At 31.6% G+C, this 144,179-nt stretch overlaps 5 protein-coding genes, 1 long non-coding RNA gene and 3 other non-coding genes across 19 annotated transcripts in view; 7 read left to right on the top strand and 2 right to left on the bottom strand.

Moving 5' to 3' along the window:
- The first annotated feature begins 5,663 nt into the window (after nt 1–5,663).
- On the top strand, nt 5,664–80,963 carry LOC115888399. 5 transcript variants are annotated; one of them, XM_030908117.1, is made up of 12 exons: nt 5,664–5,855; nt 11,815–11,917; nt 17,007–17,220; nt 22,563–22,794; nt 25,608–25,960; nt 32,968–33,084; nt 36,214–36,312; nt 38,674–38,914; nt 43,147–43,425; nt 70,994–71,131; nt 76,197–76,437; nt 80,308–80,506. In XM_030908117.1, the coding sequence occupies exons 1-12, from the start codon at nt 5,717–5,719 to the stop codon at nt 80,453–80,455; spliced, it is 2,304 nt and encodes a 767-aa protein (XP_030763977.1). In that variant the 5' UTR covers nt 5,664–5,716; the 3' UTR covers nt 80,456–80,506. The 5 variants fall into 5 exon arrangements, with proteins under 5 accessions (XP_030763977.1, XP_030763978.1, XP_030763980.1 ...); XM_030908118.1 differs by having other exon boundaries at nt 43,153–43,425; XM_030908120.1 differs by lacking the exons at nt 76,197–76,437; nt 80,308–80,506 and adding an exon at nt 80,637–80,963.
- Nucleotides 80,964–84,036: 3,073 nt separating this feature from the next.
- LOC115888462 (elongation factor 2) lies at nt 84,037–94,931 on the top strand. Its single transcript, XM_030908211.1, has 13 exons — nt 84,037–84,186; nt 84,684–84,898; nt 85,063–85,256; nt 86,779–86,987; nt 87,243–87,502; nt 87,955–88,181; nt 89,179–89,595; nt 89,827–90,061; nt 90,258–90,499; nt 93,231–93,436; nt 93,515–93,666; nt 93,779–93,884; nt 94,489–94,931. Exons 1-13 carry the CDS (start codon nt 84,184–84,186, stop codon nt 94,555–94,557), a joined length of 2,535 nt encoding a protein of 844 aa, XP_030764071.1. The 5' UTR covers nt 84,037–84,183; the 3' UTR covers nt 94,558–94,931.
- Nucleotides 86,642–86,708, top strand: LOC115888466. The gene has a single exon (XR_004051271.1). It is a non-coding gene; the product is annotated as a small nucleolar RNA SNORD31 (small nucleolar RNA).
- Nucleotides 89,042–89,112, top strand: LOC115888467. Its single transcript, XR_004051272.1, has one exon. It is a non-coding gene; the product is annotated as a small nucleolar RNA SNORD31 (small nucleolar RNA).
- A 4,884-nt stretch (nt 94,932–99,815) lies between the features above and the next one.
- On the top strand, nt 99,816–99,951 carry LOC115888465. The gene has a single exon (XR_004051270.1). It is a non-coding gene; the product is annotated as a small nucleolar RNA SNORA70 (small nucleolar RNA).
- A 1,893-nt stretch (nt 99,952–101,844) lies between these two features.
- On the bottom strand, nt 101,845–105,302 carry LOC115888409 (protein PRRC1-like). Of its 2 annotated transcripts, none has more exons than XM_030908145.1 (7): nt 105,051–105,302; nt 104,749–104,977; nt 103,454–103,653; nt 103,290–103,392; nt 103,083–103,232; nt 102,850–103,003; nt 101,845–102,791 (listed from the first exon to the last, which is right to left on the bottom strand). In XM_030908145.1, exons 1-7 carry the CDS (start codon nt 105,133–105,135, stop codon nt 102,669–102,671), a joined length of 1,044 nt encoding a protein of 347 aa, XP_030764005.1. In that variant the 5' UTR covers nt 105,136–105,302; the 3' UTR covers nt 101,845–102,668. The 2 variants fall into 2 exon arrangements, with proteins under 2 accessions (XP_030764005.1, XP_030764004.1); XM_030908144.1 differs by having other exon boundaries at nt 103,442–103,653.
- A 3,797-nt stretch (nt 105,303–109,099) lies between these two features.
- LOC115888455 (polyadenylate-binding protein 2) lies at nt 109,100–113,034 on the top strand. Of its 4 annotated transcripts, none has more exons than XM_030908201.1 (5): nt 109,100–109,199; nt 109,571–109,838; nt 109,893–110,155; nt 110,539–110,681; nt 112,628–113,017. In XM_030908201.1, exons 2-5 carry the CDS (start codon nt 109,574–109,576, stop codon nt 112,659–112,661), a joined length of 705 nt encoding a protein of 234 aa, XP_030764061.1. In that variant the 5' UTR covers nt 109,100–109,199; nt 109,571–109,573; the 3' UTR covers nt 112,662–113,017. The 4 variants fall into 4 exon arrangements, with proteins under 4 accessions (XP_030764061.1, XP_030764062.1, XP_030764059.1 ...); XM_030908202.1 differs by having other exon boundaries at nt 109,123–109,259; nt 112,637–113,034; XM_030908199.1 differs by having other exon boundaries at nt 109,123–109,259.
- A 95-nt stretch (nt 113,035–113,129) lies between these two features.
- The window catches only part of LOC115888454 (sorting nexin-2), a 38,678-nt gene continuing 7,628 nt past the window's right edge, over nt 113,130–144,179 (bottom strand). For both annotated transcript variants that reach the window (XM_030908197.1, XM_030908198.1), the window contains 6 exons: nt 133,865–134,026; nt 133,681–133,802; nt 127,371–127,577; nt 127,058–127,294; nt 126,543–126,695; nt 113,130–113,956 (listed from right to left, as the gene is read on the bottom strand). In XM_030908197.1, coding sequence (XP_030764057.1) covers nt 113,906–113,956; nt 126,543–126,695; nt 127,058–127,294; nt 127,371–127,577; nt 133,681–133,802; nt 133,865–134,026 — 932 coding nt within the window. In that variant the 3' untranslated portion in view covers nt 113,130–113,905. The remainder of the gene's footprint in view (nt 113,957–126,542; nt 126,696–127,057; nt 127,295–127,370; nt 127,578–133,680; nt 133,803–133,864; nt 134,027–144,179) is intronic.
- On the top strand, nt 121,853–125,036 carry LOC115888456. 2 transcript variants are annotated; one of them, XR_004051263.1, is made up of 3 exons: nt 121,853–122,483; nt 122,785–123,074; nt 123,619–125,036. It is a non-coding gene; the product is annotated as an uncharacterized LOC115888456 (long non-coding RNA). The 2 variants fall into 2 exon arrangements; XR_004051264.1 differs by lacking the exon at nt 121,853–122,483 and adding an exon at nt 122,621–122,712.

The raw sequence follows: 144,179 nt of genomic DNA on the forward strand, positions 1-144,179 counted from the left end.
GTGAAACTATGGCGAGTGCCACGACTATACCAACTATAGTTTGCCTAGTTAATAGACTACGACTATACAGCTACGTCAGTGGTTACGGGAGGCGAGAACAAGGTCATATAAAGTGGCAGAAAAAGAACAAAGGATTTGACAAAGAGTAAAGCTACTAGTTTCCTTATACTATGATAGTACATCGTATCTAGGCAAGATTTCTTAAAAAATCCATTTTGTTATTTTGTTATATCAGTTACGCCCTCTGGCGGCCGTTCTACAAACTTGAAAATAATTTCCAGCAATTTCTCATGGCCTCTTTACTTATAAATATTTTTTCCGCAAGCCCTACGACTAATACTTTCCAAGATACAGCCGAGAGCCATTCTTAGTGGGACACCCTGTACATATGTGTTATTTCTAAAAGAGGATATTTTAAAACATAAATGTTAAATATTTCAGCTTTTTCAAGCTGAAATTGAAGTCAAGCTTTTTGCCTGGGAATTATGTAAAGACCCACCCTGTATATTCGATGACGATGAATCCCCAAAATGGTATTTTGACATTGCAGGTCGTGCTCGTTTATGATTCAGTAGTCTGAATAAACGAACGCCTATATGTAGGTAAAAACAAAAAATGGAGGTGTTTGATATTGCGCGTGGGAATCAAATTGATATATCTGAACATTGAGGTCTGTATGAAGAGTTCGACGTATTTCACTACACAAAACAAATTATAAAGTATGTCCAAGTATTCAGAAAAGATTTTGACAGAGGATACTTAAAAAACAACAGAAAATTCAATTTTCCTGTGATATTTTGACATATGTTATGTAAGAACTGCTATTGTGTCAATTTACAAAAATTCTCTATACCGGGTGCGTTTCAAAAGTAGCTCACCCCTCTAACTTTTTTATTTTTTTAAATAAAAAAACGAGATTTGGTATGTTAGAATATGACATAAATTAGGGTTGATTGACGTATTCAGTTGTTTTTAGTCACGTTTCACCGGAAATGACCACAACTTTTGATTTTTAAATAGCACTCTTTATTTTATTCGATAGAAAACGATAATCTGAATAGAATGACGTATCATATGTCAAGTTTTGACATTTTCGCATATGGTTTATTTGAATTTGTAACATGCGATTCATAACGACAATTTGACTCGAGATACCAAGTGTGTGAGTACGAAATTATGAGTAAAAAATGCTTTTTTCAAATATGCTAATGACCCATTCTTGTTCTATTTAAACAAAATTGAGATATTATTAAAAATACGATTTGGGCATCTTTTAATCGGCTAGAACAAGACACGAAAAACAATAGACGATCAAACCTATTTCAACAAGGTTCCTTGATTAAAAATTAGTGTTTTTAACACAGCCAATGCACTCTAGGTTGAAATTTTTAGTACGATTATTTTTTAAGCAAAATGTCAGAAGTTGACATATGATATGTCATTCTATTCAGAGTATTATTTTCTATCGAATAAAGTAAAAATATACCGAGGGTGCCATTGTGCCATTTAAAATTCGTTGTTAAAATAAGTTGTGGTCATTTCCGGTAAAACCGGAAGTGACAAAAAACAGTTAAATAGGTCAATCAATCCTAGTTTATGTCATTTACTAGCATACCAAATCTCGTTTTTTTATCTGAAAAAAATAAAAAAGTTATAGGGGTGAGCCACTTTTGAAACGCACCCGAAAAACTTGGAAAAAGTTGGTTGGTTAATATGTTTTACGACCCAGGTCAGATTTAGACAGACGGTGACAGAATGAAGACAGATGACGTCTATACCAATTCATTTTTCTCACTAGAAAATAGTTTTTATGTTAACCTTATATGGGCTTATACAGGCTGCTACAAATACGAGGGACGAGCATTGGGATCTCGGTAATCGTAATAGAACGAACATGGTTAAATTGCGCTATGGGATGTTCACCAAGATGCCATCAAAAAGGTTTTAAAAATTTCAAGGATTGCTGAGTTTTTTGGAAAAGACTTATTTTTCAAAAAATCAATTTTATTTTTTTCTGTCGTTACTTTTTAGAAAATCTAAAACTAATTGCACATTCTCATAGCCACTTTATTACGGCTATCTAATAGTATTTTTAGATTTTCAAATTAGTTGATAATTTGTAATATAATCAGATTAAATATTTAAAAAAACCAGAGTCGGACTTGAAATTATTTTAAATAATAATTAAATAGTTTTGTTGTTGTTAAGGTACCCAAAACAAAAAAAGTATAAAGTATGGCATATCGTTGTAGTTCGGAGACCGAGTTCTTTCAAAACCGGAAATAAAAAATGCAGATCCGTATTTAAAAAAATTAAGTTGGCCTCACAAATTATCAGCTAATTTTAAAAATTAAAAACACTATCAAATAGCCTTAATAAAGTGGCTATGAAAATATGCAATTGAGGCTTTTTTTGCAAAAATCCCATTTGTCATTAATAGCAACTTTCGAGAAAAGTAAAAAAAGTTTTTTAATTGGATGTAAGTTTGATTACAAAAATTTTAATATTAGTAGTTGATCAATTTGATAATTAGGCACATTTCGCAATATAAATAATATATATTTTTTCTTTCGGTTTTATTATAGGGATCATTTTTAATTTGATATATGGGGTTTTTGCAGGCAATTTTTTTATAGAAAAAGATATTTTCAAATATGAAACTAAAACATTTTTGTTAAATGATTATTTTTATATAATTATATTCATATTTTGTTATTCAAAAGATCATGTTTATTCAAAACATGTATGTAGGTACAATAAAATTAATAATTAATTTTCATCACTCATAGAACCTACTGATATCATCCTCATCTAAATCCGTAATCCGCTTGGACGGACCAGATGATTCCGTGAATAGTCTGTTATAAAAGTTTTTGATCTCGGTTTGATTAAAATATTCGGTTAAATCTTATGGGTTTTCTTTTTTTCGCTGTGGAATATCTAAACGTATATTATTGAAGAATTTAAATTCAAATTCTTTGGGTATACCACGTTTATCTCTTATAAGTCTGTCTTACCAAAACAACCCCAGGTTCACTGGTGGATGAGCAGACTTAAGGAAAACATCCGAAAATTTCGATAATAAGAGCTGATAGTTTTCCGTAAAAACAACGTAAGTCAATGACATCTGTGGTTTTCCCTGAAAACGTACCTGGATATATGGGATTTATGCAGAATCAGCAATATTTTTGTCGCTTATATCTTGGACTACTATCATTTTTGCGGAATTATTTCACGCAAGGGATGTAGTTAAATACTCCATCAATTTATAGATGACGTAAGTAGATTTTGGAAAAAAATTGACAAATGGGGTTTTTGCAAAAAACGCCTCAATTAGTTTTTTGATTTTCTAAAAAGCAACGACAGGAAAAAATAAAACTGATTTTCAAAAAATACGTCCTTTCCCAAAAACTCAGCAATCCTTGAAATTTTTAAAACTTTTTTGATGTAATCTTGGTAAATATCCCAAGGGCGCAACTTTGTCCCAATTTAACCATCTTCGTATCTATTACGGTTTCCGAGATACTAATTATCGTACCTCAAATTTGTAGTGATGGCGTTGTCGCTTGTTGTTTTCAACGAGTCTTATTGGTTTATTTCAAAACAATTATTTCCATATGATTGGAGTGACTGAACGATGAACTACAGACAAATGCAAATGCGTTACAACTCGAATTAAGATTTTTGGAGCTTGTCAAGCTCTAGTCAAATTAAAGGTTATAATTTGTGCCAAATTATACCAAATAAACAGCGTTCCAAAAAATAATAAATATTTGCGATATTGATTTTGCATTTTGGTTGATTTTATTACGTGTATTTTGTGTTTTTTAATGTTAAATGAAATAAGAATCAAGAGAAAGTAAGTGTAGACTCGAAAGTTGTATTAGCCACCAGTAAAATTTGCATACCACCTCGTATTTAATATAGTATTAAAAAGTAGAGTAGCTGTAAAATAAAGATAGCACACGATAGGTAAATTATAATAGCTTTTAATACTGTAAAGAGATAAGGCCAAAAGGTACTGATTCAGTTGAAGGTTGGAACCTTTGGTGTTACAACAGCAAAATAAAACACTAGTTCACCACAATATACCAAAACACTTTACTTTTGCACTGGATGCGCGTTTCGCTAACCATTAGCAGATGATTTGTTCTGTTCATATTGCTCTAGTTTCGGTAATTAATTGTTACGCTCGGTTGCTTTTGACTCGCTTGGCTAATTTTGCGACGCCTACTCTATGGCAACTGAGCGCGTATATAAACGCTTAATTGTAGATATTAGTATAGTTTTAATCATCTGCTGATGATACTAACATGGTAAGCAAAACACGCGTCCAGTGCAAAAGTATAGTGTTTTGGTATATTATGGTTTATTATTTTTTTAAAAAAATATGATTAAAGTTAGTTAACTAAGTTGTAAGTATATAAAATTCAGTAAGTAAACTTTATTTGTTTGTACATAAGTTATAGTGATAAGTATAATAATAAATACAAGAAGTTTCTTAAAGTTTGAAAATAAGAAATAGTTCTTAATGGATTTTTTGTATGTGGTGTTTTTTGTTTAACACACACCTTTGTTTTGTATTAACAAACACCCTAATTTTTTTTTAAATAAAATAACTCCATTAGATTTTTTCTACACACAGACAGTTTCTCTACATACAGTTTTTCTTACAAGTAATCATTCGTCACCAAATTTTTTTTATTTTAAAATTAATTATGATAATTTCCTACTTTGCATTCTTGTACCAACATATTTCTTTGTAATATAAAATAAGGATTTAATATAAGTCAAAGATTTTATCGTTGAACAGACCAGAGACAGACTGTACAGTTGGTTCCAATAAAATTGAATACGATTTGAAACATATTTTTATTATTTCGGGCAGTATGGTATTCTATGATACGAGTCCCCCATTTCTCTACTCATGTCATGCTGACAGTCTGAAAAAAATATTTTTCTACAACTAGCCTAGAAAATGCAGTTTGACACACGGAAAACTCGATCTGAAATTGGCGTTTTGCAAACTGTTGTGTGCTAAAGATTTAGCGCACCACATGTGTCATTTTGCACACGACATGGGCCAATTTTAACATTTTTAACCTCTAATGTTTAGCTGAAACGCCAAACGCAACGCAGCCGTCCGAAAAATGTCATCATTACATCGCAAATTATTTCACAAAACTGGCAAAAACTGAGTGAGTCTGCTGCTAATATGTAGTCGTAGAAAAAATAGCGTAAAAAACTCGTCCGAAAACGTCATTCGACTTGTTGCCTGCGGCTCGAGCCAACAAACTGTCGAACTCGTGTGGAAAACGTCGTTTTCGAAACTCGTTGTTTAATATACTATTGCCTGACTATTGCCACTTTGTCAAAAGCAAAGTTGTTTTATTCAATATCACAATAACCTTAACATGTCAAAATACTTGACACATAAATATACACTGCTCAAATATTCGAAAAAAATGTGTAGAGTCGTGTTTTTTTTGGAACCAGCTGTACATACGGTAAAACTGGGAACTGGGTATTTCTCTGTTTAGTTACACTTTACGCGACCTCTTCACCTCGGTGCTCGTTGGAAAATGACTCAAATTAACCCCTTAAATGGAAAATCCTTCGTTTCACTTGTTCGTGTGAGGAGTTTCGTTTTGGCAGCCGCACGAAACACACCCTCCGGTGGTGAAGGTCTATCGATAGGTTTAGATCGAATTCTAATATGCCAAACAAGACGGGTCTAAAATTGTTTACGAAAACGTGGCCTCTAAGACGAAACAAAAAAGTTGAAGATGAAGATCGCCAAAGACCACTGACCGCCACTTTGGACAAGCCTGCCATACTGGACATTCGATTTATAGGTGAGCGAAAAGTAGTCAAGTACAATGGTCAGACAAACACGTAAAAGATAATGTGTACAATCAACCTCACAAAATCTAACAAGGGTAGTTTAATTTTACATATTTGTAGTAGCGCTAAAATTTATTATTATAAATTTTGCGCGCGAAATTTATTATCAGTCAGAATTACATACTTTTTGGAACAATAATTATTTTGTTCTATAACAGTTCTTAACATATTAACATAACATTGGCCAGTTAAGTTAAAATATCCAATTTGGTACTTTAATTTCACAAATTTAGCAATTTTACATTTCTTGTTGTTCTTTTGTTAGATAATACCGGGTGCGTCTCGAAAGTGGCTCACCCCTATAACTTTTTTATTTTTTCAAATAACAAAACGAGATTTAGTATGTTAGTATATGACATAAATTAAGATTGATTGACGTATTTCATTGTTTTTGGTCACTTCCTGTTTCACCGGAAATGACTACAACTTTATATTTTTATATGGCACCCTCGCACATAGTGGATCGAGGTATACGGAAATATGTACATTTATTTTTGTTTTAGAACTATTAATCTGAATTGGACAAATTTGATTTTTTTTGAAGAGAAATGACTATTAGTATTTAATGTTAGTCCCAAATTTTATTTTTCCAAGAACTGAAGATGGCGGCTTATATATAATACTAAATACAGTAAATCCAAAAGTATTTTCTAATTGCATGCATGATTTTTACCTACTTACTTGTGAGATATTTCTTACACTATCAACTTTGACACCTAACAAACAAGATTTTATTCGTCATACTTATTTTTTAGTAGAAAAATTGACTGACATTAGCTATCAGTCTAAAAATATACAGGGTTGTTCACGCTATTTGACACGGAGTATTGTAGCCAAATGATTAAGTTTGTGGAAATTATGAGTGATGGGATTGTTGATGGACCACTAAAGCTATGCTTTAAAATTATTTGCAAAACGTACAGAGTGTCCCAAATAAATAAAATATCAAAGTTGTATTTTTTCGAATGGAACACCCTGTATATTATTACTTTTTTAGTTTTTACTATTAAAATAAACGTAATTTAATTAAGGTTTACCGTACTTTAATCTTTTCGTTTTTGAAATATTTACAATTTTGTGAAAAAGCACTAACAATTTTAATGCTTTATTTCTCTACGCATATTTATGTTTTTAAAACCAAATATTATACGGGGTGTAAGGGGTATTGAAGCGGTACATATAGCCTAGCTTACCCAAAAGTCAACCTCACCTTCACGTGGTGCACCCTGTTTACACAAACGAGGCTCTGACGTCCGAGTATAGGCGGTATAACCTTATACAACCCTCAGACCTACCATCTTCTGGGGAAAAGGAGTAGTAAACTACACCTAGCTGGCCGAGAACGTAGCACAAGGGAACTATCGTCGCGGTCCTCACTGTGCCATAGCCATCCCATGCTACAGTTGCAGCCAAAACTGTGCGGCAGCATAACCGCCACAGTTAACCCTTTTCACGCAGCTTACACACAGCAATGATGGAACATTCGAGTGGGACAAAATTATCGTCCGGAGGTAAAATACCCCCTCAATCGGATCTCCGGGAGGGGGTGCCTACACGAGCTTGTCATCGGAGAAACAAAAAACATCAATGTTTTACGTTTGCGGCGTGGAACGTCCGCACTCTACTGGACAAGATAAATTCAAATCGACCAGAGAGAAGAACAGCACTGGTCTCACAGGAACTCCATCGATTAAATATAGATGTTGCCGCTCTAAGCGAAACCCGCTTTGCGGATGAAGGTAGTCTCACTGAGGAACATTACACCTTCTTTTGGAAAGGTCACCCCGCAACACACAGAAGAATTCATGGCGTAGGCATTGCAATCAAAAACAAAATCGCCACTAAATTAACAGAAGTACCTATTGGTGTCTCCGAACGTCTTATGACCCTAAGGTACCCCATATCAGACAAAACTTACGTCAACATCATTAGTGCCTACGCTCCCACCATTGACGCTAAAATTGAGGATATGGATAAATTTTACCAAGCTTTACAAAATGCCCTCCAACGAATTCCAAAGCACGAACGGATCATCTTGATAGGTGACTTTAATGCCCGTGTTGGCAAACAACAGGAAATATGGCCTGACGTATTGGGAAAACATGGAATAGGAAACGTAAATAGCAATGGTGAACGCTTATTAACAACATGCGCAGAGTATAATCTTTGCATCACCAATACGTGGTTCATGTTGAAGGACAAGTTTAAAGGTACCTGGAAACATCCTAGATCAGGCCACTGGCATCAATTAGACCACATAATCGTTCGAAGGACGCATCTAAAAGATGTTAGGCTCACAAAAGCCAGAACAGATGCCGAATGCGGCACTGACCACCGACTTTTAATTTCAAAAATGAAAATCCAGTTAAAACCCAAACATCCACACTGTAAAAAGCAAAACAACATGACCAGATTGAACGTACGGGGTCTAGAGAACAACAATACCGCCGACGCCCTCCGGGAAGCCATCAAAGAATCACTTCCACCGACAACTTCAATCTCAATCTTGGAAGCTGAACAAGGCTGGACACAATTAAGGGATGCGATTCATAAAACCAGCGAAGCAGTACTGGAAAAGTCGAACAAAAAGAAACAACCAGACTGGTTTAACGAAAATCAACCGCATATACAGGTTTTGTTGGAACAAAAGCATAGAGCACATCAAGCAGTCACTGCCAATCCACATAATCCAAGACTGGTAGACAGCTTTAAAGCAGCCAACAACACACTTCGAAGAGAGCTGCGCCAAATAAAGGATAACTGGTGGTCAGAAAAAGCGAATCAGATTCAAGAGTACGCCACGCATCACGATTATCGTAAATTCTTTGAGGCTGTAAAAGAAGTATACGGTCCAACCAAGAAGGTAAGCTGCCCAATCATGGCACAAAATGGCGAACTTCTAAAAGAGGAAGAACAAATCCGAAATCGCTGGAAAGAACATTACAGCCATATCCTTAACCAAGAAAACAACCCCAATATGGAAGCACTAAACACGATACCTCAGTATAACAGCCTCGATGTATTAGACATCCCAATAACAGAACAGGAAATAGAGACCTCCATAAAACAGCTTAAAAACAACAAATCAGCTGGCTGTGACGCGATTCCGGCGGAAATCTATAAGTGTGCAAGTAAAGAACTTATTGGTCATCTTAAAGCTCTCTTCGATGTCGTATGGGAAAGCGGAGAGGTACCTCAGGACTTTCGCAACGCGAATATAGTGAATATATTTAAGAACAAAGGAAGTGCATCAGACTGCGGAAATTACCGGGGAATTTCACTATTGGCTATCGGCGGAAAAATTCTTGCAAAAATTATGTCAAACCGCCTGCACCCATATATAGAAAAAATCCTTCCAGAATCGCAAACGGGTTTTCGTACTAACCGCGGCACTGTCGATTCCATATTTTCCATCCGTCAACTGCAGGAAAAAGTAAAAGAGCAGCAGTCTAAATTTTATGTTGCTTTCATCGATCTAACAAAAGCCTTCGACTCTGTGAACAGAGATGCGCTTTTACAACAATTACAAGAAATGTTGAACACATTTACCTGGGCATACGAGGCTTTGGGCCTTAAGCTAAACATCGACAAAACCAAAATCATGTGCACTCCCCCGGAAGATCACAACAATGCTATAAAAATCGGAGAAGAACTATTGGAATATGTGGCGGAATTCAATTACCTTGGCAGTTTGATTTCGGAAAAGGCCAATATCGACTCTGAAATTCAGCACAGGATTAGTAGCGCTTCAAGGGCATTCTGAAAATTAAAAGACAGGGTTTTCTACAATCATGACTTGAGTACCAAAACAAAACTTGCAGTGTACCGAGTAATTATATGGGAGTGAAACCTGGGTGCCGTATCGCCGACACATAAACGCATTAAACAAGTTGCAACAGAGACACCTTAGACAACTCTTAAGAATCCGGTGGTTCCATCATGTCTCAAACGTATCGGTCGTTGAAAAAGCTAACTGCAAGAGTATTGAAGTCATGGTTACAAAATCCCGCTTAAGATGGGCTGGTCACGTATGCAGAATGCAAGAAAATCGCATACCAAAAGCTCTGCTTTACGGTGAGCTTGTAGACGGTAAGAGGAGGCCGGGTGGACAACTGAAAAGGTACAAGGACATTTTCCACGAAAACTTAAAGGGGATTAACATGCAGAATGAGTGGGAAACAGCAGCTCACAATAGAACTCAATGGAGAAGAGTTGTAAACTCAGTTAACAGCGATAACCAAAAAGTAAAAAGGCAACAAAGCAATGAGATTTTTGAATGTCCGGAGTGCGGTAGGCAGATAACATCACGTATCGGGCTTTTCAGTCACAGAAAAGCTCATGAAAGAAAACGCCATGCGTGACCATCTTCTTTATGTGTGTCGAATACTCGTCAGCGAGTAACGGCTGTATGTATGTATACTGAAATTTTTGTATTTACTAGATTTTCTGAATACTACCTCATACAGAGTCTATAAATTTAGTGTCTATAAATTTATTTTAAATAATTATTAGCTCTAAACGGCAATAACTTCTTTAATTTAAATGGACCTGTATATACCCTGTATATTTTACGTGAATCAGTTGAAATTGACTTATGATAAAGCTTTAAGTTTTTTTTAAATTGAGTGCAATTTAAAAAAAACTTAAAGCTTTATCATAACTTTTTTTGGGGCACTCTGTATGCAACAAAATATTTTTTAGGATATGCACCATTTTAAACCATGCAACATCTGTATAGAACTTTTTCTCATATCTTTGTTAACAACGACTATTGCTCGAAATATTGGACTTTCTCGCACTAATGCGCCACCCTGCATATTTCCAAAATGGGGCCTAGTGGCAGTAAATATTTTTATATTTCTTTTAAGGAACCTTTAAACGCAATAACAGATAATAAAAAATAACAGATAATAAAAATAACAGATAATAAAAATAGTTTATATATATTTAAGCATTTTTTTAAAACTCAAGATTAAAATGTAATTTTTTGTGATACACTATACAATAATTAAGACTGAAAATTATTGTTATTGAATACATGTTGGTATTAAAGAACTGAACAAATCGCAAGCTCATAATTCATATAGAATAAAAATATGATAAAAAGTTCATTAAGTTTTGGAATAAGTATGAAATTATGCAGTTTAATTTGTAATAGTCAATTTAATACGGAAATTCAAATAAATATATTCTGGAAAAACACCCCTGCACTATTCAGTAAGTTATCCATAATAAAGTTATGACTATTTTTAATAAATTTTAAGATTTTAGAACACATTTATTAAAAAAAATGTCTTAAGTTAGAAATTTTGCATAAATGCTGAATGTCCAGCAAATTGCATTGGATCGATCCACTGTGTCTAGGTATATTTTTACTTTATTCGATAGAAAACGACACTCTGAATAGAATGGCATATCATATGTCAACTTTTAACATTTTCGCTTAAAAACAAATCGTATCTTAAATTTCAATCTAGGGTGCCATGGCTGCGTTAAAAACAATATTTTTTAATCAAGGAGCCTTGGAAAAATAGATTTGATCATCTAATGTTTTTCGTGTCTTGTCCTGGCCCGTTAAAATATGCCCAAATCATATTTTTGATCATATATCTCAATTTTTTCAAATGGAACAAGGATGGCTCATGAGCATATTTGGCAAATGCATTTCTTACGAATAATTTGGTACCACACACTTGCTATTTCGAGTCAAATTGTCGTTATGAACCGCATGTTACAATTTCATATAAACAATAAGCAAAATTGTCAAAAGTTGACATATGATATGTCATTCTATTCAAAGTGTCATTTTCTATCAAATAAAGTAAGAATATACCGAGGGTGCTTCCATTTATTTAATACTCACCCTGTATAGGTACACCTATAATTTTAATACATTTAATTTACTTCCAGATAAAATTGATATGAGCACTATCAGAAAAGAGTTTCTGAACATAACAAATCTGTGTCGCATGCCTTTAGTTATTAGAAAAAAGGAGATTCACAGACCTCTAAGGTAAGTTGAATATTCGTTTTTTATACAAAATAACAATAATTATAATAGCAAAATTAATAAACTTGTATATTAGAAAATGTTTTACTTGTGTAAGGATTAAATTAAAAAAAATATTTTTTGTTATATTTTGTGTTACATTTCATTGCGTATACTAGGTGTCCTAGGAGCTACTTGGATTTATATAGAAAATGTAATGTAGATACGTTTTTGAAAACTATAATATGAATTTATGTATCTCCCAACGAATGTATACAAAAATGCCTTTATTTTTATCATTGTGGTAAATAATAAATGTAAATATGGGGGTTTTAAAACACTCAAAAAGTATGCGAAGTGGCGTTTTTTTTACAAGGGACAAAAATATAGCAAATACTAGAGGGGCCATGCATTTTACGAAAAGAAAATCTGTCGTCAGTGGAGTTGGAAAACATGTATACTCAAATTTATGTAAGGATGGGGGTAGTTTTCACCCTTCCCGTACTTTTTCTTGATTTTTGTGAAAGTCAAATGTTAAAGCACTTAGCAAGATATATTCACTCACATCGGAATAACGCTTCTTAAAATATCTTAAAACATGTGTTTATTTTTTTGAAGTTTGATGATCCTTAGCGGACAAACGACGCACTTCATTATATGTAGTGATGGGAAAAACTGATTAATTTCAATAATCGAGTACTCAAGTTTCAAGCGATTGCAATAATCGAGTGATCGCTCGAGCGTAATATTACTCGTATTTAAAAATACGGTTTTTCACCCGTCACGTCGCGTCGCTTGTTGTAAGTACTCGTTAACGCCAAGCGGCAAGCAGTAAGTTGCGTGCGCAGTGATGAATGGCAAGTAGCAAGCGGCGAGCGTTTCGCTTGATCGCTTGATTTAGTTTATTTCAAAGCATTGTCCATTGTCGATGTAGGTCATAAAATTTTGTCCCTCAGATACGCAACGGATAAATATACAGGGTGGTCCAAACTGTATTCCGAAAACTTCGGCAGCATATTCTTCAGATAAAAATAAGTAAAAAAGTTCGTATAAATGTATGTCCTAAAATGCTTACTTTCAGAGATACAGGGTGTAGAAGTTTCATTTTTATTTCGATTTTTTCTAAATAATTTCTGAGGTAACGTCAATATTTGGATGAAAATTGGTCTCAGGGAGTTTTTTGACATGAGAAATTTGATTTTGGTGTCAATATGACTCCTACTAGTAGAGGGCGCCACCTACATGTGTTTTAACTGTTTTGAAGCGTAATAACATTTTGTTCGTACCTACCTTTTGATCGTATAACATTACCGAGCGAAAAAATACGTAAAAAATATATCTTTGTAAAAATCGCTACAAGCAACCGTTCTTAAGATATTTAGAATGGAAACAGACAATACATGTCATTATTGACGAAAAATAATCTCGTTGAGTAGATAATTATTTCACTGAAATAATAAATTTGGAAAATTTTTATTTTTTTTAAATCAATCATAAATTTTTCTGCAAAAAATGATGATAAAACAGTTTCTGTTGAACTTTTGGCACAAAAACTTTTCAAATTTATGATTTCAGTCTAATAACTATTTAGTCAATAGGTTTAATTTAGGTCAATGATGACAGGTATTGATAATTTCGATTCCAAATATCTCGAAAACCATTACTCGTAGCGATTTTTACCAAGAGACCTTCTTCACGTAAAAAAACGTCGTAAATGTGTATTTTTTTACACAGTAGTTTTATACAGGTACGGACGAAAAGTTATTACTCTTCAAACCAGTTAAAAAATATGTAGGTGGCGCCCTCTACTAGTAGGAGTCATATTGACATCAAAATCATAACATTTCTCATGTTAAAAAACTCCCAGACACCAAGTTTCATCCAAATATTGACGTCACTTCAGATAGTATTTGGAAAAAATTGAAATAAAAATGAAACTTCTACACCCTGTATCTCCGAAACTAAGCATTTTAGGACATACATTTATACGAACTTTTTACTTATTTTTATGTGCAGAATATGCTGCTGAAGTTTCCGAAATACAGTTCGGACCACCCTGTATATACATATACGGCGTCGTATAATTGGCCACCTGCAATGTATGTAGAAAATTCGCTCGACTTTTTATCGAATATGTCACATTAAAATCGTATTTCAATTTATTTCATTCTAGGATCGCTTGCGTTCATCGCTGGGTACTCGTCACTTGCATCGCTCGTTCATAATCGAGCGATGTTGGTTATGTCAATAATCGAGTACTCGAGCGAATTTTCGCTCGAATTATCCCATCACTAATTATATGTAACACGTTTTTAGTTAAACTTTTATTGACTCATGGATAGAACAGCGCCTATAGATTACTGAGCGTACCCTATACTTTGTATTTTAACACGTTAAAAAAAGAACACCCTTAAGAAACCGAAATTACAACCAGTCATAACAAAACCTTTTTTGGGATCTCGCTAATTTACTTGATATACCGTATGATCGAAAAAAAAAGCGTAAAAGACGGCTGTTGAATGACAATCGATGATAATTTTGGCGAGGTGAAGCTCTAGACGTCATTTACTAAAAATTGACATAAAACTTGTCAATAATTAACACAAATTATAGGAAGATTGTGATGATTTCCTTACTAGATCACAATACGGTTCTAGAAGGGGGACAAGGGGGGATAAGAGAAGCCATCCTGAGGTTAACGTTAATCGCAGAGAGGTATTTGGAAGTCCAAAGGAAGCTGTACGTATGTTATGTTGACTACGAAAAAGCCTTCGATCGAATACAGCACGAAAAATTAATTTTTAAGTTTTCACTGAAAACTTTCCACTGAAGTAGGCTTGGATGAGAGAGATATTATCATTATAAGGAACACTTACAAGGATGAGGTATACATAGAGGGATGCATATTGTCACCATTATTGTTTAACGTTTATGCCGAATACATAATCCGAAAATCTCTTCAAAATTGTCCAGAAGGGGCTAAAAAATTATAAACAATATAAGATACGCAGACGACCCCGTGGTATTAGCAGAATCCGAAGACCAGCTGCAAACCGCAATGGACAAACTCACAGAAGAAAGTATCAGGATGAGTCTAGAGATTAACACCGTCAAGACAAAAACTATGATTTTCAACAAACATCCGCAAGACAATGAAAACACCGACATAATGATAAACGGCGTCCATCTCGAAACGACGCAGAGACATATTTAATTGGGCAGGGAATTACACAGCCAGCTGAACCACTGCACTCCAAGGAAATCAGAAGAAGGATTGAAATAGCTAAGGCTGGTTTCCTCAATATGCGGAAGTTCTTCTGCCATCCGAGAATATATATACCAACGAGGCTAAGAACATTAAAATGATATTAGCCCCATTAAAATGTTATTAAAGGGCACTTACTTCAGTATGGATGCAAAACATGGACGCTAAAACAAGAAGATATCAAACGCCTTAATGCGTAGGAAATGTAGATGTATCGTCGGATGCTAAGGATAAGTTGGACCTCGAGAACAACAAACTATGAAGTTTTAAACAGAATGAAAACTCGTGCACACCTAACAGGCACAATTAAAATCAAAAAGACTTCCTACCTCGGACATATTCTTTAATGCGATGTTAAGATCATCTGAGGGCGGGACATATAGTTAGGTTAGGTCGAGTTCACACGGGTCCGCAACAATATAATGCGGCACTCAGAATATGAAGAAATACAGCTCATAATAGAAGGAAAAATCGAATGAAAACGTAGCATAGGGGGAAAAAGAAATCATAGCTACGTAACATAAGAGATTGGACCCACACCGACGGAAACACCCTCATTCACCAAGCTCTGGACAGAGAGTCATATGCCATATTAATAGCCAATCTCAAAAGAGAAGGCACCTGGGAGGAGGGGGATAGGAAGATTAAAAGAGGATAGAACGTTTTCAGACACACAAATCTATTTCCAAAAAAATATTTTTTATCGAATTTTAAACTATACCATTTAAAAATTTTATTTAATATAAAAATAAATTAACTAAAAATTAATCTTCTACAGGCCAACCGGCAGTAAGCACCATTAAAAAATAAAGAAGAGTACGGACCAAGTAATGATGTCTAGGGCGACGATCGATTGTCAGTCCCTAGCAATCTTTGATGCCGCTTTTTTATCGTTTGGTACTTCTAATACTTGTTTCGTTAATATTTTCATCCTATTGTCAAAATAGTTTGCTGCAAGACACCCTATACCGGGTGCGTCTTAAAAATGGCTCACCCCTATAACTTTTGAATTTTTTTCAGATAAAAAAGACGATATTGTGTATATTTGATATGTTAGTATGTGACATAAATTAGGATTGATTGACGCATTCAATTGTTTTCGGTCACTTCCTGTTTTACCGAAAATTACGACAACTTTTGATTTTTAAATAGCACCCTCGGTATTTTTTTACTTTATTCGATAGAAAATGACACTCTGAATAGAATGACATATCACATGGCAACTTTTGCCATTCTCGCTTAAAGAAAATGTATTTTAAATTTCAATCTAGAGTTCCATGGTTGTATAAAAAACACTAATTTTTAATCAAGAAGTAATTGAAAAATAGATTTGATCGTCTAATGTTCTTAGTGTCTTGTCCTGGCCGGTTAAAAGATGCCCAAATCGTATTTTTAATCATAACTAAATATTAATAAAAAATAAATAGAACGAGGTTGGCTCATTAGCATATTTGGAAAAAGCATTTTTTAAGAATAATTTGGTACCACACACTTGGTATTTTGAGTCATATTGTCGTTATGAACCGCATGTTACAATTTCAAATAAACCATATGCGTAAATGTCAAAAGTTGACATATGATATGTCATTCTATTCGGAGTGTCATTTTCTATCGAATAAAGTAAAAAAATACCGGGGGTGCCATTTAAAAATCAGAAGTTTAGTAATTTCCGGTGAAACAGGAGGTGACCGAAAACAATTGAATACGTCAATCAATTTTAATTTATGTCATTAGTATGACCGTAGTAATTTCGTTTTTTAACTGAAAGAATAAAAAAGTTATAAGGGTGAGCCACTTTTGAGACGCACCCGGTATAGATCAGCATTAACACTTCAATATTTTTTTAAGTCTCATAAGTCCAGAAATGTATAATAGAACGAGAAGAAAAAGAAGAAAGGCCGATTCGACCAACGAAAGCAACGACGATACTGAAAACGATGTAACCAAGAGTGCAAAAACTACTAACATCACTTCGAGATATAGATCGAAAAGCTCAAGCAAATTGAAGGCCCTAAAATCACCGAAATATAGTGACGCCAACAATAATAATCAAATTTTGAGAGTGAGTTAGTAACAGTTAAAAATAAATAATATATCTAAAACCGACATATTACACAGGGTGAGTCACACAGGATAAGTGCAAGTATTTTCAGGGTTCGTAGATATCGATAAAAAAACATATTTTCTCTATGCCGTTTTTCAAAATAAGTAAAAAAAATCCAAAAAAAAATAAGTCAAAAAAAAATTCAAGTTCAAAATAACCGAGTTATTTTACTTCGTAAATTTCCAAAAAAAATGTTTTTTTGCTGAAATTTTGTGAACCATCTTTTCTATGTTTTCGTTCTTGCAAATTTAATCTACTATCTATGTTGACATATATTATTAAGAAATTAATGTTTTTAACTAAAAAAAGTTCCAAAAGATTTTTCAGAAAATTCAAAATTTTAAAAAATATTGCGAAAAAATCCTCATAATCGCGTTTCTAGGGTCCTGAGAAATATAATACCCCTAAAAATATTTGCATTTATTTAAGACTCACCCTGTATAAAACCAGTTTCAGTTCCTTTTGTGACTTTCGAGTTGAATTAATTTTTTAAATTAGATAATGATAAGGTTTGGTTAAATATCTCTTTTACCTGACAAGGAATAAAAGTTGAATTTTGGGATGCATGTGTAACTTGATATATCCTTTATAAGTAATCATGAAAAAATTAGAGTTGCAATTTAAAATAATTGTAGATGACATTATGTATCAAATTTGGGACACGCTGCATATAATTTTCATATGTCACAAAAAGCAAAATTTAACATAGGTACTATAAGAAGGAACAAAAATTAATTTTATTTGATTTACTGAAATTATTCCAAATTAAAGAATCACCCTATACCGGGTGCGTCACAAAAGTAGCTCACCCCTATAAATCTCTTATTTTTTCAGATAAAAAAACGAGATCTGGTATGTTAGTATATGACATAAATTGGGATTGATTGACGCATTCAATTGTTTTTGGTCACTTCCCGTTTCACCGGAAATGAACGCACCCCCGGTATATATATATCATATGTCAACTTTCGACATTCTCGCTTAATAAAAAATTGCATTTTAAATTTCAATCTAGAATGCCATGACTATGTTAAAAACACTAATTCTTAATCAAGGAGCGTTGGAAAAATAGGATTTGATCATCTAATGTTGGCCGGTTAAAAAATGCCCAAATCGTATTTTTAACAATATCTCAACTTGTTCAAATGGAACGAAGATGCCTCATTAGCGTTTTTGGAAAAAGCATTTTTTACGAATAATTTGATACCACACACTTGGTATTTCGAGTCAAATATTTGTTACGAACCGCATGTTATAATTTCAAATAAACCATATGCGAAAATGTCAAAAGTTGACATATGACATGTCATTTTATTCAGAGTGTTATTTTCTCTCTATATATTCAATCAAAATTTGTAGTCATTACTGGTGAAACAGGAAGTGACCAAAAACAATTGAATACGTCAATCAATACTAATTTATGTCATATACTAACATACCAAATCTCGTTTTTTAACTAAAAAAATAAAAAAGTTTTATGGGTGAGCCACTTTTGAGACGCATCCGGTATAGTTTTTTTGAACCGCGAAACAATATCGGGGAAAAAATAAGACTCGCCTTAAAATCTTCAGAATCTACCGTTACTTGTTTTAATATACTGGGTGAGTCTCAAAAGTTGCTCACCTCTATAATTGATTTATTTTTTCACATAAGAAAACGAGATTTGGTAAGTTAGTGTATGACATAAATTAGGATTCATTGACGCATTCAATTGTTTTTGGTCACTTCCTGTTTTACCAGAAATAACTACAACTTTTGATTTTTAAATAACACCCTCGGTATTTTTTACTTTATTCTGAGTTTACTTTTACCAAATACGTTTTTTAAAAAAAATTAAACGTATTTGACTTTTACTGACTGAATAGAATGACATAACATATGTCAACTTTGACATTTTTGCATATGTTTTATTTGAAATTGTAACATGCAGTTTATAACGACAACTTTTGACTCGAAATACCAAGTGTGTGGTCCTAAATTATTGGTAAAATGCTTTTCCCAAATAATGAGCCACTCTTGTCCCATTTGAAAAAATTGAGATATGATTAAAAAAATGATTTAGGCATTTTTTAACAGGCCAGAACAAGACACGAAAAACGTTAGTGTTTTTAACACAGCCATCGCACCCTAGGTGCAATTCACACTGAACGCACGTGCGCGAGATTGAGAACTTTATTGAGAATTGAGAACTTCAACGCACAAGTTACAGAACAGCTATCTAGCAACTGCCGCACCTGATCGTTCAACCTTGTGGCAAGTGAAGAAATGCGTAAACATCTAGAAATAATAAGAAAAAACAGCAAATTGGTCGAAGGAATTTATCCTTAATCATTTACTCTGATAAATGTTTAAATAAACTTTTCAAATTTCAATCCTTCATATTTTCTCAATGCCTCGACCGATTTTCAAAAACGAAGCGGGAAAGTATAGAGAATAAAAAGCCCTTTTCATTGTGGTACCACTTGACCCCCCTACTCATTTGAAAAAAATTGGGGGATGACACCCCCGCTTAGAGGGTTGAAGATTTTGCAATCATTTTTGGGGCAAAAGTTGTCCCCCTCACAAACAAAATTGACGTGTTTTTGGATTTTTTGAAAAAAAAAATATCCTTGCCGTTATGCCTTGCGGAACGTTTTCGATGGGCTACCCTGTATATTTATAATATCGTCGGTCTAGAAGCAAAACATACAAGGCCAAAGATAACTAAATTTTTAATGCATTTTTAAAGAACTGAAGTAGCAGCATTTTGGACTTAACGAATATGAAAATAATTTGAAAGTTAAACTTATAATTCTTAGAAGATATGGTAGAATCATGTAGAATCCTTCCATGCTTATCTTAATTTTTATACAACGGTAGTAGACCGAGCTTGGAAAACAGTGCGTGATTTTATTAAATTTTTATTACTTTGCTCCTTACTTTTTTAATTTTTATAAAAATTATGTATCATTTACGTGGAAAACCGTTGAAAAAAATAAAACTGAGTAGGTATTATGGAAATTCTTGTACAAGTAAGTAATGGGGCTATTTGTAAACTATTTATAGCACGCCGATGATGCTAGTATATAGAGAATTTCGTTTTTCCCCTTACCCTTTACGGATCCTCCGTATTTACAGAACAGATCGACGCAGGGTCGGACTGCCCATATTATATATAGAACTATTAGGGGGGCCCCAGGCTTCGCGGGCCCCTTTATAGTTTACTATTTATTCTTAATAATATTTGCTTTTGCATTGCATTATGGAATTTGCGTTGCATGGGTTTACCTTGCATTAGTAGTTCCCTGATTTCTATACAGGATGAGTCTTAAATAAGTGCAAATATTTTCAGGGCTGGTAAATCTCGATATAAGAAACATAATATTTTCTCTTTGCCGTTTTTGTCAAATAAATCCAAAACAACCGAGTTATTTCACTTTTAAAGTTTCCAATTCTTTGCTATAATTTTGAGAATCATTGGATTCTCTTTCTTGTAAATTTAATCTACTACCTATGTTGCCATATTACAAACAAAGTATGTTTTTAAACTAAAAATTAAAAAAAAATTCAATTTTTTTTTAATTCCAAATTTTCAAAAAAAAATGTTCGCGCAAAAAACCTCATAATCGTGTTTCTTGGGTCGAAATATACTACCCCCAAAAATATTTGCACTTATTTAAGACTCACCCTGTATATAATAAGAAAAAATTGACTACAACGTAAGGCGAAAAAATACGCAAATAAATCCAGACGGGCCCCTCCTTACATTGCCACACGGGCCCCTTTGGCCTAGTGCGACCCTGGATCGACGTACTGTACTAAAGAAACATACGAGTAAGAATCCGTGTGTTTGCTTTAGCGTGATCGTAACGGAAATTACGGAGATAGCAGCATTTCGGTGGCTACAGACTGATTCAGATCACTGGGAGTTAGCAGATATTATTGAGTTAAAATAGCAAATTTTCTTTAATGGAAAAAAATGTATTTGCTTTCCCTACTTATAAAGTATTTTTTTCTCTTTCTAATGGTATAAAAAACTTATTAGCGTAAAAATGGAGTTAGCAGGTTATCACGTTTCACTGATGATATGATATGTCATTCTATTCGGTCAGTGTCATTTTCTACTGAATAAAGTAAAAATATACCGAGGGTGTAATTGAAAAATCAAAAGTTGTTGTCATTTTCGGTGATACAGGAAATGACCAAAAAAATTGAATACGTCAGTTAATCTTTGAATAAGAAGACTAAGGAAGGAGCATATCAAAAATCTTAGGTACACCGCGATGGGCCTCAAATATGGCCGATTTAAATTCCGGTTTATCAGTGTCGTTCTAATTTTATTTAAAAAATGTAAAACTATGATGTAGGGTAGACGTGGAGTAGACTCAATAATTTGTTGTTTTATTTTACGTTGTGAATTAATGTTGGTAGTTATTAAAATTGTCATAAAAATATATAATTCTAATAAAAATAGATAAGTTATAATAAGTATTTATTACCACAAACATCCGATACGCTACTGAAGCAGGTAAATCAAATTAACGTATCTAAATTCTTTGACATCTAATCTTTGACAAGTAATAAATAAAAGCTAAAATGCAAGAAAAATATATAATTTAGTTAATTTAAGTGAATTTCATAAATGATCGGTTTACTACACGTATGTATATTATATAGTCACTTACTAGCGAAAAGTTGTTCCATTATTTCACTCAATTTTTGCCGAGATCTACCGCACGCTACACAACCAACTATTTTAGAGTCTTTTTCGATAAATCGCGATAGTGTCACTGTTAATTTAAGTGCTGCCACAATTTCCATCTAGATTTACTTTATACAACTATCAGTAGTAGAATAAATAATAAATAACATAAAATAAGCTCCGTAAAGACTGACAAATCCACAAAATTTCAAATCAAATTCAAATGTGTCAAATGAATCGTCAAACAGAACTGTCAAGGATCCCCACCCTAGAGTGCTTTTATGGCGCTTTTTCCGCCCACCATGCATGAATACATGGATAGCATTATGCTCCTTCCTTAGTCTTCTTATTCAAAGCAGTTAATCCTAATTTATGTCATATGCTAACATACCAAATCTCGTTTTTTTATCTGAAAAAATAAAAAAGTTATAGGGGGTGAGCCATTTTTGAGACGCACCCGGTATATTAATATATCGAAAGTATAATAACAAGACAATTCTTTTTTCTAAACATCTTTTCCTATATGGACCGCATAAACTTGCTTCGCTAAAATTAAGTAGGTACTATTTTCCCCTGTATACTTAGTTAATGTCATTTTCTCGTATTTGATAACAAAAAGCCGTCAAAAAAGCCGATTCTATCGACCATCAAACAGCGTGAGACTACAGTCGCACCTCCAGCGCTTGCTAGCAATCCGACGAAATCGCCTTCGGCATCGATCAAACTTATGCCGCCCTGCAAGACCTGCGGCAGGCCAGACTTGCCAGAAAGGTTCCACAGTCATCCTACCACGCCACTTAAGTCCAAAAAGCCACAGCAGGACCCTGCAGAAGTCCAGAAAATTATTCCCGGTAAGTCAGTTTACTATTTCTTTAATTTTTTCATAAATATAACTTTTCTTGAGCACGCTCTATGTTAGTGACCCAATAAAGAAATAAACTTAAATTTTGCAGGATAAACAACATACTAACATATCTAAATCCTATTAAGTGGTAGTACTAACATTTTATAATTTCCAATTTAACTGAAAGCTTTATCAGAGTTAGTTTTTAAACGCATCAGTTGTATATACCATACGAACAAAAAAAACGGCGTCAAAAACGGCTAGGAAATGACACTCAATTAAAATTTGGCGAGGTCAAGTCCTATAAGACGACATTACTTGGCCCATACATTTTTTTCAGACAAAAAACGAGATTTCGTATATATTTGGTATGGTATATTCAATTGTTTTCGGTCGCTTCCGTTTCACCGGAAATGATTACAACTTTTGATTTTTCGGTATTTTTTGACTTTATTTGAATATTATACTAACATTCCAAATCTCGTTTTTTATCGAAAAAAAAAATAGAAAAGTTATAGGGGTAAGCCACTCTTGAGACGCACCCGGTATACACACTTGATAAAACAATTAAGTTGTATTATTTGTAAATTGATCAATTTAGATTTTTAAACTCAAAATATTTTAGGGGCTATAAAATGTGGTAAGCCTCACTTTGTCTACTATTCTTTTTCGAGACATCCAAATTGTTTTAAATATTTCTAATTGGAAATTTAGGTCACAGATATGTACTTCAATTCTTTATTTGTCTTCTTTTATGTTCGAATTAGGCTAAACCCGTCAAAAACCGAAAATTGCTTGCTTATAGAAATTATTAAACATTTGTAGGCGTTTACGTACACACCTATAGTTTGTCATTAGTAAAATGTGATCGATAGACCTATGCCCGTTACAGTTAAATTTAGATGTTAGTCATTCTTGTTAACGGTCGAATGGATTGGTTTTAAATAAATTTTTGTTCAAATATCATCATAAACTTTTAGTCTGTTAGTATTCGCCGCTGTATTGATCATTGAATTACACGAATCGCCACAGTACGTAACAAATTAACAGATGTGCGGTAAAAAATCATCTGATTCAAAAAAATTAAAAGTGAAGTATTAATTTGCAGTGCAAGAATCCACCTTTCTATAAACTTTAATATTCTTATGAATACTGTTCGATTAAATGAACGCGACCTCGCTGATAGGTGTAGAAATAACGAGTTCTACTATATCTAGTGTTGCCAGATGTCTGGATTTCCGAGAAAATCCAGGATTTGTTGTTTGGTAACTCACAATTGATCATGATTAATTGAAAGTATTTGTTAAACGTCAAAATCACAATGTAAAAAATTAAAAGTAATTTCTAAATTTCTAGTTTTTTTTTAATTTGAAGCCACTAACATGTTTTATACTACTGTCAACTAATATCATTGACAACAGCGCCAGCTATGGCCATAAGCACGAACTTAAGCATGTTATTTCTAAGCCTACTATATCGTCGTTTATTCAATATTAGGCTTGTTAAATATATTGCGGAGCTAAATTAATTGAATGATCAAGAGAGAAGTAAAAAAGTGTTTCTTAGAGAAATATTTTTTTAAACGAGCGTTTCAAAATGAATGCAAAACCTGTAGAACTTTTTATTAGTATTGTACTCCTAAAAGATTGGGATAGTAATACCCAAAGATAAATATCTTTTTCTTTTTAATGTCTTTGGTAATACCATTGTCTATAATCAAGGGTAATACAGACTAAGCAATAGATGGGGTGTCTCATAAATAAGTGATATATTTTAAGGGTGGTAGATCTACAGTATGTCCCCGGATTGTCTTTACAAGAGGATTTTTTTATTATTGGCACATTTTCAGAAAAATGCATCCTTCATTAAAATTTTTGCTTGTTCTAAAACGGTTAATCCCGTTTATGCTTTTCCAAATTTCCATACCGTTTTAGAGAAAATTAAGAAAAAAAAATATGGCTAAATTTTTCAAATCATAAAAATTAAAATGCGTTTCTGGTAATGGTAATATAACATCGTTTTCATTATTGGATAGATTGTGTTCATAGAATTTTAATTATTGTAATATTTTTTGTTGTTTTAAAACATTAAATAGGCACAACATTTATTTGGTTTAATGCTACGGAAAGGGTGATTATAGTTACCGGAAAATATTCTTTAACAACAGCAGAATATGACATTAATCCAAATTAGTAATAATCATGTATCAAAGAATGAAATCGAATTGATATTACCATAGGGCTTTTGATATTTAGGACTTCTTTAAAAATTCAACATTATTTTCATGTTTTTCTTAATTTTCTCTACAAGGGTATGGAGATTTGGAAAAATATAAACAGGAATAACCATTTTAGAAGAAACAAAAATTTTTATGAAGAACACATTTTTCTCAAAATGTCAATAATAAAAAAGTGTTTCCCCTTGTAAAGACAATCCGGGGATATACTGTAGACTGTAGATCAAAGAAACATGTTATTTTCACATGACACCCGAGAATCACCGAATTATTTAACTTTAAAAATTTAAAAATATATACAGGGTGAGTTTTAAATATGTACAAATACTTTCAGGGCTGGTAGATCTCGATAAAAGAAACATATTTTTTCTTTACCGTTTTTCAAATAAGTCCAAAATATCCGAGATATATTACTTTCAAAAAAAATATTTTTACGCTTACATCTTGAGAACCGCTAGATCTTTTCTGGGTTTTCTTACTTCTAAATTTAATATACTATCATACATATAAAAAATCCAATTTTTTTTTCAAAAAATTCCAACAAAACAATTAAGAATTGATTTAACTTTTTTCTTAATTTCTAGTAAAAAGCAGCGTTCAAAAACCGATAGCTATCAAGTATGTTTCCAGAACAACTGCAAGTTCCAGACAAAAGATTTTACCGATAAAAAGACCATCGGTTGGTTCTACTGGGGCTACTTCTCTACCATTACCTTCGCCTCTAAGTCCAACAACGGTTATTGGCACGACTAAAATCAATCCAGGTCAAGGAAACCTAACCGACGACAACAAAAAGAACTTGTGTGAGTCCATTACAGAGACAAGGGAGAGGTCAGCGATGAAAGGGAGTGCTGGCAAAAGAACTTTAACTTGTTACATATGCGGCAGGGAGTTTGGCACGGCTTCTCTACATTTGCACGAGCCCAAATGTTTAGAGGTAAGACCATACACAATTTTCTCCAATTTGATTAAAATCTATTAGAGGTAGACATTGTCATCTATAAAAGAAAGATTAACCATATGCATTATCTTGTTTTGACATGCAAAATGCCAAACACATCGTTTACTTAATTACAGTTTGATTTGTGCGCAGACTTAATATAATCCGTTTTTTTTAAGATTTAATCATTATGTAGAATGTAGAATGTTTAGGAGGGGAGTTAATCACCGCGACTTTACAGATCTATTGTGTGTTCCCCTTTCTAGAGTTATAACGAGTTATAGTTCATACAGTCTCAGGGCTTTGACAAAAGGCAGTATCTGAGACGGCTCCACAGAGGCGAGCTCTCCATCTTCGACATCAGCCTTACCAAAGTTTATGGTACGAACGGTTGTCGTCTCGGCGCGCTCGGTCTTAAGATGTTCTGGTGTTTCCCCATTTTCCCCACAGAATCTGCATTCGCCGTTGTTTCTCAGCCTCAGTCTACTGAAGTGTTCGTTCAAGAGACGGTATCCTGTTAGTAGTCAGTCACAGTGTCCCAGAAATAAGTACAGATATTTTAAGGGGTGCTATATCTCGATAAAAGAAACATTTTCTCTTTACCGTTTTTCAAGTTCAAAAAATTCCATATTTTCAAAATTTTTTTTTGCGAAAAAATCTCATTGGCGTGTTTCTGGGGTCGTAATATAGTACCAGTTTTTATATCTCTATTTAATTCTGGGACACCCTGTATAATAAAATATTAAATAATCATATAGTGATTATTGTTATTAAACTTGTTTAATAAATATGTGTCAACCTAGCATTTTCTATTTACATCTAGTATGCATATCTTAGGTACCTTCGTTTTGTACAGCAAGGTTTGAGGAATCAACTCTGGATTTATAGAAATTACATAAAAATATTGTATAAAATATAAGAGCAAACCTAATATAGGGTGAATTTATAGAGTATGATTCTGAGTTACTTTTATTTTTTGGAAAAGAGTAGTAGGTATAACAAAAAAATATAACATTATTAACAAAAAACGCCAATTTGACTGAATTGAATTGATGACGTTTAATACGTCTCAAGTGATTTCTAGTAATTAATATTTATAAACAAAAAAACAAAATGGGTGCGTAGGTGAAGTAATAATACCAGTTATTCATTCCATCCTATTAATTTCTTCGTTATGTTTAGCTCGGTTAAATAATACTTACGTGCGTGTATATATTTTTTTCTTAAATTATGTCACATTTCAAGGGTTTTATCTAATTCTCTAATGCGTTTCGGTATTAATGAAGTAGTGTGTGCCTAGAATATTCGTTAGCCCTATATTAGAAGAAAAAAAAACAGGTTTTAGTGATGACTGAACATTACTTTTGTAGAAGTCCTTCCTGTAGGAATTTGTTTGAAAGGCTCTTTCCAGACTCTAGAGAGGTACTTTTTACTCAATTTTAGATAATTCACGTTCAATTGCAATAAGTAATTTGTTATTTATATTAAAACGAATATAGTCTCGGTCTCATACATGTATGAGACCACGACATTGAGTCCCTTTTTTCAATTTAATTATAAATCAGGATTAATGTTTTCTTAAAGTCTCTGAGAAAAATGAGACATCTTTTTTGTTTGTTTTTGTTTCCCATATCGACTCAATATAATGCTTATAATACACAGGGTGTCAAAAGCAAATATTACATGCAGTTAGAAGAAGTCAAGCAGTTAGTTATATGTTTTATTTTTCTCATCCAAGCAAATATGTAATTTGTAACAACGGAATTTATGACGTAAATTTGAAAAATGTAATATTTCTGGAACCAAATTTTGTTATTTTTTTAAGTTTTAGTTTAATTTTTAGTTATACCACCGTCTAATAGACGGTGATTATATACTTCATAAAATATTCATAACATTCAAGACATCCTCGTGAATAAAACTATTACAACCGAAATTTAGAACAAATATTTTTAATGACATAACAGAAATCATTTTACGGCAAATTACTTCTTGTCGTCTAATCAAATAAACATAATAAATATTTCTAGTATTTCGCAAATCGGTATTTTATTTCCTTACGCGCGCTGTAAGAATGGCAAACATTTCAATGACATCCAACTAATTTAAATACTAGTCCATTCAATTTGATCGGATTATTTACTAATAAAGGTACCATAAATATGTATGACCCTCATTCAATGCAAAGAAAATAACAAAAATATAATGCGTTTGTTTTTTGCTGTTTATTTTCGAATTAGAATGTCACCAATTATCGAAGGATATTTTGTAAAGGGCCAAGGGCGCGTTAAGACCTGTTAACGGAATTCGTTGTTCGTTTAGTTTCATCTCTTATTTTACATATTATTTGCTACAAATTCATTTCTCAATAACCAAATCTTAACCCACTTGGTGCGTTTTTTATTCCTTCGAGTCGTTTTATAATAACATAACATTCCAATCTTCCAAAACAACGTTTTTTAAATCGTTGTTGTTCACTTTAGAACACCGCACTATGGTTTCTAGAAGCTAATTTTTTGGCCAAAATACATATTTTAGACCCACTGTATATGGACTTTTTTGTAAGTAGAATGCAAGCAGATATACAAATGAAGAAGACCACATGCATATATTTTGGTTTAGTTTTCATTTTTATTCCTTATCAGCATTTATATTTAGACGTTCTAGTGAAGTATTTGTGTCTATTCAGTTGTTGTTTATTTTCGGAAGAGTTTTGGTGAATATTAAGTGATATATTTCAGTGGGATATAAAAACGGGTTACTGTTATTTTTACACTTTATGGTATGTATTTTAAAGAAATCACTAACAATTGCACGTAAGAATCAGCGTCCATATAAAATAATAAGTTTAAGACAGAACATAAATAAAAAGTTAAAAGTTTAGTTTGACTTATAAAAAATTCTCCATGTTTCTCCATGCTAGATGTTATTGTAAAATTTTAAACAATCCTTTCTGAACATATCAAAGAAAAAATTGGCTGCTACTAGCTGCAACTTTTTTTTAAAGATTTTTTTTTTCTCCTATGTATCGATTGAAAAAAATAGATCTTTTGGAAAAATGGCTACAAGGGGCCGATAAAGTTGAGAAAAACGGGTATGTTTCAAATTTTGTAAGACAGAAATTTCAGAATAACGAACAAGAACTATCAGGCACAATGGAAAAAAGAAAAATCGCCTTTATATAAATTTTGAAAGAAGATGGCAGGCGACTTCGCGGCTTAAAGATTTATTTTTAAAACAAAATGAAGACTGGTTAAAGGAGCATTTTATCCTTGAGTTAAATGAACCCCTTCTATCCACATCATCTGCCGGCCGCCTACGATTACCTTTTTCGGGGTAATCTTCCAGAACCCAGAGAAGAACGGCCTCAAAAGTTTCCGAGGAACATTGGCAGGATTGTGCAGGCTGCAAAATACTTTACTTGTGCAGGCTGCAAAATACTTTACTTGTGCAGGCTGCAAAATACTTTACTTGTGCAGGCTGCTTTGTAAATTTAGTTATCCTGCCGATGTACTTAACCTACTTCGTGTACCTGACTTTATCGAAAAGAAGTTAAATGAAGAACAATTTGAAGAGAAGCATGGAAAAGAAGAGGAATACGAGGAGGAAGTGCAAGAAGAAGAAATGCAAAAAGAAGATTGTTTTTTGAACAGCAGTAATTCGATGATTGATCAACATTTTTTTTTGGAACTAGATACAGGAGATGCTTCATAGGTAAAAGTTAATTACACGTTGAATGAGAAGATTAAAAATAAGTTCATTTTATTAGTATTTTATTATTTTATTAAAAACACAAATTTACAGTCAATATTTTCCATTAAATGTAAGTTGTTTAATTTTGGCCAAAAAAGTAGCTTCTAGAAAACATAGTAAAGTAATAAGTAAAACCATAATAAGTAAATCGCTCAGATTTTATAGATTTCCGAAAAATCAGCGACCACAGATAAATTGTACCAAATTTAAGGATAAATCTTTATGAACGACATATACGCAACCAAAGATATGACGCAACGAATAAACACTCAGATAAACTTTATACGATAATTCGCTTCAATAAAACGTTGCGTTAGTGGCATCACTAAAATGTATCTGATAGATTTGTCTTAACGATTTATCTACCAACTAATTAGTACAATTTATTGCTCCCAATAATGTATTCAGCTAATGATATAGGTGTACGATAAATTTTTGAATTTTTCATTGAATATTTCATTTTCACCCTAGGTCTCTTAATTCCTCGTGGATACCTTGCTGTAATTTTTGTGGTCCATCTGTTGTTCGTCCTTCTTGCCAGGTATCCGGCTCATTGCCACTTGAGGGTTTTGTCTCTGTAGATGATATCTTTTGTCGTATCCACTCTATTCTTTTACGGTCTTTTTTGGTTATTCCCAGCCAATTTCGTTTTATTGGGCGTTTTGCTACCTGTAGTTTTCTTATAATGTCCGCTTTAAGAGTCCTGATTTCACATGCATAGGTCATGACTGGTAGTACACATTGGTAGAATGTTTTCTTGTTTAGATAAAGTGGCATTCTAGATTTGAATATGATTGAGTTTCTTATTCTACAAGTACTCTATGCTAACTTAATTCTTCGGTTGATTTCTGGTAGTAGAGATCTCGAGCTGTGTATTAGTTGTCCCAAATATGTATTCTTCTATACTATTTCCAGTTTTGTGTTATTTATTAGAATGTCTTCTGTCTATTAGTTCGTTGTACAGGGTGGGTCAAATTCGACGCTTTTAAATGGAAACACCCTTTTCTATAGGAGATAGAAACACCCTTTTCTATAGGAGACAAAAACTAATATCGGTGTTTGGAGCTCAATTTTTGTCTAAAACATGATGGTGAAAACCGCATATCGATATCTGTTACCGTTTCGGAGTTACGGGGTGTTTTTCAAAAATATGCATTTTTAACAAATCGCTGTAACTTTTTTGCTATGGAAAATTTTGTATTTTTATGAAAACAATTCCAAAGCACTTTTTTACGTAGAATTTAATAGTTTACGTATATTTTTTTTAAATTAATAATTTAAGAATTATCAACAGAAAATTTGATTTTTTATATGGGACACCCTGTATATTTTTAATTTATTGAAAATAATTTAAAATTACCTTTCCAAAAATATAACACACTTGATATTTTGCTCGACTCCTCTTTGAGATATAGAGTATATAAAAATTCGCTCGCTTTAAATAAGTAGGCTTTGAACGGCACCGGCTGTAATGGAAAAAAATTCTAGTTGTGAGCATCAATTAAAACGAAAATAATATTTGCTATGAGAGATGCAGAATTTTATAAAATAAATAGCAAACCAAGACATGAGATTTTGCTACAGGTGTTAGACATATCGACCGTCTTATGTTATGGACAGACGGGGCAGCTTTTGAACACATCTCGCGGAATTCATTAACTCAGTGGGGGTGAAAGATACCCTCTCATACTGTTAAGTTTTTCTAATTCTTGTCTAGATTATACGGAATAATAAGGAACCTCTATTCTTCCGCGAATATATCCATTAGGATTAGATCCATGGGCACTAAGTCAGGCGGCCTCGACGGCCAACGGCTGGGATCTTGGTTAGCTATTCAATTATTCTTGAAATTGGCTGCAAAAATTTGCTGATAACTTCAGCGTTCAGAGGCGGTGCGTCGCGTCGTCTTGCTGGAAAAATATGTTTTCGAGTTCCATTAGGGGCATATCATCAATAAGGGGTTCAAAGCCTACTAGTTAAAAGTGGCGAACTTTTAAAAATTGTGTATTTCGAAGGGGATTATAACAAAATATCAAGGGTGCTATATTTTTGGAAAGGTAATCTTAAATTCTTTTCAGTTAATTAAAAATATAGAGGGTGTCCCAAATAAAAAATCATTTTTTCTGTTGATAACTCTTAAACTATTAATTTTTTAAAAATTATACTTAAACCATAAAATTCTACGTAAAAAGATGCTTTGGAAATGTTTTCATAGAAATACAAAATTTTCCATAGCAAAAAGGTTACAGCGATTTGTTAAAAATACACATTTTTGAAAAACACCCCGTAACTCCGAAAGGGTAACAGATATTGATGTGCGGTTTTCACCATCATGTTTTTGATGAAAATTGAGCTCCAGACACCGATATTAGTTTTCGTCTATCTCCTATAGAAAAGGGTGTTTCCATTTAAAAGCGTCGAATTTGACCCACCCTGTACATTACTTTAGTTTTTGTTAAGTTGATTTTGAGACCTAATTTAATGCTGGCTGTATTTAGTTCGTTAATTTGTGTTTGTAGTTCTTCAGGAAGAAGGTTATCTATTTAAATATACACTATGGTTAATTTACGATAAGGTGGGTCTTAAGTTATCTGCTTATCAAGTTATTCCCCTGGACCCTTCAAATTTTATTCTGGACAGAAAAATGGGGGTTTTGCAATTTAAGAGAACTTTATCATTACTTTATTTTGTGGACACTTACTTTGTAATCAAAATAAAAAACAAAATATTTTTAGGATATGCACTTTTATAAACCATGCAACATATGTGAGTCTTAAATAAGTACAAATATTTTCAGGGCAGGTAGATTTGGCGATAAGAGAAATATATTTTCTCTTTGCCGTTTTTTAAATAAGTTCAAAATAATCGAGTTATTTTACTTCGAAAATTAAAAAAAATGATTTTTTGTTTAAATTTATACGAAAAATATTTGCACTTATTTAAGACTCACCCTGTATAAAAAATACAGACAGTACATTTGAATTAACTGTGAAAAATAGTACCTACTATTTAGTTTTAACTCACTCTATGTAATCCAAGGCATATCTTCTTTTTATCCTGTATACCGAGCGTCTTCAAATGGTTTGTACAGTATTAATTTATTAATAAATTAGTAATAAATTTTATAAACAAGGGTATTACCAAAAAAAATTCTTATACATAGGAAAATATTTTCGTTTTATTTTTATAAAAAAATATCTAATTTATTTTTCTTTTGTCTGTGTCTTAATATGTTTTGTTTCCTTTTCTAGAAGTGGGAACGGGAAAATGCTGCACTACCCTTAAACATGAGAAGAAAAGCACCTGTCAAACCTGACAGCGCGCTCTCACCTAGAAATTTCAATCAGCTAGCTTGGGAAGCGTCACAGGTAAATAAAAATAACTTTAGTGCATATATTTTGAATACGAATGTATAAAACATACCCATTATACGGCGCGGCGATGCGGTTCGTCAACATGATGCGATAAATTGCGAGGCGGTTCGGCGGAATCTCGGTTTTTGGGTAAACAATCAAAAGAAATATCAGAAAAACAATGTACGTACTTACAAACTAACGAATCGTATCGACGAACCGCATCATACTAACTATGCGTGCATGGATCCAGGGACGTCTCAATTCGACGCATCAGCGCATAGTAAGTATAGATCTTAATGCATGATTGCATTGAATAATATCGAATGAAAAAGGCGTCATAGTAAGCGTGTAAACATTTCAATTCGTGTTTTACTCGATAGTTCACATAAAAAATATAAATAGGCCCTAAATGTTTTCTTATCCAAATTTAAGAAACGATATGATTAGCTGTAATTGTCTCTGTCAAGAATTCAATTTCACAACACTTTAGTTTGTCCATACTGTATATAACATAGTTGAAAATAGAAATCGATTGTTTTTTGTTTTACTGAGAATTCCACAAATTGGATCTGCATAAAATTCATTTTATATGCAAAATATGAAAGATGACGCTCCAATTTTGTTATTTTTTTAATAAATGAAGAAAAACAAATATACTCCGTATAAAAGTAGATTAGCGTCTAGAGTATGGTAATTTCAAGGTTTATATATTCCACTTGGCTTCTGCCCAGGGTAAGTCATTAAGGGAAGAATTTTAGCATGTTAAGTATTATTCCACACATACACAATAAGAATCAATACTGTTGCATATAGGTATAGGTAGATATATAGTCTGGTAAAACAGCCCTTCAATATGAAATAATATGAATGTAGAATATACTATTTTCAATTTTTCTTAATTTTATTAATTCTCCTAAACCTGGAATATTTTGACACATTGAACCTGAACCTTAAGGTAGGTTACACGCGAATTGCGAATATTGTTATTATTGGCCAATTTCAAAAAGATACAGAGGCCGCAAAATTGACAGAAAGTTGTTTTAATATTTTGCCAACTCGCATAATTCAAAATTTCTTGCGAAAATCGCTGCGAATTTTGAGTTTTTTGGTTATAATATGTCATCTCCTGTCATGTATTTCTTGTTATGGTTATAATAACATAAACATTGATTAAGATGAACTGAAAATGTATTAAAAAATTGTGCATAATCATTATTAGGTACTTATTTTTTATACAATCTAATTTCATTTTTTTTAATTTGCAGTACGAAGTTTTGACTACAAACTGGTGTTTGTTATCAATGTCATGTATTTTTTTTTCTCATCGTTAATTCTCATTTATTGCACCAAAATTGTGATATTCTCCTTGCTGTTTTCGCTTTTTAAATATTTCACATGTTCCAATTGTATTTTAATTTTGTTGCTTTTTATTAATAAATATACAGCTATAGATCGTCTTCTACGCCAAAAATAAGTAGCTTCATCCATTACACAAAAATATACTTATAAAATAAACCTGACAAGTGACATTTTCAACATGATGTGTTTAAAAACACAAATATCCCTGTAATTGCGAATTTTGTTATTATATGAGCTACGTAAATAAACACCGGATTTATTTTGCGAAAATCGCAATTCGCATTTCGCAATTCGCCTGTATATGAACCCACCTTTTTAAAATGTTTAAATAATAAGTGCGAAAAGACTCAAACATACACTTATTTTTTTAAATTAATTGGAGTTTGTTTTGGTTCAGCAGTATCACAATATTATTTATTTTTTGGAAAAAAAGGTTCTAGATAAAATACTGAAAATTAAGCTAGTTCCTCACGAGCGCGGAATTGCGGAACTAAATGTCAAATTAGCTTAGCGGCGTTAAAAGTTTAACTTCCAGAATTTGACCGCTAAGACCGGGAACCGGGAATCCTGTAGAGATTGAACGAAAAAAGGTTATATCAATTGCATTTGTTGGATCAATATTGTTTCGGCAACAAAAGAAAAAAAAGTCAAATTTGGTTAAGCCCATGTATTATCCAAGGAAAGAACAGGGGATTTCTTTAATTTAATAACTGAAATGTGTTTAACCGACCCTAAAAGTATATTAATTACCTTAGAAAATCTTCTACTCAATTCAAAAGGAAACAATTTCCGCCTAATTCGAGTTTATAACATGCATTGTCTATCCCATTCCCGCGAAAATAAATCGCCAAAAAGTTAAAAATATTTTAACTTATTTGTGATACAGCAAAATCATAAAGCGCGAATATTCGCAGTTATCAGTATGGAACAAACTGACGCAAAGTGTAACGTAACAAATTTAGGCGTAACTTCGCTTTTCCGCGCTCGTGAGGATAGATATTATATTTTAGATAGAATATTTTTTCTTCGTCTTTCATATCATCGCTTAATTATATTTTGCAAATATCTATTTATACCCTGTACATAGTAATAGAAAATTACGTAAAATTAAATTTTTAATTAGCTCGGATTTTTTTATAAAAAAATGGTACCCAATTTCTAATGATCTAGTGTTTAATGACAATAAAGAGGACTGCAATGCAGTTAACATATTTTTTAATATTCGATATAATTACAAATATATTATTGTTAAAAAAATATTAATAACATACGTAGTGCATACGTAGGCACATATAATGTAACTATTGCATGTCTCTTTCAATTATGTGATTTCGTCCAATCTATATTATTTTGTAAAGTTCAAGGTGGCTTTTACCTTCCAATATAGAACTACTAGAACTATTTCTGTTGCAACCTGATCATTTTATTCTTTTTTTATCGATTTTCGTATTAATTATTTATAATTGTCCCTTTCCAGAATTTTTCCATTGAAACATAATATTATTATTTTGGTATAAGTGTATAGAATGCATTTTTAATAATAATTATTAGTAACTATTACCTGATTTTATTATTTTACTTACTTTGTCTAACTTAATTATTAATTTTTGACATATTCTTATGTCAATTTTTAATAAATAATAAATAGACGCGCCCCGACCGAATAAATTGTAATTTTAAAGATAACTATGAAAAATTAAAGTTGTAGAAATTTCTTATATGGCATTGTCATGTCGTTTTTAAGCTGTCTACAATATGACTAAAATTATTTCGATATTTTAGTCTACTCTAGTTCCTTGCAAGAATTGCGGAAGAACTTTTTACCCAGACAGGCTAATGGTACATCAAAGAAGTTGCCGAACTCCTATTAATACTCTTAATGTAAGTAATTTTTTTCTTTAACTAAATTATTGATATTATTTGAAGGGAAAGAGGAAAAACAGACATTAGAGAACAATGCCCAGCAAACTTTTACAGATAAAGCTGATTTACTGTTGCCAAATATCATGCTAAAGATACAAAAAATGTATTGTTGTATGCGTTATTATTTGGACATCGCTTGGTATATTCAATTACAATTTATCGTTTGGTATGTGCGGGCACAGCAGTGCCCCTGGCAAGTGGGGTGCAGCCATACCACATACCATCTTTTTCTTGAAGCAACTAACGGCACTTTTGACCTTTCTGTAAGCTCGTTGTGAATAAAGCAAGCATATTAATCTTTACTAATCAAGAGGACATATTATAGCTGGCCCTATTGCCAATATGTATAGTAATTATAACTCATAGTTGATTAATTATCGCGTGTCAAATTTCTTTCATTTCGACAGTGACTCACTCACCGTCATCAAAATTATGAGATTTTTCCTAAGGGTACTTCTCTTCCATAAACTTCAAATTTTGAATTATAGGTAGCTTTAAGCTTATAACCAAAGAAAAAATAAAAAATATTCAAATATCCTTATTGATTAAAAGTTAAGTGTCTAGCCGTTACTTGTAACTCACGTTCTTATTTTATTTATATTAATATATCAATGTAAGGAATTATCGCTAGTCAATCTGCTTTAATATTATTTTGAAATATATACAGGGTATCCCAATATTCCTTGGACATAGAACTACTACGTATTTTTTAGAAAAAAATTTTGGATGTTTTGCTAAGTGCTTTACGGGAAGAGAGAGAACTACCCCCACCCCTACATAAATTTTAGTGTAAATATTTTTTAATTCCACCAACGACAGCTTCTTTTCGTAAAATAATCACTCTAGTATTTACTACATTTTTTATCTCTTGTAAAAAAAAACGCCACATCCCATAGTTTTTGATAAAACATTTTTTAGAAAATTTATTTTTCCAAAGCAGACCTACAAAATATACAGGGAGTTCCGATATTCCGTGGACTTAGAACAACTGCGTATTTTTTAATCAAAATAAGTTAATTGCACATAATGTACCTTTATATAAAAGTGCTTTATTTGTCTGTTAGAAGGCATCAAGTAAAAATAAACCCGAAAGTTAATTAATTTAAAATTTATAAACTTTTTAAGCTGTTTATGAAGCTTATTATCAAATATAATTTGTAATACTGACATAAAATTCCATGTCTTCGCCAACTAGATTATTAGAGCATAATAGATTTTATGCGCTTCCATAACTTGAAACTCGTCGGTGGAGTTGGAGACATCAGACAGTCATTACAATATTTATACTAAAATGGAGACTAAAATTTATGTAGGGATGGGGGTAGTTTTCACCCTTCCCGTATCTTTTCTTGATTTCTGTGAAAGGCAAATGTTAAAGCACTTAGCAAAACATAGACACCCAAAATTTCATTCAAATCGGAATAACGATATTTAAAATATCTGAAAAAATGTTTGTTAAAGTTTGATGCCCTCCAACGGACAAACGAAGCAGTTTTGTATAGACGTGTATTAATAAGCCCTACATAATTTTGATTCCCAAAAATACGTAGTAGTTCTATGTCCACGGAATATTGGAACACCCTGTATATTACCGGAGAAAAAACTAAGAGGGTGACCTACAAAAAGAAATAAGATCCCATCAAACACAAAGAAATGCCAAATCTCGTATCGCAATCGTTCCACTACCAAAAATGTTGTGAAGTCCCATGTAAAACAAAGTCAGTTTGTTTTATTTAGATTCTATTGGAGCCTATTCAATAATTTTGTTTTAAATTGTTAGTAACAATATAATATTAGACATTCTGTAATAATTATAATGACTTGGCAATTACACGGCACAATAATGATAAAAAAATAATCTACCCTTTCGATTACTAAGTAAATCTAAACAGTACACTTAAGAATAAATTATTTTAATTAGTAAAATATAATACCGTGCAATTACCCAAGTCATTATAATTATTACAGAAACAAAGATGTCTAATAGTGATACTATATAACAATTTAAATCAAAATGGTTAAATAGAATCTAAAAACTGACTTGATTTTTCATGATATCTTACAATTTTTTGTCGTGGAAGGATTGCGTTGCGAGACATAGCATTTTTTTACATTCTATGTTTTTGATCGGATATTCATTTACAGCATGTGTTTTGGACTTATTAAGATGATTACTTAAAAATTCCTATAAAACTGACATCCTTGTTTTTCCCCTTAACCTTTATTTTATCAAATTATTCAAAGAAAATATCAAAAAATTTATTAAATATGTTGTACTAGAGAGTATTCTTTGGGTAAGTCATTACTAATTTTATATAGAAGAAATCATCTACAACTAGCAGCAACATGTCCGTAAACACTTCTTCCTCAAGTCCCGAATCATCGTCCTCATCAAAATCAGCCAAGTCCAATCAACCCCCTGCTGTAGAGTGCTACATTTGTGGCAAGATGTTCGGCACCCATTCCATCAAGATCCACGAAAAACAGTGTCTAAAAAAGTGGCACGTTGAAAACGAAAGTCTGCCCCACGATATGCGTAGTCCTGCGCCTTTAAAAACAGGTAAATATCTCAATATTCTATGTTTAATAAATGTTTTTGTAATTTTATCTATATGGATCAGTCTTAAATAAGTGCAAATATGTTTAGGAGTGGTGTATTTCTACCCAAGAAACGCATTCCTGAGGTTTTCTTTTTCGAAAATGTTGTATTTTTCCAAAAGAAAAATGAATTTCGTTTTAATGTTTAGTTAAGGAACAATAATATTTGATGTAATGATAATATGGCAACATGAGTAGTAGATTAAATTTACAAGAAAGGAATCCCAAAGGAAAAATAATTTTTTTAAGTGAAACTTCTTTACACGCGATGAGAGTAAAAATTTTAAGACCGTGACACGATACGGCCTTGACACACGAGCTAGCGAGAAAAAAAGTGGTAAGATAATGATGAAGTTGAGATGGGTCTTTGGATCGACGTACTCGGGCCCTATGTGAGCTAGATAGGGGGCTGAAACTCAGAATGTAGATGGAGCTCGAAGAACCCTATCTTTTCATGATATTTTGACGACGTTTCGTACACTATGAAACCCCATCATCAATGGCGAAAAAATCGTCCAATTTAATGGGTAAGGAGCATCATAACTCGAGCCCTATGTGAGCTAGAGGACTGAACTCGGAATGTGGATGGGGAATGAAGAACCCTATCTTTTCTTGATATTTTGAAGACGTTTCGTGCACTACGAAACCCCATCATCAATAAATCAAATAAAAAAATCGTCCGATTTAAACGAAATTTGATATGTCGATATATTGGACCAAGGCCAACTTGACCGTGTACGATAAGTGTCACTGTGACAGTTAGTTTTGGCATAAGAAACATCAGATCGCGACCATATTTATATGAAAACGGTAAAGAGAAAATTTGTTTCTTTTATCGAGATTTACCAGAGCAGGTAAATATTTGCAATTATTTAAGACCCATCCGTATAATGGATGAATCATCAGCATTACCAAACTGTGTGTTTTGGTTGCAGTCTATGCAAATATATGCTGATATTTATAAAATTCCCGCTTTTAATTGGTGTCCAAATGGATATATTTGCGTTTCTCTATCTGTTATAGCAATTGATCGCATTGAATAAAAAAAACAAAGAAAGCAAAACAATAACAAAATGATCGCGACCACGATGTACCTTTTAATATGGCTGACTTAAATTTCGGTTTATCAGTAGCATATTACTAATTTTATTTAAAACATGTTAAATATAATGAGAGGAGACGTAATAATTTGCCTGTTTTTTAAGTTGAGTCAATAAATGGTATTAGTTATTAAAATTGCTAAAAACTGTATATTTCTAAAAGAATGGACATCATATACAGATTTATTATCAAAAATACAGATACGCTACTGAAACATCTTCAAGTATTCTAATTATTTTCACAAGTGGTAAATAAATAGCACAATGCAAGAACAAAAACATAATCTGAATCAGTCAAGTCGAGCACAGCTGTACCATGCTGTGAGGGGACAGGGTAAAACCAAACCTAACCTAACCAAACCATCCTTTTCTCGAGGCACTTTTGACCACCCTGTAACTTCGCTGTGGATATAAAAACAATTTGTAACAAAATAGTTAAATAGGGGCTTAAAGAGAAACTAAATAAAATAAACTGACTTGGTTTTACATGAGACACAACTCACAACTTTTTATAATGGAAGAATTGTATTTCGAGACTTGGCATTTTTTACATTTTATGTTTTTGATGGGATTAATTTATTTTAAATAAATTTTATAATCAATTGGACTATTACTCGTAACATATTTTATAAAACTACTAAACTACACTGAGAAAAGCCGAACAAATCCGCAAAAAATCAAATGTGTCATGTCAAACCTCAAACAATCGTGCATAATCCGAATCATGTCGATCCCGTCTCTATATGCATGAATATGAAACTAGTACATTAAATAGCTTCTTCTAGTCATTCAGTATTCAATGTGTGTGTTTAGACTACAGATCACATAATCTGTGACAATCTATCATCTACAGGGTTGTTCACCACATACGACACGGAGTATTGTAGCTAAACGATGAGATTTTTACAAATTGTAAGTTTTGGGTTCGATGAAGGACTATTAGAGGTACAATTTAAAAATAATTTTACAAGATGCAGAGTATCCCAAATAAGTAAAAAATATCAAAGTTGTATTTTTTTAAATGGAACACCCTGTATATTATTACATTTTTAGTTTCTACGATTAAGATAAAGGTAAATTTGATTAAGGTTTATTATACTTAAACCTTACCGTTTTTGAAATATTTTCAATTTTGTGAAATTGCAGTAAAAATTTTAAAGCTTCATTTCTCCAAGGGTATCAATGTTTTTAATACTAAATATTTAATAAAGTTTATTTATTGATCAGTTATTGTGTTGCAATAATAAAAATAATACTACCTTATACAGAGTGTCTAAAAATTTATTTTAAATAATTATTAGCTTCAAACGGCAATAACTTGTTTAATTTAAATGGAACACCCTCTATATTTTACGAGAATCATATGCACAATTTAATTGTCTATCAAATTATATTATACCATTTTTTACCTATCTCTTTAAGTTTCCGTAGAAAATGCATTTTCTTGTAATTTAGAACTTATTTATCAATATACCCATGGACTATTGACATTTTAGATAATTTTTAAAGATGTACCAAATTTTTAAAGAGTACAGATACTAATATTGTCGATATAATTCGTTTATTTCATTAAAAAATTAAAAAAAACTGTTTAAATATTTGTTAAAGAGGATCAATTAATATGATTCCAGTATTCAAACTACATTAACTGACTGTTTGCGTTGATTAATAATAATTGCTCCAAATACTAAAAAACTGAATTTTGTATGTACATTAGACAGTGTGATAAAAAGTAACACCTTAAAAATGATATTTCATTTTTTAATAAATGCTTATTTATAACAACAGAGACTTTAATTTGATAACTTATTATTATATTGATTTCTGACTCAAATCCACATTTATTTATAATAATTTATTAACGAATACAACTAAGTATATAATTAATTAGTATATGGGCGGAAATAATGGTATTATATTTAATTAATGGTATACTCTTTTATAAAGATTTAAATAGTTTTCTTTTTGCATACAAATGGGCTAGTAATATTATCGTTTTGCTAAAAACGATAATATTACTAATCTACATTTTGTACATTTGTTGCTTTAAAACAATCTAAAATGTCAATATTCCATGGATATATTGATAAATGAGGTCTAAATTAAAAGAAAATGCATTTTCTACGAAAACTTGAAGGGATAGGTAAAAATGGTATAATACAATTTGATAGACAATTTAATTGTGCATCTGATTCTCTAAAATATACAGGGCATTCCATTTAAATTAAAGAAGTTATTGCCGTTTGAAGCTAATAATTATTTAAAATAAATTTTTAGACAGTCTGTATAAGGTAGTATTATTTTTATTATTGCAACACAATAACTGATCAATAAATAAACTTTATTAAATATTTAGTATTAAAAACATTGATACCCTTGGAGAAATGAAGCTTTAAAATTTTTACTGCAATTTCACAAAATTGAAAATATTTCAAAAACGGTAAGGTTTAAGTATAATAAACCTTAATCAAATTTACCTTTATTTTAATCGTAGAAACTAAAAATGTAATAATATACAGGGTGTTCCATTTAAAAAAATACAACTTTGATACTTTTTATTTATTTGGGACACTCTGTATCTTGTAAAAATATTTTTAAATTGTAGCTCTAATAGTCCTTCAACGAACCCCGAACTTACAGTTTGTAAAAATATCATCGTTTAGCCACAATACTCCGTGTCGTATGTGGTGAACAACCCTGTATACAGGATGAGTCTTAAATAAGTGCTTAATAGTATATTTCGATCCCAAAAACACCCTTATGAGTTTTTTTGGCTTTTTTTTTGAAAATTTGAAATTTTTTGGAAAAAAATTTGGATTTTTTTTAGTTTATAGTTAAAAACATAATTTCTTGATAACATGGCACCATAGGTAGTGGATTAATTTTCAAGAAAGAAAATCCAGAGAAGCAAAAATTTTTTTTTTGGGAAATTTTCGAAGTAAAATAACTCGGTTATTTTGGACTTATTTGAAAAACTTTAAAGAGAAAATATGTTTCTTTTATCGAGATCTACCAGCCCTGAAAATATTTGCACTTATTTAAGACTCACCCTGTATAAACAATTTTACGAATTAATTAAACGATTTAATATAAGTTGCAGCTAAGAAGCAATCTTCCGTTTCTTCAATTTCGTCTTCGACTCCGGAACAGCCGAAGACACCAAAAACTCCAGCGTCTTCTAGCAAAGACGAACGTCCAACTTCTGGAGCTAAATCACCTCTATTTCCCTGTTACCTTTGCGGCAAACTGTTCACGGTGAATTCCATCTACATTCACGAACCGCAGTGTCTAAAAATGTGGAAGATTGAAAACGACAAGCTGCCAGCCAGTAAGAGGAGACCTGTGCCTATGAAACCTGACATCAAATTCACACGTAAGTATATTCAATTTATTTTCTTGTTAATTTTTTGTGCACGCAAATATACAGAGCGATCCAATTTTTGTAATAGTATTGGTTAAAAGGGATTAAAGACTCTCCCAGACCAACGCGGAAAGCCGGGAGTTGTAAGACCGCGGGATCGAAATATGCGGCGGCATATGATAGGCATCAGACCTTTGCATCAGACCAATCAGACCAAAGTGTTCTGCGTGCAAATAGAGAATTTGAACATTTTTTGAAATTAGCGCTAATGAAGGGAATTAGAATATGAAGTAGTGATGCCCATGATCTTTGAAAAATTATCACACGGCCTCTAGAAATCTGGTAACTAATTATTTAAATTTGGGCTTGGCTCTGCCCACCCGTAACGTGAGCCGCAGCTCGAAACCACGTGACGTCACATCGCGGACGAGCGCAGCGCACACGGTGAGCCGGGCGCTTACATAGATCACATTTACACGAGTTGCTGTTATTTTTATGATATAATAAATGCCAGGGTTGGAAAAAATCATGATTTTTTAAAAAAAAATCAAAAAATTAGATTTTTTTGATTTAAATCAGATTTTTTTTATTTAAATCAGATTTTTTTGATTTTAATCGAAAACATTATTTAAATCGGATTTCTAAATAATTAGGCCTTAATTCCAATTAAAGTCCTGTCCTAAATGGCTAAATCTTCATAACTCTGCCCAATACTGACAACATTAACAATTCTACGTCGCATGTCATTTTCCCTCATCGGTCACCAATATATTCCGCAAAAAAAGTCGCTCGCATCAGATCAAAAGGATTTTTTTTTGAAATGCCACAAGGGTATTAATTTTTGTCATTTCAACGTCTAGGCATAAAAGTAAAGCACTTTTACGCCTAAGCACAAAAGTACAAAAATATATTATTGAACTGATGTCAATTTCAACAAGTGTACAAATTGTTACTCGATTACTTACAGGGCATTACTTTTTATATTATTTGCAACATTTGAAATTGATCAAAAAATTATTTGTAATGTTTAATTTGCAAAAATATAGTATATTCTACTCAGAGTAAAAATGTACTTTTGTGTCTCCCTGTTTACACTGGTCCGTCAAACGTACAACCTCGTCAAAAAAGTATAATTTTTTAATTTTTACTTCTTACACAATATACTATTGTTCGGAAATAGTCTTAAGTCGAGAATCAAATTGGTATTATATATTGTCAAAGTGTAAAATAAAGAAATATAAAACAGCATATTTTCTGACAAAGATTTGAAGATATAGTCTAACATCAAAAGAACCCTTTTCTGCACTAGAGATTGCGAATGAAATGTATTCGAACAGCATTTTTTTGTCACTTGTACATAAATTTCAAAATAAATCTCTGCCCTTTAGAAGTTAGAAGTCTAATGGATTCACACGAAATTACTTCAAAAATCGGTCCAACATTTTAATTGATGAATAGATATGTAGTAGGTATATGTGTTATACAAATCATTTTTTATATAGTTTTATAACATTTACAATTTTTTTTTCGATTTATTAAACGTATTTAACCTTTACAATAGCAAGTGTGACATTTTATTTAACGAATAGATATAGGGTATATATGTTATAGAAATATTTTTATAGTTTTCTACGACACATTTTTATAACTTTTATAGTTATTTTTCCAATTATTGTAAAGTTTTAAAAAAGTTGTTTTTTTTATTTAAATCACCTGATTAAAATTAAAAAATCACTTGATTTAAATCACGATTTAAATCATGATTTAAATCATTTGATTTAAATCATGCCAACCCTGAAAAATACCTATTGTGCTCTATATGTATACAGATTAATACACTGTGTCAATTTTAAAACTTCCCACCCTTAATATCTTTCTTACAATTTACAGTTAAAAATATGAAAAATCGGAGACACGTCAATTTTATTTGTAAGGGGGACACTAAATTAATATATTAGCCTTTCGTCATATTAGGTACCCACTATTACCACCGTACATAGTAATTACCCTTTAACCTCCTTGCAAATTCTGTCAATAAAATTCTTCCTTAATTCTTTTTATTCCATTGGTTGATATACCCAAAATTATTGTCTTAAAATTAGATTCTCAACTGTTACAAATCCTGCTACAAATAAACTGGACCAGCCTGTATATAGAACAAGCTGCCCAGTAGTTATTTTTAATGATATATGTTGCAGCTTTCCCCTATTACAGAATTTTAGGGTCATTGTACTGTCGTATTTGTATCACGAAAATCTAAACTCACCGTTATTATAATATGACGATTTTTTTAGACCCAAATACTTTGAATTTATGAAATAAAATATAACAAAAAATGTAATTTAAAGGCTATTGAAAAGAAAATTGAGTTATCGAAACAATAGAAATATGCGAATGTTACTTCACAGAATAAATTTAAAAAAGAAATCAATAAAAAGCTAACGATTTTCAAACTTTATTCACCCTGAAAAGTGACCTTTTCGGGGTAAAGAAACTATCGATCCGCTTGATAAGATATTTAAACTAAAATATATACCTTAGAGTCCCTACGCCACATATTACAGGTATAATTTAATAAAACAAAGAATTGTTCTGAAGAGATTCTTCCAATCAACTATCTATTTATTTATTATGGAAAATTCTAAAAGTAAAACTAAAATATTTAATGGAGCGATATTTTTTCTGTTCTATTTTGGAATAAATATATTTTGTAAACATACCGAGTGTTTTTCGAAAATGGCTCACTTCTATAACTTTTTTTATTTTTTCAGATATAAAGACGCTAGTTGGTATTAAATATAGGACATAAATCAGGATTGATTGACGTTTTCTATTAGTGTTGGTTACTTCCTGTTTGACTGGAAGTGACTACAACTTTTGATTTGTAAATGGTACTCTCAGTATTCTTTTACTTTATTTGATAGAAAATTATATTGTAAATAGAATGACATAGGCATGTCAACTAGGTAATTTGTCAATTAGTAATTTGACTCGCAATACTAGGTATGTAATGCTTTTTCCGAATAGGCTTTCCGAATAGGCCTTCTATTTCCAAAAAAATAGTTATGATTAAAAATACGATTTCGTCATATTTTAACCGGCCAGGAAAAGACACGAAAAACATTAAAGGATCAAATATATTTTTCCCAGGCTCCTTGATTAAAAATTAGTGGTTTTAAACCAGCCATGACCCTAGTTTCAAATTTAAAGTAATATGTTTTTAAGCGCAAATGTCAAAAGTTGACATGTAATATGTCATTCTATTCAGAATGTCATTTTCTATCAAATTTAGTAAAAAATACTGGGGGTACCATTTAAAAATTAAGAGTTGTAGTCATTTACGGTGAAACAGGAAGTGAACGAAAATAATTGAAGACGTCAATCATTCCCGATTTATGTCATATTAGTAAATACGCCAAATATACTGAATATACAGGGTGTTACAAACTTGAGGTACCAGCATTGGTATCTCGGTAACCGTAATAGATATGAACATGGTTAAATTGGGGCAAAGTTGCCACTTTGGGATGTTCACCAAGATGCCATCAAAAAAGTTTTAAAAATTTCAAGGATTGCTGAGTTTTTTGGAAAAAACGGATTTTTTTGAAAATTAATTTTATTTTTTCCTGTCGTTACTTTTTAGAGAATCAAAAAACTAATTGCACATTCTCGTGGCCACTTTATTAGGGCTATCTGATAGTATTTTTATATTTTCAAATTAGCTGAGAATTTTTGAGATACAGAGGCCAACTTAATTTTTTTAAATACGGACCTGCATCTTTTATTTGAGATTTTAAAAGAACTCGGTCTCTTGAGTACAATGATATGTCACACTTCATACTTTTTTTTGTTTTGTATAAAGTGGCTATGAGAATGTGCAATTATTTTTTTGATTTTCTAAAAAGTAAGGACAGGAAAAAATAAAATGTATTTTCAAGAAAATCCGTTTTTTCCAAAAAGCTCAGCAATCCTTGAAATTTTTAAAACTTTTTTGATGGCATCTTAGTGAACATCGCAAAGCGCAACTTTGCCCCAATTTAACCTTCTTCGTATCTATTACGGTTACCGAGATACCAGTGCTCGTACCTCGAATTTGTAGCACCCTGCATATCTGAAAAAATAAAAGTTATATTGGTGAGACACTATTGAAAAACATTCGGTATATTTTAATATTTTGACTGTATGAGAAACTAATGAGAAGTATATCCAAAGAGAGGATATACTGACTCATTTTGGACACATTTTACCAGTTTTATTTTGTGTGATTTGTTAATGATTTAAGGTACGAATATTAGCAAAACTCCTCAAATTAACGAATCGTTTATGAAAGTATAATAAGTTTAAGGGAGGGAATCTTAGGGAGTTTATTTATGAGAATTAAATCAATCTGCAAAAAAAATATTTTAAGAAAAATGTTCTCGGGGAACGACAATTAATAATAATTTTAGGCAGGTAAATTTCTAGATGTCATTTACTAAAAATTGTCAGAGGTGAAAACCGTATTTTTAAATACGAGTGATATATCGCTCGAGTGATCACTCGGTTATTGCAATCGCTTGATACTCGAGTACTCGATTATTGAAATTAATCGGTTTTTCCCATCACTAATACAAAGTATTAGAGAATAGGTATAGAGTATTTTTTACAAGTTTTTTGTTTGTTTGTACACCTAGTTATTACAGTTATTTTTTTTAAGATCCTTAGTTCTGTTAGTGTTACTAATATTTATTAACACCGAACACCAAGCCTGTATCCTTATTTTTTAACGTTTTTTAAATTTTAATATAGAGTTCTAATCAGTGTCGATATGACATTATGACTGATTACGACAATAGTCAATAGTCACCAAAGCCCCCTCGTGATATTAAAAATTAACCATAAAGTAATGATAGTTGAAAAAATTGCAAATTGTTGGTGCCAAGCTCATTTCGCTTTTAAAAATTAACCAAGGCATGTGGTGACATGAGTAAAAAATACTCTGGAGACATAATTCTGATCGCATAATAATGCTTTAGAAAAAGTTACTCACGAAATTATTGCACAGGGTGTTTTAAAGTTAAGGTAATAAAACAACCTTTTAATTAACCCTGTATAATAAGCTAAATACTAAAGATTTTGAAAAACGGAGTTTATAAATTAAAGGTAATAGATTTATATACAATATGCTAAATCTTGAAAATGGGACTAAAAGTAATAAAAATGTAACACTCTAAACTTAAATGAAAAAATTCTCCGTTGCGTTTTTTTGCATCTTAGTGTAGAAAGATTTAAAAAGGATAGAACGTTTCCAGAAAATTTCCAAAAACATTTTTTTTTCTGAAATTTTAAACTACGCCAGCGCCATTTAAAGATCATTTTTGCTCAATATAAAAAATACAACCTTAAGGTAGTAAAGGGGCGTTTACACGAGTCAAGGGAATTGATCAAGTCACTTGAATTCAATTCGCATCAATGCAATATGACCCTCTAAACTCAACAAGTCGTGTCAGTTGATTAAGTGAGTAGATTCAAGTCTCAGTTAATTATTGTTTAAAAGCGCGTTTAAACGAGTCAAGTGAGTTGATCAAGTGACTTGAATTCAACTGACTTGAAAGCAATGATTGTCTAAACTTGACAAATCATGTCAATTGATTAAAGCTTCATTCAGAACCTCGCAATTAGTGGAATAAATTAGTGGTTTCAATTACACATTATACTTTTTAGTTTACGATCATTCATAATGTCTAAAAAACACAATCAAAAATTAATAGAATATCCTAGCAAGAGCTTGCGGTAATCAGTTGTATGCATAGAGAAAGCCTAATATTTAGCTTATAAAACAATCAACTTTTGATTTCTAACCATAATTTCTCTTGACGAAAGATAATCAAAGACCGAGTCAAAGACCAAAATGACATTTTTCGCAAATTTTAAGTATAATTAGTGGAAAAGTCAAAAGTTTGTTAACTTTTTCTACTAATTGAAAATGACTACCACCAATTTTGACGTTCTGAATGCTTACATTGAAATAAGAGGATCAAACTTCTACGTTAATTGAAACCACTAATTTATTCCACTAAGTAATTGCGAGGTTCTGAATGAAGCTTAAGTGAGTTGATTCAAATTTCAGTTGACTATTGTTTAACTTTTGACGTTCCAGTGATGTATTTAAAATGGCCTCTAGTAGGTAGCCAGAAGAAATTGTTATAGAGTTTATTAATACTTATGAAAAATATGAGTGTATATGGAACACACAGAATCTGAAATACAAAATTGGAGAAAGAATAGTAATTTCTAGTTTAAGCCGAGGAGAAATAGCGTTACGAGTTAATTGTCTTGTTTTTTAATTATGGCTGCAAATTTTTCCAACAAAAAATCAATTTAAATTGGTTTGCATCCAACCTGATTTTTTTTTTTGATATGTATCTTCTAACTATAGCTTAAATATTAAATTATTAGAGGCACCATAAATAGTTCTGCGGCTAATAAATTTTCTGACCAATATTGTTCTTTTACGTCTTGCTTTTTTACGTAATAAACTTTCTGTTAATTCTATTGACATAATTTTGTAAGTTTGAAGTACAGCCTTACGCACTGTCACCATTTTGAATCAACTAACAGAAACTTTTTGACATGAAATATGTAAACTGTCCCTCGCCAAAATTATCATCGATTATTATTCTCCTGCCGTATTTGACGCAATTTTTTTTTCAATCGTATGGCATATGCAATAAAGAAGTCTTTGAACCAAATTGAAGAATTAAATTAGTTATATATATTTATTAGAAAATACGTTAAAATCATTTATCTTGTTATATTATTTTTCTTATTATACTTTAATTTATATTTTTTTTATGTTAGACATAACTCCAACATTCGTTGCTAATTTTAATTAAACGATTAAACGTGGTAAAAAATAGTTAATACATATTTTAAACAAATTTGGTGCATGTAAAGCTTTATTGCTAAGAAAAAGTTATTCCATCTTCAAACGTAAGGAAGAAATATAAACTTCTCGATTTTTTAGATATATTTTTCATGATTTCAGGATCAGGCAAGGTGAATTACGAGGAGATCAGCGAAACTTACTGGCAGAGTCACATCAGTCAACTAGTTCCTTGCAAATTGTGCTCTAGAACGTTCAACCCCGACAGAGTTGCCATACACGAAAACAGTTGCAAAGGGACATAATAATATGTTCCTGAAATAACCTGTAAACTCTTAAGAATGCTTGATTTTTTTTATTACAATAATTATGTTTGTATATAATTCTAATAGGATCGATTAGTGGAGATGCGATTGTATATGAATGCAACCAACAAAACGCTAAGTTCTCACGAAATTGATTCAGAGACCTACTATGATTTTGAGACCACTAGAAACTACATCTAGAATCATATAAATATTATCTCTTAGAACTTAGAACTATACCTAGAACCACAGAATATATAGCTTGCACTTATATTCCGTGCTGGCTTTTTAAGAAGATAGAAGATATGTTTTATAGGTATAGTATTAGCTGTAACTAATGAGAGCATATTTATTAATTTATTCTGTTTGCCTTTGATTGTTGATGAAACTCAAATCACACAAAAATCAAGGTAGAGTTAGCTCATATTAATATTATTAATACATAGTTAGTATACCGAAATTAAATAATATTTATTCAATTTAACGGACCTAAAACATACAGGGTTTTCAATTTATTAAGTTAACAAAATATCAACGAATTGAAAAATATTTCATTTTAAATAAATGTGAGAGATATTGGGTATTGGCAGTGGCGGCTAGTTCTAAAGGGCACAGAGGCACGTGCCAGTCCAATCACCAAGACAAAAGGACAGAAATACGAACATTTATATATAAATATAGGATTAGTCTTGGGTGGAGATTTCCGTATGTAAGAAGAGTACAATGCGTTTATAATGTACTGAACAAAGAGAGGACAGTAAACACGTTGAAAAAAAAAACGTATGAAATAAACCGAGAAACTGTGCACATCGCTAAGAGACGTGGAAGGGGATATAGCAGATTTGTCGCAGTTGACCGGTCGACCCAATCAATACCTCTGTGAGTACTTAAAGTTCTAGGGAAAGGTGCACTTCATGCGTTCAGCTTCACGATTTAATTACGTCTCGTGATACTTGATTTGTTTATTTATTAACGAGTCGTTGTAATTTTCCTTATAGCTTGATTTTTTTTAAGTGCAAGATAGAAACACTTACATTTTTGGCAAAAATAAGTGGAATTGATTGGGTGTTCGATAGTGGTCGCGCTATTAGAACTCTGAATTCAAAAATCGATATCTCGAAATCTATTAGAAATAATAGATTGTAGTTTTTTCAAGAACTATATTAATATTTCTGCTGTATTTTCTTTGTAGACAGTATGTGAAAATCTTTATCAATAAAAAAATTACACGATCGCTGAAAATTGCTATGCTCTAAAAGTAAATGGATGGATTGTTTACAATTTTTGAATGGAAAAAACAACCTTATCGAATTTTTCTTATGTAAACATATTGTAAAATATCCGATCTTGAAAATAAAAAAAAGTTTTAATATCTAAAGTGGTTCTTGAATTATGGCCTGTTATGTGTTAAAAAGTTGAGTTTTTAAATTATCGCAATTACTGACGTTTTCTCGTTATAAAAAAATGACACCCTAATGATATCCTTATAATTCCATTTCAGATGCTCAGAGTCATGTCTAATGATTTTATCTAGTTATCTCTTGAAAAAAAAGTCTTAAAAATAAGCGGTTTGCGATCGTGATCTTACTTTACTTGATAGGGAAAGCGTATCGGCTACGCCGCAACAGCACACCGTCGCGCGTCGCGTCGGTCGGTCGCATTTCTCTCACTCCGACTTAATAAGATCCCTATGCGATTTACTTCCACACATGTAAATGCCCACCCAAAAGTAATAGTTGCCAGCACGGTATATTTGAAAACTAGGATAGACTTTATGTACTAAAAAAAGTATAAATTTTTTCTTGTAAGGCTGTACCCGCATTCTCCTTCAAAACTGACGAGCCGCCACTGGGTATTGGTACCTTTTAAAATTGAACACTTTAGACAATATGTGTCTCAAAATGTATTACAAAGGTTTTAAAGGAAATTATTAAGCAAAAAATCGACTTAGGTATAGGACACTATCTGAATAACAGCCTTCAAATTTCTGAATTAACTGACTAAATTAATATCAATTGTGAATTTTTGGGAGACAATTTAAAGTATAAACTTAAAAATCAAATGTTTGAAAGGTGATTTGTCATTAATTTTGAACCGTTGAGTTCACACTTGATAATGTGAAAATTTTTAAAATTAATCATAATAATCCATAAAGGAATCCATAAAGTTTTATGCTAACTTTTTTGGCCCTGAATACGTACCTAAAGTATTGACATTTCTTTATAAATCACACTGTAAATTTACTTCTTGCTGCAAATTTGAAAGCTGTTATATATAAACGTTTAAATAACACAATTTCAAATATTAATTATAATTTATGTAAAAATGTGATATCGTAATATATTATACTACTTGTACTTTAAACTAAATAAAATTATTTTTATTAAAATGCTTTAGTTTTGTTTGCTCTGGAGTTATATCATATTTGCTCGCTCTATAATCCTTTGTAGGTATCAGGTGTAAATTAAAGATTTATAAGGTAGGTATTTAAATTGTTATTGTTCCCAATAATAATGTTGCAGTTTAATTTTACGAAAATTTTCTTAGTTTTACAAGCAAAATTACTGTGTAATCATCGAGTAGAAACGACGTCATAGTAGGCGTAGACGTAACAGTTTTTTGAAGCTTTATTTTATTATAGATAAGAAAGTGAGTTTGACCGAATTGTATAAATTTCAAAATTTCCTGCAGATACGAAAAAAAAAATAAAAGAACTTTTTGGTAGAGAATGAATTGCCCATTTTATTTTATTTTTTAACTCTAGAGTTAGAATTTACCCATCTAAAATTTTAAATACAATCATATTAGATTTTTTTTAAGTTTATGCTGTTAGCGAAACCAAAAAATATCTTAATCTTTGGCTAAACCTCACGAGTCCGGCACTGGTCGCTTATAGCACAGAATATGAATATACAGGGTGTTTCAAAAAACATGTATCATCTCTCGTTGGAAGATTCCTCGCGTAAAAATAACATTTATTTTTCATATCAATATAGATCCGATTTTTCTTTGTTTCGTAGCTACAGAGGGGATTAAAGTCCTTATTTTTTTTATTTATTATAATTTTCTTAAGTGTTTTTAGTGGTTCGAATAAAATTTTGAGGGTAATATTTACTGTAAGTGCTACATGTTTTAATGCTAAAAAAGTGCCCACAGATTCATCAGTGACGTGCATATACGTTATCACTGGAATATTTTTCGAAAGAAAAAATATGTGCGCCACTGACCTTTTTCTTTTGATAGCAAAATTAAAAAAAAGTAAGCCGTTTAATGCCAATTAAAAATTGTATCTTGATATTTTATCGATTTCGGTCTCTTTGATTTTAAATGTCTGAATCTCATTAATATGGCGTTTGGCGTTACATCCCAAGAAGCAGCGTCACTATGCTTCTTTAGCAGATTAATTTGAAAAGTTTGGATCACATTAATATGACTTTTGGAGACACGTCCTGAACGTTTTATACTATACAGCGTGGTCCGAACCGTATTTCGGAAACTTCGGCAGCATATTCTGCACATAAAAATATAGTTCATATCAAATAAATTTTAAATTTAAAGAAGGCGTCCATTCTTCTCAAAAAGAAGACGTCCATTCTTCCCAGGTTTAAATTAAAAATTTATTTTTAATTTAATTTTTTTTTTAAAAACTTTATTTTCTAGAGATTTTACTCATTAATAGACCAAAATTGGATATGACTATATAGATCTTTTTGCTCTGTCTGATGATGTAAAAATTCAATATGGCGGCCATAGGAAAACAAAAACTTGCCTGTTGTGCGAAATCAAGAAGACCTCTTTTTGAAAACGCATTTAATTGGCTGAGGTCATGAGTCAAAAATATAAAACTACCAACTTACGTTGCAATAACTACAATAAATCTGAAGATATTATCATTTATAATAAACGTATGAATTTTTTTTTACAAAAATCATGTCAAACATTTAATAACAGCAGCTTTTGTTTCATTTAACAGAATTCGTATCTCATAGTTTCTGAGATATTGTTGAGCGTCGAAATTGTTACTACCCTGTACCTATACCAAATTGGATTTATATGTATCCAGAGATTTTAGGGTATTTCAAAAAAATTAGCTTTTAACTCGATATTTTTAAAAATAAAGCATTTATTTTAGTGTCTAATGTTGATATATTTTTAGCCGACCATACCAACAGCTCGACCGTACCAAGTAGGCTATTAAAATCGGCAAATTTTTTTTTTTTTAATTTCACTCAAAATGAGTTATTTGGGTCATAAATGACCTAAATACAAAATATTTTCATGGTGTCTGTCTGTCGGTCTGTCCGTCTGTCCGTCTGTCTGTAACACGATAACTCAAAAACCGCTAAACTGATTTTAACCACAATTTGGCACAAAAATACTGTGGCACCCCAGAATCTGGCCATTAGTTTTTGGTGGAAGTGGGGGCCGGTTGGTAAGGGAGTATGGGAGGGGGTTAAAAATTTTAAAAAATCGTAACTCCAAAATTACAGTAGCAGCGAAACGCGGTTTTTAATTTAAGATTAGGAATAATCAGTCAAAGTCGCAGTTTTTCAGATAAAAAAAATTGAAAAATTCCTTTACATTGAAACTAAAAGAACTGCCTACCAACTTTTTATTAACATATTTTAGTATGGGCGGCTATACGTGCCTCCCGGCGCCAATTTTTTTGAATATGTTTAACAATTCGTTAGTGAAATACTACTGTAAGAAAATTAAATTATTACTTTATATATCATCAGCCTTAATAATCCGTTAAGTATTGTCTCAAACGTTTATCGAACTAAAGACGTTACCTCGTAACGCATATTTATTTGTACACTGTTCATGATAAGAACAATCCCATTTTACGACAAACAAAGAATAACTCCTATAAAATAGATATAAGCGCAAAACAAGAACAATAGTCTCATAACTAAAACCAACATTATGTGATCATAATAGTGTCAGTTTCAATTAAAGAATGTAGTCGAAAAAACACCGATTTCATTAAAGATGTCTTTGGAAAAAGCAAAGAGCATTGAAGCGGGCCTTCAAGTAATGGTAGACAAGGAAGATGAAAAAGCCCATAAGAAATCCATGTACGAAAAACTCAAATACTCCTTCTCAAACATGACAGTAGAACCGGTTTTGTTCTTTTACATCCTGCCCAGCATCATGATCACTATAGCTATTCAAAATCTAAACCTGGAAAAGGCGTGCAGAGTAAACTTAGGTATTCCTGCGCACCACTGTGACGCATTGACCCTTAGGAATTCTTCAGCCTATCCAGAGTATACTAGAGACGAGCAGGACGTCCAAACACTAGCCAGTTACATGACGATCATAAAAAATACGGTGCAGAGTATTATACCTGGATTTATACTGTTATTTTTGGGTGCATGGAGTGACAAACGAATGAAACGGAAGCCTTGCATGCTAGTTCCGATTTTGGGTGATATTCTTATGGTACTGGGATTGATTGTTTGTACGTACTACTTCTACGAACTGCCTATCGAAGTGAATTCAGTCTTCGAGTCTGTTTGTCCCGCTATTACCGGTACATGGTTTGCGATGTTCACGGGTGTTTATAGTTATATTAGTGATGTTAGTTCGGAAGAAGAAAGGACTGTAAGAGTGGGTAAGTATCTAAATTTATGTAATTTAGTACTTTATACAAATTAAGGATAGGTACTTGTGCGACACTGAAAAACAAGTCTGAGATATGATCAATAAAGAGGTTATTTGACTATAAGCTTGGTGCATTTTCCGCCGGTGCTGCCACCATCGAAGAATATCGTAAACAACTAGTACTTACAAATACACGGGTTTAAATAGCGAGAATATGAAAAATTTATTATTTAATTATTCTAAAAGTGTTAGGAAGCATAATTTGTGAAAATTCCAAAAATAAAAATAAAAAAGTAAATATTTTGATATCTTCAGAAGGTTTAACTTGTATTATAATTTTTTATTCCAGTTAAAAACTTTTTAGATGAGTTCAACTACGGTAGAGAGCATAGTTTTAATCACCGGTTTTGCTAGTGGGGCATAATTGGGTCTATTTCAGCTATAACAACATTTTTTAAAGGTACATAATTATAATTTTCGAAGATGTTCATAAAATATTTAATCACTAGTTGATTAAAAAAAGTATACCATTAATATTGCAAAATATATTTTATCCTCTCATAGTATATGTCTATTTAATTTTTTGATTGTGTAACGAGCACTTTGTTTACTCACTTGTTTCGTCGAACTGCTTGAATCCATTTTTGCTTTTTATCAAATCGGTGTGAGGAACTATAAAGCTATATAAGGTTGTTTCGGGTGAGTTGAATATCCGGGAAAATTGAGTTATTGAATGTTATTGCACCCAACAACGCCCTAATTACGCTCTCTATACACGTTAACATTTTTTCGGCAATTTTATTAACATTTGAAATTGTCACAACACAACACGACGCGCGACGCCTAGTTCGAATTCTTTTTCACTTATTTTCTACTACCCGAAACAGCGTTACATCACACAAACCTCATACCTGAGTGTTGATAGTCTCAATAACTGCACTAGCAAAAAACTAAAATACTTAAATATTATGATAAAACCACGATTTCAATATTATTTTAATGCGATCAACATGACGGCGGCGTGAAATAGCTACTGATTATTTCTGATTTTTGCCGTTGAAGCGCTGCGGTCGGAATTTGTTGAAATCAACTGAAATGCACCAAGCCTATAGGCCTAAATGGTTTTTAATATTCATTCTGTTAGAACACATTTTGACTATTTCCTTAGATTTGTCCTTTCATGGTGAAGGTGATTCCCTTCATCACGGTGATTCCCTTACAAAATTATGCTGCACCTTCATACCGAAGATGCTCCGTTTCTCCCCTACATTTAAGCAAATAGCCAGGAACAAAGCCTCTAAGGTGTCTTAAGTAACCTCTATTATTAGATTAAGAACTATATAAATAATACTCTCCTTTTACGAGTTTCAGAGTTCTTTGGTTGTAAGTTCCGGAACTATCGTTCTTTAAACGCCTTTACTTTTACCCATTTGCAGAGCTTTAATCTTGTCAGACTTGCCAAGGGCTTTATTTATCATGTAGTTCTGCCGTACCTTCATCTATAGTAAGAGTCATCCCTATAATAAGTGGCCACTTTCGTCAGAACTTATTTAGAATTGCAAATATATGTAAACAATAACATAATATCGCCATATAACCAATGTACCTACCTATATCTAACTCAGTTAGTGTAAGAAAAATAGGTGTGGTCTCAACGATTTCTGGAGAGACTCTATTTTTTAATAGTCGATAAGGTACTTGTTTTCTCGATCAAATTCCTTCTGTGATGTTCTTTCTTGAGATGGCTCTTCCCAGCGAAGATTGGCGATAACCACACTGAATTCGTCTCGTCCTTCTGCTGTTCTGACGAGTGTGTGGACATTCATTCCATTCTGTCATTATTATTCTGTCATATATTAGTCAATAATTCTGGCTGGATGATGTTTTACCATTTCTGAATAGTCAATATATTTTTTTTATTTTGCCATTTTGAGTGTAGTTTTCTAATAATTTTAGGAACGGTCAATATGCTGTCGAACGTTGGTTTGTGCATTGGAACGGCCCTTAGTGGGATACTATATGAATCAGTTGGTTTCTACGGTGTCTACGCCATTGCTTTACTGATGTATTTCGTCAGTTTTACGTATGGCTACTTCTGCATCCAGGATCCTAAAATTGAGGAAAACAAGTTAGAGCAAAGTCATGGATTTTGTAGGTTCGTAGATTTTTAACCATTATTACACAATATTAATGACCGAAATTGTATAAGAACTGCCGACTGTGACCTGTCGACTATGAACTGCGATTAGGAATTCTTTTCGGAGCTACATTATTAGACCGGTTTATTGAAACTACATGAAGGAGGGATAACACGGTCCAAGTGTACTTGGAACAAATACCACTTGGATGCTGCCATATAAATATACCTACTAGATGTTGCGCGCGTCTCACTTTTACCTTGTTTGGATGGTATCATCTGCATCCAAGTAAATTGGAAGCTAACCTACTCAGTGCCGGACTTAGACATGCAGGACTCCTAGGCACTTGACATTTGGCTCTCTTAGCAACTCTTCTTAAAAAAAATATTAAAAATACAAGAATTGTTCTCAAATCAGAACTATATTAGATATTTACTTTTTGGTCTGTTCTTACTTTGCTATAAATATAGTAATCGTAAATCATACAGGATGTTCAATATTTTACACCAAACTTTCAAAATATAAAATAATTTTTCTTCGTTTTTTTTTAAATGGAACACCCTGTATATTATTTTTTAATAGATGGAGAATTAAAAAATGAACGAAGAAAAATTATTTTATATTTTAGATAGTTTGGGGTAGAATTTTGAACATCCTGTATGATTTACAATTTCCATATTTATAACAAAGTAAGAACAGACCATCTAAAGTAAATGTCTAATATAGTTTTGATTTCAGAACAGTTCTTGTATTATTAATAATTTTTTTAAGAAAGTCTGAAAAATATATAATTTTTAATTATTTATTAATATCTCTGAAATTATCGAAATATATTTACTCATGTCTTAGGATTATGTAAAGTGATCTGAAAGGAAGCCAAAAATGCAATAATATACAGGGTGTTCCATTTAAAAAAACATCCCGATCCACTCACACTTTTTTGAGCCGCCCTATAAAAGTTAAAATATTTTCCTGAAATACATCCTAGTACGTAATTTAGATCTGCAGTTAAACAAAATTTCCAAGTTTTTTATTCTAGGAGCTACATATGCCCGACGCACTATTGCCGGCCCCGGTACATCGCAAACTGCCCGGATGAACCTCGGCATAATAGAATTTTCCGAAGAGCTCTCGTGCTTCTTAAAACACGGACAATCTTGTAATGTACAAACTTGTAATTCAGGGCATAGCCTGCATATCTCGACAATCAGCTCGATGTACTTCCTTTTTAATTCTATCCTATCACCAACATTTCAAGTCAGTAAAATGACTGCGGTACACTGAACTGAACCCCTTATAATTTTTCTTCTAAAACCACCCTTGGTCCACGTACACTTGGACCGTGTCAACCAGGCTTTATTGTAACTGTGTCTTTAGCATATCTATCAATTTCTTAAACGATCTAAATTTAAAAGAGGCATACCGTACAAATTTAATATTCTCAAAATTAATGTGCAAAGTGCAAAGTGGCGACAATGTTTCGGGAAACAGAGTCTCTAAAGTTTGGAAAGACCCGAGGATCGAAAAAAAACGGCGTCCAGTTGGCTTGAAAATGACGATCAATAACATTTCCCATATATTTTACATATAAAATAACAGCGATCTTCATTTCATAGCCATCGCTGAGGCCGTTCTTTTTTCGATCATACGGTATATAATTTAACGATTGAAATACCCCGCCGACTGATAATAGAATTTTCTCAAAGTATTGTAGGGTCATTTATGACTTTAAAAAGTAGAATGTTTTTAAAATACCTTTATGGTTGGACATTTCGGTCGTAGGTCATCTTCATATACAGTAGCGTAACTTAAAACAGTTAAAACATAACTAAAACCAATATTACAAATCTATTAAACATAGACAGGGATAAAATAAGATAAATGAAAAATGTATTATCCAAATGCCCTCAAAAAACGAATGAAATTAAATCCACTTCTAAATTGCGGGTGTCCGTTATGAGAAAGTTTTACTGTAAATTATTTTTTCAGGGATTTCTTTCAGATCGAACATGTGGTAGAGACATTCAAGACCGTCATAAAATCTGGCTCAAAAAAAAGTCGAAAAAAACGAGTTTGTGCCATTATGTTTTTGTTTATGGTGATAGTTGGTCCTATTTATGGTAAATAGAATCAACATTTACGATAATAAATATATATCAATGTAATACTTAATACTATTTATAACTTATCAATAACCTAATTATTGGTCTTATTTTATAACAATATGTGTTTTTTAATCGAACATATGTGGATATTTAATTAAGTTACACATGTGATCGAATGAAAACGATGTCAGAGTAAGCATAGAAATTTTATTTCAATTTGAGCCATAAAACATAATAATATAGTTTATCCAACGAGTCAGGGATGATTTCGACAAACGACACTAAAAATTTATATTTTGCCTGTGAATTATAATGACAGCAGGGGCACATATACGGGTAATGGGGGTAATTACCCCTCCCAAGAAGAAGTTTTAAATAATATAAAAAGTGGTATAAAATAAAATTCTCAAAAAAGAAATTAATAATACCAATCAAAATAGAAAATCCAGACCAAGTTTTTCCACGGTCACAATAGAGCAAATTTAATTTAAATTTTGTACTTTATTTAATTATTGCTACTACCTCTCCCAGACTCAACCTCTAGATGCGCCACTGAATGACTGACAGAACTGTCAGGGATCAGGTCTTTGGACAGACTATACCTGGAGTACATATTGGAATGCTTTATTATAGACAAACATAACTAAAATTCGTGATAATGACAGCATCAGCTGGTCGTTAATTACATACAGTATTCTTTTTGATATAAAATTCCATTATAACATAAATTTAATATTTTAATAAATATACAAAGAAATGTAAATAAATATACAAATATTTTGTATGTTTATTACATTTCTTTGTACAAATATTTTGTATGTTTATTTACATTTCTTTGTATCTTTATTAAGATATTTAATTTATGTTATAATGGAATTTTATGCTAAAAAGAATACGTACTGTATGTAATTAATCACCAGCCGACGCTGTTATTATCACGAATATTCTAAATTATCACGAAATGTAAATAAACGTACAAAATATTTGTATGTTTATTAAAATATGACATTTTATATTTTATTAGTAAGTTTATTTATCTATATATTTTCGTCGCTTGTAATCTTAATTTGAAAGTAAGTAAATCGTTTTTCTATATATTTTCGAATGTCGTCTGTGGAAATCGATGTGGAAATCTTCTCTCGGTGCGTATTTTACTCTCATGGCTTATTCGATCGCATAGTGTATTTCTAGTGTTCCTCAAGAGTGGCTCATCAGCACTATAACTTTTTTAAATTTTCAGATAGAAAACGAGATTTCGTATGTTAGTATATGACATAAATTAGGATTGATTGATGTATTCAGTTCTTTTCGGTCACTTCCTGTTTCACCGGAAATTACTACAACTGATCATTTTTAAATGGCACCTTCGTTATTTTTTACTTTATCCTATAGAAAATAACACTCTGAATAGAATGACATAAATGACATATCACACGTGAACTTTTGCCATCTTCGCTCAAAAAAAAATCGTATTTTAAATTTCAATCTACAGGGTTGTTCACCACATACGACACGGAGTATTGTAGCTAAACGATTAGGTTTTTACAAATTGTAAGTTTTGGTTTCGTTGAAGGACTATTAAAGCTACAGTTTAAAAATAATTTTACAACATATAGAGTGTCCCAAATATTATTATATTTTTCCCTGTATATTATTATACTTTTAGATTCTACGATTAAAATAAAGGTAAATTTGATTAAGGTTTATCACACTTAAACCTTGCCGTTTTTGAAATATTTTCAATTTTATGAAATTGCAGTAAAAATTTTAGGGCTTCATTTCTCCAAGGGTATCGAAGTTTTTAATACTAAATAATTACCTACTGAAGTTTATTTATTGACCAGACATTGTGTTGCAATAATCAACAAAATACTACCTTATACAGGGTGTCTAAAAATTTATATTAAATAATTACTAGATTTAAACGGCAATAACTTGTTTAATTTAAATAGAACACCCTATATATTTTACGAGAATCAGATGCACAATTTAATTGTCGATCAAATTGTATTATACCATTTTTTACCTATCTCTTAAAGTTTTCGTAGAAGCATTTTCTTACAATTTAGACCTCATTTTTCACTATACCCATAGAATATTGACATTTTAGATTATTTTTAAAGATGTAACAAATTTTCAAAGAGTACAGATACTAATATTGTCGATATAATTCGCTTATTTCATTAAAAAAATAGGAAAAACTGTTTAAATATTTGTTAAATAGCACCAATTTATATGTTCCCAGTATTTAAACTACATTAATTGACTGTTTACGTTGATTAACAATAATTGCTCCAAATACTACAAAACTGAATTTTGTATGTGTATTAGAGAGTATGGTAAAAAGTAACAACTTATAAATTTATTTCATTTTTTGACGAATGCTTATTTATAACAACAGAGGCGTTCATTTTTATAACTTACTATTATATTGATTTCTGAGTCAAATCCACATTTATTTAGAATAAATTATTAATTAAAACAGTTAACTATGTAATTAACTAATTGTTAGGTGGAAATAATAGGCGGAGTATATTAATAATTAGTAATAATTGGTATACTCTTACAAAGATTTAAATAGTTTTCTTTTTGTAAACAAATGGGCTTACAATATTATTATTTTAACCACCTGTATATTTTGTACATATTATGTTGCTTTAAAAAAAATCTAAAATGTCAATATTCCATGGGTATAGTTATAAATGAGGTCTAAATAATAAGAAAATGCATTTTCTACGAAAACTTGAAAAAATAAGTAAAAATGGCATAATACAATTGATAGACAATTAAATTGTGCATCTGATTCAAGTGCGATAAATCTTAATCAAATTTACCTTTATTTTGAGTCATAGAATCTAAAAATGGAATAATATACAGTGTGTTCCATTTAAAAAAATACAACTCTAATATTTTTTACTTATTTGGGACACTCTGTATCTTGTAAAATTATTTTTAAACTGTAGCTCTAATATTCCTTCAACGAACCCAAAACCTACAATTTGTAAAAATCTAATTGTTTAGCTACAATACTCCGTGTCGTATGTGGTGAACAACCCTGTAGAATGCCACTGCTGTGTGAAAAACAGTAATTTTTAATCAAGGAGCCTTGGAAAAATAGATTTGGTCGTCTAACGTTTTTCGTGTCTTGTCCTGGCCGGTTAAAAGATGCCTAAATCGTATTTTTAATCATATCTTAATTTTTTCAAATGGAACGAGGATGGCTCATTAGCATACTTAGAAAAAAAATTTACGAATAATTTGATACCACACACTTGGTATTTCTAGTTAAATTGTCGTTATGAACCGCATGTTACAATTTTAAATAAACCATATGAGAAAATATCAAAAGTTGACATATGATGTCATTCTATTGAGAGTATAATTTTCTACCGAATTAATCTTTGAATAAAAAATTAAGGAAGGAACATCTCAAAAAACTTAGGTCGAGCGAGATAGGGACCTAAAATGTTTATTGAAAACGTGTAAAAATATGATGTACATATGGTAGACTTAATAATTGGTTGTTTTTTTTACGTTGTCAACAAATGTTAGTAGTTTTTAAAATTGTTATAAAAGTATATTTTTCAATAAAAATAGAAAAGTTATTATAATTATTATATCTTACTTATTTTTATTGAAAATATAACACAACACACAGATGCGCTACTGAACTTACTGAAGAACTTAGTCAAATTGACGTATCTAAATTATTTTTGACAAGTAGTAAATAAAAGACAAAATGCAAGAAAAAATATGCAATTAGTTTATTAATTATTACAACATTTTAAATCAAACTCATATGTGTCACATGGAACGTCAAACAGAACTGTCAAGGATCCCCACCTTAAGTCCCCGTCTCCGTCTACCGTGCATAAATATACTTGGCTAGCATTATACTCCTTCCTTAAGACTCCATTTCATTAGTCCGAAAAAGTAGCAAAATAAGCATTCGGCAATTAACATTTTATATAAAACTGGCTAGGTATTTTTACAGAAATAAAGAAGGAAATTAAAGATAAAGGATTATACTATATCCGTATTGTAGCACATTTTTAGATAAATTCTTCATTTTTAAGATTTTGATGGTCAAACATCAACAAAATATACCTTATGTTTGGACTAAATTTTCTCGAAAATAAAGATAATAATAATAAAGATAAAAAATAATTTAAAATTCCGTTAAAATAGGAAAATAGATTGAAGTTTTGTGATTATAGTGATATATAATTTATATAGTTTTGTAACAAATTCCTTGCTCTTTTATGGCAAATGCTGAAGTTCTGCAAGCCTTAATCAAGCCTTAATTATAGCACGTGTGTTTGGAATTTTGGGTGTGGCTTAACACGACAGAATCAGGCTAAGCTTTAGGCAGATTTATGAAATATAATATTTCCTTCGGCCGCACACTGACGATACCCGACCCCTGAGAGCGACCCGAACAGCGTAATAGACTCTTAAAATTTTTATTAAAAGGAATAAACCGAGGAATAAACTAAAAAAATACTGAGTGGGCCATTTATGGAAGTGACCTAAAACAATTGAATAAGTCAACCATACTGATTTATGTCGTATACTAATATAATACTAACCAAATTTCGTTTTTATCTGAAAAAAAGAAAAAAGTTATAGTGAGCCACTTTGAGAAACACTCTGTATAGTACTTCCTATATATGTTGCAACCTGAATATTATCTCTTTTTCTAGGTGAAATGAACGTAGTTTATTTTTTTGTTAGACTGAAGTTTGGTTGGGATTCAGTGGAGTACAGTTTTTTTTCTACCTTTCAATTTATCACAAATACCTTGGGTAATATCAATCGCAATTTATATTATGTAGAGTGCCTCCTAAGGAATGCAAAACATTTTAGTCTGTAATTTCAAAAATTATTTTGCAGCATAGTGTGTAATTTTGAATTATCATTCTTTTATCTTAAGCCTAGTTTTCATCGGAATTTCGTAAAAATTACGCAGTAGATTTCGAATTTAACATTTTCGTGCATGCAAATAATATGATCCTACAAATTTCCACGGACTATTGGAACAATTTGTACATGCACTGCCGTTCTTTAAAAGATCAGCCTAGGGGCGAACTTTTGTTTTCTTCCTCAGCTGTACATACTTAGATATTGGGCTAGATTCTGTATTCATATTTTGTCGGTTGATTTTTGGTATTATTTGTTATTGTCTTTGTTATTGTAGTGCAAAAAACTAATTATTTTGATGCTTAAGTGACATAAACTACTACCAGATATATGGTAACATATACATAAAAAAGACGAAATATTACACGTTTTGTTTTTTGCAGTGCTTTAAATCAAAAGTGCCCATAAGTTTTTTATTTGTCATAATTTTTGTGTGTGTTTTTTAAGACTCTAAAAACTCATCAATAAAGCTTAAGTGGAGTGTGTTTTTGGTGCTATGCCTCATCTTTGTTGTGTTCCTGGTTGCAAGGACAGTTATACTAGGCAGCCTAAAGTGTCCGGAAGAGCAAGAAAAGTGGGTACGAGTTATAAATCAAGACAATTCTATTGAAAATATCGTTAATAAATTTAAAAATAATGTTCTCCCAGGATGGTATTAAAAAAAACTGGACAATTATGTTTATTTTATTCATATTGTGGAATCTCCACTCCAAATGTTGTTGGTTCAGCTTCGATAGATTCAAACACGTAAGATAAACACGTAAGTAGGTATTATGATCTAGGGAAAAATAAAGAATATGCGTATTAAAGATCATGAAAAAGATTATTAATTTGAGTTCAAAATTAAAAAAGATTTTTGCAAAGACAAGAATGATAAAGTTTAAAAGAAGAATATGTTTTTGTTTAATAACATAATGTATGTAAGGCATAACATATTTTTATTCAGTAATTTTTAATGAATAGTGTTGTATAGTCAATAAATTGGTATATTTGCAATACAAAATTAAGTTTTAATGATAAAGGTGTTACTAAAAATAATAAGAAATTCATATTTCCTTGTTTTAATATTTTATTATATACAGGGTGTCCCAGAAATAAATGCAAATATTTTAACTGTTAGTATAATTCAACCCCAGAAACACGTCTATGAAGTTTTTTTCGCGAAAAAAAAATTTTGAAAATTCGAAATTTTTTGAAAATTTTTTTGGATTTTTTTTTAGTTTTTAGTTAAAAAACATAATTTCTTGATAATATGGCAACATAGGTATTAGATTAAATGTACAAGAAAGAAAATCCGGGAAAGATCCAGTGGTTCTCAAAATTTTAGCAAAAAATCATTTTTTTTTTTAAATTTTCAAAGTAAAATAACTCCGTTATTTTGGACTTATTTGAAAAACGATAAAGGGAAAATATGTTTCTTTTATCGAGATCTACCACCCCTTAAAATATTTGCACTTATTTCTGGGACACCCTGTATAATATTTTATTATTATGTTTAATATTTTATATGTAATTTTTTGAATTATATTCGACACTATTTTTTTGATATGACCCAACACTGATGAAGGCTTTAATGTTAGCCGAAACGTTTTTTTTTAAACCAAACAAAAATAATAAAAAACCAAATGAAAACTTAATCAGCGTTTTTCCCGAACCTAAGTCCCAAGAAAATCAAAAATTTTAGAATAATTTTACATATAAAATGACAGCGATCTTCATTTCATAGCCATCGCTGACACCTTTTTTTCTATGATATTGTATTATTTTCAAATATAATTTTTCGAACATTGATACTTGCAAAATATACATATAAATTTTGTGAATGCAAATAATAATACATCACTATTAGTCGATATTGAAGGTTTTTTGTTAAATTAGATCGATTTTCAAACACCAAAATTTAATATATATTTTACATTTTACCCCATTATCTTATGTACAGCTGGTTCCAAAAAAAATGAATATGACTCTTTACACATTTTTTTCGAATATTTGAGCAGTGAATATTTATGTGTCAAGTAATTTGACATGTTAAGGTTATTGTGACATTGAATAAAACAACTTTGCTTTTGACAAAGTGGCAAATAAATTTTTCAGAATGTCAGCATGACATGAGTAGAGAAATAGGGGACTGGTATCATAGAATATACTGCTCGAAATAATAAAAATATGTTTTAAATCGTATTCAATTTTATTGGAACCAGCTGTACCTATTCATTATTTGTATATTGTAAAACATTTGCTGCATTTGTATGGTTCATAGTTTATTTGCCAAAGTATTTAGTACTATAAATAAGTATATATATTGTATTTATTAACTGTATATTATGAATATTTCATGTAAACTATATAATTTTTAAAATACAAACAAAAAATATGAGGAATAATATGTTTTCCATGTATTCTACAAAATATTTATTAATCCGTAGTATCTAACTAGCGTGACGCCATAAATCTCGCCCCCAGGCTGATCTTTTAAAGAAAGGCATTGTGCGCGTTCAGGGAACACAGCGGCTGACCGACCGCTGAGTATTTTGCTCAGCGGCTGACTGTATATATTTCTTTTTTAATCAAATCAAATTGCTATATACCTTTCTAAAATGTTTTACTTTGCATATAGAAAGCACACTGTATACAGGGTGATACAAAGTTGAGGTACGACCAATCTCGGTAACCGTTATAGACGAACATGGTTAAATTGGGGCAAAGTTGCACCTTAGGATGTTCACCAAGATGCTATCAAAAGTTTTCAAGGATTTCTGAGTTAATTCGAAAAAACGGAAATTTTTTTGAAAATCACTTTTATTTTTTCCTGTCGTTACTTTTTAGAAAATCCAAAAACTAATAGCCCATCGTCATAGCCACTTTATCACGGCTACCTGATAGTATTTTTAGATTTTGAAATTAGCTGATAATCTATGAGATACATACGCCAACATATTTTTTTTAAATACGGACCTGCATTTGTTATTTCAGGTTTTGAAAGAATTCAGTCTCCTGGGTATAATTATATACCACACTTAATTTTTTTTTTGGTTTCGGGCATTTAAATAATAATTTATTTAAACTAATTTCAAGTCCCGCTCTGTTTTTTAAATATGTTTAATCTATTCATCGTTACAATATTAATGCTTTAAATCTTAACAATGACGTAAGGTAAAACATTGATTACGGAAATTCAGATGCAATAAAGTAATAAAAAATAATATGAAATCAATCATATAAATATAATATAAACAATCAAATCATTTCGCCGGAAGATGGATTGATAATGGCCATCGAGGTTCCTGGACCTGTCGCCAAGGGCGGGAGGATATTACTTTGCGTCATAACGTCATTTGTGAGAGTGAAATCAATACACCTCAACATTTATAACAAAGAATGCAAAATGCATTCGGAAGTATAAGAAGAAGATCTGTTGAAAGGGCTATAGTACATAAAATTGAACGAAAATACTCCTTCCTTAAGACTCCATTTCATTAGTCCGAAAAAGTAGCAAAATAAGCATTCGGCAATTAACATTTTATATAAAACTGGCTAGGTATTTTTACAAAAATAAAGAAGGAAATTAAAGATAAAGGATTATACTATATCCGTATTGTAGCACATTTTTAGATAAATTCTTCATTTTTAAGATTTTGATGGTCAAACATCAACAAAATATACCTTATGTTTGGACTAAATTTTCTCGAAAATAAAGATAATAATAATAAAGATAAATAATAATTTAAAATTCCGTTAAAATAGGAAAATAAATTGAAGTTTTGTGATTACAGTGATATATAATTTATATAGTTTTGTAACAAATTCCTTGCTCTTTTATGGCAAATGCTGAAGTTCTGCAAGCCTTAATCAAGCCTTAATTATAGCACGTGTGTTTGGAATTTTGGGTGTGGCTTAACACGACAGGATCAGGCTAAGCTTTAGGCAGATTTATGAAATATAATATTTCCTTCGGCCGCACACTGACGATACCCGACCCCTGAGAGCGACCCGAACAGCTTAATAGACTCTTAATATTTTTATTTAAAAGGAATAAAACCGAGAAATAAACTAAAAAAATACTGAGTGGGCCATTTATGGAAGTGACCATGATGACCATTTATGAGTTACAATATTAATGGGCTTTAAATCTTAACAATGACGTAAGGTAAAACATTGATTACGGAAATTCAGATGCAATAAAGTAATAAAAAATAATATGAAATCAATCATATAAATATAATATAAACAATCAAATCATTTCGCCGGAAGATGGATTGATAATGGCCATCGAGGTTCCTGGACCTTTGTCCAAGGGCGGGAGGATATTACTTTACGTCATAACGTCATTTGTGAGAGTGAAATTAATACACCTCAACATTTATAACAAAGAATGCAAAATGCATTCGGAAGTATAAGAAGAAGATCTGTTGAAAGGGCTATAGTACATAAAATTGAACGAAAAATAAATGTGTGCAATAGGTAATCCTTTCAAACATGTAGGACATTAGAAACTATAGTTTGTAGAAGTTATTAGAAGTTATTTATGCATAATACTACTACTTGCTACTACTAATATTATGCATATTATTAGATCGTATATTGGTATTTCAAATACCTAATAAAAAAGTTAAAAATAATATCTTGGAATTGCTGACCTGGATATTATTTGAATCTTTCAACATTTCAACTTTCATTTCAACTTTCAACTCGATTTTCATTAATTCATTATTAATGATCGCTCATCAATATTGTTGCGATGAATATAATCAGGTTAAATAATTTAAAAAAACAGAGTCGGACTTGAAATTATTTTAAATATAAATTAAATAATTTTATTGTTGTTAAAGTACCCAAAACAAAAAAAAATAAAGTGGGGCATATCGTTGTACTCAGGAGACTGAATTATTTCAAAACTTGAAATAACAAATGCAGGTCCGTATTTAAAAAAAAATAAGTTGGCTTATGTATCTCAGAAACTATTAATTAATTTTAAAATGTAAAAATACTATCAGTTAGCCCTGATAAAGGGGCTATGAGAGTGTTCAATTAGTTTTTCGATTTTTTTAAAAGTAACGACAGAATTTTTTTTTTCCAAAAAAATCCGTCTTTTTCAAAAAACTCAGTAATTTTTGAAACTTTTTTCATAGCATGTTTGGGAATATCTCAAGACGCAACTTTGCCCCAATTTAGGGTGGCTACAACGACCTCCCGTAATCCTGCTGTTGAAATAAAACAACTGATTTTTATATATTAAAACCAGCTATTATGTTTTAATAGCAGCTTAACCATCTTCGTATCTATTACGGTTCCCGAGATACCAATGCTTGTACCTCGAATTTGTAGCACCCTGTATATATCTAAAATAATTTTTTAATAAATAATATTTCCTTGCCTTTAGCTGTGTATTTTTTCTAATTTTCAAAAATCGAAAAAAAGTAAAAATTATAAAAAGAAAATTGTTTGTTTGTTGTAAAGGGGGGATCCAAGCTCCACTCCCATAACTTGTTTCTGGGCCTACCGCCTACCCTTCATCAGATACTGACTTTTTTTCTTTTTTCGATTTTTCGAAATTAGAAAAAATACACAACTAAAGGCAAGAAAGATTAATACACTAAAACTATAAGAATTTTGTTAATTTTCAAATGATTTTTTTAGGTACGGTTTTTTCGTTGGCGTTCTTTTCTAGATTTCTAAAGTTGCACGATTCTCTATTAGGAATTATATCATGCTCGACAAAAATTATGGCTGCAGGAATCTATGCGTTTGCACCTACTCCATTCTACTTTTATATGGGTTAGTATATGAAGAAACTATTTTTAAAACTGTCATAGGAATGGCATTAGTTAAAGCCATTTTCTGTATTGTTTATAAAACAGTGCATAACAAAATTACATTTGTTTCTTTTAGCAAATAACTTGTAGAATTTAAATTAATGGCGTCAAATGCTATAATGATTTAAATACATAAATATTTGTTTATATTTGACTCTTGTTATTCTATGTTTCAAAACAAATATTAGATTAATCTATTATATTAAGTTCTCATCAAAATCTTTAACTAGTGCTTTCAAAATAACAATAGTGTATAGAAACATGTAGCGCAGTAGACACAACATTAAATATATATGAATTTTAATATTTAAATTTAATTATATTAGCACATAGGTGTAAATATTTATTTTATTTTACCATTGTCAATTGTTAATCTTCCGCAATTAACTTTATTTTATCAAAAAGTATTTAAGGAATTATTTTCTACAGGAAAGAGTATCCTACAAAATGTACCTTGTATTATGCAAGGAACTTTTTGTGGGTTTCAATTCGGACCACCCTGTATATTAATCCAAATTGTATTCGGGAAACTTGGCAGCATATTCTGCAGACAGAGATAAGTCATAAGTGAAAAAGTTTGTCTAAATGTATGTCCTAAAATGGGGGCCTCGTTTTGGAGATACAGGATGTAAATATATCATTTTTATTTCAATTTTTTTTAAATAATTTTTCAACTAGCGTCGATAATGGGATGACAATTGGTGTATGGGTGTTTTTTGACATGAGACATTTGGGATTTCGATGTCAATATGACTCATACTTATAAGGGTATTACCTATAGATTATACCAAATAAACTTTTAGTCACGTGATTAAGCTTGACCGGCATAGCGTTGCCTACTTATACATATTTTCTTTTAATCAAAATATTTTAGTAAACAAAAATAAATTAATTATGAATATTTAAATAGTTATTTTAACATCGACAAAATTCACCTTCTTAACAGCTTTTAAGGGAAATAAAGGGCCATTACTACCGCTTTCCCGTTCAAAAAATTCTAATAGGTTTGGGATGAGTTTTTTGCAACGGCTAGTAAGCTGATGCGGCATATTGTACACTACCCACTAAAAGCGGTTCTAAAAATAGCAATGTTCGACTGCACAGTCTACTGGTAATTGACATATTTTACAGCAGAGCTACCACCTGAATCCCCAGCGGAAAATTTAATTTCCAGTTAGTCAGCCCGGCGCCGAACACTTCCATGATTGGCAACAATGAATTTAAAAATTGCGCCCTCGATGACGTAAATAAAAGTTTAATTGGTATCGCGTATACATGTTTTTTAACTGTTTTGAAGATTAGTAACGTTTCATCCGCAACTGTATAAAACTACTGAGTAAAAAATTCCAACAACCGTTCTCAAGAGATTTGGAATAGAAATTATGAATACATGTCATCACTGACAAAAAATAAAAATGTTGACTAATAGTTATTTATTATAATTTTTATAATTTTATATAAATTTGCCAACTTTTAATTTTTTATTAATTATAATTTTTATAAAATCAGACTATGTTGCCGAAGTTTTCCGATTACAATTCGGACCACCCAGTAGGGTTGCCAAGTTTTTCAAAAGCAAGGGGAGGACATTTCCCTGTTGAAGCGGGGTGAGGGGGAGGGGGTATACAAATATTTGGATTGCAATACTGCATGAACGATTTATTGAAAAAAAAAACATTACAAAATACAGCCACGACACTGAATCTTTGATTCACAGAAAAAAACTAAAACTGAAATACCTATGCAGAAGCAATCTTGTTTATGATAGCTGAATGGGCGAAATAGCATCGAGATTAAAGAAAGACAAAATAAAATGCAAACGATAAATTATTATAGGCTACAAAAAAATTATTATTTTGAGCACAAAATCATGGTTTAAGGAACTTTTTTGTCAAAGATTGTAAAAGGAGAACAGTTGGGTGCAAAAGGAGGCAGGAGGACTTTTCTTTTAAAAGGAGAACTGTCCTCCCGAAAGGAGGACACTTGGCAACCCTACCACCCAGTATAATAACATCTATGCAACGAGTTCCATTAAAAATATGTTGAGCAACGAAAGATTTATACCACCGTTGTAGCTCAATTAAGCCATATGCTCTTGAATGTAGTTTTACTTGTCAAAAATATTTTTAATCACCAATTCTTATCTGACAGTTCATAAATAAACTCAATAATTTAAGTGAAGGTGTTTTATCTTAGTGTTCAACCAGTGGCGGCTGGTCCTGACGATAGACTAGCGTAAAAAAGTCGACAGATAGAGTTTATGTACTAAAAAATACAACATGATCGAATAAAAACGTCATCTGCGATGGTTATAAAATGAAGGTCGCTGACATTTTTATATGTATGTAAAATTATATGGAGAATGTTATCGACTGTCATTTCCAACCCGACTGGGCGCCATTTCTTCTTTTATACGATAGTAATTAAGTTTTTTATGTGAAGGTTCTGTCCCTCCTTCAGAACTCACTAACCGCCACTGAGGTATATATAGGGTGTCCCACTAAGAATAGCTCTCGGCTGTATCACGACATATAAATCACACGGCAGGCCAACTCGCTTTGGCGGGAACGCTACGCGCATATCCTTGCGCACGCCGCCATTATGGGTGCCAGCAACCGAAATTAACCAGTGTCGTAGTCAGTCGTAGTCTTTGTCATCGACAACATACAGTAACGGCAGCTTTGAGTCAGTAGCGTGCAGCTTAATTTATTTCATTCTCTTCTTGAGTGATATATTTTTTTTTTATTTTTGTTTATTGTGTGATATATTTGGTTTTTGTAGTTTAGTAGTACAATGGAAGTCCGAAATTCTTTTAGTTTTAATACTCAATCATTGCCTACGGCATTCAAAGTAATTTTTATTATTAGGTATCCTGCAAAATGACAAACAAGATTTATTTCTAAATTACTGTTTTTCTGATTATCCGTATCTATTTTTAATTTTAATTGATAGCTCTTAAGGTCTGCCGTTTTTAATAAGATGTTTGCCAGATCATTTTGGCAATTTTCAGTACCAGTGTGTAATATTCGGACACAAAGTTTTTTAAATGTTCTTCTAAACTGGATGAATTTATCCTGGATGGGAATAATGATAGGTTTACAAGATAGTGGGATTACAAGAATTACAAGATAAAGTTGTCGTACCAGATTTTTATGAGTGCAACTGTACACTCAAATCTCGCGACAAGCTTTTATATAATATAAAATTGTGTAATGACGTAATAAGTTCATCATATAAGCTAGGGACTGCTTCCCATTGGTAAAGATACCTCTTACCATGACAACATTAGACACCCGAGCTGGTTTAAACCTTAATCTAAGGTTTAAACTCTCTGTTCCCCTTCTGGTCCTCAAAACCTACAATATTATCACGACCACTATTATAAAACAAATTGCACTTGATATTCATATCATCAATACATAGAACACAGTATCGATTAAGTTCATCCGGTTCATTTTTACTTTTCGAGGAGTATGCGCGGTTAACGATTTATTTGTTTAGATAAAAGTATTGTGTAAATAAAATTCAGTTTTAGTCAATTACAGTATTTTTTTAATACGACCCTGTCTATAAATAGTTTATTTTCTGGGAAATTTTTTGATATGTTTTAATCCAGCCCTGATTCGGCATCCATAATGGTGTTTTCAAGGTCAAATTTTATAGAAATTTTAAACAATGGGATCTGGGCAGAGTTAGCCTGCCTGCCGTGTGATTTACATGCCGTGGCTGTATCTCGGAAAGTATTGGCCGTAGGGGCTGCGGAAAAAAATATTTATAACTAAAGAGGCTATGGGATATTGCTGGAAATTATTTTCAAGTTTTTAGAACGACCGCTAGGGGGCGCAACAAAAAATAAGAAAATGGAGTTTTTACACAATTTTGCCTAGATAAGGTGTACTATAAGTAATAGCTTCATAATTTTCAGTAAATTTTGAATTTTTTATTAAAGCCATTTTCCCCTATCTACCAAAATAAAGCGGTGGGGGAAGATTAGATCTGTTTTTATTTAAATATTAATAACTCTGGACTGGATGATCGGAATCCAACAAGCAAGGGCTCGTTTAAAAGAGCGTTTCTTACTCTATATTGTACCATATAAACAATAATAATAAGCTTTTGAACGTAGACGCCAGGGGGCGTTGCCTTACAATTTAACAAACATCGCGCATTTTTTCGAAAAAAATAAATGCAATAGTATATGTAATTTCAGCTGATAGTAAAGAGTAGTAAAAACTTAAAAAGTCAGCGAAAACCGCATTTTGATATCTTCTTTCAAACCGAAGATATTAGCAAAATTATATAATAATTACCAAAAAATAAGCCCTTAATTACCTTATTTTTGTAACACGGTATCAGTAGCCCTCTTAATTATGCCCATTCTAACAAAAAAATAAGACAGAAACAGTTAGTTTATTTTAAAATCGACGAAATACCAGAATACTATATAATACCAGAGTTATTAATATCTAACAATTAAGATATTAATAACAGTGAACAAGAAACTATGATTCTGCAGAGAAGTCATGGTAGGCTTTGGAAAAAAGTTGCTTTTGACGTAATAGTATAAACGTCAAATTGTTATTAGATTAGCATTTTGATAGTCTTATCAGCGTTTTTTATCTTTTAATTGCTTTTTCAAAATGCCTTTATTATTTGAGATAGTTGAAGTTGTTGGCAAAATTGTGTAAAAACTCCATTTTCTTATTTTTTGTTGCAGTTGTGCCCCCTAGCGGTCGTTCTACAAACTTTAAAATAATTTTCAGCAATTTCTCATAGCTCCTTTTGTTATAAATATTTTTTTCCGTAAGCCCTACGGCTAATACTTTCCGAGATACAACCGAGAGCTATTCTTAGTGGGACATCCGGTACATATATAGCAGTATGTTGTACACTTCTTATTCTTAAAAACACTTTTATTTCAATTTATTATTAGCGGTAAATTGATTGCAATATGTTTTTATCTGTTTTATGGACTAAAATTTGTATCCCTACTAAATCAAAGTGTACTGTTTTATGTCTGGCTTTAGCCGCAGTCGTGGAACTGCTCAACGGTACATCTTTTATCGCCATGAGAGCGATGATATCCAAGCTGGTACTGCCCGAAGAGCTAGGAAAGATAAATTCGTTGTTTGGTATCGGCGAAGCTATAGTTCCCTTGATTTATGGACCTCTGTACAGTAGAATATATGGTCGTACTATAGATGTATTACCAGGCTGCTTTTACCTAGTTGGCGGTGGATTAACGGTACCCGCCGTTTTTATTTTTCTGTAAGTATATTTACAATGTAATCTAATAGAAAAGCGAAGTTTTTAAATGATGTGCGCGCATGTGTGCTACTGAATATGCAAGCAAAAAAACTCTGGAGTCCTAATTAAATTAATTTACACATTAGCCCCCCTTACACCGAAAGATCCAGCCTGCGGATTCGGCCTTCGGACAAAAACTTGCGGGTCAGACCAAGTCTTCGGCAGGCCAAGCCTATCGCAGACTAAGTTTGTCACAGGCCAAGTCCGCGGATCAAGACCTTACGACCTTTTCTCTTTAAGCGAAAAAACGATAGTTTTTGTTCATTGTAAAAAACATAGACGGACACCGAATCTATTCAATATGAGTGATTAAAACATTCAGAAATTTTAAAAGATCGCGAGCCAGGCCGCAACTGCTATTATACCGTGCTGGCAACGGTTACTTTTGGGTCGGCATTTACATGTGTGGAAGTAAATCGCATAAGGATCGTATTAAGTCGGAGTGAGAGAAATGCGACCGACCGACGCGACGCGCGATGGTGTGCTGTTACGGCGTTGCCGATACGCCTTTCCTTATCAAGTAAAGTAAAATTACGATCGCAAACCGCTTATTTTTAAAAGACTTTTTTTCAAGAGATAACTAGATAAAATCATTAGACATGTTTCTGAGCATCTGAAATGGAATTATAAGGACATCGTTAGGGTGTCATTTTTTTTATAACGAGAAAACGTCAATAATCGCGATAATCTAAAAACTCAACTTTTTAACACATACAGGCCATAACTCAAGAACCACTTTAGATATTGAAACTTTTTTTTATTTTGAAGATCGGATATTTTACAATATGTTTACATAAGAAAAATTCGATAAGGTTGTTTTTTTTCTATTCAAAAATTGTAAACAATCCATCCGTTTACTTTTAGAACATAGCAATTTTCAGCAATCGTGTAATTTTTTTATTGATAAAGATTTTCACATTCTTTCTACAAAGAAAATACAGCAGAAATATTAATAAAGTTCTTGAAAAAACTACAATCTATTATTTCTAATAGATTTCGAGATATCGATTTTTGAATTCAGAGTTCTAATAGCGCGACCACTATCGAACACCCGCTCAATTCCACTTATTTTTACCAAAAATGCAAGTGTTTCTAGCTTGCACTTAAAAAAATTCAAGCTATAGGGAGAATTACAACGATTCGTTAATAAATAAACAAATTAAGTATCACGAGACGTAATTAAATCGTGAAGCTGAACGCATGACGTACACCTTTCCCTAGAACTTTAAGTACTGACAGAGGTATTGCTATTGATTGGGTCGACCGGTCAACTGCGACAAATCTGCTATATCCTTTTCCACGTCTCTTAGCGATGTGCTCAGTTTCTCGGTTTATTTCAAATGTTTGGCAACGTGTTTGCTGTCCTCTCTTTGTTCAGTATATTATAAACGCATTGTACCCTTCTTACATACAGAAATCTCGACCCAAGAGTAACCTTTGCCAGCCCTTAGTATAGAACGTCGAAAGATCGAAACGCCAGGCCAAGTCCGAAGGCCGGGTCCGCGGAGTTGGTCTTTCACCCAAACTCTCGTATTTTGTGTACTTGAGTATTTTGGGTGAAAGGCCAAGTCCACAAGCCGGTTTCAAAGGTCGGATCGGCAGGCCGGACCTTTTGGTGTATGAGGGGCTATTGAGATATATTCTTGCTTAATTTAGTTTTTCTGTGTTTGTTTTAAACTTCGTACTTCGTACAGCTTTCATTTGCGCTCCCATTCGACAATTGGCTAATTCTCAGAGTAAATCGATATTCGGAATTTTGGAGTTGCGCTGTTACGCCAGTGTCTGCCTAACAGACGAACTTATGTGAAATGTACATGGACCGGTTATCTAGTTGTCTCTAACTCCGCTTCAACTCCAACACATTACAGCGATAGGCGATAATCTGTATATATTTGATATGTATATGGTTTCAGTCAATCCATAGTCAATCTCCAATTGTTGTCCTCCATTGGCAAATTTCAAGTTCCAGAGCTTTACGCCCTGGGCTACTCGATAACGGTTCTGAAAGGAGCTCTGCGCGATACCCTGGTGCCTACATATGGCGCGGAACAGTTCTGAACTTTATGACTCAATTGAATGGAGTGAGAGTATCGCGTTCTTGAACAGTTCAGAGCTGCACAACTGCGAGAATGGAGGACATTAATTGACTAAAGAATACAAGGATATATAACGCCCATGTATATGTAGTCCGTATGGACTGCAGCAGAATTTTCTTTGGAAGCAACGAATGCGTCATCAGTGGTTTCATCAGCGACAATTTTAGCGATTTTAATAGTTCGTGAACTTTGTATAAACACTATTACAAGTAATTTTTTTCAGCTTTCAAGTGTAAAAGGCACAGTGGTAAGAAAGAGCCAGGTGTTACGCCGAGTGTTACGCTTTATAGGGAAATAAACAATCCACTCCACCTTTTTAGCGTTTTTTTTATTGAATTTGATAATTACTTTTCTGATATTATATGTACTTGATATGTCGTGCTATACGTCGGTACTAGTTTTATACCTTTTGTTAATATTTTAATACTGAAAGTTATAGTTATATATACTGATACTTTCATAATTAATTAGTATGATACCACCGGATACACCATAGGCGTAGTAAAAACATTTATCAAAAATATAAATATCGCTTCAAGCCTTCAAGCAACTATGTTAAGAAACATATGTGCCACTGCACTGTTTGGAAGAAAGGTCACAGAGTTTGGTCTCATGTGATATTTTTGTCCTCGTATTCTTTAGTCATTATGGTTAGTCCGCTATGTTCAAGGTTATACTAAAAATTATCCAATGACTAAAGAATACAAGGACTAATAACACCTGAAACCAAATTCTTACCACAAACTAATTTATCTTTCTATATGTGTTGTTAACATACCTCCAAACAACTTTAAATATCTGCTTGAAGACATATTTATATTTTTGATAAATGTTTAGACTACGTCTATGGCGTATGAGGGTATGAGGTGGTATCATACTAATTAGTTACGAAGAAAACGTATTAAAATGTTAATAAAAGGTACAAAACTAGTATCGACATATAGCACATAGCAAGTACATACAGGGGCGGATAGAGCAATTTATTTTAGGGGTGGGGGGGCAAATACAAACCAAACCAAAAGCCTAATATTTAACCAAATTGAGATATTTTAGGCGGGGCAGGGTCCCATGCCTCCCTCCCCCCTCTGCATCCGCCACTGAGTATATATAATATCAGAAAATTGCATGCGCAAATGAAATAATGTCTTCATATTTCCTTCTGCGCATACGCATCACAGTTCTAGGACGGTTCAGAATCGGTAATAAGAGAAACCCGAAAGCTTTGTTCGGGTTCTTGTTATTACCGATTCTGAACCGTCCTAGAACTCTGCAGCGCATGCGCAAATGAAATAATGTCTTCATATTTCCTTCGGCGCATACGCATCACAGTTCTAGGACGGTTCAGAATCGGTAATAAGAGAAACCCGAAATAAGCTGAAGTAAGCTTATATCTCTGAATTTTAGTAATACCGCAGATAACGATCTAATACATCTCCTTTTTGCTAATACTTTGGCTAATACGTTATTCTTTAATTAATTATAAATACCGTGTATGATCGAAAAAAAAACGGCGTCAGCGATGACTATGAAACAAAGATCGCTTTTATTTTATATGTAAAATTATATGGGGAATGTCATTAATCGTCATTTCCAAGCCAACTGGGCGCCGTTTTTTCGATCATACGCTAGTATATATTATTTAATGGGTAAATTCTTTGATATTATTAGACAAAAATAATAAATACTCGACTTTGAGATTGTTTCAATCATATTGCTAATAAACTATTTATTTTAGATGGTTATATATGGAACACAAAAAAGATCTCAAAGAAGAATCTAAACAAGAAGCTGCACACAAAATCCGTTTATTACAAGACATTACTGAAACAAAAACCAATGTCAAATCAGAAGCAGATAAAGCATTGATGAGTATTGAGAAATAATATTGTAAAACCTTTTTATTTATTTGATAAAAAATAAATTATAACAAAGCTTCTTTGTATTTCATTTCTTTAAGAAATTTTAATTGTTATAGAACTTTTTCAATATAATTTGGTAATTTTGCTATTAATTTTTATATCGTATTGTATAAAAAAATAAAAGAAATTCGTACTATTGTTTCAGCTTCTGGTGGTGTTGATTTTAAAGGAACGTTCGATAGAGTTTGGGAAAACCATTTGAACGAGCTTAAGGAGTGCCCCAAGTGTAAAAGAAAATTCTTTCCCAATCGTATTGAAGCACACGAGAAAGCTTGCATAGGACTAAAAATCGCAACCAAAAAGAATAAGATAACATAACATTTCGCCAAACATATAAAGATATCGTTTTAACCTGAGGTAACGATACTAAAACTAATACTATTAAATTACAACCACTAACTTTATATTCTCCTGTATTCTGTTATCTACAATAAACCTACGAAATAAACATAAAATAAACCCTAAAAATATACTTGTTTAAAATTTTATTGAATTAAACCAGCCCATGTAACCAACCCAAACCCTCGACCCAAACCAACCCAACACACAGTAAATTTAACCCTTAACCGGCGTTGCGGAGTCCCTGGGACTCTAGTAAAAATAAATTGTGTCATAACATTCGTATTTGTCGATCAAGCGACGCGCGTCCCCTAGTAGCTTCCTATGGTGATGGTACCCGTCGGATGTTGAGACGATTTCGATCTGTTATCACGGCAAGTGTATCTAACAAACATCATAGAGTCCGTGGGACTCCGCGACGCCGTTAGTGTAACGATATCAATTTAGTGACTATGTCTAAGAAATTAAAGGTGGCTGAAGCCACAGATCCTAACTTTGAAGAAACTATGTTAAGATGGTTTGATGAAAGTGAGGAAGAGTTTTCTGACCAAGATGGAGAACCATGGCGAGTGAGATGTCTGCCAATGAATCTGATGATCAAGATGAGATGGAGTTTACTGAAACTTAAGAGGACATGGACACTACTGATCCAACTAAAAAAATATTTCTGTTCAATCAAATATTCAAGAAAAGTGTGTGTTCAATGCATAGAAAATACCGAAAACTCCTAAATAAAAGCTATACTTTATTTGTTTTTAAACACCTGTCAATTTTTTGCAATTTTACATTAGGGGCTGTTGTATTCTCTTTTTTTGTAGTTCTCACCTTGGTAATCACGGTTTTCAATGAGTAATGTTTTTTGTTTATATTTTTCTTTTTGTAAAATACGATGAAAAGTAGCATAATGTTCATTTTGTACAAACTGTATTACTTTTAGTTTGTTTGCTTTTTTTACTCGTATTTTGTAACTAATAATATGGCTGTAAAAATAAAAATATATTTCCTTGTAAGTGTTTAACGATGCATATAATGAAAAAAAATATTGTGTTATGATAACACTAATACAGCGCACCTGTATATTTTGGAGTCCCAGGGAGCCAGGGACTCCGCAACGCATGGAGTGCTAAAATTTCTGATCACGCCTGTTAAGGATTAAGCATAAATTAACAGAGGCAACCAGTAAAACATGATTTTAATTATTTTTTTTAACAAAAATTTGTATTCAAAACGTTTTTAGCAAAGTGTTTAATAAAAACAACAAAGTATGACTGTATCTAGATATATCAATAATTAATTTTTCTTTGATAAAAAAATAGCTTAATAAAACACAGAGAATAGGTACATTAAAGAAATGCTAACTTCATGTTAAAAAATGGAAACAGACGCCACCTGGTGTCGCCTGGCAGTACTAGCTAAATTGAGGGGAATTGGAGGGGCGGGGGCTTAAAAGAGGGGAAATTTAAAAAAAAATATTTTTATAAGTATCACTGACTTACTGTTTAAAGTTAATAAACATATTTTTTATTACTTTAATATAATTTAATGTATTAAAAAATATGTCTATTAACTTTACACAGCAAATCAATGATATTATTAAAGACTCAGAGAAGATTTCAGAGAAAATTCACAGTAAATAAATTACACATTAGTAAACAATATCATTTATTTTTAGAACTGTGATTTATATTACAATAATATTGAAATATATATATTTTTTTAACAATGAAAAAGAATATCCCGGAACCTGAAAAAGAAAGATGATGAATTAATGACTTAAATTAGTTCAAAATACATTTTGCAAATAACTAGTGAATTGGAAAGATAAACTTACTATTAAAAAGACATTTTATTAGTATGTTATCATCTATTTACTGATAATATGCATAAGGCACTATGATACAACTACCTGTATCATGATAACACACTAATATGACAAAAAAATATATGCTAATTTAAATTCCTTTAATGATCTAATGAAACACTATCTAGCCTCAATGCATGCCATTCCAAAGGCAAAAAAAACTGTTATACCAAATAAATATAAGCTGAATAAAACATAAACCAAGCCAACGTGCATAAACAACCAAAAATGCATCAAAAACAATTTTATCAGATCATACCCTTGGATATATTATGTATTTTATATATCGCACATCCCGTTCAAAAGTTTACTAACTCAAAATAGAGAATATAGAGAACTTTGTCAGGAGAAGTAAAAGAAAATTTAAGTTAAGGCAATATGCTCCTTTTTGCATATTAATGGCCAAATAATATAATGTTGATTTAATAAAATTTTACTGGCATCCTTCTGAGGTATAAATCAGATTAAAAGGACATTGTTTTTTTAATAATTGTTTGTATTGTAAACATTTTTTGAAGACAATACAGTTTTGAACGGGCTGTGCGATATAAACAAGGATCTTACTATTATTTGAGGTTAGAAAGTATTTAAATAATATAAAACATAATCAAAATCATTTTTCATCATAAATTATAGAGGTACTTACGTGTTTTGATATTATTATCAGGAAATAATACGTTTAGTTAAACAGGTACGCTGCCAGGCAAGTTCTATCGGCGGGTCTTTGCAAAAGTTGAAATCTAAAAATACAAAAATACGTTTACATCTTAGTTGTATTTACGAATAAAGTATTTGTGTGTAATTTCTGACTTACCAGTTAACTGAATAATCGCATTAAATACATCCAAATGGTAATTTAATATTGTAAAAAAGCAAAATTGTTTTAAATCACTTGCCAGGACAGCCCGGCCAGCTTCTTTGTTGGCAAAATGGCCGCGGTATCATGATTTAAGCAATATGAGTGACAAAGAAAGCTAATGCCTGGCAGATGTTGCTTTCTTTGTCGTTGGTCCTGGCACGTTTAAATTTGACTGTTGCCTGTTTTCCCATACAAGTGACATCCCCGTTGAATAAAACATAAAACTTATGTTGACAGGTTGACACTTAAAAATCCAATCTAAATGGTGAATTTAATTCTCAACTTTTTTAAACTGCTAAAATAATGAGTATCACAACGTAAATTAAACCCTTCTATTTGAAGAATATACAAAAACGAGGATTAAACTTAAACCAGACTTAAACTTAGAAATACTTATTTTTTCAACTATCGATATTTTTTGTGGTCGCTTCATTTTCTCCTTATTAGTTGAGACTTCATTTCTAGTGACTTTTGCACATTCTCTATCTTGGGCAGCCCTGGCTGTCAGAATCTGCGTGGCACTGGCAGCTGACTGGTGTGATTTTTCGTCGCTCTCGTTCTTTTACGGGAATACGCCATACTTGGCGTATCGTTAATTGTAGTTCTTAAGAAAGAAATCCTCCATCATCCAAAATGGTAAGTATTTATCACAGTTTTTAAATATACTAAGCAAATCCCTATACTATGTTCTATCGTGTATCGCATAACTTATTCACAAATACATGAAAATATTCGATAAATAGTTGCTTTCTTTTTCAACATTGCACAACAATATGAAAGTTTTTTGTATTTATTGTTTACATATTTCCTTGTTATTTTTGCACTTAAATTTAAGTATTTATTTAATTTAATTTGTTACCTTATCGATTTAATATTTGAAAATGCATACAGAAATTGCATTTTGGAAAAGTGCAAGGAAATACAGTTGACACTTCTGCATTATGGCTACATTAAAAGTTCTTTTAACATCACTTCTAAATCAATAACTTTAATGCATTTTTCTATGTCTTATTTATTTTTATTGGATAATTATAGGTAAAGTACATTAAATGTATTTTTCCTCTTTTGGCATAAAATTTTTGCTAAACATATTGGAGCTAGAACTTTGCTAAATTATTTTTTCCTCATTTAAGGTGAACTTCACAGTAGACGAGATACGTGCCATGATGGACAAAAAGCGGAATATTCGTAACATGTCTGTCATTGCTCACGTAGATCATGGAAAATCCACATTAACTGACTCCCTTGTATCAAAAGCTGGAATTATTGCTGGAGCAAAAGCTGGAGAAACCCGATTTACAGATACTAGAAAGGATGAACAAGAAAGATGTATCACAATTAAATCCACGTAAGTTTTTTAACATGTAAGAAAATTAAGTTTGTTACATCTGATGAAATTTGCTAACCCTTGATTTTCTGTGATATTTACGATTAGTCTTTCTGAATTTTTTAATCATGTAATATTTTACTTAATGTTACTCTATATCTCTATCTATAAATATTCTTTTTTAGTGCTATATCTATGTTCTTTGAACTTGATGATAAAGATCTTCTATTCATAACAAGTCCCGACCAACGTGAAAAAGAAGTAAAGGGTTTCTTAATCAACTTAATTGACTCCCCTGGACACGTAGATTTTTCTTCTGAAGTAACAGCTGCACTTCGTGTGACTGATGGTGCTCTAGTAGTAGTAGATTGTGTTTCTGGTAAGTTCAAATTTAAGAGCACACTCGGCATATTTCAATTTTAATCTCAAATATAAAAACTAATTAACAAAGAAGATAAGATAATTAAGTAAATATTTGTGCTAAAATTATTCTGAATGGCATCTTGATTTTAAGTATTGCAAAATATTTTTTTACTGTTCATAGAGTTAAAAAGATTTGTTGATAATTTGAATACCTTCTCGGGGAATATATTTTTTTTAAAATACATGGTATTCTTGGATAAGCATTCATTAGAAGTTTTTTTAGATAACGAGAACATTACAGATTTTTTATAAAATTTGTGATGCTCTTACAACTTTGTTAAAAATGTTATTTTAACATATCATCTTCTAGTGTTATCGAATAGCCACCACAGCATCGTAACTGTAACAGCTAAGGCTCTTATCCTGTAGCAGGCAAAATTGGCATACTTAACAAAAATTAATTTTTAGATCACTAAAAGACTAAAGAGGTTTTTTTGCTCTACTGTAAAATTTTTAAAATGTGAGTTATGACACTTTGAGTGGAAGGCGACAATGTGACTAGAAGTTGTTTTAGTAAAAAAAATTTATATTTCTGGATAACAGTATTGTCAGTAAAGACTATGAAGGAGAAATAAGGAGGAAAGTCTCTTATGGGACTTTGTTTGAAAAAGTGGTCATCTGAATAAGAAGAGAAATAAGGGTTCACTAAATGATCACACTGGTGCTATTAAGCAATAAGGGATTGGACTGAACTTAACAGTTATAAATGTAGTAAAGTTAGTCAAGAAGAGTGGCAATATGTGCCTTCAGAAATCGTACTTATTTATCTATCTCTTTTTAATTATTTCCTATTTTACAAATTTTTGGTGCTTCTTTCAATTGTAGAACTTTTGATACAGCAGCGCTATCTCAATTGTTCCCTCTTTGATGACCACTTTTCAATACACAAAGATAATTCTCTTATCTCAAGGTCTTACGAGATATTTCAACAGTATCAAGGGAGGCCTTATTTGTGGCAACTTTGACAGTTTTTGTGTCATATAACTGCTCATGCCCTAATAACATTACTGCATACCCCTATTTACATATAGAGAAGACATCAAAAATGTTACATTGTCAATTGGGATTTACATATTTTTAACATTTATTTATATTAAAAAATGTAAATAAATTTTAGTTAACTTAAATATCAGTTACATAGCCTAGTTGAATTCATTTTCCCTTATATATGTAAAATTTAATTGTATATATAATTTTTTATAGCCAACAGATCTTATTGTGGGACATATAATTATCTGCTCTGGCCAAAAATATCTGCTCTGAGTTTTCTAGTTCTTTTAGGTTAGCTAGAGACAACCTCCATATATTTATTTAAACAAATATTCTAAAATGTAATTTATGAAACTGTGATGATATGATTACCGCCCCAGGCTGATGATTGTGATTGATTGGATTTAACTGACTGTTTGTTAATCAGTTCATTTATTTCTTTTTATAGAGCTTGATTGTCAAATATTATTCTTATTTGTATATTATAGGTGTGTGTGTACAAACTGAAACTGTTTTACGTCAGGCTATTGCTGAACGTATCAAGCCAATTTTATTCATGAACAAAATGGACCGCGCTCTGTTGGAATTGCAATTGGAAGCTGAGGAATTGTATCAAACTTTCCAACGCATTGTTGAAAACGTTAACGTAATTATTGCCACTTACAATGATGATGGTGGTCCGATGGGTGAAGTTCGCGTAAGTTGCAACATTTATTTTATTATTACGTATTGTTTGAGTCTTCTTACATAAGCACGTTATTTTTGTTAACTTGTTTTGATGTAGACTCAGAAAATTGACGTCGCCTTTTGCCCTGCTCTATACAGTAAATGAATATGGGCAGTTTCCAACGGTGAAACATTTTTTAAATAGCAACTTATAATTTACTCTAGTATAGCCTCAGCTGGGTGTCGTTTTCCTACGTTTTTTTTATGTAAAAAGTATTTTTAACAGGTTGACCCTAGCAAAGGTTCTGTTGGTTTTGGATCTGGTTTGCACGGATGGGCCTTCACACTGAAACAATTCTCTGAAATGTACGCCGATAAATTCAAAATTGATGTTAGCAAATTGATGAACAGACTGTGGGGCGAGAACTTCTTCAACACCAAAACTAAGAAATGGTCAAAACAAAAGGATGCCGATAACAAGAGATCGTTCTGCATGTATATCCTCGACCCCATTTACAAAATTTTTGATGCCATTATGAACTATAAGTGAGTCATTTTGCTAATATAACACATCTATTTTTCTAATAATATTAGAATTTTTTTTTTTTTAATTTTTCTAATATAAAAAAACTATTAGTTTTTATCATGTAAGTGTTAAATGTCAAAACAATGAAAACCTGGTTATTTTTACTATGGATTGCCTGAAGTTATTATTTTGATGCTTGTGAAACTATTTAGCAACTTCCAGCACAAATAGAGCCACTGTGTAGTTTTTGAAACAGTCCCAGACTGTTTTCTTTAACTTGGACATTGTTGGCAGTGCAATGGAAGAATATCAACTTTTCTAGAGGCTTAAACGCTGTCACGGGACCTCTATCTTTATGTCCGATGGTGACATGCTACGGTAGCCAGAAAACAACACAAAACACATTTTGTCACTTATGTTTTTTTATTATTTAGTTGAAAAAATGTTTTCTAACAGTCTCTTTGTTGAATAGGAAAGAGGAATATGAAGCTCTCCTTCCCAAGTTGGGTATTACCTTGAAACATGAAGACAAAGACAAGGACGGAAAGCAACTCTTGAAAGTGGTTATGCGTACCTGGTTGCCTGCTGGAGAGGCTCTACTTCAGATGATTGCCATCCATTTACCCTCGCCTGTAACAGCCCAAAAATACAGAATGGAGATGTTGTACGAAGGTCCTCATGACGACGAGGCTGCTCTTGGTATGTATTTCTTTTCCTTTACTTTTATTTCCTTTTCCTCCAATTTTTACCACATTATATATTTCTTATCTTTTTTTTTTTGAGTTTTTCTTATCTTTGAATAAAAAGTTTAAAGAAGTATAATGCTATCCATGTATTCATGCATGGTTGACGGAAAAAGGACTCTAGGGTAGGGATCCTTGACAGTTCTGTTTGACGATTCATTTGACTCATTTGAAACAACAAATTGTAGAGTCTACCCCACACAGCCCACGTCTACCCTACATCATAGTTTTACACTTTTTAAATAAAATTCGAACGGCACTGATAAACTGGAATTTAAGTCGGCCATTTTTGAGTCCCTTGTCGGTCGATCTAAGATTTTTGATATGATCTTTAATCTTTTTTTGTTTTCGCGTTTTTATCTCATTTTATCTACTCTATCTACTACTATTTATATACTATTTTTATCTATTTAAATTCGTTTTTCATTTTCACATTTTTTATCTAGATCGTTTTTCAGTTTTTGTATTTTACTGCTCATTTTAAAAAAAATTAGATTTTTCCTTTTCTTAAATTCTCTTTCTTACCTTCATATTATTGCCGTTTCATTTTTCTTTAGTTTTTATTCTTTTTTATCTCTCTGGATAAGAGCTTAGAAATTCGAATGTGATTTTTAACAGTGCAGCAATTGAATGATATAACATTGACATTAATGAAAGCTGTTATTTAGCTTTAAGAGTAAACAATTTTTTCTGTCATTTTTATGTAATGTTATGTATGTGATTTATTACATTTATATATCTTGTCGGACAATCCTTATTTTGATTTATTTTAAGTTATAAGTGTTTTAAATTAAAGAAATGTTTCTGCTATAATGGATGATTATGATGATTTGTATTACCGCCCCAGTCTGAAATATTCATGACTGATTGGTTGTAGCTGATATTAATTTAACCAAATGTCACAATATTTTTTTAAAAACATTTTTTTAAATCAAGATTTTTCTTATTTACAGGCATCAAAAACTGTGACCCCAATGGTCCTCTTATGATGTACGTCTCGAAAATGGTACCCACCTCCGACAAAGGTCGTTTCTACGCCTTCGGTCGTGTGTTCTCCGGTAAAGTAGCCACTGGCATGAAGGCTAGGATCATGGGCCCCAACTATGTTCCTGGTAAAAAGGAAGATTTGTATGAAAAAGCCATCCAGAGAACCATTCTGATGATGGGTCGTTACGTAGAAGCTATCGAGGATGTACCATCCGGTAATATATGCGGTCTGGTTGGCGTCGATCAGTTCTTGGTCAAGACTGGTACTATCACCACCTTTAAGGATGCACACAATTTGAAGGTTATGAAGTTCAGTGTGTCACCTGTTGTGCGTGTGGCTGTTGAACCTAAGAATCCAGCTGATTTGCCCAAGCTTGTTGAAGGTAAGTTGATAACATTTAATTTATAATTGTTCATTTTAAATATTGATCTTTGTTAGTACAAATTTATTCTCAACCTTACATCAGCTATATTTAGGAACTTACTGAAAGTAAATGTCGAAGTTATAGGATGTATATAGGAGCTATATTCAAATTCTGTCATAATAAGCAGATCATTTATTTTGTATTAGGTTGCTGTTTGGCACTATTTGTTTAAAGAAATATTTCTTTAAGGTTTGAAACGTTTGGCTAAATCAGATCCTATGGTCCAATGTATCATTGAAGAATCTGGTGAGCACATCATTGCCGGAGCTGGTGAACTCCACTTAGAAATTTGCTTAAAGGACTTGGAAGACGATCACGCCTGCATTCCAATTAAGAAATCCGATCCCGTCGTGTCTTATCGTGAAACGGTTAGCGAAGAATCTGACCAAATGTGTCTGTCGAAATCGCCCAATAAGCACAACAGGTAAGAAAACATTTTTAATTTTGATACATTTATATTGTGTATCATTTATCGTTAGCTTGTGTATTATTTTTTTATGTAGTGTTTTTATTTTATTTGCTCCTATATTTTATATATTTATACATTTTTCTTTTATTTTTAAATTGTCTTTTATATTTTGTTTTCCTATTTTTTTCTAATTTGTTTTTTTTTTTTTTAGATTATTCATGAAAGCCCAACCTATGCCAGATGGTCTTGCTGAGGACATTGATGATGGCAAAGTGAACCCTAGGGACGAATTCAAAGCTCGTGCCCGTTACTTGGGCGAAAAGTACGATTACGACGTGACAGAAGCCCGTAAAATCTGGTGTTTCGGCCCTGACGGTACCGGACCTAACATCCTCGTCGATTGTACCAAGGGTGTACAGTACTTGAACGAAATAAAAGACTCTGTTGTAGCCGGTAAGTAGATAAACAAAGAGATAATTTGGTGACTATTTCTCGTCAGTTTGTACCAGACCAACGCCACCCTTGATAAGGAAACAAAAAAATAAATGAATTTTACTATACTCTGTTTTTTTTCTCAGGTAAGATTTCGACAGACGATGACAGAAGAAAAGCAGATGACGTCCCATACCAATCTATTTATTTTACTAAAAAAAGTTTCTAATAATTTTAAGTTATCTATGGATGGGTTTAAATATAAATCCGTCATACGTCGTGTCTTGTTGTTTTTAACCAGTTTTATTGGTTTATTTAAAAAATGACAGATCGTATTTCAATTTTATTGGTTTGACGGAACGATGAACGATAAACGGACGCCGATGCGTATGAACTCGCTTTTAGATTTTTGTCATTTTTGACGCTTGTCAAAGTCTTGCCAAATTATAGGTTATAATTTTGTGTCAACTTTTGTTAAATACCCTGCGTTTTGGAAGATGATGCATTTTGATTCGTATTATTACGTGTGTTTTGTGTCTTTCAAGTCAAGTGGAGGAAAAATCGAGTGAAAATTAACTGTAGACCCAGAGCACAGTTTATGGTTAATACTCGCTGCCCAGGCAGAAAGTCTTATACACCCCATCGTTAAAGTTTGTATACCATCTCGTCGTAGATAAGTGCATCTCGTATATGGTGAAGGATCAAACTAAACACATACTAAAAACTGGAGTAGCTATAAAATATCGACATCACACGATATGTAAATAATGGATTTTAGTACTGCAGAAAAATAATGTCAAAAGGTACTGGTTTAAAAAAATTAAGATTAAAGTTAATTAATCAACCTTTAAGGTATAAAATTTGGTAGGTGTTATTATTAATAAAATAGTTTGTTTTATTTACCTATGTTGTTTTATTTATTCCTGTGGAATATTACAAATTTGTATTTGTACATAAGTTATATTGATAAATATAATCATAAATGCGGGTAGTTTCATAAAGCTTGAAAGTAAAAATAGTTCTTTTTTATATTTTTTTGGTATGTAGTGTCTTGTTCTTGTTTGTTTTGTATTAACACATACCGGTTTTATTAAATAAAATAACTCGATTACATTTTTTCAGTTTTATACAGTTTTTTTCACAATATTTTGAAGTAATCACTTGTCATCTTGTCAATCAAATTTTAAATATTTCCTGCTATGCGTTCCAGTTGTACCAACTTATTTCTTTGTAAAATAAAATAAACTACTTTGAAATTAAAATGACAGACACATCTATCACTGTCAAGGATCTTCTCGTTGGACAGACTATATTATCCTTTCCCTTGCACTCATCTATTTTATTTGAATTTGAACCAATTCGATAGTTTCTATATACTATGTAAATCTAATCTCGACCGTTAATATAAATAAGATGACATCAGAAGAAACTAGTTCTGCGCTAGAGTTCGCGAATGACATGTGTTCAAATACCGGATTTCTGGCACTTCACAATTTAAAATAAATATCTGCCCTTTTGAAGTGTAAAGGATGATTCACGGTACACCGTGACGGGCCGGGGCCGTGCGACGGTGAAGGCACGGCCAAACATTGTCAAATGTTATTTATACTTATACTTTCATGCTAAGCCGAGCACGGTCCGAGCTTCGCCGGAACCCGTCCGTGCCCCGTCCAAGAAATGTCGGTGTACATTTTTCCTCGGATCCGCTACGGTCCGGCCCCGTTGCGGCAAACATAAATGAGCCGCCGCGGCTAAATACTTCGTCTACGGGCCTATAGCGACTGTTTTCTAGCAGTGTTGCCGCACCAAACTTTTAGCGCGTACCACATTATAAACTAAAGCAACCACTTTTTAAAGCACAACAAAATACATCTGCAAATGACTTTAACCGGTTTGGTCGTTGTGAATTTCTTCATATATTTCTACATAAAAAAACTTCCTGGAGAAAGACACAAATCGAGACGAAAAACATGAAATAGAAATTCAGAAAACCCAATTATAAGTATGTATAGGTTGAAGAAATCTAAGTAATTCTAATACTACACACAATATTTGGAAAACTTAAATTTTATTAAAAAAAAACGCAAATATAGAAGCATGTTAGAAACAGTAAATTTTCAAGTTTTTTCTTCGGGTTATTTAATATAGGCAACGCTGTAGACATTACAACGTTTATAATACGTCGTTAATTAATGCGGTTTGTCTCCGAATGGTATTGGTAAGCGCGTTTAATGCAATATCAACGACAATATTTATTAAATATCTATTCATTTTGGGTGCGCGTGGGAAATAATTATTGTACTAAATCATCCTGGATTTGAAAATGTAGTACCACTGTACCAAATAGAATTAAAAGTATCAAATTTGGTACAAATGTACCACTGCGGCAACACTGTTTTCTAGAATATAATCGGCACGGACATGATCCCCGGTGTCCACTCGGTGTAGCATATATTGAAGGCCCGGACGTGGCTCGGTGTCTACTTTACTGAACGTGCCCGGCTCGGGTACGGCCCGGTGTACCATGAATCATCCTTAATGGATTCACACAAAATGACTTCAAAAATCAGTCCAACATTTTAATAAATGAATAGATATAGGGATATGTTATATATTTTACAATTATTTTTCGATCTATTAAAAGTATTTAAACGTTCCAACAGCAAATGTAACTTTGTACTTATTTAAATCATCATTACCATACAGCACTCAAGTATTTTTAGTAATGTAATGTGGGTGTTTGATTTTTTAGGTTTCCAATGGGCAACTAAGGAGGGTGTTCTCTCTGAAGAAAACTTGCGAGGCGTCCGATTCAACATCTACGACGTCACACTGCACGCCGACGCCATTCATCGTGGTGGCGGTCAAATCATCCCCACAACCCGTCGTTGTCTGTACGCTTGTTTGCTCACTGCCGCGCCCAGGCTCATGGAACCAGTATATCAATGTGAAATTCAGGTAAGGATTTATATTTCTGTTTATACTGTCTTTACATTATGATATCCTTATTTATTTACTATTTTTTCGATAAATTAGTGTCCTGAAGTTGCTGTTGGTGGTATCTATGGTGTGTTGAACAGAAGACGTGGTCACGTCTTTGAAGAAATGCAGGTGGCTGGTACACCTATGTTTGTTGTAAAAGCATACTTACCTGTAAATGAATCCTTTGGTTTCACAGCAGATCTTAGGTAAAGAATATTTTTTTTATTGTAATGTAAATGTAATATATTTTAAACATATTATTTCATGTAAGTGGAGCTAATTAGTATGTCATTTTTATTTTTTATTGTTGTATTCTAGATCTAACACTGGAGGACAGGCTTTCCCACAATGTGTGTTCGATCACTGGCAAATCCTTCCTGGTGACCCATTGGAAAGTGGTACCAGACCATTTGGTGTTGTGCAAGTAAGTTATCTAATGTTGACAAATACAACAATGCTTCATACATATTTTGAATACATTTTTATATTATTAATACATACTATAGGCACAGAATTGCTATGCAGAGGCGACACGGGCACCTTTTTTCATGGTCCAAATATTCTGTATTTTTACTTTTAATGACACCAGTTGTCAAATTTTAATCAGTTCGTAACAATGTGAAGAATGAGATTTTTTTGTATAAAAATAATTTTGAAAAACTTTGAGAACACTTTTTGATTAGTAAATCTCTTTTTTTAGTAAAAGAACTGTTTACTGTTAATGCCTATTTTATAAAAATTAGGACATTTTAAATGAGGATATGCTTACTGTCGCTTCTGTATTATGTGCTGTACGTGTGTCTGTTAGTATATTAAAAAACAAAACACCATGCTTAGACAATTTTATGTATTTTAAAATGTATATAAGATTCGCAAGCTATGGTAAATCACAAGTCTTTTAGTTTCGGTTTTGAAGATGTTTTAACTTCCTAGCCAGAATAGGGGGACTAACAATATTTAATTCAAATATATTTTTTACTTTTCTTTCTCTCTGGTTATTTTTTAAATACGATTCTTTTGTTTTTCAGGACACGCGTAAAAGAAAAGGTCTCAAAGAAGGTCTTCCCGATCTATCTCAATATTTGGACAAATTGTAAACAACATCTGCCTCCTCTTTAGCAATTTATTTTTTGTACAGAGCAAAAGTTTATTTAAGATTTATAATAACAAAAAAGCATGATTATTCACTAAAATAAAATAATTAAATTTGTATTCTCGGCAGGGTTTATTCCGGATTTCCATTTTCTGGCTATTTTATTTATTTTCCAAATACTACAGTGTTTATATGTGGATTGATTCTTTTGATAAGAAAGTGCAAAAAGTGAAAACACTACATTGTTTCTTCTTTTATTTATTTTCAAATGGTTACACTCTAACCATTTCAATAAAATGTTAAATCGACTCAGATTTGTTATATAAGAACTGTATTTGTTTACTCATTTTTGTGTAATAAATTTTAAATTTTATTTTACACTCTTTTTTTAATTAAACAAAGAATACATGTATAATTTTTACAAAAAAGAGGATTAGGATGGACAGAAAAACCTACATATTCTGGAGCCGATGCAAGCCAACTTTGGGACGAAATTTTTAACTTAACAGGTGAGAATTATTGGGTTATTTGAGTTTTCAGTTAAGTCAAATTTCAATTCAAATATGATTTTTCAAAGTAGTTCAATTAAAAGTTAAAATATATATTCTTTCTTCTTTCAACTTGCGACACTCACAAATTAATTTATTTTTAAATATGATGAAATTTCTTTTACACCAGAAAATCAATGATGGTTTTGTAAATTAAGCTCAACAGGCCTGAAGTTTAAAGTTGTTAAGTTTAACTTGTTGAATGTAGAAACTAGGTTTTTAATGAGTTTATCTCTCTTTTTTAGATTGCACAAGTGTTGCAGGTCTAGTTTTCAATTGGGTAAGCTTATAATCATTTTATTAATTTTATTAACATCGTTTTAACTAAATCATTTTTTAATACTTAATAACTAAACATTTTCGCGTATGTACTGATATATTCAACTATTATATTCTTTGCAAATTAAATGATGGAAACTTTCTACTTTTCCCTTGAAGGTGTTAGGTTACCTAATATTCATTATTTCTCATTAAATTATTTTTCAAAAGTAAGAACAAATAATGGTACCTACAGAAACAAATGATGATACTAATTTTTTGTTGAAGATATTTAAAAAATATCAATGTTTTTTGCCAAAAGGATTCTGACTTAGTTCACGTCATAGTTTATATAGTAAATGTTCTATCTTTAAAATATGCTAAATATTTTTTTTTATATTTATTACAGACTTCCATGTACAAAAAATGTGTTGGGGGAGCATTATGACTTTTTGTATCCTCTCCTTTCTATTCTTAAAAACTGGTAGGTATTTTGATGTAAAATAAATTTCTAATGTATTTGTTACTGTGGTTTAGATTAGAATGTGCTTTTGGCTCAAATATGTGATAAAATTATATTTAGTTATTATGTTCAGGTTGGGTCAAATTGAATGCCTTTAAAGAGAAACACCCTTTTCTATAGTAGATAGGTGAACATTAATATCGGTGTCTGGAGCTCAATTTTTATCAAAAACATGACGGTGAAAACCGCACGTCGATATCTGATAACGTTTAGGAGTTATGTTTTACAAAAATGTGCATTTTTAACAAATCGCTGTAATTTTTTTGTTATGGAAAGTTTTGTATTTTTATTATAAAACATTTCTAAAGCACCTTTTTACGTAGAATTTAATGGTTTAAGAATTTATTTTTTAATTAGTTTAAGAATTATCAACAGAAAATTTGATTATTTATATGGGACACCCTGTATATTTTTATTTCATTGAAAATAATTTAAAATTTCCTTTTCAAAAATATAGCACACTTGATATTTTGCTTAATTCCTCGTCGAAAAATTCGCCCACTTTTAATAAGTAGGCTTTGAACGGCGCCGCCTGTATGTTTCTTTTATCGAGATCTACCACCCCTTAAAATACTTGCACTCATTTCTGGGAAACCCTGTATATTGATATTTTCTGATTCCTGTCGTAGAGTGCGCTGCGGTCTGAATTTGTTGAAATCAACTGAAATTCACCAAGCCTATATTTAATAACAATAAAAATAAATAGCAAACCAAGATTTTGCTACAGTTGTTCGACATACTTCTGTTATGGACAGACGGGACCGTTTTTGAACATTTCTCGCGGAATTCATTAACTTAGTAGGGGTGAAAGATAGCCTCACAGAAAGCTTGATTTTCATGCATCCGTTATCCCACGATACGATGATACAATATTAATTTTATTCGTTGAATTTAAAGACTTTGATTGGTTAGAAACGGTTAAGCGTTTAAATTCAACCAATAAAATTAATATCGTATCGTCGGACAATGGATGCATGAAAATCAAGCTTAACCGCTAATTACTTCTAATTTTTGTCTAGATTATACAGGCAGTTTAAAAATAAGAAACTTTATTCTTCCGCAAAAATAAAAATCCATAGGCACTAAGTTCGACGGCCAACTTCTGGGATCTTGGTTAGGTATTCAATTATTCTCGAAATTGGCTGCAAAAATTTGCTCGTCTTGCTGGAAAAATAGGTTTTCTATTTCCATTAGGGGCAGATCATTAGTAAGGGGTCCAAAGCCTACTAGTTGAAAGTGGCGAGCTTTTAAAAATTCTGTATTTGGAAGCACAGTATTTAATGCACATTTTTGAAAAACAAACGTAACTCCGAAACGGAAACAGATATCGATGTGCTGCATCTGTTTTTGATAAAAACTTCATGTTTTTGATAAGAATTGAGCTCACCAATATTAGTTTTCGTCTATCTCCTATAGAAAAGGGTGTTTCCCTTTAAAAGAGTCCAATTTGACCCATCCTGTATTTCATCACAATTGTTGCAAAAAATATGGCTATATTTGCTAGCGATGGGAACTATCGAATGGTTAATGAATGAATGATTTCAACTATCGAATGGTTTTATTCGAATAGAATCATTCATTCATTTGTATACTAAAGCATATGTGACAACCTCGCCGTGCGACTAAATGGTTATCGTTGAGCCACGACTATCGAATGCTTTTGATAAATGAAATTTGTATTCGTTTGATTTTTGTATGCGTCAGTGCATTATTAGTTCTTCCAAATTTTTATAACTTCGCCGTATAAATACTGTGCTATTTTTGCGTTTATTAAAATAGTTAAAATACTAAAATAGTAGTTATTTTTTAATTTTATTTATTGACGATTGTGTGCATGTGCAGGTGGTCAAAATTTTTACGAAAATTTGTCAGGTTTTCCGTAGTCCGATCTTTCAATTATTTAATTTTATATTGTATATGGTCTATTTTTTAATTGGAAATTTTGAGAAGTACCAATTTTTAAGAGAGATGAGATGAACTTACAATTAATTTTAAAAATACATATTTGTATTTTAGATGTTTTAATAATATGAATTAGTTAAACTTAATAATAATATTTAAGTAATATGGTTAAGTAAATGGGGTTATCGAACTCAAACTATGGGGTGAGAAAATTAAAATGAAGTTTTACACATGCCAATTTTAAAAAAAAGTTAACGATGTTTGTATTTTGTTTATGCTAATTCTCTTACATGTAGTTTTTTGCGAAGAAATATTTCATTTATTTTTTAAAGTAAATGCCAGTAAAAGTAAATATAATTTTTAAATAGAAATATAAAGCACCTAATATAAATAATTTTGATTTCTAATTTTTTATTTATATTTTCGTTCCATTACACTGCATGCTTAGAAAATTAATAAATGTTTATATTTCATGATTTTAAAATTTGTTGTTAATATAACAAATTAGTTCTGTAATTATTATTATTTAATAAACCAACGTTGCCAAAAATTTAGAGACTATATTATTTTTAAATAGGATCTAATATAAATAATTTTGACATCTAATTTGTTGTTTATATTTTGCTACTACTTAAAAAAAATATTTATATTAAATCATTTTAAACTTTGTTGTTAATAGGTATAACAAATTATTACTGTTATTATTATTTATTAAACCAGTCTTTGCTTAAAAACATTAAAAATCATTTTCTTACATCCAAAATAACAAGTATTATTGCAGTGTAACAACAGAATATTAATAAAAAAAATGCAGAATATATAGACATAACACTATATAAATCCCTAACTAACATATAAATCCCTAACTAACTAAAGCCAAACAATAATATTCTTTGCTAATATCAACTAATACCAAAATATGGCAACAGCGCCCTTCATAATGTATTTTCTGTGTAAATACTAGCACCTCAATAAAAAAAATATCTATATCTGACTCCGCAAAAAATCAAAGATGCCGGCTTCTTTCATAGTATTGCCACCAACCGCTGTCGGGTTTCTCGGAAAGAAACCTACGTCGCCGGGCGACAACTAAAATTCAGTTAATATTTTATTATAATCGATCCTGACGAATAAATGAATGAATTTTATAAATGAATGGTTTTTGCTGCCGAATTACTAGAATACAATATTTCAAGGCAGATGGCGGATCTATTCGATAATTTTTATTCGAATAGTTTTCAACGAATGTTTTCTTACTAACTATCGAATTATTCGAATGAATTGCAACTATCGAATGTTTCGATAGTATTCATTCGATAGTTCCCACTACTAATATTTGCCAACGTTGAAAATAAGACATAACACACTCTGACAAACTAGTAATGATACTCTTCTAAAGGCCAAGGTTACTATATTACACAGGTTGCCTCGTAACTTTTGGTCCAGTAGGAGCGAAGCGGCAACTACGTCACAAGAATGCTACAGAACGTATAAAATCATAAAGGAATAAAAAATAAAATGCAACGGACAAATAGAGATAAATGGACATGTAATAAAGAAAACAAATATCAAACAACTGAAAACTGTGGACGCCATACACAATGAATATCGGATATATCGATTCGGAAATGTACTGTAGGACTGTCGGCAGTTTTTATCCCTTTGTCTATGATGGGCAGCATTCTTGTAAGGCAGTTCCGATAATGGCGGATCGAGTTACGAGACAACTTATCTTTTACTAACCTTGATTAAAAAGACAGTCTGTTAAAGTGGATCACTTGCTCCAAGCGACAAAAATCCCCCTCCTGTCGACTCCCCACTACCTTTTATGATTTAAATGTATTATAAAACAACTTTCAATAGAATAGCCTTTTTATGCATATTATGAGTATTTTAAACTGAAGAAATCTATCATTTTGGATTTAAAAGAACCATCTACTTATTAGTTGTTCCAGTAATTTGTTTTTAAAACAAATTCCGTGGCAATCCCAACTGGTTATAAAAAGTAAGTACCTACTTCAACATGATATACCCCACACTTTTAAGCCGGCCTTTTTCGCATCTTAGAGTGAAAAAGGTGTGCTCGTAGTGGGAACAGAAAAGTCTTTTCTTGTGTATGGTTGCTTTGGCTTTATCCATATTGACTAAAGGAAGATTAGAAACAATCAACTTTTTTACTAGTACAGTTATATATCTTCTATCAAGTTTTTTTTTTAAATAAAACATTCTCATACTTAATTTGTAGTTTTATTTCTATTGATATTTCGTAAAGCTTACTTTAATACATTAAATATAATTTATTAATAATTTGTCTTATTAGACAGTTAAAACGCGCCACAAAATTCAGGGGCATCTCGTAAGACAATTTTCTGTAATTTAAATTGAAAATTTATATTTTCATTCCATTGATCCCATAAGTTTTATTCTTCCATTTAAAATATGGAAGAATAAAAAATCATTAAAATGATAAATTCTTAAAACTTTAAATGGTATTAGTTATAAAAAATATTGGATAACTGTCTCTAAAAAAATAAGGGATAAAGAATTGTGTATTAAGAATTACAAATTAGAGACTAAGAAATAAGAATTAAGGAATAGCAATTAAGAAATTGGGTAAATCCGCCCTAAATTTCACTTTTCTCGGCTCCAAATAAATGGACAAAACTGGTTTTTCTCGTGTAGTCTTCAAATTGTTCTGTTGTTTTGGAATTTATGGATTTATACGAAAATGAGCCCTTCATATGGATGGCCAAACATAAAGGACATATCATAGAAATCGAATTGCAGTGTACAGGGTGTCCCATTTTGTTTGAAATCAAACGGTATCTCCGTTATTAGTAAAGATAGGAGGATGCGGTTTGCACAAACCTATCCCACTTTTTTGTCAAACGAAAGATATGCTGTAAACAAAATTTTTATACCCCTCTTCGTTTCTGAGCTACAGGGTCTTTTCGAAAATTTTGCAATTTGGGACACCTCCCGTATCTCCGTTATTGTGGATGACACGTGGATGATTTCGAGAAGGAGAAAACTGATTCTTGTAGAACTTTTTATGTAGAAAATACAGTGGCGTAGTATGTTTTTCTACCAAAAAAAATATTTTTGAAAATATGAACTAAAGTTGTTTTTTTTTTTCAAATGGAACACCCCACATGAGCTTCACAAAAATATATAACACTATATTTTCACTATTTACTGCATATTTAAAATATGTCATTTTTTTATTAGTAGGCAGTGATAAATAACAAAAAAAATAAAATGGAATTTACTAAAATAGTTCATACACATATTAAAATTTTATTTGTGATTGATATATTTTACTTTTGAACTGTTACCACTGATACTATCAATTTAATCAAAAATTTAACCCCATTTGACGGTATATGTTTTTAATCTTCATCTTTTTTATATTAATTTGTTATATATGTAAGGCAGGGGCGGCTCGTAGTACTAGAAGATGGTGAATCACATAGAAGAAAATGTTATTTATTTTTATATACAAGGTGGTCCATAAGTTCTATACAGGGTGAGTCTAAGTGCAAATAATTTTAGGGGCGGTATATTTCGACCCCAGAAACACGTCCCCAAATTTTCTTGGAATTTTTTAGTCTAATTAAAAAACATAATTCCTTGAATATCATCATAGATAGTAGATTAAATTTACAAGGAAGAGAACCCAGAAAAGACCTAGTGGTTCTCAAATTTTTAGCAAAAATTCATTTTTTTTAATTTTCAAAGTAAAATAACTCGGTTATTTTAGACTTATTTGAAAAACGGCATAGAGAAAATATGTTTCTTTTATCGAGATCTTCAAGCCCTGAAAATATTTGCACTCGCACATGTATATGTTATTATATTGACTCACATATGTTGCATGGTTTATAAAAGTGCATATCCTAAAAATATTCTGTTGTATACAAATAAAATGGTGTCCATGATTGTCCTTAATTTCACAGCCATAGCTGACGCCGTTTTTTTCAATCATATTATCATATGTGGCTGCTACTTCGTCATTTGCATAATAAATTGCGTGTTCTGACCCAACCAATAGAAACAAAACGTTTACTTGTAACAGATCACTTTACTTAACATATTTAACTACATATTTACAATTCTTTATCTACATTAATACGATCATTTCACGCGCTAACTACTCCATATATTTGATCTTTCTTCAACAAAAGGCCTATGGCATTTCTTTTCATTAGTTTTATACATTATTTCTTATACCATGAACGTAATTTATTGTAGAATGACGAATAAAAAATTATACTGATGCAATTAGAGAAAAAAAATGTAAAATTGTGATTAAAGATGGATCGATCAAGACATGTAATTTTTCAAATTTATTACTGAGGCACTGCCTCGTAAGACAAACCGCCCCTGTTGAAAGGTCCATTTTCTGTTACAAGCCACAAAATTTTCGAAATAATGTGCCAAGTATTGAATCCTGTTTGTTTTGAAGTCAATCAGGTGAAATTGAAGCTTTAAGCATGCTACGTTTTGAAAGTACATCTTACGTGCGGGGATTTTCAATGCGTTAGGTGATTTTATGCAGTTTAATAATTACTCTATTTATGAGTAATATTAAGTCTATTCATACCCCGTTTTTGTTGCTCGCGTATTCAAGGCAAATTGTATTTAAAAAAAAAACAGAAAATTGCGAAATAAACAGTTAAAATCAAGGTGCCAAAACTTTTATCCTTTAATATTACTTTATAAATTTAACGTGGAATCAAAATGAAGGGCATCAAAAAGTTTCTGTTTTACTTCTCAAAAGATATGTCTAAATTTTGCGCGGTGAGTTTAACTATCTATCTAAAGTTGATATAATACAAGGATCGCTTAAAGGCTAAAGATTCATTATTTATTTTCTGTATTCTATCATTTACTCTCTGATCGTCGCGGTAAATTGTCTTTATAGACTTTAAAAAGTACTTTAGCAGCTAAAGTTAATATTTCTTTTCTTGTCACACCTGATACCTCCTCTTGCCAGCAGGGAACATTCTAAAATATTATGTGTAATATTTTTGATGGAATATGGTATATTAACTAACTATACTACCTTCAAATATTCTGCAAGTTTATTCTCTATGTCTATGTCGGCTACTTCAGGTCCTAAAAATTTTCTGACTGGCACTGGTACAGATTGTGATAATGTTTGGAGATTTATTTGATTATCCAAGTCTCTCAGTATCAGTATACTAACATCATGCCAGCTAAGAAAGAAATGTGCCATAAAAACAATAGTAGAATTTGCTCTATTACTAATGAAAGATATTTTTTAAATACACTTACATCTTGCCTTGTTTTATTAAGACATTTTCAATAGCAACGGTTGGTATATTTTTCAGCTGCAGAGAGAAAGCTAACTTTGCTTCAAGATTTTTTATAGCTTTATCAAATCCAACAGCTTGAGTTTTTTCAAAAGGCACATCTGTCAGACCCCTTCAAATAATTTATTATCTAATAGTAAGATATTTTACATTTAACAAGAGTACTTACTGCACCCATGCTTTTCCAAAAACTGCATAAGTAGCTTCTCTAATTGCACCAATAATGTCTTCTTCTTCTGAAGTCACAATTATTTTTAAATCGCCATCAGAATCTAACAAAACACAATTTGTATAAAAAAATATTTGATTTTGTAATCTTACAAATATATTCACTCATTTGAGGGTCCAGAGTTGTAATTATTGAGTCTACTGAACTTTTTGCTTTCTCTACCATTTTACTAACAACCTGACTTGATAAAGCATCTTTAACAAAACCAAAAAAACCACTAGATGAAGCCTCTTCTGCCTCAATCAATACTGTTCGCTTTAACAATTGTTCCTGAGGTATGCCTTTGTTTGGAGGTATGGCAGCACTAAAAGTATATATGTTACGCACAATACTCGAATTCGGGTAATGGCCGAAAAAAATGCACAGAACTAGGTTTGTGCAAAAATATTTCCCAAACCCGAAATTGTACATTTAAATGGGTATTGCGCATTACAAAATAGCGAAAACTAGTATTGTGCAAAACTAGTTTGGTGCATTTCAAAATGACCAATACTAGTTTTGCTCGTTTTCTTTTAATAAGACGGCAAAAAGTAGGGTTAGCAGTTTGTTTAGGTTTTAAAGGATTCTTATTTTGATTTTGTTGTGGGTGGAAATACGCAATACTTGGTAAAATAAAATATAAAAATGCAAGAATGGAAACCGAGTTCGAAATTCAAGTAAGTCGATTGATGCTAAACTTCTGTGCTAAAACACAGAAACATAACCAATACCTAACGAATCAATACCTAACGATATTGACTGAAGTTAAGGAGGCAAATTTTCTTAAAATTGATTTAAAACCTTTGTGTGCGAAACAATATAGAAGGATAAAGCGTTTTGATATTTTGTGGGTGGTGTGGAAAAATTGATCAAGAAGCGCCAAGGAGATTCTGATGTCATACTGTATTTTGTGGCCACTGAGGAAGTGTTTTCTATAATTCACCAGGCACATATAGCTACAGGCCATAAACGACATAAAGGTTTTTTTTGTTTATATTTTATTTATTAGGTATCTAACCATTCTTAGGGTTCCATTATTAAGTATTTTATTGTCAGTTTAATCATATTTGAATCAAACACATTCATAAACAATCCAGCCTTTGTGTTAGGGCGTTATTGATCAAATAGGACAAGCAAAACTAGTATTGGACATTTTGAAATGCACCAAACTAGTTTTGCGCAATTCAAAATGCACAATACTAGTTATGACTATTTTGTAATGCGCAATACCCATTTAAATGTACAATTTTGGGTTTGGGAAATATTTTTTGTTCAAAACTAGTTCTGTGCATTTTTTTCGGGCATTACCCGAATTCGAGTATTGTGCTATGTGACGCACAATACTCGATACAAAATAAAAATGTATTACAATATACATGTATACAAAATAAAAAAGATAGGGGATAGTAGATATCCTTACCTAAATTGTGGGCTTGGAAATTGATTAACAATAATAGGGGCTGCAGTAACAACCGTGTTTAAATGTGTGGTTGATTCTGTGGAAATGGCGGTAGATGCTGGGGAGTTCCATAATTGAAAATCTGGCAGTGTTGTTGGTGGTGCTACATTTGATAATAAATTTCCGGTTGTAACATTCACTGAACAAGGGGAAGTAACAAAAGATGATGTTGAAGTGCGACTAGACGATCCTAAAGAGAGACATATCATATCATTCATTGTTGACAAAATCATTCGATTTTGACCTAATTAATAATTATTTACCAGTTCTATCGCTTCCATTTGCCTGATCATTTCCTGGTTTATCTATTATTTCAAAGGAGCTCCCATTTGAATCATCCTTTTCCATGATTCCGTTTATGATAACTTTAATATACCTATTAAATAAACAGTATTCTTATTCCAAATTAATAAACAATCAATATTTCTCTTGTCTATGATAACACAGTATGATAAATCAAAGATGATAAACAATTCTTTGTCAAACAAGAAAACATGTCAAATGTCAAAAATGACAAATGTTTATAAAAAGAAAAGAAAGATAAAAAGTAAAGTCCCTAGATATAAAAAGTTAAAAAGCAGGGCTAGATACGCTTTAGCATAAAGTAACTAAAATAAAAAGAGTGTTTGAAAGGTTGTCTAACTTGGCCATAATGTTGCATAGTTCAGTTAGGGCTCCAAAGCGTCGCCACCTGCTACCTGTCACGTGTCATTATAAGAATGACAAGTGACATGACAGCAAATTATTTGTATTTTGCGATTGTTTACAATTTTGTTTTGAATTTTGGAATTTTGTTATTATTTTGTGTAGCATAAACTTTGTTTGTTTGTTTTGTGTTTGTGCTACAGAAATTATGGACGAAGTTTTATTTCCCGAGGAACCAGAGACCTTATATTTCTCTATGATTTGAACTTTATATTTTGTGCTGTGTTTTGCCATCATCATGTAATATTTTGTTCAGCCGATGATGTGATTTGAACACGATCCAGGAAAGGGTATCATGCAAAGCAAGTTCGATATGTAAAGACATTGCCCATCTCTGAACTCTGTGAACGTAAAACGAACTGACTATAAATTTGCGCCTTCATTTAATAGTGTTGAACATTTGCTACCTCAACTGAACTTCAACTGCTGACTGCTGAGTTTATAAATTCAACTTAAAGGTGAATTAATTTTTGATGTCTTATTTAAATCTTTATCTGTTATAATAGCATAGATTGCAAACCCTGCGATCTTATATGCTTTGTTAGTGGCGTTGTTAAATACGTTTTATAATACTATAGGTAAATCGAAGGGTAAACCGCTGGTGTATTTTGGTGGTGTACAAGATTTGCATTATTGGTATTAGTACTAAATTATTTGGCATTACTTTGGCATTAGTGTACAGAAATTCATCAGGAGTTTACCCCTCGAAGTTAATTCAGCATATATGTTTTATATTATCAAATTTAATTTAGCATTTAACTGTAAGCATTTGAAAAGTGTACAATAGTTTATACTTTTCAAATATTCCGTTTTTAAAAATAAACTTTCATTATATTTTTTGCAGTTTTAATTTCGTAATATTTTTAAAAATACATAAAATTTTATATTTACATTTAAACAGCCCGCCTTTTTTGTGGTAGGCAATGCAGATACCTATTTTACCGATAACGTCTGTCATATTTCGATTAGTTCAGTTAGGGCTCAAGGGTGCGCTACAATCGATCCTCGTTAAACGTGTTGCCTACTTTTGACTATGGAAATGACAACTCTTTTATTTTATATTTCTCTATGCGCTTTAGTTAAAACTATGGTTAAAACCAGAGAAAACTATGGTTAAAACCTCTGGTTTGGTTTGGTTGTGGTTTGGTAAAACTTCTTGGTAAAGGTGTGGATCCGGTGGCTGACCTTGAAGCCTATATTTGCTGCATTTGATCATCGATACTACGCAAGCGCACACCGTCGATGTTGCCAAATTGCAGTTTATTTTCGAATTATTTTTAGTTAATTATCTTGATATCAAAAATTAAGGTAAGAAGTTGAATATATAAAATTATAATAATAATAACATTTATTTAAATATTTACATTAGAATTAAAAATTATCATTTAGGGATTTTTTCTTAATGGTTTTAAACTTATTAGAATTATTTTATTTCTTTCAAGTTATTTAATTTCTAGTTATTTACAGTCAAAATAGTTTTGATTATATGTATTGATGCATTGAAGTACTACCATGACGAGTCTTATAGAACAATACACGTCAATGGGAGATAGAGGTAACATTTTACCTATAATGTTACTAATATAATATACCGTATGATCGAGAAAAAAACGGCGTCAGCGATGGACGGCGTCGGCGATGGCTATGGAATGAAGATCGTGGTCATTTTATATGTAAATTTATACGGGAAATGTCATCGATGTTCATTTCCCAGCCAACTGGACGCCGTTTTTTTTTTTCGATCATACGGTACTTTGATTATAATGTTTGTATCATAATTTCTTAAAAATATCAAGTTAGTAGATTAATAGCAATTTTAGACATATATTTTATCGAAGAGTGTGTTGATAAGACTAAAATAAGCTTTATGTTTTATCTTTTTCTCTTACGTTACAGTATTTAATATCGTGTACTTTGATATTCTTTTCTTAATTTACTGTAATTTCTTGTTTCCTATAATGCCAAATCTTGACAATATGGTTAAGGTTGAGTTTTGATCTTATTAGTTTTATACCTGTGTTTATGCAAGACCAAATTAAGACATAGTTTGTGATTAATATTAAGATCTTTCTTATAATATTTGTTATGTCTTAATCTTAATACTATATTATGCTTTGTCTGGAAAATAAATGTTAAAATATCTTAATTTTGCATATCCTATTCCATCCTTCCATTAGGAAAAATATAGTTTATAAATCATATATGCTAAGAAAATCACATAAATTAGTTGTAAGAATAGAGAAATCTTAAGGTAGCAGAAAAATTAATGCAATATATGTATAAGCAGAATTAAACAAGGTAACTGTTAATGTTGCTGAAGCTGACTCTACAATTTTAATTACGGAGGCTAAAGGCCTTTTAAGGCCTCCGTAGTTCTGATGGCATGTTAAAAAAATCTATTATGAACATGACATGGAGCTACAGCATTTAAAAATTAAAAAAAAAGAAAAAACTTGGACATATCCCTTTTAATTTCCCGAATTCTTCATAAAGCACTTTTTAAATGTAGCATAATAATCTAGAGCAATTAGATTAATTATAGAAATCTAGAGTTTTATTATTTATATTTAATTTTATTGACAATGAAAATACATAATAAGCGTTCACGTGTTGTGCGAAATATTAAAATAATAATATAAATAATATATTGCGTACTATGATTGAAAAAAAATAGCGTCAGCGATGACTATGAAATGAAGATAGCTGTCATTTTATATGGGAAATGTCATCAATCGTCATTTCCCAGCCAACTGGACGCCGTTATTTCGATCATACGGTATATATTGACAAAAAACACTGAAAAGCACATATTTGTTTTCTACTGAAAATAATTCCAAAATAACTTGCGATCTGGCAGCATCGAAGATGTGCGCATGCGTAGAGTCTGTGACTATATGCAGCAAAAACTCGTTTCATGGTCAGCCACCGGATCCACACCATTACCGTAAAAAATAAAATGATTACAAAAGAAATTAATGATACCAATAAAAATCGAAAATTGAGACCAATCCAAGTTTTTTCCACAGTCACAATGTGCACGTTCAGGGAACACAGCGGCTGACGGCTGACGGCTGACCAACCGCTGAGTAGGGTTCGGAAGTAGTTAATTAAGACGTAATTTACCTGATTAACTATGTGTAGTTTTTCTTCAAAAACTACGTCTTTTCCCGTTCATTAACTACATGAAAACTTCGTTAATAAACTATGTATTGATATTATGAATAATTTTGCTTTCTATGAGGGGTCTAAATAATATGATGTGTGAATATTATATTTAAAGCCATATTTCTTCTGTTTTCTTAAATACATTGTGTTTTCTAAAGCTTCAACTTATTATAACCTCACCTCAAACTGGCTCAAACCTTTGATATTTGAAAGTTACATACATAGGTTACATAAACTGTAAAAAGAGACCGTTTAGGGAAACCGCTTACTCAGCCACTCAGCCGCCGACCGTCCCTGAACGCGCCCAATACCTTTCTTTGGAGCAACAGCCCTAGAGGAATTCCATGGAGTTTAAACGGTTTCCAGATGTTTGCCCATTTTACCCGTCCTTGTGGTCATTATTACGTCGCTTAACCAAAGAGTAGGCTTAACTTCGGTGCAGATTTTTTGTTTACTAAGTTGGGCAACCTGGAGGAAAAATCGAATATGTCTGTCAATCCGCCATTTTTGTGAACGCGCGTGAAAAGTGGCAAATTACACCGGTAACTAAAATAATTTTTGAAAAAAAACATTATCAAAAAAAAAAAAGAATTAGAACTCAAGTAAGTAAACGATGGATAGATAATTTTGGGTAGTTTGTATCGAATTTCTATTTTGGGGTAAATAGTGGAAATATGTTCAAAAGTACGTATTTTCCCTTGGTGATTATAATACTCCAAATTGTCCACATCTTTAGTCTTTATTTTTTATATTTTGTACTTATTGAAAGCTTGTAATTGTTTAGAAAGACCATTTTAAGCTATCTAGATTATGATTGTTCACTGCACTTGTATATATTTTAGACTATTAAGTTTTCAAAGCTTTCCTTTAGAGGTGAAAAAATGTTCTTCAAGTATTTATACAATTTTTACAGATTATGACTGAAAATGAAGATTTGGACACTGGAAATCCTCTTTTGGGAAGCATGGGAGAGGATCAGCTAGATTCATTTGATGATACAAATGGTCTACATGAAGATACATTGTTGAATGACACAGATGCTGATGGGGCTGTTGGAGATGATCCAGAACTAGAAGCTATTAAGGCGAGAGTGAGGGAAATGGAAGAAGAAGCTGAAAAATTGAAACAACTTCAAAGTGAGGTTGATAAACAAATGAATATGGGCAGCCCACCAGGTTTCAGTAAGTATACTTGTATTAGTTTTTATTGATTAACTCCATTGAACGTTTTTTTAGCAAGCCCATTAAATATGTCATTAGAAGATAAAATGGAAGTTGATAATCGTAGTATATATGTTGGTAATGTAGATTATGGTGCTACAGCTGAAGAGCTGGAGCAACATTTCCATGGATGTGGTTCGATAAATCGTGTAACTATTTTATGCAATAAGTATGATGGACACCCGAAAGGATTTGCTTACATTGAATTTGCTGATAAAGATTCTGTGCAAACTGCAATGGCTATGGATGAATCATTATTCAGAGGAAGATCAATAAAGGTATCTTAATATTCTAGAATTATTAGTTTAGTGGAGGATATTATTGTAAAATACTTACATTTAAAAAACATCAACCGTTTACAATTTTTGGGAAGTTTTAAATGTGTATTTTTATGCTGATGGTGATACAGATAATTTTAGACTATATTTTTATAGTCTAAAATTATCTGTATTTCAAAAACCAGTCAGACCTTAGGAGGATTTTATGGCAAATCCATTGATAAAAAATATTTTGTTTCATTTGAAAAAAATGTGTTTATTAACAAATATTATGAATTCTATAATTTTTAATAAACTGAAGTTTAATACTTGTAACACAATATGAAGCTTTCTAAACAATAAGTCACCCTGTATACACTAAATTAAATGTTTTATTCTGTTAGGTTATGCCAAAGAGAACAAATAGGCCTGGAATATCCTCGACCAATCGTCCTCCTAGAGGAAGGGGAGGAACTTCCTTTAGAGGAACAAGGGGTATAAGTAGGGGTGGTTTTTATGCAGGTTATAGACCTGTGCGTCGACCAAGGTTAGTACCATTACATATTCGTAAAGTAGAAACAACAAAATAAGATATACATCAGTAAAACAGTGGTAATTTAGATACATATTTTTTTTGTAATTTTAGTGTTAATTTTATATCCAAGTAATGGCAAATACTGTAAGATTCATTAAAAACGTAGTAACAGGTGTAGAAATAACATTTCATATTTTTAATCTCGTATAACTTTTGTTTTTGTGTTAAGTGCCTTCTTTGCTTTTAAATAAGACTTATTTTTTATATCAACATAGGTCCGATTCTGCTTTGTTTTGTAGCTACAGGGTGTTATAGTCTTAATAATCTTTCGATTTATTATAATTTTCTTCCAAGTACTTTTAGTGAATTTTTGAGATAAAAGTTACTATAAGTGTTACATATTTTAATGCTAAAAAAGTCTCAATAAATTCATCAGGGACGTGCATATGGGTTATCACTGGAATATTTTTCAAAAAAAACATGTGCGCCACTGACTTTTTCTTTTGATATTAAAATTGTATTAATTTAATGCCAATTAAAAGTTATCTCTTGATATTTTGTCCAATTCGGCCTCTTTGATGAGATAAACTCAATTTTATTAATTACAATTAATAAAATTAATTAACCTAATTTATTAATAAATATTATTACTATTAGCCCAACATACAGCAATTTCAAATAAAAAAATAATGGTATTTAAGATTAAAAAAAAATATTTTAAAAAGTTTTAATATCCTGTAACTCTAAAAGTATGCATTTCCATACCCATGTTTATAGGAACTTTTTTTTCATATTTCTTGATTAGGAATCAATTAGTACTTAGTTAAAACTTTCTCAAGTTAATGATATTAATTTTTTTTTAAAGGTTGCTATTGACTTGGAACAAATCAAATTAATAAAATTGCGTTTATCTCATCAAGGAGGCGAAATTGACAAAATATCAAGAGACAACTTTTAATCGGCATTAAACTGCTTACACTATTTTGCTAACAAGAAAAAAAGTCAGTGGCGTACATGCTTTTTTTAGAAAAATATTCCAGTGATAACCCATATGCACGACCCTGGTGAATATGTCGACACTTTTTTAGCTTTAAAATATGTCGCATTCATAGTTACTTTTAGCCTCAAAATTTCATTCGAAACGCTAAAAGCACTTGGAAGAAAATTATAATAAATCAAAAAAATATTATGACTTTAACACCCTGTAGCTATGAAACAAAGCAGAATCGGGCCTATGTTGATATGAAAAATAAATCTTATTTTTACGTGAAGAATCTCCCCACGAGAGATGGCACATGTTTTTTGAAACACCCTGTATAGAATAGAACATGCTATTTTTTTTAAACGCCACAAATAATTTTTTAAAACAATTTCAAACGTTCCGAATAGTATAAAAAGATTTAAAAGTAATACCTTATGTAAAGTACTGTATGTAACTGATCTTTAGCCTAGTTTAACTAGCTGGTTAACCTGGTTTTACAATAGAATATGGTCTTAGGCTCTATTCCATTATCGTCAGGTTAACCAGTTTGGTAAACTACAGTAATAATCTGTACCTGAAAAATATAAGTAATAGATGTAACAGTTCGATTAAATAGTAATGTAAAATATTGACGTTTTTTAAATTTCGATATTCTTGTTTAATGTTCAAAATTACTTTGTAATAATAAAATAAATTATTACCAAGGTAATACACTGACTATAATCAGTTACTTAAACGGAAATGTCATTTCTATGCCTACCGAGACTATATGTTCTAAAGAAACATAGTATCTTCTAATTTTTTTTTGGCTAAATACTTTTAAAATATTGTTTTGTCAACTAGAAATTAGTTCATAAGTTTAAATTAGTATTGATTTTATTTTTATTTTTAATGGTTTTCCTTAGCTTTTCTTTTCGTTGTTTCTATTTGGATCTTAGATTTGTGTGTATTTAAGAACTGATTTCTATACTTTTAGGACTTACAGAAGAGGTTTTTACGCTCCCTACTGATAGATAACGTAAGGAACTAACTGACACATTAATTGTATTTTATAAAATCTTGTTATATATATAATTTTGCATTAAAAAGGTATCAATTTAGATACCACAAAGAATAATTATATTCTTTGTGGTAAACTATTTAGTTCTTGCTGTACAGGTTTCTTTTATCCGAAGAATATTCCTAGGCCTCAAGAACGTAAAGTATTTTTTGTAAAAAAAATAAACTTTTATATTAAGCGTGAATGAAAATATAGGTTTTTGGGAACCGATTTTCCATTGTTTTAGTAAGATTTCAGACCATAAGTATATCTTTAAAAACATTTAAAAAAATAATGCAGAAAGATGTGTTGTAAAGTTAATAAAAAGTAAAAGGTGGCTTTTTTATTTGAAGTTTTAATTTTTCAATCATCTCAAAGTGTGCCAGACTAAAAACGAAAAACCTGATTAAGATAACGGCAAAATTAAAAAATCCATTAATATACATAAGTTTATTTAATATATATCTATTCAAAAGGCTTTAAGCTTATATATAATTGCATATAATAAAGTAATTTGACTGTCATTTTACAGTATATTGAAAAAAGCACATTTATACAGGATGATTTCTAAGTAAGTTCTAAAAGAGGTAATTTTGAAGTTAAAATTTTACAACTAAAATATTTAACAATACTTTCAAAGACACTTTTAGATACTGTGTTATAACTTTTATGTAGATGCTCTTAGCAAAGAATTAAATATGCAAGATAATAAATTTGATGGTTTGGAGCACTCAGTTCTACCCAAGTATATTATGTCCACATTATATTTTTGCTTTATAATTATCGGAAGGATTGCCCCTGTTGTTTCCCCAATGTTTTACTTTACTTAGAAAAAACCGATTTACCACTAAAATAAAAAACTACACATAGGAACACTTGTCTACCAGAAAATTTCTATAGTTCCAATGAACTTTGCACTTATTTATATTGCAGAAGCTTTTACTGTACAGCCAAGTTACTTTTTAAAAAAGTACTATTTATGTATAATTTACGATTCGACATAATGGGGAATGAATCTAATACTAATTAAAGGCCAGTCCACATAAATAACATTCAGAATTGTAACAAGACTAAATTTGATTTAAATGATTTTTTCCTTTTTGGTATTTGGATTCAAACAATTGATTATCAGTGGGATTTTGTATGGTACAATTACATCTCCGGGAACCGCCAGTAGGAATGTAGGTGCTGCTATTCTTTGCAGATGTCCTCTAGTCAGGCAATCGCTTTGGCTTCTGGCAAGAAAGCTTCCCAATATTTCACAAGCTAAAGAGAAAAAAATATATCAGAACAATTATGTGCTGATTCGAAATATACCGTGTGGTGCATCGGAACACGGGACATAGGAAAAAAGTTGTATTAGACTTTTGAAGATGCGTTAAAATTGTGCTTTTGTCAAAAATTTTGTTTCATTTGGAATTTTGGAATAGTTATTTAAAAGTTATTTGCAAAAAACTACCTTGAAATTAGTAAAATTTATAATACGGCCCAGAGAAAGCTACAATCAAAATAGCAAAAATGTGATTGTGTCATTGTCAAATTAGATGTCACATTTTGTTTACAAAAATTTGAAGGTACCAAAAGGAGCGGGAAAGTGAAATAGTAAAAGCGGTTCCACCGATTTCACGGAAATTTCAAATAAAATAGTTCCAGTTCTAGTCGCTAGGTGACAGTTATTTTTAGGTTAGGAAGTTGCTACTAGTTATTGCCAGATGGCGGTAAATCATTTTTTCGTAGTTTCCAGCGGGAATTGTCATACTATTGTCAAATTCTCAAAAAATATTATCGTTCTCATAACGCCAATCATATTATCAAATGATCAAAACGATTTTCAAAGTTAGACATTTTTATTATATGTGTTTTAATTATATAATTCTTTTTGTTTGTGGCCCTAAAATATAATGTACATCTTTTATTTTTTCCATCATTTAAGTACCGTATGATCGAAAGAAAAACGGCGTCCAGTTGGCTGGGAAATGACGATCGATGACATTTCCCTTATAAATTTACATATAAAATGACAGCGATCTTCATTTCATAGCCATCGCTGACGCCGTTTTTATTCGATCATACGGTACCTATTTATATTTACTCCATTTAACAACTTTGGGCGTATTACGTTGGTCTTGTTTTATTATAATAAACGATGTTTATACCGGGTGCGTCTCAAAAGTGGCTTACCCCTATAACTTTTTTATTTTTTCAGATAAAACAACGAGATTTGATATGTTAGTATATGGCATAAATTGAAATTGATTGACGTATTCAATTGTTTTCGGTCACTTCCGGTTTCACCAGATGTCCAAATCATATTTTTAATCATATCTCAATTTTTTCAAATGGAACGAGGGTGGCTCATTAGCATATTTGGAAAAAGCATTTTTTTACGAATAATTTGATACCACACACTTGGTATTTTGAGTCAAATTGGCGTTATGAACCGCATGTTACAATTTCAAAAAAACCACATGTCAAAAGTTGACATATGATATGACATTCGATTCAGAGTGTCATTTTCTATCGAATAAAGTAAAAAAATACCGAGGGTGCCATTTAAAAATCAAGAGTTGTAGCCATTTCCTGTAAAACCGGAAGTGACCGAAAACAATTGGATACGTCAATCAATCCCAATTTATGTCATATACTAACATACCAAATATCGTTTTTTTTTCTAAAAAAATAAAAAAGTTATAGGGGTGAGCCACTTTTGAGACGCACCTGGTATATTTGTCTTCTATTTTTTGTATGTATAAATTCTACTATTAAATAAAAAAATAAAATAGTAAAGCTTTGCATTAGGTTTGTTAATATTGTGTTAAAAATAACTTTTAAGATGGTTTTCATATTTAATTTGATAGTTTTGAGTGAAATTATATAAATGAGCGTATTTAAATTCAGACCCTCTCAATAGATGGCGCCACTAACACAGAACCATTTTTAGTAAGGCACTTTCTTTTTCTTGGTATATTCTTAGGTACCAAATAGTAATTTTGTAAAAAATATGATTTTCGCAAATTCTGAAAATGTTACGATGGTTAAACGGCATTTCGCTGGAAATAGTATTCCCGCGGTGTTGGATATATGTTTGCGGTTCAATCTCCGGAAATCCTATACCGAATAAATCAACAGTTTAAAGAAAAACCGGAAGTTTGAAACTAAAAGCACTAAGGTGTTAAGACACACGGAAGTGTGAAGATAAAAATAATGAAACAGGAAGAAAACAACAATGACTCAAATATTCTTCATGTTGTAGAAAAGAAAAACATTGGCTCCCGTCTATTGGGGTTACAGTAGGAAAAGACCACAGGATCTCTGGTCTTTTCTCAACTACAGTCTGTTGCATACAAGAAACTTTATTTTATATAAGAACGTGTATTTTTTGACCGGCTTTCCAATCTAAAGCGTGGTTTCCACGGGCAGGTAAATTATCGCAAGTATATGTCTGAGAGCCCTTCTACCAAACTTGCATAATGTAAACGGTATCCGAAAGCACTCTCTCAGCAAGTCACAAAACTGGCGGGGAAGTGGTTGCGGCGAAAGACGCTTGCAAGTGTAAACAGGTTGGAAGAGTGTCTGGCAAGTTAAAATTTATTTCCGTCTTGTTGAAAGTTTTTGGTGCAAGTGATTTTAGAAGGCGTGTTAAATAACGATATTAAAATTAAAATGGAGAAACGTATGTGGTCGAAAAAAGATACAATCACTTTGATAAATATATTTGAAGGATTTCCGGAATTGTGGCATATCCAATTTTGATATTTTATTCGAAATTAGTTGTAGTAGAAAGTTAAAATCGACTTCTGACATTCGCAGAAAATTGTTTAAATGCTTTGAATCTTCATATCTTTATCTAACCCATATTCTTTTTCTAGATTTTCTTGACTGTTTGCGTAAAATTGCAACAAAAGAGCAGTGGCCGCAGCTCTCTTTTTACGGCGCGACATTTTTCTACTAAAAAATATACTTGTGCAATATACACCATACCGTATATACGTGCATGCAATTTCTTGTTCAAAACATATGCCTAGAAAGTACTTGTTGCAAGAAATTGCTTTAAAATTTGCTTAAAAGTAAACATTATCGCAAGTTACTCTAGCAAGTTGTATCTCAATTTTCTATCCCGTGTAAACTACGCTTAAATTTATTTCCTTTATCTATGATTAAACCAAGATTAAACCTTGGGATTAAACTACATAAATTATTGTAAACAAAAAATGTGACATCGAATTTGACAATTACAGAATCATATTTTTGCGGGTAGTTTAAATTTTAATTGTAGCTTTCTCTGAGTCGTATTATAATTTTTTAGTAAATTGAAGGTAGATTATTTTTACAAATAACTTTTAGATGCCTATTCCAAATAAAACAAAATTATATACGATAGTACAACTTTAAAGCCTCCTCAAAAAAGTCTAGCACAATTATTGCATAAAATCATGCGGGGAGATAATATTTGACCTTTTCAAAATTTACATGGTATTTCGAGTGTCCTGTGTTCCGATGCACCACACGTTATAAAGTTAAAACCATTCATTCAAAACTATTATAATGTTTAATTAATGCCAGAATTTTCTTTTCAAGTTATGAATAAATAAAATATTTTAAGTTAACGTCTTTGTTAACACCCCCTTTTTGTTACTAAGACTAATCTCGACGAGGCCTCAATTTACGCGAACCGCGGTACTCGGCCATATCATTTATCAATGGCCTACCGACTTGGTGAGTGTCTTAAATCGACTCTTATGAGATCGTTTTCATCCGGCCTAGAACCGGCGTGAATGAGCAGTGTGTCGATAGATTTTTACACTTTTGCCATGGAACGACAGCACGACAGAGTTTCCAGACGGTCACCCGTCCATCCACTCGCATCGTCTAACGTCGTTTAATTTCGGTGATCTATCAGGAATCGGTGTTTCAGCGTAGGTGAGTCGTTGCCCTGAACTAATAAAGTATTTGACATGTACATGGTGGCTCGAATTCGACGCTCATCATTGAAATTTCGGAAACCGTAAGAGATACAGGATCGGTTAAATGGAGGCAAATTTGCGCAATTTGATGCTCAATAAAATGCCGTATTGCATTTTGAAAAATTCCGAATCTATTCGAAAAAAAACGGAATTTTCAATTTTGTTTTCTATTGTTTCCTGGCTTTATTTGTTAAGACAACTTAAAATGAAAAACACAATTTCATGGCAACTGTTTCTGCTCTATAACTCTATGTGATTAAATATTGACTCTGACGTTTCGGCTTCTGGCGACCATCGTCAACTTAATTTTTTTTAAATAGGGACCTGATTTTTTTTTCAATTTAATTAAATTCTTTCATCACTTTTAAAGCACTATATATAGTCACTTTGATATATGCCGACGTTTCGTACAGAAAATTCCATCACCAGAATATTTTATGCAAAAAAAAATAAAAATGCAATACCGCATTTTATTGAGCATCAAATTGCGCAACTTTGCCTCCATTTAATCGATCCTGTCTTACGGTTTCCGAAATCCCACGTCGAATTCGAGCCACCCTGTACAGGAGGGGTGAAAATCTGGAACCATTAAAGATATGGCTTAAGGAAAAATATTTATAGGTAGATAGGCCAGAGCAAATCACTGTAAATTAATTTTAAGTTCGACAATTATTGGCCTCTAGGGGTCTTATAACACAAAACCAAAAATATCAGTTTTCCCCTTGCGCACGCACCTTTTCGCTAAAAACTAATTCCTGGTAAGGTAAAACAGGACAAATAATGGAGGTACTCGATTCTAACGTGCATTCTATTTTCAAAAAAGTCTTTAAATACTAAAAATAACCAAAGAGAGAAAAACCAAAATATATATTTTTTAGATTTATATCTACCATAATACAAAAAACTATACAGGGAGCTACAAATTCGAGGTACGAACATTGGTATCTCGATAACCGTAATAGATACGAACATGGTTAAATTAGGGCAAAGTTGCGTATTGAGATGTTCACCAAGATGCCATCAAAAAAGTTTTAAAAATTTCAAGGATTGCTGAGTTTTTTGAAAATCAATTTTATTTTTTCCTGTCGTTAGTTTTTAGTAAATCAAAAAACTAATTGCACATTCTCATAGCCACTTTATTAGGGCTATCTGATAATATTTTTAGATTTTCAAATTAACTGATAATTTGTAAGATATTAGAGGCCAATTTAATTTTTTTTAAATATGGACCTGCATTTTTTATTTCAGATTTTGAAAGAACTCGGTCTCCTGAGTACAATGATATGCCACACTTTATACTTTTTTTTTGTTTTGGCGCTCTCTGGCGATTAGAAATCAGTTGGAAACTCCAAATTTTTGCTCTACGATCGCTGGATTTTTGGTTCTCCAACCTAACCAAATATACTTCATGCGCATGCGTCAGACCGTTGTAGACTATTCTGACTGCTCTGCGAACGAATAGAATAGAATAAGTGGGAGGGGAGTTAATCTCTGCGACCTTAGAAATCTATTGTGTCCCCCTTTCTTGAGTTATAACTCATCATACAGTCCCAGGACTTCCTACGGAGACCCGTGTCCCTCACAGTCGAGGAGCTACGACCCAGGCCGGGTAGACGAAACGGTAGCTTGTGTCGCCTGTTGGGTTTAGAGGTAGGAGGTAGGCTCGCGACTCTTGGAGGAGGTGGTAGGTTGTATGCCACTTGCGGAGGATGGGCTCACGCAAGTGTCAGCCACCTCTCCTGTAGTTCTCTTGGGGTTTGGCCCCTTGGAACTTTCATTGTTACTGTTCCCAGTGTCGCTGGGGGGTTTCCCCACAGCTTCACCGGTGATGTTTTTATTACTATTATTACCAGATCTCATAGTGTTCCTATGAGTCGCTAGGGACAGTCGGTCCACTTCTACAGAGCCCCGCATGTAGAAGTAAGGGGTAAAGGTTGAGGCTGTCCGTAGCCCCGCCCGGTATCGTTATATGTCTTGGTGCAATTCCCTGGCCACGACACTACAGTCAGTGAGATGAGACGCGTCAGACGATGAGTGAGATGCTTCTTAGACCAAGCCAAGTGCTAGGGGGGATTCCCCCCAGCACCTGACCAGGAACTTCCCCACCAACGACAAGGTCTTGCATCTCCTAGGGGAAGCTCTGCGAATGAAGCTAATGTCGCTTTTTGTATACTGTTTGAACCGTATAGTGTTAAAAGAATTCATTTGTTTTTCAGACGATATTTTAGATTCTAAACTTGAATTCTTTTTGAAAACTTGTTTTTGTAGTGTATTTAGTGGATAAAAAGACATTATATGACTAATGTTTTATATGTGGGGCTATCCACAATAGGAAAACATCAGTCTTATCCTTAAAAACATTCCCTAACACTTAAGTATGAAAATCTCAAAAAAAAATCAAAAAACCTTTATTTTATTAAAAATCGTACATATTTTATTCAGCGAAATAATTATTTCTTATATTTATACTTAATTATTATAAACATTATTAAGTAATTTACCTTTGAAAATGTTTTTTACTCTAAAAAAATTAATATACAGGGTGTCCCAGGCTGAGCGTGCATTAGACGTATCTAGAGAACTACAATATCTAGATCGGAGATTTTTTGCACATTATTGTTTCACAACGAGATCTATCGATTAAAAATATTTTCAATATGGCGGCACTTCCGGAAAAAGCTTAAGTTGACAGCAATTTTCTTATTTTAAATGAGTATCCCCATTTTTTATTACATAATTAAATTCTTTTTAAAATTTTATGAATTTTGATATTAAACACTCTATACCTAATATTAACTGTTTTTGAAAAAAAAAATATTTAAAAATTTTGGAGGAAAAAAACAGCCTGTCAAAAAAATCGGTATAGCCTAAACGACAAATTTAGTGTTCACCACAGCCACTGTGGCGTAAAGAGAAGACATGTGGCTATCTATTTCAAAATTTAAATTGTTCAAATGTCATACGATATTGGCCGTAGCTGTGATGGAATTGCGCGATTAAAAAATTATCATAAATCATTTTTTTCAAATGGAAACCCATTTTTTTTTATTTCACCAGTGTAAAGGTTTTTTAATTCGTTACTTTTTGATTATACATGTTCCTATACCTAAAATAAATCGTTTTTAAGTTATTTAAGATTTAGTTTTAAAGGGTATATTTTTTTGTTTTTTTTTAACCAGCAACTTATGACTTTAAACGTCACGCCATGTAAAAACTATATCTGGCCATGTCATATTGCCATTGAACGTTTAGTATATTGCCATTAGCTATCGCTAAAATAGTGATTATAATATAAAAGCAGTACTTATAATATAAGAAATTCAAATAATTAGTTTTTTTTGGCAGAAGGAAATAAATTGTCCGATGGTTTGACACCTAATGTCAAATAAATGAAGTTAGATAAAATCAAGAAAAAATACGCTTTAAAACTAAATCTTAAATAACTTAAAAATGATTTATTTTAGGTATAGGAACATGTATAATCGAAAAGTAATGAATTGAAAAACCTTTTTAACAGTGAAATAAAAAAGTGGGTTTCCATTTGAAAAAAAAAATGATTTATGATAATTTTTTAATCTCTCAATTCCATTACAGCTACGGCTAATATTATATGACATTCGAACAATTTATATTTTGAAATAGATAGCCACATGTCGTCTCTTTATGCCACAGTGGCTGTGGTAATTATTAAATTTGTCGTTTAGGCTATACCGATTTTTTTGACGGCAGTTTTTTTGTCCAAAAAATTTAAATATTTTTTTCTCTCAAAAATGGTTAATGTTAGATATAGAGTGTTTGATATCAAAATTCATAAAATTTTGCAGAGAATATAAGTATGTGATAAAAAATGGGGGTACCCATTTAAAATAAGAAAGTCAACTTCCGGTATTTCCGGAAGTGCCGCCATATTGAAAATATGTTTAGTCGATAGATCTCTTTGTGAAACAGTAATGTACAAAAAATCTCCGATCTAGGTATTTTAGTTCTCTAGAAACTTCTAATGCACGCTCAGCCTGGGACACCCTGTATATACTAGTTAATATTATCAAATAAATAATTAAATTCTGAATATAACAATATTATTTTTCTTATATTTTATATATTTCTATATATTTCCCGGGCTATAATTTTAATTTATTTCGTAAAAATTACATGTATAGGGTGGGTCAAATTCGTTGCTTTTAAAGGGAAACTCCCTCTTATAGAAGAAAACTAATATCGGTGTCTGGAGCTCAACTTTTATCAAAAACATGATGGTGAAAACCACAGGGGAACTGTTTACATTTTATGCGAATGCCAACATCCTATTGTTATTGTTTAGTATGTTGCCGAGTATATCTCCGCTTTTGTTTATTTTTAATTTTGTATACGTATACTTTGGGGAAATCTTAAGAAAATAATAATATAATTAGCTTACTACTTTTCAAAATTTCGACATCTATAATTTTATTTAGTACTTATTAAGATTCAGTCAAGATTACAAGAAAAATAAACTTGAAATATTTGTAAATTTCGTCATTTTTCATCAGCTGTTAGGATTAATTTTTAATCTGACAACGCCGCTCTGTTGTTATAGTATTTTCTATAGTAGGGGAATTGGACGCGGTCAACAGTGTCAAACTGTCGATAAACAGCTGATTGGCATGATCAGCTGTTTGCCGTGCTTTTATTTTTCCATATTTCTTAACTATTAATAAACATAAATTATACATTAATATATAATTGTTTCATTTTATATAAAAGACCAAAATTAGCATTTAAAATGGGTCTACACTGGCAAAATGTATGAGAATTAAAGAATTTAAACATCGTGGAGTGTCATTTCAAAAGTAAGTACTGTTCTGTGGTAATACAACATCTCGTTTTATTTACCTAAAATATTTACCATATTTGTTTAAATTTGTTTATTTGTTTTATAATATAATTTTGTGAATATAATATATTATGTATATTATAAGAAGTAATGTTTATATTTTTGTTACAATATTCTCCGATTTAAAATCGTATATTTTTAATTATGAATACAAATAATTTGTATGTTTACGTAAATTATAATTGGTATGTTTACATTTGTAAAAAAAATAATGCCTATTTACGTTTTCTATTACTAAGATAAATATTTTATTTCAGATTTCTAAAAGATAGTGAGAGAAAAATTAAATGGTTTTCTCTGTTAGGATTTATTCATAGCATAATATTAAAAAGTCGAGCAAAAGAGAACTCAAGAACAGCTGATTTTTTTTATAAGGAATTGAAGAAAATATTTAAAATCTGATAATTTTCACAGCCATTTATGTCGCGATTTGTGGTTTTTCAGATGTTTCAACATCACCTAGGAAATTAACATTAAGATATCAGGATCCTGCATATAACGAGATAAGAACTATGATCTTGTTAGGATACCTATTCCGTCACAATATGTAAGTACATATATATTTACAGTTTAATTTTTTAATATAAAATATTACTATATACTAATATGTATACACAGATTCAAAGTGTACAGGGTGGTGCCTTTCATACGATATGAAGGTTTCAAGGATTTTTGTTGATGGAAGTTTGTATTGAAAGAACAAATGGAGGGTTTAGAAATCAATCAAGTCATACAATTCACTTTCATTTTCCTTGGAGCCTTCGCGTCCTATGAGAGGTGTTACCCTATATGTATATAGATTTATATATATATATATATATATATATATATATATATATATATATATATATATATATATATATATATATATTATATTAATATTAATTTACTAAAATTACACTATAGTTGTATAAGATCTCACCATCGAAAAAAACAGCGTTAGGGTTGGCTTTGAAAGCAAGATTTATGTAATTTTATAAAATGTAAATTTATGTGGTGAATGTCATTGATCGTCAATTTTATTTTGCTCACAATGTATACTCAATGTAGATATTTATATTCACCAACTTCATGTTTATATTTTGTTTTAGGAAGTGAAGATATTCATGGTGTGGAAGTCGTTACTTTAATTACATAGTGCATATGAAATTGGTCCTTTACATCATGTTTAAAATTGACGTAATGCTACTATGCAAAATAGTGAGAGATGTGAACCCTAGGCAGAGCTACAGAATTACTTTTGTTGAGAGACAAATTATGATAGTGATTAGAATCGCATATTCTAGACTTTTACTTAAAAAATGATTTGTTCGGAATGAACTTTTATAGTGTGGAGGAATACCTGCAAATTATAATATGAGGCCTACGTATATGATAATTTTATTATGATCTGTTGTGTTTGTTTTTTTATATTTTGTATTATATATTTGTGTTAGCTTTAAGAATTTATTGACTATTCCTATACAATTGTACATTGTTTTATGGAAATAAATAAATGATTGATTGATTGAATAAGTTAGGAAACCATACGATCGAGAAAAAAACGGCTTCAAAGGCGACTGGGGAATGAAAATATGATAATTTCAGTGAGGTCAAGCCCTAGAAGTCATTTTCTTGGCTCGTACTATTTTTTAAAGGCGCTCTAAGGTTGTAATTTATTTTTACATTAAGTAAATATGATTTTTAAATGGTGTAGTTTAAGATTGACCTCGCTAAATTATCAATCGTCATTCCTCAGCCGCCTTTGACGCCGTTTTTTTTAGACTATTTGCTATAACTATGTTATCTGTTATGCAAATACATATGTCAACAAGTAAAAAGCCAATGAGAAATTAGTTTCTGCTTGGATCCTTACAGTGGCATTTAACAAAATATATATTTTTTCAGGTTACAATATTTTATTTAATATGAACCTGTAAATGTAAGAATATTATACATATATTATATTTTTTACTCAGTCCCTAAATATATTATTAAAATACAACACTTGTGTTTTTTATTAATATCGTGTTATGATTAATACCTAATTAATGTAAAATTATATGGTATGTAAATATCCTTACACTGAGAATTCGTTTGGTCAAAATATTACTCTCTTACTAATATGAATTTGAAAACTACAGAACATTGTTTTTTTTTAGTTTTTGTGCTAATATTTCCACTTAAAATTACCGAATATATTTATGGTATAGGTAGGAAAAGATGAATTTTGTGCTTTTTAATTATACATTATATTAATTATATTATTATTGTAAATAATATCTACTGATATTTAATATAAAAAATAGTTATTCACATGCATCTATTTTTCTTTTGTAATTAATACTATCTAAATAACAAGACATCTTATATAATAGATCCATTAACATTTTAGTTTATCAATTATCAATCACTATACGATATACAATACGTATAATATCTTTTAATTATATCTAACTTTTAATTATTGAATATTTAATAAACAAATTTTTTATAGTGTTTGTTAAATATTTTATAGCATATACTATTATGTATTTATAATAATTTATTAGTTTTATTGCATGAACATATTTTTAAATTTTATTATTAAAAAAATATTTTATCTTTGCCTCTAACCACCTACTTCTATATCTCTGGCTTTTACTTTACTATCATCAATGAATCTCAAGGTTAAATTCTGTTTTGATGCTCTTCGGCTGTAAACTCCCCTACCACTTTCCTCTTTACCCCGCTGTCCATAAACTATGATAGTGGGGGCACTCACCGATAAAACGATGTAGGCACCTCGATTTTGTGAATTTATGAATGACTTGCTCTATCTATTTTTATTCTTAATCTAAGGTGAAAACCGCACACCGATATCTGTTACCGTTTCGGAGTTTCAAAAATGCGCAATTTTAACAAATCGCTGTAACTCTTTTACTATGGAACATTTTCTATTTTTATGAAAATATTTCCAAAGCACCTTTTTACGTAGAATTTAATGGTTTCAGTAAAAAAAAATAAAATTAATAATTTAAGATTTATCAACAAAAAAGTTGACTTTTTTATTTGGGAGGCCCTGTATATTTTTAATTAAACGAAAAGAACTTAAAATTACCTTTCCAAAAATATAGCACACTTGATATTTTGTTATAATTCCCTTCGAAATACAGATTTTTTAAAAGGTCGCTACTTTTAACTAGTATAGGCTTTGGATCCCTTATTGATGATCTGCCCCTAATGGAGCTCGAAAATATATTTTTCCAGCAAGACGAGGCACCGCCTCAGAACGCTGAAGTTATCAGCTAACTTTTGCAGCCAATTTCGAGAATAATTGATTAGCTAACCAAGATCCCAGCCGTTGGACGTCGAGGCCGTCGGACTTAGTGCCTATGGATTTTTATCTTTGCGAAAGAATAAATGTTCTATTTTTAAAGTGCCTGTATAATCTAGACAAGAATTAGAAGTACTTAGCGGTTATGCGAGGGTATCTTTCACCCCCATGGAGTTAATGAATTCCATTAAAGAAATGTTCAAAAACGGTCCCGTCTGTCCATAACAGAAGACAAAATTGAGCTCCAGACACCGATATTAGTTTTCGTCTATCTCCTATAGAAAAGAGTGTTTCCCTTTAAAAGCGTCCAATTTGACCCATCCTGTACATAAAAGAAAGACTGGCGATTAGTCATTCAGTGTCAAAGATCAGATAGTAGTACAGATAGATAATTTACTTATCTACAAAGTTTATAAGATCTAAGAGTTAAACATTTTTACATTTAAATATTGATGTCACAGTTTGGGATGAACTGATTTAAATCGGCTTGGTGTCTAAGAAAGTTAATGGTGTTTTGGTCTCTCAAATGTGAAACGTCTGATTGGAAAATTATCTTGCCATTTTTTAGAAGAGTGAAGTGACAGTGGCAAAGGGAAAATTATATCTATGTATCTATCTATTATTTAAATCCTATTTTTTTTGAAAAACTTAAGAAGCTTATTATTTTTCAGTTTTTTGGTTTTCTTAAAGTTATATCCTCTTAAATGGATTTTCTCTCACCTGAGCTTGATGTTCTAAATGATTTTCCAGATATTTTATAAACATAACTTTAAAATCTTGAATTCTGCATTTCTCAAACCTTTCCATCTCTTTTTTTATCATTTGCGATATTTTTTCAAAACTCTCCTGTCCTCGTTCAACTTTTGATTCCCACTAAAATTAAAAAAAAACACGTCTATTCAGCGGTAAGTCCTCATTGTTGGTTAGATAAGTTTGTTTACAAGAAGTATAAAGTATAGTTGAAACCACTAATTTTGAGGTTCCGAATGAAGCTTTAAGATCCACTGCTTGGGTAGTTTGCACCTTATGACCAAAAAAAAAACGGCGTCAGCGATGGCTATGAAATGAAGATCGCTGTCATTTCACATGTAAATTTATATGGGAAATGTCATCGATCGTCATTTCCCAGCCAACTGGACGCCGTTTTTTCGATCATACGGTATATGTAGGAACAGTATAACCAAATAATAATTTTGCATTATGCAAATTTTTGTTTCGGTACCTAAATGTCTTACCTCTATTACTTCCACATTCGCTTGATCCAACTTGTCAGTTCTGTTCTGCAATTCGAATTTGGCTTTGGCTTCACGTTTTTTGGCCAACATTTGTTCAGAATGTTGCCAGTGCTGGAACAGTTTAGTACGCTCATGAAAAGCATCTCTCACTGCACCCAACAGTCCCAAATAATCCTTTAGTAGTTCGCAGAGAATGTAGAAATCCGTATTTGCTTGTTCCAAATGGAGAGATTCAACCTGCAATCCATAGAAAACAATCCTGTTTGATTTAAAATCAAAGTAAAAATAGTTATAACAAAAAATGTTTGCTAACTTTTTCCTCAGTGTCTGCTAACTGAGCTAAAGCTCTGGATAGGGAGTTGTGGTCTTCACAGGCGCTTAACAAAGCGGCAGATCGGGAAACTCCGTTAGTTAAAGCCGCCAGTTCCTTTCTGTAAGTGACCATGGCTTCTACGTTGGTATGGAGTTTTCTTAGCTGGGTTTCCAATGCTTCAATGTGAGCTAGCTTTTCTTCAAACCACTGAAAAATAGAGAAGTAATAGGATTAATTAAGTGTAATAGGAGCAATGAAGTCTTTCAAGTCATATAACACGGTCCATATATATTTTTTATTTAAAGATTATATTCCAGAATCTAAAATACTCGGCAAGTTAATTTATTGTTTCCAGAAAATATTTCAGAGATCAAAGATCAATAATTAAATATTATATTTATTGCTCTATACCAAAAATAATTTATTTATTTAGAATAATATTGTTAAACGTTTATCAGGTGTTGTCATTCTCAATTCTGGACCACTTATCTCGATTATGAATAAGGTAAAAATTCATATGGAAAAATAGATAGGGAAAATCATTAGGCCACATTGTAATATCAGCTGTCTCTCATCAGACTTCTCTCATCAAACTTCAGAGAAATAACCATTAGTGTGTCCAACAAGGAAAGATTTCAGCAAACAACATCCAAAAAATGACAAACAAATTCAATTTACCTGTGACCTGTGACAAGAATAACTGGATACATGACAGTGACACAACTGTGTAGCGTGTAGGATTATTATAATTTTTATTGTTGTCGATCCAATAATATATAATGTGTTCTTTTTTTATAAATTGGATTAGGATCGAAAGAAATCAACAGAAGTCCTTTTTTTTAAATTTGTCGACGTTTCGCAAAATTTATTTGCATCTTCAGGACACTACAAAGTTAAGAGAGCAAAAATTACAATCAAATAAAAGTTTTTTTTCAAAAAATTTAACAAACAACTTAAAATACATATCAGTGGAATTCCATACATATACAATTGGTAAAACTACCCTAATGTTAACAATTAAATAAAATATATGTATATGTTACTCACATTTAAATCTGGACTTTCTTAGTCACATCCATTAATACACGGATGGTATAGAAGGGAGTGGTATATATCCCTTTTTCCCTTTTAAAAACACATAACACACTTACATAAAAAAACATATAACACAATTATGTATAGAGAAATATCACGAAAATCTTTTCCTTTCACAGACAAGCAGTGCAGATGTACCTACGTTGACCGTATACAGAGAGCAACTAATTCTAGTTGATAAAATACTAATATAATTTTTACCTGGAGATAAAGAACAGTTGAAAAAAGAAACATATAAAAATATTATTTGGATTTAAACCATTATTTTGAAGTTATATTATTTAATTTTTGAAAGAATATTAAAATATGCTGTACTCAGGTTTTCTACGTCTGTTCTTTTATTAACGCAATTTTTGTTTTTTTTGGATTTCTATCATCTCTGCAAATAATCTTTTCTTATAATTAGATTGTGTTTGTAAAATAGTGGTATTGTCAAAATCGAAGTTATGGCCTGTCTCTATTTTGTGTTCTACTAATGCGGTAGGATTAGATTTCAAAAGAAAGTTCCTTTGATCATTTTTATGTTCATTCAATCTTTGTTTTAAATATCTACCGGTCTGCCCAACATAGCTTTTAGGACATTGAGTACAAGGAATGTTATATATTATGCCGGATTTCAGTTCTTTTTTATTCTTTGATTTTGTTTTTGAAAAGAACCAATGTGGAAAAGATGAAAGTGAAAAAGTTTTGAAAAGAACCAAAGGAAAAGATTTTCGTGATATTTCCTCTATACATAATTGTGTTATATGTTTTTTTTTTATGTAAGTGTGTTATGTGTTTTAAAAGGAAAAAAGGGATATATACCACTCCCTTCTATACCATCCGTGTATTAATGGATATGACTAAGAAAGTCCAGATTTAAATGTGAGTAACATATACATATATTTTATTTAATTGTTAACATTAGGGTAGTTTTACCAATTGTATATGTGTGGAATTCCACTGATATGTATTTTAAGTTGTTTGTTAAATTTTTGAAAAAACTTTTATTTGATTGTAATTTTTGCTCTCTTAACTTTGTAGTGTCCTGAAGATGCAAATAAATTTTGCGAAACGTCGACAAATTTAAAACAAAGGACTTCTGTTGATTTCTTTCGATCCTAATCCAATTTATAAAAAAAGAACACATTATATATTATTGGATCGACAACAATAAAAATTATATTTACATTTTGGAATTGTACAACTGACGTTCGGAAACTGGGAGCTGGAAAGAAAAATGGGTTATATACAAGAAATGGAACACATACACGGTGCCAATGTAGCAAGAAGTTTAAAATCATGGGCCAACTGTAACAGAAAATTGGTTAATTATAATAGTCACAAAATTTTCTTAATAAGATGCAGAAGAGCTAAAGTCTTTCCACAACATATTTTAAAGACAGCAAAATGTATAGATCACTTAGTGGTAGAGGAATCACCCCTTATAAATCAATGCCATTCGGCGCTTAAAGATTTTCAAAGGAAAATATTAAATTTAGAAATTTCTTTTATACATTGGAAAATTAAGCAATTAGAATCTAACAAAATATTAGCTGTCAATGATCTGAAAAACACTTTAAATACATCAGATCTTGATAGATTTAAGAATAGCCAAGAAAAGTTTTATTGTAATCAATTAAAAAAAATAAAAGCCAAACAAATAAATAAGTTCAATAAACTTGTTAAATTACAAAATCCTATACAAAGGGTCGAAGTAAATAATAAATGGATTGTAAATCACAGTGATGTAGATGTACCAAATGAGGTACAGTATATACTAAGTTTAGGAGAAAATTTTAATTTACCTTACGAAAAAGGAAATGAACCTTTAAAAGACCTAATTATAGATTTGGAGTATATTTTAGATATGTTCGAAGACGAGACGAGCATTCAAATACGAAATCAATGTATAAATGTTACAACAAACTTTGTTCGTTCCAATAAGCCTTTAAGTTTTCAAAGAAAGCAATTTCAAAACATGATAAAACAAACGGCTATTTTTCTTAGTAAGAATAAAGATAATATATTAGTATTAAAGGCAGATAAGGGTAATACTACCGTTATCATTAATAGAACTGAATATCTAGAAAAATCTCAAAATATTCTAAGAGATGAAACGACATATAAAAAATTAAAAAAAGATCCAACGATAACAGTTCAAAATAAAAACAAAAAAATTATTGACACTTTAGTAAGAGAAGGTTTTATTGACAACGAGCAAGGTAAGAAATTAAAAACTGGTGCTGCTAATCCACCGAAGATTTATTTTCAGCCAAAAATACATAAAAATAATCGACCTTTCAGACCCATAGTATCGTTTGTGGGATCACCTCTGTACTCTCTGACAGGCTTTTTAGCATCTCTTTTAAGTGGTATGTTTGTCAAGAACGACAGTTATGTCCGAAATTCATTTGAATTTGTTAATGATATAAAAAGCATTAAATTACCTAAAGATTATCAACTCATATCTTTGGACGTTATATCACTTTTTACTAACATTCCTACAGATATAGTAATTAATATAGTTAATAAGAAATGGCATCTTATAGAAAATGAAATAAAAAATTCCCTTACATAGATTTGTTGAACTGTTAACATTTATTTTTGATAACAACTACTTTCAATACCAAGATGAGTTTTATCAACAGATATATGGACTGGGAATGGGTAATTGTTTATCACCGATTTGTTCTGATTTAGTTATGCAGGATTTACAGGATCAATGTATTAAAAAACTTCCTTTTCAATTGCCGTTTTTTAAACGTTATGTTGATGATATTATAACTTCAATTCCTATTAATCAAGAACAAAGTAAATTAGACATATTTAATTGTTATCACCCTAAACTACAATTTACATTGGAGAAAGAAATAAACAACAGCATAGCATTCCTTGACGTGAGACTAATTAGACACAATCAATTAATAGAGACAGATTGGTATCACAAGCCGACATTCTCTGAGAGATTTCTCAATTATTCCTCCGAACATTCTTTGAAACAAAAAATTAATGTTATTAATAACCTGAAAATCAGAGCTACATCACTATCATCAATTAATTTTCATAATAAAAATTTAAAATATATATCGAAAGCATGTTGATTAAAAATAATTATCCAATATCTATGATTAAAAAAATTCTTAACAAGAAAACCGTTGTAAAATCTACTAACCAAAATGATAGAGAAGTTTATTGTAAAATACCTTATATCGACTGTCTGTCAGAACAAATTAAAAACACATTTATGGGTCATACTACAAATAAACAGGAAAAAAATAAAAATTACAACAAGGAGTCATAACACCATAAAGAGACGGTTCTTTTCAAAAACAAAATCAAAGAATAAAAAAGAACTGAAATCCGGCATAATATATAACATTCCTTGTACTCAATGTCCTAAAAGCTATGTTGGGCAGACCGGTAGATATTTAAAACAAAGATTGAATGAACAAAAAATGATCAAAGGAACTTTCTTTTGAAATCTAATCCTACCGCATTAGTAGAACACAAAATAGAGACAGGCCATAACTTCGATTTTGACAATACCACTATTTTACAATCACAATCTAATTATAAGAAAAGATTATTTGCAGAGATGATAGAAATCCAAAAAAACAAAAATTGCGTTAATAAAAGAACAGACGTAGAAAACCTGAGTACAGCATATTTTAATATTCTTTCAAAAATTAAATAATATAACTTCAAAATAATGGTTTAAATCCAAATAGTATTTTTATATGTTTCTTTTTTCAACTGTTCTTTATCTCCAGGTAAAAATTATATTAGTATTTTATCAACTAGAATTAGTTGCTCTCTGTATACGGTCAACGTAGGTACATCTGCACTGCTTGTCTGTGAAAGGAAAATATTTTCGTGATATTTCTCTATACATAATTGTGTTATATGTTTTTTTTATGTAAGTGTGTTATGTGTTTTAAAAGGAAAAAAGGGATATATACCACTCCCTTCTATACCATCCGTGTATTAATGGATATGACTAAGAAAGTCCAGATTTAAATGTGAGTAACATATACATTTATTTTATTTAATTGTTAACATTAGGGTAGTTTTACCAATTGTATATGTGTGGAATTCCACTGATATGTATTTTAAGTTGTTTGTTAAATTTTTTGAAAAAAAACTTTTATTTGATTGTAATTTTTGCTCTCTTAACTTTGTAGTGTCCTGAAGATGCAAATAAATTTTGCGAAACGTCGACAAATTTAAAAAAAAGGACTTCTGTTGATTTCTTTCGATCCTAATCCAATTTATAAAAAAAGAACACATTATGTAGGATTCTTGATTCAACTTTTCTTGGCCATACATTTTCGAGGATACATTGACCGGTGAACATTACTTACGTTTTTTTAGAGAACGGTTTTCAAGACATGTTAGAAAAGTTAAATTTAGATACTCGCGCATCAATAGAGTGGTTCCAACATGACTTTCATTATGATACCCCCCGATAACGAATGTACAATACATTGTACATACAGAATGTTTAGGAGGGGAGTTTAATTAACCAATACCCCAATAATGGAAGAAATGTTAAAAATTATTTATATCATAATTACGCAAACTCAGGGATAGGAAGAGGTGAACCAATTGGATGGGCCTCCTCAATCTGTGAGAATAGCTAGTAATACAGTTTTAAAAAGATGCATTTATGTACTCAAAACAATGGCGGATTTTTTGAATATTTTCTAAAATAATTTAAAGTAAAATTTAGTAGTGATATTATTTTTTAAGTTTGTGTTTGTGTAATGTAAATAATTGTAAAGAACTGTTTAATAATATATTCTGTCTTTTTATAAGTTGTAAATCATAACAGAATAAGAATACTATGCCAACTCAGTGAAATTAGTCAAGAAAGATAAGAATTGGCTATAACTCAATAATTTTTCGAAAAAACATATAGCTTATATCGCTTAAAAGCCTAAAAAATGGCGCTTTTTATGAAGTCATGGTCAACTACGATTTCCATTTAAAAAAAAATGTTAATGTGTTAATACATAAGAGTGACACAACTGTCACTGTCATGTATCCACTCGGACAGACTATAAGTTGTAGTCAACTGAAAAACGTATACTGAATTTCATTTTGTAAATTTGAATTTAACCGGTATTACTGTAACATGTTTAATCACAAAATATTTTAGAACTTCTATATGTTCACTCATTTCTCTAAAAATTGTATTGAAACAAAATTACTAATATTAACAATGACATCTTACTGGATCAGATTCATCCATTTTATATGTTATTTTATTAACAGTTTCTCCTACTTTGTTGAACAACCTCATAACACCTGCACTACTCAGAGCAGAAGTACTTGTAGCTTTCGGCAATTCAATATCTAAAAAAATAATTATAAATTTGTATAATACAATAAAACAATATAATTATATATAAGATTACCATATTCTAAAAACTCTCTAAAATCAGGATCCATTATAAGTACAGGATGTTGAGCTGTTCTGCGCAGATACCTCTCTAAGGAAGCTTTCCTTCTTTCTACGAAATCACTGCCATTGTTTTGATTGCCTTCTGTGCTACTACCCATTTTAATTTTAGTCATTCCTAAAATAAATATAAAATTTGAATGGTATAAAAAAGTAAATATACAGTTGATACAATACACGTTACATTTTTTTTTATTTGTAGTTTGCTGGGATGTAAGTATTTTTATGAATATGATAATTATTTTCATAAGCGTCAATCAATGACCTCTAAATAAAATAGACGCCGTTAGTTACATTTTGGAGAAATCCTTCATTGCCTTAGAAAAAACTGCATGTTTGCCAAACTACAACTATACCCAGACTTAAAGGGAAATTTTATTTTGTACATACGTAAATATAGCTAAACCACGAATTCCAAATATAAATTATGATCTAGAATCTAGAATACTTTAACGATGTACTTAAACAGCCGTTAAACGGTAGCCTAGTAAAATGCCGTTAATAGATATTGTGACGTCGTTCATGTCGGTGGAAAGTAATGCCTAACCTTAAACGTTTGCACTTGTGTCACAGCAAGAGCACTTGTGTCTAGCCCTAGCAGGCAACTATTAAGCCCGACCATTCACGTTAGAGCTTTTGACAAACACAAATGAATTAACACCCTTCAAATAACCACGCTAACCAACCTGATTGGTCAAGCTTAATAGTTAACTGCTAGGGCTAGACACTTCTTGCAAGAGCACCTGTGGGTCAGTGGCTGAGGCTATCGCTTCGTAAGCGAATGGTCCGTGGTTCAAATCTCACGCCGAACAAGATTTTTTTATATTTTTTTTGCTCTTATTGCATTGGTTTCACTCTTTTTGGTTGGATTGGTTTAGTTATTTGGCGGGTTGGTTAGCGTGGTTATTTGGAGGGTGTTAATTCATTGGTTAGTTGGTTATTTGGTGGGGTTGGTTGATTTTTACTAATTTATATTTGTTTTTTATATTTTTTATCAGTGTCGAGGTTAGTTGCGTTGGTTAAGTTGGTTATTTGGAGGGGTGGATAGCGTTGGTTAGTCCTTATAAAATTCCTATATTTCATAAAGCCGTCAAGTGCGTCACATCAACGACGTCATACCTATTAACGGCATTTTAGTAAGCTACCGTTTAACGGCAGTTTAAGTACAGCCATACTTTAAACTGATAATAATAAAAAAGAAAACAATCGACAACGTCGTAACGCCAGCTGATGCCGAAAACGTACGAATTTTACTCACTTTACTCCTAAATTTAGCCAGTAACAAAACAGCCAGTTCGAATTCATTCATAAATTGCTCTACGGCGTTGCCAATGTGTTGTGGTTTTTCGAAATGTTTTAGGAGGTGATTTCCGGATATTTTAGTGTTTTGTGGTCTTGTTTTTAGTGATTTTATTGAGAAACAGTAAGACAATAGGGCGAACTTGCAAAATTTACAGAAATAGATACAATTTAAACCTAGGAGTTTGTTTTCGAAGGTGAGCAAGGCTATGCTATATCAGTGCCGAAAGGTAAAATAGGGAAAATTCTTTGGAAATATTAGTAAATCATACAGTTTTGGAATGTACCGTTATAAGTAATGAACCAACTGTAATCGGGAGATTAATATATTTAACAGAAATTGATATTTTAAATATAATTCTAACTATCTTGACCAATATCTTGACCAACAATCATTTTCTGACGCTCGAAATCAACAAACCCCGACATTCAACTGTTTCATTCAAAGCCTACGACTCCGCTACTCGCAAACATCAGCGGACACGGGGTGCAGGCACGGCGCACAGTGATGCAGAAGTTCCTAAACGCGACAGAAAATCAAAATATCACAAGTATTTTTTCTTAATTATAATTTCACTCGTATAGTTCCTAATAGACCATATTTTCAGAATCGTGAAGATTTTTGAATGAAAACGGGCCCATTATTAATCCCTGATAAGAAATGTTCGAGCTTATAAAATTATTAGCTGAAGCTAAAATATTTTGATTAAATAAAATTAGTGCGTTTAACGTTGGTGATAAATTAGTTAAAAACTGATGGTACTCTGAGAAAGTACAATGTTTTCAACTGTTTTTCCTCATGGTAATTCTAGTTTTAACTTCCCTGTGGTACCATAAAAGAAACAATAAAGACCTTGATGAAATTAAGAACTGCTTAATCTAAAATCACATTTTATGTAAGCTAATACAAAATGCTCCAAATTGCTCCAAAAAATATGATGTAGGTTGCAATTATTAGCCTTTTTTCTTCATAACTACGAAGTTTCATGACCAACATTAGCCCACAAATACCCTTTAGGTTGCCTAACTCTCCCGAAAACCATGGTTTAGTTTCCCAAAATAAATTATGTATGACAGTAATATTACTGGGTGTTTCTTAGGTGCTGTAAAATATTGTTGTTGGTTATTTTTAATTAGATTTAGAAAGAAAACTGTAATATATTTTCTCTAATTCAATTTAATTTTTGATATACAAAGTACATATTCAAATTTAAAAATACTTTTTATTGTGTAATTTTAACTAACTTTTCCCTGTTAAGTCTAAGTATTTATTCGTTTTGTGCTTATATGACATTAAATTTAATATTATTAGAAATCTCATTAATTTTGAATAATTATTGTTAATATAAACTAAAAAGACGTGTCAATGTGTCTATCATGCGTCAATATTCATTCAACAACTTTTATCAAGAATGTCACGCACCTCCTAGATACTAATTTTCTCGGATATAGTAAGAGATCACCAAGACTTCTCCTGTCAAGTAAAATAGAACAGCATCCAAAGGCTCCAAAACTTATTATAGATTAAATTATTCTATTTTTTTTATCCATTTGCTAAATCCATCTTAAATATATTATCCATCTTATCTAGAAGCTTTAGGATAATTTTTAGTTTCTTTTTCTTGCGTATTAAATTCTTGTAACTAAGTTCTAATTATCATCTAAGTATATTTTTACCACAGGTAATTACAGATATTTCTAAATTATAGCATATTTAAAAAAATAACTAAAATTAAATGGTAACTATTAAATTCTTGTAACTAAGTTCTAATTATCATCTAAGTATAATATTTTTACCACAGGTAATTACAGATATTTCTAAATTATAGAACATTTAAAAATATAACTAAAATTAAATGGTTGTAAGTGAACAACTGCTTACATCTAATGCGAAAAGAGCGCTCAGTCTTTTAGATGTTTTGGTGTTACCCTTAATCAAGGGTGTTACTTTCATTAATATCAACTACATAAAATATACAGATGTATTTACTTTCTTTTTTTTTTCTTTTTTTTCTCATGGAAATGAATGTCAATATCTTGAATTTAAGTAATACTTATTGGTAACTAGTTCTGAAAAAAGGATTAATTATAGTAAAAACGAAACGCTAATTCTATTGTAAGAGGCTGAAAATAAAACCCTGTATATTTATTAATGTGTTTACACAAACTTTTTTTGATTTTTTAAACTTTACAAAGAATAGAGTATTAAATTAATATGCTATTGAAGACAGAATAATATAATTAAATATTTTACAACCCATTTTTTATTTTTTACAGCCAATTTAAGTACCCACTGTATACATAATTCAATTTTCTGAATTCCAAACATCACTTATACACTTAGAAAACCACATTTAACAAAAATAATTTTAAAAAATGTAGCAGTAAGCTGAGAAATTATTTTTTGCCACTTTTCGCGTTTTTGGCATCACTGTGCGGCGCCGGCGCCGACGTGACGACTGCCTATCATAAGGATCATAGGCGTCGATAACACATTACATTAAGTTAGTTTGGTCACGTTTAGTTTTATTGAATATTTTTCCGCATAATATTTAAATATTATCAAAACAAAATATTAATGTGTTGAAAAAATATATAAAAAATTGTCACAATTCCGAAAAATGCTCAATAGTGAAATATATTGATTGCTTTGAATAAGAAGACTAAGGAAGGAGCCTGTCAAAAATCTTAGGTCCGCCGCGATGGGACTCAAATATGGCCGACTTAAATTTCGGTTTATCAGTGCCGTTCTAATTTTATTTAAAAAATGTAAAACTATGATGTAGGGTACACGTGGGGTAGACTCAATAATTTGTTGTTTTATTTTACGTTGTGAATAAATGTTGGTTGTTATTAAAATTGTTATAAAAACATATTGTTATAATAAAAATAGATAAGTTTTAATAATTATTTATTAACACAAACATCCGATACGCTACTGAAGCAGGTAAGTCAAACTGACGTATCTAAATTCTTTGACATCTAATCTTTGACAAGTAGTAAATAAAGCAAAAATGCAAGAAAAAATATATAATTAGTTAATTTAAATGAATTTCATAAATGATCGGTTTACTACACGTATGTATATTATACAGGGTGAGTTTCCTACGATGTTCTCTATGGGCATCTTGGAAACTACTGGAGATAGAGAGTCGGTTAAATGGGGAAAGAATTGCAGTTTTGTGGGGTCATAAATATGTGCAATAGATTTTGAAGAAGTTCATGGCTTACTAGACATTTCGAAAAAAACAAATTTTGGCTATTTTAAAAATTGTCCCTAATTCCATTATAATCTATTTTAGACAAAAAATGTTCAGATAAAAGTTGTAGATAATCACATTTCTAATGAGATTGTGTTCTCCGATTTTTTCTAAAGCCTGTCATTTTTGACATATGACACAAACATATGTTTTTTAAATGGAAACCATAGTTGGCGATGACTTCATAAAAAGCACCATTTTTTAAGCTTTTCAGCGATATAAGCTATAATATGTTTCTTTTAAAAAATTACTGAGTTATAGCCAATTCTTATCTTTCTTGACTAATTTCACTTAGTTAGCCATGGAAACAAGTTCAATCGTCGTTGCTCTCAGAAATGTGGAATTGTCACATCCAATATTTGTAAATTAAAATAAACAAAAATTGTAAATATGAGTTTTTCAAATGAATAAAAGCGTGTAGGATTATTGGTTCAACTTTTCTTGGCCATACAGTTTCGAGAATACGTTGACCGGTGAACGTTACTTATGTTTCTTAGAGAACGGTTTTCAAGACGGTTTCCCAACAATGTAATTAACCGTAAAAATCTCGTGACGTCACCAACTGGAGGCCCAACTCTATTTAGCAGCGTTGATAATTTCCCGATAAAAGTTCAAATTGTGGATCTTTTTTCACTCGCCAGATATATTTCGAAGTTTAAAAATGAGTTTTAGTAGAATTTTTTAAAATATTATAGTATATAAAAATAGTTTTAATAGAATACGGAAAAAATCATACCAGTCAATAAATGTTTATCTCTCACTTTTTATCAATATTTTAAGTTCACAATAGTGTATAATATGAGAAAAAAACAATAAAAAATAGATATTTTTTATAGTATATATTATGTATTTTATCGATATTTCACGGCCCCCTGCTCCGGGGGGACAGCGCGGAGTCGCGTGGCGGCGCCTGTCGTAGCGCGTAGCGGAGTGGTATTAGATTCATCGGTATGTGTGCGGACGTGGTAATTATAATCGATAATAGAATGGTGAAAAAAGTTATAAATCTGTAAAAAGAGGTGTTTAAACTATAAAGTGATTATAAGTGTGTGCAATTATACAATTTAAAAGGTATAATGCCTTATAATGTCTAAATAATAAGATGTGAATATTATATTTAAAGCTATATTTCTTCTGTTTTCTCAAATATATTTATATATATTTTCTAAAGCATTTACTTATCTTTTACCTCACCTCAAACCCCTCATATATGAAAGTTACATAAACTACACCCTCTTCATCAATTAACTACATGTAATGTAGTTTATGTAGTTTTTAAGAGTAACATGTAGTTTTCCGAACCCTGGTAGTAATATTGATCAAATTATTAGTCACGCTTGTTATTTACTAAATTCTTTAAAATGCGATGAAAATAATAAAATATTTCTAACTTTTATCTGTGTTCAATATTAAAGTTATTAACTTGAGTTGAGTAACAGGTTGAGCTTGAAGTAATAAAATATTGTTTTAATGAGTAAAATATGAGGTATGTTTTACTAGAGAACTTGGAAACTGATCCTCTTGAAAGTAGGTTTGGAAAATATAGACAGTTAGCCGGGAGTCAGTACAGTATTTGTGTTCGACATTTATATGAAGGCGAAAAGAAACTTAAGATTCAGTCATTAATGTCGCTAAAAATAATTTAACATTTTCAGACAACAATGATATTGAACAAAATTCACTTATAAAAAACCTTACTAAAGGCAGTCTTGGATTTCCAAAAGATGAAATAACTAATATAGTTTTATTTGAATATATAATTTTTAACAAAATCTTGCAACGCCATGAGGAGTTTCTCAAAATTCACAATGAAAAAATATTTTTATCAAAAATATCTTTGGATTACATTAAAAGTAATAACACCATTATTAAAATTTCCGCAACGTATTATTTATAATGCTAAGTTATTGTAAAAATTGTCATAAATTCTATTAGACATACACATCTGAAAAACTACTGTTGTTAAAAAATAAATGATAGACTTGGAAAAGGAAATAAAAGAAACTTAGACACACTTACAGCATAAATAAATACAATGACGAAGGATAATGTGAGATTACATCAATCTATCATTATACAGGTTATTAACTCCATAGTTACTTATAGGGGAACAGAATGGCAACAGTGCCTATTGAGAACGCATGCATTATTGATTTTTCTGCCGACTCGTCCCGTCGCGTCGTCTATCGACGAGCGGGCCGAGGTTGCCATATTTCAACCGTAAAGCTCTTGCCGCGAGTAATGAACAAATTAACAACCTGTATATCAATCTGATGTTTTTCAAATTTTATGTTTAATTATTATTTATTAAAAATTCGTGCAAAGTTTATATCCATTATATACGTATAAAGTGTATCAAATGCAATCAAAGTTTAGGCCTCCAGTTGATGATGTCACGAATAAGCTGCCCGGCCTTGTTATTACAGTGGTTACGGATCAGCCCATTTTTTTCCCACTTGCATAGAACCAGAAATGAATGTGTGATTCCTTTTTTTTGTCTTTCTATGAATGAAATGCTGGGTCTACTTTATTTAGAGGTCATTGGTGCCAATATTCTTTTAGATTTACTTCATATGTCTTTCATATGTATAAAGCCAACTATGAACAAATAAATGTATTTCTTGCAGAAAACTTGAATTTTGACCCTTCACATTTGGAAGAAAACAGATATGAAAAAATCACCAAAATTATTGACGAAGCTATTACAAAATTTGTCCCATTTACAACTAAAATAATCAATTCTAAAAAACCATGGCATAATCAGAATATTTTAAAAAAATTACTAACAAACGAAAATTATGGTATAAATAAAGGTTAAAATCGCCAACACCCGAAAACTATCTGCATACAGGGCGGAAAACAACACTCTAAAAAAACATAATACGCAAGGTGCTAGAACAAAACTACGAAAGAATCTAAATCGCTCTTCCCAGCTCACAAAACATTTTTTAAAATATATATAGAGACTCTGTCAACAAAAGTATCCAGTTTCACTCTTAAAAACCCCAACAATGGATTACCTATCATGGACGACTGTGACATTGCTGAGGAATTTGCACACCAGTTTGCATCAGTCTTTACGACAACCAATGACTTTTACATTCCAACGCTTTCACAGAGTTCTAGGCTTCTGCAAGAGATTACTAACATAGAATTTACAGAGTTCAACGTTAGCGAAGCCATTAAATATTAAAAACTGACAGCAGCCCGGGTCCAGATAGTATACCGACTGTTTTTCTTCAGAAATGTTGTCATGCCCTCGCACAACCTTTAGCATGTCTATTTAATGATTTACTAATATCTGGCAAATTTCCAGACACTTGGTCTCTTTCTTTTCGTTATCAACCGTCACAAAAAGGGAGAACAGCAGTTAGCTGGGCTATTACCGTAATAATTATTCTACCTAGCTGCATCTGTAAAATGCATGGAAAGGTAATCATTCGCACACTTACTCCATACCTAATGGAAGATGTCTTACCCAGCATACAGCATGGATTTCTTCCTGGTCGATCCACAATAACGAACATGACATCTTGGTCTTAGGCGATTGGCAGCAGCCTGTTGATAGAAAACCAAGAAACAGACGTCATCTATCTTGACTTTGAAAAGGCATTTGATAAAGTATCCCACAAGATGCTTCTTTATAAACTAAACACTAAACGGCATAAGAGGGAATTTATTCAAACTTATATCAAAGTTCCTAACCCGACGCTACTTCAAAGTCAGAATAAATGGATCTCTTTCAACTAAACACAAAGTGACCAGCGGTGTTCCTCAAGGCTCTGTGTAGGGCCCACTGTTGTTCCTCCTGTATATTAGCGATCTGGCAAGAGGCATAAAAACGAATATCATACTTTTTTTTGTGGATGATACAAAGTTATATGCAAATCCTGAAACGAGCTACGTCAATCTTCAACATGATCTAAAGTTGGTGGAATCCTGGGCCAAACAATGGAGAATGAAGCTGAATGAGGACAAATGCACTATTCGTAGCATTGGAATGAATTCTACGCACAAAACCTACACCCTAAATGAACTAAGTCTAAGACATGTAGAACAACAGGAAGATCTAGGGATTACAGTTACTGGAAACCTAAAATGGTATGTGCATATATCAAAGATTACTAAAAAGCAAATTCTTCCTCTTTCTTTATTTCATTCAAAAGAGCATTTCAAGACCGCTTTATTGATCTTATTTTAGATATACAAGTCCTACATTAGACCCAAAATAGAATATGGTCAAATAATATGGAGTCCCTATTTTCAGAAGGATATTGATCTCATCGAGAAAATTCAACGCAAAGTGACAAAAATGCCCCATGAAATTAAGGATCTAGAGTAGTGAAGATCGCTCTTGCGATGTTTTAAAATTCCGAACTTAAAACAGAGGCCGTTTGCGGGGGACCTGATAGAGACCTTCAAAAATTCTAAAATTGTTTCTTCTACACTTGCCCATTAAATATATACCATCCTTGCCAAATTCCACAACTTAGAGGCCACAGCAGACGCCTGGAAAAGGAAAGATCGTCCAAATTCCAGCGAAAAATTTTTTTGACTAACCGCATAGTGTACCCGTGGAACTCGCTGTCAGAAGAAAGAGTTTCAGTAACAAACTCTCATCATATTTAAACAAAATTGATCAAGAATGAATACCCTTGAGTTTCTGTAGCATTTGCAATTACGGCCCAGTAAACACTCGAAAAGAATTACGCGCCAACATAAAACACAGTAGAACACGGTATTTTAATAAACCGTCTTTCTATTTGTGAAATAATAATAATAATAATAATAATAATATCGAGGCGGGGCAGGAGGGCAAGCTGCTCCTGTTCGGAACCGTCGTGATGATCAGCTTGCAACAGATGACGACCCAGCACCGAATAATGGACTAGAACCCGCTAGAAGTGTTTTGCAGGACATACGCCCTACAACCCCCCTAGCAGGTAAAGCACGACAGAGGATGAAATGGACCGACGAAATTAACAAAAACCTACTCCTCTGTTACTTCACCGTTACTAATCTCCAACAAAATACAACAGGATATAGAAGTCAGTTATATCAGGCCTTTATGAACATCTATACAGAACTTAGGGAAATAATCACAGAACAAAGACTATCAGACCAAATTCGAGTCATAATAGGAAACAACAGAATATCTCCAACAGAAAGAGAAACTATAAGAAGACAAGCGGCCGAAGCCATACAAAATGAAGACGAACCACAAGCACAACAATCAGCTTCACCTACATCACACCCACAAACAATCACATCAGAAACACCCAAAACACATACCATGCTGACTAACACACAAAGTTCATCAGCAGAATCGTCGATAAAACACACCCAACACGAAACATCAATCCCGCCAACAAACACATGCCAACCATCTAACCAAATTGATGAAACATTTAATGAACTATACGCCCAATACCAGGGAGCAAATTACCTCACCAGGGAGTCATTACCAGACCACAAAACACACAAAACATCAAAAACACCATTGCAATAATTAATAACATCATAGGAAAAAGGATTGAGGAATCAAACAGCTGCCTAGACATTGAAGAAATTCTCACGCTCGTATACTGTGGAGCAGCAACAACTATGCGAACCCACGAACAGAAGAATAAAAACAACGACTTAACTAAAACTAAAGCAGCAATACCCCCATGGCAGCATCGGCTCCAGAAAAAGATAGCCACACTAAGGAAA

This window comes from Sitophilus oryzae, unplaced genomic scaffold, assembly GCF_002938485.1.
Source record: "Sitophilus oryzae breed Bouriz unplaced genomic scaffold, Soryzae_2.0 scaffold_738_pilon_pilon, whole genome shotgun sequence".
NCBI classification, from domain to species: Eukaryota; Metazoa; Arthropoda; class Insecta; order Coleoptera; family Curculionidae; genus Sitophilus; species Sitophilus oryzae.

Coding starts and splice junctions, on each gene's coding strand:
- LOC115888399 (XM_030908117.1), top strand. CDS start 5,717: ATGCCAAACAAGACGGGTCTAAAATTGTTTACGAAAACGTGGCCTCTA. Junction 33,085..36,213: donor TAGCTTGGGAAGCGTCACAG/GTAAATAAAAAT, acceptor TCGATATTTTAG/TCTACTCTAGTTCCTTGCAA. Junction 71,132..76,196: donor TCCATTCTACTTTTATATGG/GTTAGTATATGA, acceptor GTCTGGCTTTAG/CCGCAGTCGTGGAACTGCTC.
- LOC115888409 (XM_030908144.1), bottom strand. CDS start 105,135: ATGGAAAAGGATGATTCAAATGGGAGCTCCTTTGAAATAATAGATAAA. Junction 104,978..105,050: donor AAATGGAAGCGATAGAACTG/GTAAATAATTAT, acceptor GTCTCTCTTTAG/GATCGTCTAGTCGCACTTCA. Junction 103,393..103,441: donor TCAAATGAGTGAATATATTT/GTAAGATTACAA, acceptor GTGTTTTGTTAG/ATTCTGATGGCGATTTAAAA.
- LOC115888462 (XM_030908211.1), top strand. Junction 84,899..85,062: donor TGTATCACAATTAAATCCAC/GTAAGTTTTTTA, acceptor ATTCTTTTTTAG/TGCTATATCTATGTTCTTTG. Junction 87,503..87,954: donor GATGCCATTATGAACTATAA/GTGAGTCATTTT, acceptor TTTGTTGAATAG/GAAAGAGGAATATGAAGCTC.
- LOC115888455 (XM_030908201.1), top strand. CDS start 109,574: ATGACTGAAAATGAAGATTTGGACACTGGAAATCCTCTTTTGGGAAGC. Junction 109,839..109,892: donor GGGCAGCCCACCAGGTTTCA/GTAAGTATACTT, acceptor ACGTTTTTTTAG/CAAGCCCATTAAATATGTCA. Junction 110,682..112,627: donor AGACCTGTGCGTCGACCAAG/GTTAGTACCATT, acceptor CTATACTTTTAG/GACTTACAGAAGAGGTTTTT.